General features: G+C 38.0%; 5 protein-coding genes and 2 long non-coding RNA genes across 13 annotated transcripts in view; 3 read left to right on the top strand and 4 right to left on the bottom strand.

Moving 5' to 3' along the window:
- The window catches only part of LOC147841737 (uncharacterized), a 133822-nt gene extending 95690 nt beyond the window's left edge, over positions 1-38132 (bottom strand). Inside the window, exon 1 of the long non-coding RNA XR_015502618.1 lies at positions 38038-38132. This is a non-coding gene — a long non-coding RNA (uncharacterized LOC147841737). The remainder of the gene's footprint in view (positions 1-38037) is intronic.
- agtrap (angiotensin II receptor associated protein) lies at positions 7631-36909 on the bottom strand. 2 transcript variants are annotated; one of them, NM_001201345.1, is given in 5 exon segments: positions 7631-7779; positions 31808-32021; positions 33400-33511; positions 36216-36250; positions 36750-36909. In NM_001201345.1, coding segments are annotated over 5 exon segments (513 nt in total). In that variant the 5' UTR covers positions 36777-36909; the 3' UTR covers positions 7631-7654.
- Positions 9342-16364, top strand: LOC147841738 (uncharacterized). The gene is made up of 2 exons (XM_087273521.1): positions 9342-9441; positions 9708-16364. The coding sequence occupies exon 2, from the start codon at positions 9917-9919 to the stop codon at positions 15728-15730; it is 5814 nt and encodes a 1937-aa protein (XP_087129647.1). The 5' UTR covers positions 9342-9441; positions 9708-9916; the 3' UTR covers positions 15731-16364.
- Positions 38133-52076: 13944 nt separating the features above from the next.
- Positions 52077-54504, top strand: zgc:173544. Of its 3 annotated transcripts, none has more exon segments than NM_001113630.2 (3): positions 52077-52215; positions 52296-52345; positions 52409-54504. In NM_001113630.2, coding segments are annotated over 3 exon segments (2109 nt in total). In that variant the 5' UTR covers positions 52077-52186; the 3' UTR covers positions 54439-54504.
- Positions 54505-66722: 12218 nt separating this feature from the next.
- draxina (dorsal inhibitory axon guidance protein a) lies at positions 66723-142032 on the bottom strand. 4 transcript variants are annotated; one of them, NM_001033727.3, is given in 7 exon segments: positions 66723-67955; positions 69907-69996; positions 73796-73888; positions 74107-74227; positions 94014-94213; positions 96754-97237; positions 141967-142032. In NM_001033727.3, coding segments are annotated over 6 exon segments (1083 nt in total). In that variant the 5' UTR covers positions 97220-97237; positions 141967-142032; the 3' UTR covers positions 66723-67842.
- Positions 82016-89347, bottom strand: LOC147841736 (uncharacterized). Its single transcript, XR_015502626.1, has 3 exons — positions 87589-89347; positions 85669-86072; positions 82016-85617 (listed from the first exon to the last, which is right to left on the bottom strand). It is a non-coding gene; the product is annotated as an uncharacterized LOC147841736 (long non-coding RNA).
- LOC147841735 (uncharacterized) lies at positions 135473-138720 on the top strand. The gene is made up of 2 exons (XM_087273713.1): positions 135473-136696; positions 136849-138720. Exon 2 carries the CDS (start codon positions 137256-137258, stop codon positions 137655-137657), a length of 402 nt encoding a protein of 133 aa, XP_087129839.1. The 5' UTR covers positions 135473-136696; positions 136849-137255; the 3' UTR covers positions 137658-138720.
- Positions 142033-144179: the final 2147 nt, after the last annotated feature.

Genomic DNA, 144179 nt, shown 5'->3' with positions numbered 1-144179 from the left:
AGTCTCAAAGAAGGCGTGGTTTCGTCATTCCCTCTTGATTTGTTGGCAAAATTTTGATGACATTGTTAAATACTAACAAATACTAACTCTTTTTGTAGTATCAACAATAATAATACGAGCATTGTATTGTAGTATGTAGTAATGTAGTAGTAATACAAGACTAATCAGTAAAACATTCGTTTCATTACCTCACTTTCATTACAAAAGTTTTACTGTTTTTGTAGTTCAATAACAATAATGGTGAAGTAACAGGAAATCATTGGAAACTGTTTTAAATTTTGTTTGTAAAATAAATAATTCTGTGAATGTATGGAAATGGCAATCCTTTTATTATTATTATTATTATTATTATTATTATTATTATTATTATTTATTAATTAATTATTTAATTATTATATGTTTTTTTGGCTTTTTCCTAAGACATCTTGATGTTAAATTCCCAATAGAACAAAAATATTTCAGAGAATACACTACTTCATTAGCATCACAAATAATATTCTAACAGTATGATAACCTTGGGTTATCATAAAAATCACAGGGATAAAAAAATCACAGTTTTTCAGAATTACTGCTCTCTAAAATATATACAGTTTAAGTCTGAATTATTATCCCCCTGTTAACCCCCCCCCCCCTTCTGTTTAATGGAGAGAAGATTTTTTCAACTCATTTCTAAACATAGTTTTAATAACTTATCTTTAAAAACGTATTATTTTATCTTTGCCATTATGACATTACATAATATTTTACTATAATTTTCAAGACACTTCTATACAGCTTAATGTGGCACTTAAAGGCTTAACTGGGTTAATTAGGTTGACTAGGCAGGATAGGGTAATTAGGCAAGTTATTGTATAACCATGGTTTGTTTTGTAGACATTCAAAAATATATAGCTTAACAGGGCTAATAATATTGACCCTAATTTTTTATTATATATTTTTATATTTATTCTAGGCAACATAAAAGAAATAAGACTTTCTCCTGAAGAAAAAAAATATTTTTAGACATACTGTGAAAATTTTCTTGCTCTGTCAAACATCATTTGGAAATATATATAAAAAAAAGAAAAAAAATTCAATGGACGGCTAATAATTTTGACTTCAACTGTATGTTTTTAAATGGCTGGGTAAAGAAAAGTTTTTCCCCCTTTGAACACAATATCTTTTATTTTGAGAAACATTTTAAATATTTTGGAGCAGTAAACGTGTCAGGCTAAATAATTACAAATTAATCATTGACTTCTGCTGTCTTTATTAGTTTCAAAAACACAGATTCTTTACAATTTAAAATGGCAGTTTAGATATCATTTCTGCTGGAGATATTGTTGTCTTGAAAACAAACAAGCAAAACACATAAATAAAAAACACATAGGAACGGTATAGCAGAATATTTTGCCGGTTTTAAAACCTTGACTTTTCCAAACCATAGTATGCCTTAAAAATGGTTATGGCTAATATATTTGAAATTATAAGAGGTTACTTTACTTTTTGCTTGATTTTTTATAGCAATAGCTACAATTTTCCCCTGTAATGTAGGTACAAGAAACCCGAATTATTGTAGGTACAAGAAACCAGAATTATTTTAGGTACAAGAAACCAGAATTATTTGTGTTAAAGGAAGCGATTTGCACAAAAAATTTGCTATAACTTTTTTCAAAGTGATCTAATTTTACTATATATTGCTAACTAATCTACATACATTTGATATGGCAAAGTTAATAAAACTATTATTTATTATTATTTAAATTCTACTAACACTTATCATGCACTTTGGGAGTCAGTATAAAATATTTCACAGTTACTGTGTTAATAATTGTAATTATCAAGCACTCTTTACAGATACAATTGAATTCATTCCAAACATCTGTGCTGTATAATTCAGAATATTGATCTTTTTGTTTATTTATTGATTTGATTTATTAATTTTATATGTTAAAGTGGAAATAGGCAAATGATGATTAAGCCTAATATTTTCATCATTATTTTGTAAACCATTGACTTTACACGCAGAAATTTTAGACGGGCCCAAATACGAGTTCTCTTCATGAAATATAATCTGGATATAATGAGCAACAGTGCGCCCTCTGCAGGAGTTATTGACTTTTAGTGTTCTCTTTGTATCAGCCATTCTACTAGTTTATTCAACAACACAGTCTTCCGCTATCAATAAACAGGGAAGTTAACTATTATATATGTAATTCCGTGAGGAATAAAAATGATACTGCCTTCGTAAAGTCATTACAAAAATGAAAACATTTAATTAAACAGAGACATTTTATGTTAGATAACGTTACTAGATTGCATAGACTATCATATGGGAGTCTGTAGTAGCTTTTATTATCTCCAGCAGGGGGTACTGTGACCTTATCGTGTGACTGATAATACGCTCTAAAATGTGTAGACTAAAGGCAAGATTAGTATATTTGTATATATCTATGGACTAAAGGAGGAATGTGATTGGATCATGTTGTTAAAATAAGGGGTCTTAGATTTTGTAGTTATCAGCCTTTAGTTGGCTTCTGAGATATTCAGAATATCTTGGACAAAATACATTTTTGTGAACTTTTCCAGGTCAAAATTCCTGTTATGATGAGTATAGCTAAAAAAATAACAAAATAATAATAATAATAATAATAATAATTTCAAGTTTTTAACTGTATGACAACAAAAATATGACTATATAATAATAATAATAATTATTATTATTATTGTCATTATTATTAATGTTATTATTATTATTATTTGTCTTAGAATCAAGCTCTCATAAAGGATCCTTTTGGTCAATAAAAACTGGAATATTACCCAAAACATTATTTCTCCTCTGACAATATGTAATATCATTAATAAGAACATAAAACCAACAGTGAGAACCTGAAAACTGATAATCTGCAACAGATCATATCTGAGGTATTCAGCAGCCATTTTACACTAAATGACTGAACAAAGAGAATTTTAGGCAGCATTTAAAATAAACAGAACTGAAAGGGCTGTGTAACATAATTTCAAGTTGTTCGGATGAAAAAACAGTTATTGATAATTGATAATGATATGTGTGTGTATATATATTTTTTCCATTTCTCAGTGAATATAGGCAATGTATTTTAGTGCATTTAAACAAATTAGATTTATTAAATAGATATATTTATTAAAATAATAAGTCACCAACTAAAAATATAAAAAAAGAAGAAATGACAACTAAACTATTTCAACTAAATTTGTACTTTTTTGCTACCCTTGATTTTTCCTCTTTTTAAAATTTGTATTTAATATTTTTATATAACATATATTTGAGTGTACTAGGTTTTGTTAGATAAGCTTCAGAAGACACAATATAATATTTGTATAGCCTCCAATAAAAAAATATTAATTTAAAAGATTTGTGAGTGGTGTACGTATATATGCTGAGCACTATATATATATACATACACACACACACACACACACACATATATATATATATTTATTCATTTCCTTGTCGGCTTTGTCCCTTTATTAATCCGGGGTCGCCACAGCGGAGTGAACCACTAACTTATATAGCAAGTTTTTTTTACAAAGAGGATGCCCTAACAGCCGCTATGGAGACAGATAAGATCTGTCTCCATAGCCGCAACCCATCTCTGGGAAACATCCACACACACACACACACTCTACAGACAATTTAGCTTACCCAATTCACTTGTACCGCATGTCTTTGGACTGTGGGGGAAACCGGAGCACCTGGAGGAAACCCACGCGAAGGCAGGGGGAACATGCAAACTCCACACAGAAACGCTAACTGAGCCAAGGCTTGAACCAGCGACCCAGCGACCTTCTTGCTGTGAGGCGACAGCACTACCTACTGCACCACTGCTTCGCCCATATATATATATAGATATATATATATATCAGAAAGTGTTTAATATATCAGAAAGTGTTTAAGAAGGAGTTGACATACCTTGTTGCTATGCTGCAAATCAAAATAGCTGAAAGTCAAGATCTCTGATAAAATAATGTGAAATTCATTCCTGTGGTCAGCCTTGAGCAACTACAGTATGTGCGTTGCATTCAACAAGCTGTAGTAAAAAAGGACATAACTATTTTATTTCAAAACGACAGATGACAACAAAGCAAAAATAAAATGTACTGAATTTTCTTTTGCAGTTTTTTTTAAGTCATAGCCTAAACAAATTTACTGCCAAGCGGAGTAATTTGAGTGATTTTTACATAGACATTTAGTACACATTACTCTTTGTTTCTATGTACCAGAAACAGTCAATTAAGCCATACTTTAAAGTTTATGTTTTACTTAACATGAAAATGAACAATGAAGTAGAATTTTTACTATCTCTAAGAAAAAAAAAAAGCTGAAGTACAAAACAATGAGGTACTTAAGACAACACTTGTTGCATAATACACAATGACAGTAACAATCAATGTTTTTGCATATGAATGTCTATCTCTGGGCGAGGCAGTGTCGCAGTAGGTAGTGCTATCGCCTCACAGCAAGAAGGTTGCTTGCTGGGTCGCTGGCTCGAACCTCGGCTCAGTTGGCGTTTCTGTGTGGAGTTTGCATGTTTCCCCTGCCTTCGCATGGGTTTCCTCCGGGTGCTCCGGTTTCCCCCACAGTCCAAAAACATGCGGTACAGGTGAATTGGGTAGGCTAAATTGTCCGTAGTGTATAAGTGTGAATGTGTGTGTGGATGTTTCCCAGAAATGGGTTGCGGCTGGAAGGGCATCCGCTGCGTAAAAACTTGCTGGATAAGTTGGCGGTTCATTCCGCTGTGGCGACCCCGGATTAATAAAGGGACTAAGCCGACAAGAAAATGAATGAATGAATGAATGTCTATCTCTAACTATTATTAACTCATTGAAACTATTTAAACTTTGATATCTCCTCAAAGAATAACTGTAAACAAACAATTCTATCTGAAATACCAACACAATCTCACGGCAATTTGTAACTTTTTCATTTAGTGGCTAATTCGTATGAATTCGTATGATCTAATTTGTACAATTTAGTACGATTTGCTCATCCCCCAATGACGGTTAGGGTGCTGTCAGGTGCCATGCCGCCTTTTTAAAATTGTACAATTTTGTACGACTGAACTCGCACGACTTTGTACGAATTGGCCACTAAATTGGCAAAACGTAAAATACTTTTTACTTTTCTCGTGAGATCAGGCTAGAAATACGTACACGCTCAACAAAAATTTTCTAGAATATTGAATTGAGCACTGATATAGATTTTAAATGTTAATTTTTGCCTAAACTATGTTATATAATCAATTAAATTACACTGTTTAAATCTTTGTACTTCATCACACAATCCATTTTATCAGTTTACTAAAATATTCAGTGTTTTTCTGCTGTATGAAAAAATGTCCAACCTAAACACTATAATTTTTTAAAATATATATTGACATAGTTACACTGCCCATGCAGGCAAGATGAAAATGGAGTTATATCCTGTTCAAATAAACATACCAATTATAATCCAGCAGATCTGTACAATCTATTATTTGTAGCAATTGTGAATAACTAACAAAATATCAATCATAGCTGCAACAACAATTGGAACACAAAACCAGTATTTTCATATTTCATGACAGAATTGTCTTTGTTTTTGGTGAGCTAATCTTCAATCTAGTCTTTCAAGAACACATACTTTGGTGAATGAATATCCAAAACAATCCTTTAACAGCATTTAACAGATGGACTGGCATCGACTATTTAATATGTCATATATGCAACATATAATTTCAAATATTGCACAAATGGCCCTTTTATTTAAAGTCAGAAATATTTGCGCTCTTTATTAACAGCCCCCCTGTATATTTTAGTACAAGATGTACTGTAAAGATTTTTTCAACACATTTCTAAATATTATAGTTTTAATAACTTAAATTGTAAATATTAATAATTTCTGATAATTGGTTTCTTTTGTCTTTGCCATGATGGCAGAACATAATATTTTTACATATATTTCAAGATAGTATTCAGCTTAAAGTGCAATTTAAAGTCTTATCTAGGTTAATTGGGTTGACGAGATCAGGTAATTTGGCAAGTCATTTTATAAAGATGGTTTGTTCTGTAGTCTATCGAAAAATGCTTAAGATTAAAACTGCTTTTTGCTGAAATAAAACAAATAAGACTTTTTTATTTAAAACAAATATAGGAAATAATGTGAAAAAATTGCTTGTCTCTGTTAAACATCATTTGAGAAATATTTAAAAAAGGAAAAAAATAATTATTTTGACTTCAACTGTGTACTGTATGTGTCAACTAGATGAAGTCAGAATTATTAGCCCCCCTGAATTATTAGTCTGTTTATCCCCCTCCCCCCAGTTTCTGTTTAACGGAGAGAAGATTTTCTCAACACATTTCTAAACATAATAGTTTAATATCTCTTTTCTAATAACAGAATAATAGAATAATATTCTAATAATAGAATATTTTTCAAGACATTTCTATACAGCTTAAAGTGACAATAAAAGGCTTAACTAGGCTAATTAGGTTAACTAGACAGGTTAGGGTAATTAGGGAAGTTATTGTATAATGATGGTTTGTTCTGTAGACTATATAAACAAAATTTCTTAAAGGGGCAATAATTATAACCTCTAAATGGCTTTTAAAATTTAAAAACTTTTTTATTTTAGCCAAAATAAAACAAATAGGAGTTTTTACAGAAGCAAAAATATTATGAGACATACTGTGTCTATATCTAAAATCTTATCGATATCTAAAATTTTCTTCCTCTGTTAAAATAATTTGGGAAATATTTAAAAAAAGAAAGAGGGGCTAATAGTTCTGACTTCAACTATATATATATATATATAATTCACATATATATGGCCATATATGATAACGAATGATAGATAACATAGAATTTTACTAATTATAATATTTTAGCTAATATATAGCTAATACAGGACAGATCCCATGACAAGGTTTAAGAAAAACCAATGCAATCTCACAGTAATTCATAACTATTTGTTTTAGTGGCTAATTCATATGAATTTGTACAATCTAATTCGTTCAATTTAGTTCGATTTGCTCATCACCCAATGACGGTTGGGGTTAGGGGTGGGGTTAGGTGCCATGCCTACTTTTTAAAATCATTCATTTTTGTATGACTGAACTTGTACAAATTTGTACGAATTAGCCACTAAACTGACAAAACGTAAAATACTTGCGTTTTCTTGTGAGATCAGGCTGGAAAAAAAAGTTTAAACTTTTCACAAAATGGACCAATTTTATGCTACAAAATAGTAAATGAAGAAAAGTAAAAGTAAAAAATAATAATAATGTTGTGCACACCAAAATTATAGCATCAAGGAACCTTACTATGAAGCAGCAAATTTTGAGCTTCACAAATAACACCTTTAAAACATCAAACAGCTTGCACTTGTACAAAGCAGTCCTCAGGTTAAAAAGGTGTTGAAGGTGGGTTTTCATTTATCTCTGAGTTTTCTTCAGTAACGAGGCATCTCCAAATGTAAAGTTGTTTTCCTTCATGCTTCAACATTATATTTAATACTATTATTTATAATAATAATGATAATAATAATAAATAGGCATACAAATTAAACAAAAACATACACAAATCATGAACCAAGCAAAAATTCACATTTAGCCTGGGTTGCAAAACATTTTGCTATATATATTTTTTAATAAATGTTTAGTAGGAACGAGTGCCAGATTTGCCATCTTCCGCTTGGCCAAAGGGGTTGGCAGAGCTTCCAGATTGATCGTTGTGGTCAATAGACTGGTAGGCATCTCTGTTTCGCGATATTGATGGGAAACCTGAAATTAAAAAAAATAAGAAAAATAAATCCAGAATTAATGAATGGAAAGTCCAACTCAATCTCATGTACAATTCTTTAATGATTAGGTTTACTAGGGGGGGACTTCCATGCTTACTGTTTTCAAGAAACACACACTTAAAAAAAAAAAAAAAATACATATTGACATTGTTAACTCACCATATGATTTCTTGATATCAGCAAGAGCAATATTCAGAACCTAGCCTAATCTTTTCTCATTCATCCAGAATGATCATGATCCATTAACTGAAGAAACTTCATTAATAAATGAGTAAACGGACACTTTTTACTGCACATTTATAGTCTAATGTTCTAAATGACATTTTAGACCTTATTTCTTTAACATGCAAAACTACTTTGTAAAAAAAAAAATAGTAATACAAAAGGAAAGAAAAAAGAAATCAAGCCAAGTAAAACGGATCAATTTGATTTTGCTTCTATTTATTTAAGCACAACCTGAGAAGTCCAGTCTAAATAAAAAATTATTACACGATTCCCTTATAATGTGCAATAAAAACACAGGCAAATATTGACAACTAATTTAAATGCAATAAATCAGCACTTCTGTGCCCATTCAGTCAGACGTTATACAGCTAGAAAATGAACTGTTGTGTTACAGTGTGGATATTTTCGAGATAATCATGAGGGGGGACCTTCGAGACCTTCATAAAACAGTTATTATTATTATAGCTATACAAAAGTTATTATTATAAATTCCTTTTTAACATAATATTATAGCTAATTTAACCGCTGTAAAACATGTTAAATAACAGTTTCCGTATTTCGTGATTCACAAGCATTTATTCATATATTTACGAGTAGGAATTGCATTATGGGATCTTGATCTTTGCTCTGTCGACTTTTGATGTTGAAAATTTATTCACACTTTAGTAGTTTGAAATAATATAATGTATAAGAAATAATATGTAAAGAGTAAACAAAAAAAGTCACAGAAAATGTACCATAATGCATTTCAAAAACATAAATAAACAGGAAATAAAATAAAATACACAAAATATGGAAAACTGCTCATTTAAAGGGCACCTAAACATCGTTTTTAAGCAGTTTGAACATAACTGTGTTTAGGTATAGTTTGTCCACAGTCATATTGAAGTGATAAAAATACACTAAGTCTCTTTTTTTAAATTTCCTGACAGTAAAATAGGATCCAAATTTTCCCCATTTTGCGGCCCACCACAACGTGACGTAGGAGTGTGGTTCCCGTACCCACCAAAATGATTGACGTCGCATATTAACATGTCTCTGTAGTAACGCCTATAATCATATCAACAAGACAGGACATACACAAAGAAACTGGGATCGTTGTGATCATCAATCATCATCAAATATGATCAAGAATGAGTGTGTTGGAACATATTTGATGAAAGCAGAATTAATGTTTAATCTTTAATTGGCAAGATAATTATTGTGTATTGCAAGGGTAATTCTTTTAAGTAGTGATTTGGTTTCATTTTGTAAATGGTTAGTGTTCCATCTAGTGGTGACCTTGAGTTATAGCAAGGTAGATCCTGCTGTTCACTTAAAATCAGGAAGTAAAGTGCTGCAAGCACACGGCAATGACTACGATGATCAGCAATCGTCATGTTTTTCTGTAATCTTAACCCTTGCAACAGCATCGCTTGTAAGTACGTTTTTGATTGTATAAGGTGTTCATTATACTCGTATGTTTTATGAATAATTGAGCTCAAGAGTGACTTCTTAGCTTATCGGCAGAGCTAATACATTAGCCACAATTTGCTTTAGCTTTATATTTCAGTATTTTGTATTTACATAAGAGAAGATATTATTTACTACAAAGCACTCTGTATTTCATGTAAAAGCTATGCTTCTGTAGTTTTGTTAACTTGTGGACATATTATTTATGTATCCTATTGTTTTTTATTGTAGTTTCACTCCATACCCAAGACCATTAAACCTGTTGGCAAATGAGTTTCTTGTCTTCAGAGTCGTGTGAGGGAAGGGAGTTTATCTAACTGTCAAAACAATCACTAAGGGACAGTATGTTGAGGACAGTACAGTGAAAAAGCGGCTGCAAGAAGAGAGTACAACAGCAGTTATGAAGATTCAAGTAAATTGATAAGAGTATCAAGTGCACAATGGAGTCTACACACTCATATAAAACCAGATCGTATGCATCTTGTTCAAGATCGAGCAGCTCTTCTACAAGTGCTGCAGCTGCTATGGCTAGAGCAAAGGCGGAAGCAGCTAAAGCACGTTTGAAGTTTGCAGATGAAGAAGAAAAAATAAAGGTGGAGAAAGCCAAGTTGGAGGCAAAAATTGATAAAATGGCTTTAGAGAGAGAAACTGCTGCAGCTGTAGCTGAAGCAGAAGTTTTAGAAGCAGCAGCTAACACCAGTGTTCATAGTAAACATGAGCCTCAACTGACAACCACTCCTGCCGATGTTATGCAGCGAACAAGTGAATACATTGAACAGATGAATCTACATGCATCTACAGAATTGGCATCACAACCAGAACCACTCCCTTCCGCAGAGACAGTAAAGCCTCACACAGAATTACTAGTTACAAATTCTGTTCCGGATACACGTCTCAAGACAGAGAGTTGTTCAGACGATGCTGAATTCTATCACATGCAATCAAGGAGAGATTCTGTACAAGCATCACAGTTTACACCAAGAAGGTACCATCTTCATGACCCAACAGATAGCGGAGTACACAGACGGAGGGCACATTTCACACAAAGCCACATACCCCCTGTCTCAACGACAAGTCAAATGCCTCAGAGTGTAAAAGACAAAACAGATATTTCAGACTTCGTCAGATATTTTGCTCGCCGTGAACTTGTTAATACTGGATTAATACAGTTCAATGACCAGCCAGAAAGCTTCAGAGCTTGGCAACGGTCTTTCCAAAATGCAGTAAGTGGCCTGGATTTGACAGCTAGTGAGGAAATGGACTTGTTAGTCAAATGGTTAGGAAAGGAATCAGCTGAACACGCTAAACGCATGAGATCAGTGCACATTAATCAACCACTGAAAGGCCTTGACATGATATGGACTAGACTGGAGGAATGTTATGGTGCACCAGAAGTAATCGAAAGAGCTCTTTTCAGGCGCATTGAAAGTTTTCCAAGAATTTCAAGCAGAGATTACTCAAAGCTTCATGAATTAAGTGATCTTCTCATGGAAATAGAGGCAGCTAAAGCTGATGGATACCTTGCAGGCTTAACATATCTGGACACAGCAAAAGGCATCAATCCCATAATACAAAAGTTGCCATTCAATCTTCAAGAAAAGTGGCTGTCATATGGAGCTGGTTACAAAGAGAGATATGGTGTCTCTTTCCCCCCCTTTGAGGTCTTGGTTGACTTCATAAGTCAGCAAGCAAGAATCAGGAATGACCCAGGTTTCAACTTCTTTACTCAAACAGATTCAGTTTACAAAACAGAGAAATCTAGCTGGAAGTCAAACAAATCAAGAGAAGTCTCAGTTAATAAGATGAATGTGTCTACCCCTGTACATTTAGACACAGATAAAGATGAAAGAAAATCTGTGGATGCAGAGAAACTCTGTCCCATTCACAACAAACCTCACTTACTTAGGAACTGTCGTTCCTTCCGTGAGAAACCTTTAGAGGAACGTTATGCATTCCTAAAAGAAAAATGCATTTGTTTCAAATGTTGCATAGCTACTACACACATTGCTAAGAACTGCAAATTTGTTACGAAATGTTCTGAGTGTGGAAGTGAGAAGCATATTTCTGCACTACACCCTGGTCCTGTTCAAAAAGCTCAAGAAACTGTATCCTTACCGCTGCATGGCGGGGAGCAAGTTTCTACATCACTAGAAGAAGTGGAGGCTCATTGCACTGAGGTTTGCAGAGATGACCATAGCAGTAAGTCATGCTCAAAAATCAGTTTGGCAAAAGTGTATCCCAAAGGTCAACCTGAAAAAGCAATGAAAGTCTATGTGATCCTCGATGAGCAAAGCAACAGGTCATTAGCTCGCTCTGAATTCTTTGATGCTTTCAAAGAAAATACCCCAGCTACTCCCTACACCCTGAGAACTTGTTCTGGAGTGACGGAAATCATTAGTCGAAAAGCATCAGGATATCAAATGCAGTCTTTGGATGGGAAAGTAGTCTTTTCTCTACCAAGTTTGCTTGAATGTAACAACATTCCTGACAATAGGGCAGAAATTCCCACACCAAGTGCTGCTCTCCATCACCCTCATCTGAAGCCTATAGCTTCATTCATACCAGAATTGGAGCCAGATGTTCCCATCATGATGCTTCTGGGCCGTGACATCATCAGAGTTCATAAAGTGCGCAGTCAAGTTAATGGTCCCAATGATGCTCCCTATGCACAGAAACTTGACTTGGGATGGGTGATAGTTGGCAATGTTTGTCTAAATGGCATTCATAAGTCTACAGCTGTGAGTACCTTCTTCACTTACACAAAGGAACAACGTCCTTCTATCTTTGATCCCTGTCCTAATGTTTTCTGTGTAAAAGGGAGGAAAAGTAATGAGCAAAAAAATGATAATGGAATTTGTTCTATGGAACAACTTTTCTGCAATCACGAACATGATCAATTGGGCAAGGACGTATTCAAGGTTACTTGTGACGACAATAAAGTGGCCCCATCTATCAATGACTTGACATTTCTCCATATTATGGAACAAGGATTGGAGAGAGATGAAAACAATAGCTGGATAGCTCCGCTGCCTTTCAAAGTTCCAAGGTGCAGACTCCCCAACAACAGATGTCAAGCCTTGAAAAGGTTGTTAATCTTGAGACGTAATCTAGAGAGAAACCCACAAATGAAACAACACTTTTTCACATTCATGGACAAAATCTTCGATAAAAAATATGCAGAAGAAGCCCCCCTGCTGTTAGAACGAGAAGAATCCTGGTATTTACCACTCTTCGGGGTGTACCACCCTAAAAAACCAGGAAACATAAGAGTGGTTTTTGATTCCAGTGCTCGGTATGAGGATGTTTCATTGAATGATGTTCTATTGTCTGGGCCAGATATGAACAACACGCTTGTCGGTGTGCTCATGCGATTTCGCAAGGAAGCCGTAGCTATAACAGCTGACATTGAACAAATGTTCTACGGTTTCTTAGTGAGAGAAGACGACCGTAACTTCCTAAGGTTTCTGTGGTTTCGTAATAATGACCCATCAGAGGACATTGTAGAGTACAGAATGCGCGTCCATGTATTTGGGAACAGCCCTTCACCTGCTGTTGCCATCTACTGTCTCAGACAGTCTGTTAAGGATGGTGACCCTGATGTAAGAAGCTTTGTGAATCGTGACTTTTATGTAGATGACGGATTGAAGTCACTTCCAACAGAAAAAGCAGCAATAGATCTGCTTAAAAACACGCAGAGAATTCTTGCTGGTTCCAATCTACGGCTTCATAAGATAGCCTCGAACAGCACAGAAGTTCTAAAGGCCTTCCCATCTCAAGATCATGCTAGTGAAATCAAAGACTTGGATCTTGGTTCTGACATGCTTCCGACACAGCGCAGTCTGGGATTGAACTGGAACCTGCGAACGGACACATTTACATTCAAAATCGACACACAAGCAAAACCCTTTACTCGCAGAGGTGTATTATCTACTGTCAATAGCATCTTCGATCCTCTTGGGTTTGTTTCCCCAGTAACAATTCAAGGTAAACTGATCATGAGAGAACTTAATAATCAGAATGATGACTGGGATGCGCCCCTTCCCAAAGAAATGGAGGAAAAGTGGGAAACGTGGCGACAATCATTGATTGATTTGAAAAATCTAAACATTCCAAGATGCTACACAAATATATCACCTTCTACAGCCACTCAAAGGGAGTTGTTCATCTTCTCTGATGCTTCAACAAAAGCAATAGCTGCAGTTGCTTACCTTAGATTGACAGATTCGTTTGGAATCAGTCAGCTCGGCTTCGTCATGGGTAAGGCAAAACTCAGCCCAGAACAAACAATTCCTCGTCTTGAGTTGTGTGCTGCAGTTTTGGCAGTGGAACTGGCAGAATTCATTACTTCAGAAATTGACATGCATTTGGATGACATTGCTTACTTTACAGATAGTAAGGTAGTGCTAGGATATATACACAACGAATCACGACGTTTCTATGTATATGTCAGCAATAGAGTCCTTCGAATTCGCAAGTCTACTCATCCAAGTCAATGGAAGTATGTGTGCACAACAGAAAATCCAGCAGACATTGCAACAAGGTATGTTACTGCTGCTCATCTTCAAAACACTGATTGGCTTTGTGGACCAAACTTTCTGTTAAACAACCCTTGCACACAAGAAAAGAACGAATTTGAGCTTGTAAATCCTTCTTCTGATGCAGAGCTACGTCCTGAAGTCTCTACACTGAGTACTGCATTGAGGAATAAGAGTCTTGGAGCACAACGATTTTCCAGGTTCTCTACCTGGAAATCTAGCATTCATGGCACAGCACGCCTTCTTCATATATCACGGCAATTCTGTAAAGGTTCTACAACTCAGACATCAGGCTGCAAGGGCTGGCATTACTGTCTTAATGCACCTACAGTAGAGGAACTCTTATGTGCTGAAAAAATTATTATTAAAACAGTGCAACAAGAGACATATGCTCAAGAGTATGAGAGTTTGAAAACGGGAAATAAGCTCTCTAAGCAAAGCTCCCTCAAAGCTTTAGACCCTTTCATAGATGTAGATGGTCTGCTAAGAGTGGGAGGTCGATTAACAGAAGCACAGATTGAGGGTGATGTAAAAAATCCCCTTATCATCCCTGGCAAACATCACATTGCGACACTTTTGGTTAAACATCATCACGAGAAAGTGCGACACCAGGGGCGACACTATACGGAGGGTGCTGTGCGAGCTGCTGGCTACTGGATAGTGGGTGGAAAGAGGAAGGTTTGCAGTGTCATTCACGAATGCGTTACTTGCCGAAAACTCAGAGCAACACCACAGACTCAAAAAATGTCTGATCTACCAGCAGATCGTGTATCCATGGATCCTCCATTTACAAATGTGGGACTAGACGTCTTCGGCCCATGGGATGTGGTTGCGCGGCGAACAAGAGGTGGCCATGCACAAAGCAAAAGGTGGGCCGTGATATTTACCTGTCAAAGCGTGAGAGCTGTACACATTGAACTTATAGAATCTTTAGATACATCTAGTTTCATTAATGCCTTGCGGCGTTTTCTTGCTATCCGAGGGCCTGTGAAACTCATTCGCTCAGACAGAGGAACAAATTTTGTTGGAGCTTGCAGAGAGCTCAACATCTTGTCTAACATTGACAAAACCTCCGTAGAAAAGTTCCTTTTGGATCAGAGCTGTGTGTGGCAATTTAACCCGGCACATGCTTCTCATATGGGTGGGTCCTGGGAGAGGATGATAGGCCTTGCTAGAAGGATACTAGATGCAATGCTTCAACAGCTTGGACCTTCAGCATTAACACATGAGATGCTCTCCACTCTTATGGCAGAAGTCACTGCAATAATAAATGCAAGGCCACTCGTTCCAGTGTCGTCTGACCCAAATGATCCATTCATACTAACACCCAGTGCACTCTTAACCCAAAAGGTCACAATTGCTCCAGCCCCAACTTTTGATGTGGATAAAAATCTTCATATCAGACAGTGGCGAAAGGTACAGCACTTGGCACAAACCTTTTGGGATAAATGGAAAAAGCAGTACCTAACTCTTCTACAACCAAGAAGAAAGTGGCCATCCAGTAAACCTGATCTTGAACTAGGAAGCATTGTGCTTTTGAAGGATGAACAACAAAAAAGAAATGAATGGCCAATGGGACTTGTCACTCAAGTTTTTCCAAGCAAAGACAACAAGGTTCGCACGGTAGAAGTCAAGGTCTTTAAAAAGGACGGACCAAAGATGTTCATACGTCCCATCACAAAAACTATCCTTCTTCTTACACCAGAGAAACTTGACTAAATTTAAGGATCTGTAAATAGTGGCATGTTACCACGCCAGACGGGGAGTGTGTTGGAACATATTTGATGAAAGCAGAATTAATGTTTAATCTTTAATTGGCAAGATAATTATTGTGTATTGCAAGGGTAATTCTTTTAAGTAGTGATTTGGTTTCATTTTGTAAATGGTTAGTGTTCCATCTAGTGGTGACCTTGAGTTATAGCAAGGTAGATCCTGCTGTTCACTTAAAATCAGGAAGTAAAGTGCTGCAAGCACACGGCAATGACTACGATGATCAGCAATCGTCATGTTTTTCTGTAATCTTAACCCTTGCAACAGCATCGCTTGTAAGTACGTTTTTGATTGTATAAGGTGTTCATTATACTCGTATGTTTTATGAATAATTGAGCTCAAGAGTGACTTCTTAGCTTATCGGCAGAGCTAATACATTAGCCACAATTTGCTTTAGCTTTATATTTCAGTATTTTGTATTTACATAAGAGAAGATATTATTTACTACAAAGCACTCTGTATTTCATGTAAAAGCTATGCTTCTGTAGTTTTGTTAACTTGTGGACATATTATTTATGTATCCTATTGTTTTTTATTGTAGTTTCACTCCATACCCAAGACCATTAAACCTGTTGGCAAATGAGTTTCTTGTCTTCAGAGTCGTGTGAGGGAAGGGAGTTTATCTAACTGTCAAAACAATCACTAAGGGACAGTATGTTGAGGACAGTACAATGAGTTTTACAAATTTAAAACCTTTTTAAAACTTTATTACAGCGATTTTACCGTCTTTACTTTATCACCACAGCCACATATCAGTACAATTATGAAAGAAGAATCCCGGTTATGGACATTAAATCAAGTTTAATTTGTACATTAACATAACAGATATCCATACAGCAGAGGATATTAACGTGTATCCTGTCACAACTGCGTGTGTGTGTGTGTTTGTGTGCGTGAACTAGAGGTCTGCATTCAACCCGACCAGATTTCTGCGGCGCGGTAATACATTTCCGAATAAAGCGCGGGAGCGGTCGGTAACTGGTTTAATTTTGGACGGGAGTAATTGTCCAACAATATCGCTCCCGACTTCCGAGTGAGCGAGCACGCGTATGTATGTGTGTGAATGAGACAGCAGCAAACAAGCTAAACACAGCATCACTCTGTGTGTGTGTCTGTGCATGTGTGCGCGTACGAATGAGAGAGAAAGCTTTGTGCTGTCTGTGTGTGTGAGTGAGAGAGAGAGAAAGAGTGTGATGCCTATGTGTGTGTGTGTCACTTGCTTGGTGCTTATGTGTGTGTGTGTGTGTGTGTGTGTGTGTGTGTGTGTGTGTGTGTGTGTGTGTGTGTGTGTGTGTGTGTGTGTTTATACAGACAGTTTGTTATAGGCTTGTTCTCCCCCACTCGTTAGCGGGAACGGGCGCGGCGGATAGAAAACGGGGCGGGTTCTCTAGCGTAAACTTAATGCAATGATGAGTCTCACACAATGACGTTCCATAGGCTTGAATTAACTCTACAACAAATACATCAAATAATATTTGGGAAAGTTGTTATTGTAGTATTTCTCACAAACGTTCAAGAGATCTGCTTCCTTCGTGTCTGTCACTGTGCTGTTTATCTGATGCAGCTGGAAACTGAGGCACACTGACAGCCACGTGGGAACAGTGGGCAGGGAGAACTAGCATTAAAGGCACAGGCAACAAAAACAGCTACATTAGCTATGTTTCCACCCAAAAATGTGAATTAACTTCATGCGCAAAACTGAAATATCACAAAAGACGTGTGAATAAAGAAGTGTTTCCATCCAATGAGTCAAAGAGAGCAATATCATCACATCACAAGTGACTTGCACCTCAGAAGACAAATGCTGACATGCAATGAACTCGTGGTGGCATTTATAGACCTGAGACGCGGAGCACAGACTCTCTTGACAGTCCTGGAGGTAATTAATAAAATAACACTAATACTGAAATGACTGTTATGGCATTTTAGATTGACCAAATCAATATTTTCAATGCTTTACAGTGTGCTCAGCCTGCTGGTTTATCCATTCACACACATTTTTACTATCACATGATCTCCTATAACAAAGTCACATGACCTTTTTTAATGTCCATAAAAATAATTTGTTTGGTAAAAGTGTTTCCATCGTAGTTTATGCATATTTTTTCCTTATTAAATAAAAAGTTTGTCCCACTCAGTTGAGCTCAAAAATTTTTCATGTGCATCTTGCCGTTTCCATCAACCATTTTCTGGGCGAATGTCTAAAATGTGCATAAAAATAGATGGAAATTACAATATTCTGAAAGGTATTATAAATAATCTGATGGTTGTTTTGAGCTGAAACTTTCCAGACACAATAAATAAACACATCTTAAATATTGAAAAAGGGGTAAAATATGTGCCCTTTAAAGTTTAAATTAAGTTTTTCAGCTTTATCTTTATTTTTTAGTTTATACTTTATCTTCTAGATATTAAAAATACTTAAACATAAAAAAAAAATAGGTACGTATGAACACGTTTAGAACAATGACCAACCAAATGCTACTTTAATCCAAGTTACAATCTGTTGTTGAAGAATTTCGTAAATAATTTCTAACATTGATGATTGGAACCTCCTGTAATGCCTTAATGAATAAAGTACTGCCATAAAAAGACTGTAATGCTGAGTGCATTGTATTGTATCTTTACGCAGACACTTCTTGATCAAATAGACTTCACAACTGATGATTTTCTTTACACACACACACACACACACACACACACACACACACACACACACACACACACACACACACACACACACACACACACACACACACACACACACACACACACACACACACACATTCAAAGAGAATAAAATAATGTCATATATATATAAAACAGAAAAGAACAAAAGAAGACTTACAGGAAACACTCAAATGCACAATTATTTACAATAAGCATGGTGATGGGATGCATAAATACAAAAACACAAAATGTGAATAGGAATAAGAAAAAAATGAAATTAACCACAACAGTTCACAGATGAAAATGTCCAGTTATTAGAGGAAGCTGAAGAGGACTGCAGGAGGGAAAGAAGGGAAGGTTCAGTAGCGACGGCCAAGCAATGTGCTGTCCGCACTGTCTGTGGTGCAGCGACTATCCATGGATGTTTCCAAGTCTGAGAGACAAATACAGAATACAGCGAGACAGCAAGCAGGGCAGTGAATGAAGAAAAGAAGTCACATACAGAACATGAAGAATTATAAAGAAAGATGAATAATGGACACACGAAAACCACATCAGAACCCAAAACTAACATGATCAGTGTATAAAATAATAAAAAGTAATAATTAAATAGTTAATAATTGAAATTACAATAAAAGTTCAGAAAAAAGAAAAATAAAGAAAAAGAAAAAAATACATCCACCATACAACAATCACCAGTTGGCAACCTAAACATCATACCTAAAATTAACCCTGACATTATTCTGCTTTTGTTTACTGAATTAATCTAAAAAAATATGAATATAAATATGATTTTGAGTTTAAACTAGTTGATTATGTAATTTATTGGAGAGATGTAAAGGATTTTCATATTTTCTTTGCAGCAAAAAAGCAGAAATGTATGAAAAAAGCCAATGTAATGTATGACATGCCACAGCTATGTCACCCTGAAGCCCAAGACCTTTTACTCACTGAATCTAAGCAGGGCTGAGCCTGGTCAGTACCTGGATGGGAGACCACTAGGGAACACTAGGTTGCTGTTGGAAGTGGTGTTAGTGAGGCCAGAAGGGGGCGCTCAACCTGTGGTCTGTGTGAGTCCTAATGTCCCAGTAAAAGTGAGGGGAACACTACACTGTCAGTGGGCGCCATCTTTTGGATGAGATGTTAAACCGAGGTCCTGACTCTCTGTGGTCAATAAAAATCGCATGGCACTTCCAAAGTCCCTCTATCGGCCCTTACGATCATGGCCTCCAAATCATCCCCTCCCACCAAATTGGCTCTATCACTGTCTCTCCACTCCACCAATAGCTGGTGTGTGGTGAGCGCACTGGCGCCGATGTTCTCTGGCTAACGTCGCATCATCCAAGTGGATGCTGCACACTGGTGGTGGTGTGGAGATACCCCCCCTCATGATTGTGAAGCGCTTTGGGTGTATGGCCATACACAATAAATGCGCTATATAAATACACATTACATTACATTACATGTTCAGCCATTCTATGCGTGGTCCACATAAGTGTGTGTGAGAACTAAACATAGCATGTGAAGAGATGAAGTCAAAATTATAAAAAAAAATTATATAAATATATATATATATATTTCTTAAGGGGGCTAATAGTGTTGTAAACTGCTTTTAAAGCCACAGCCATATCACTCTGCAGCAAGATCGGTTACTCACTGAAGTTAAACAGGGCTAAGCCTGCTCAGTACCTGGATGGGAGACTACATGGGAAAACTAGGTTGCTGTTGTGGAAGTGGCATTATTAAGACTAGAAAGAGGTGCTCAACCTACGGTCTGGAAGGTGAATCATTTCAGGCTTGACTGTATATTATTTTATCATATTGGAAAAATACCAATGTGCGCCAGCACCAAGGCCAGCTTTGATCTAATGTATTTTTCCCGAGGAGGGCCTGAGTCTGGAAACAAATCAGCTGGCAATGGGTGGAAGCAAAATAAGGTTCTCTGAAATGTGTCCATATGTGCTAGACTAGTGGTTCCCAAAGTGGGGGTTGCGAGACAATGACAGGGGTCACTTGGTAATTTAAAAAAGTTAAAAAAAAATGTTATTAAACTATTTAAATAACAATGTTTTAACCAAAAACCACAGAAGATAAAAATAGTAGTTTTTAATAGTAAAAAAACAACAACAAGCAAATAAAAAGCCATCAGCCTTTACATTTTTTTTTTCATAGGACTGAGTGTTACTTTAAATTTTGATTAAAATAAACACCAGGGTAAACTTTCTGACACATTTATGGCAATCAAATAAAAATAAATACCACAACTGAATATTGAGAAAGACCTCAGATTGGCGGTCTCCAAAATTAAACCAAGAATAGATTTGTGCTAAAAACATTGTGTCCACCAGTCTCTTTAGTTGAGGTTAATATTAAATAAAACAAATTAAAAAATGACTATAAAAATAATATGGTTGTTAGGCTGTTGCATTTTTTGTGTGTTGTCAATATACTCATGTTTATATAGGTCTATTGTTGTATGAGCAATGTTTGCATATTTATAACCTTCTAAGAGGAATTTGGGTGTCATTTTAAACATGAGTATCTGTACTTCTGGTTGAGTAAAGGATGTGTGTAGTTGTGTGTAGCATGTCTGCTGATTTCATTATAAATCAGGAATCAGATCGGACAAGGAGCCCTGCATTAAATTAAAATTTTCTGCACCATTTCATTCAAATATGGAAATGTATATTACCCCAGTATTTTCAATAGAGTTTCTGCGCTAGCCTGCTACTAATGAGGCCAATTGCATATCTCATTACCCTTTATTTACATTTAAGTGCTGTAAAAGGAAACTTGTGAAATTAAAAATAGTCACAACCTTTTACCAAAAGTTTATCATTGGCTGAAAAAACATTTACATATTGTAGGTCATCAATTCACATACATTAAGGTCATCAAGGCCAATGACTATATTGTCAAACGTTGTTCTATTTTATTTTATTTTTTAAAGGTACCTGGTTCTCCACAGGAAAAAAAAATTATAAATTTGTGCGGCTTTGCCTCAAGGACACCTCACAGTTCATTGCCAGACTACACAGTGCCCTGAGGCAAACTCGACTGCTCTTTTTGTGTGTATGAAATGCAGAACACAAGACCCAGGATCTGCGGCTAAATGCAACATTACACAACTGGAACTTCTCTTTTTGCACTTCTCACAATAACACAAGTTTCAGAGAGACATGCTGGCTCTGAACTATAAGTCTGATGTGCAATTCTGCAGGTCTTTTATAGCCCTAACTTTGGGAGTGGCTGCACATGCAGATTGCAATCACCATTTACATAGGCATTTCAATTGACCCGTTTCATACAATTTAGGCCATGCCCATTCTTATCCAGAAACTATTATAAAAGTGAGTTTTTCCTGACTTTCTTTAAAAAGAATCTCTGTCCACATCAAAGCGCAAAACCACCCAACAATGATCCACTGTCAAGGGCATTAAATTAAATTAGAGTGAGACCGGGGATAGTTGTAACAAGGGTCAGTTGTAACATTTTCAATCTCTAAAATCAGGCACTAGTTACAAATCAGCTGAATCACTTCACACATGTTCATATTCATATATGAGTCCCGTAGCAAATGCAGCACGTTAGATGGAAAAAACTACATTTCACAGAAAGTCATAGTTTTATTGAAATAATTTTTGGGATAGCAATGCCTGATTTGTAGTTAAATCCATCAAAGCTAAATGATATTTTAATGTATGTTGTCAGTAATTATGCTTTAGCTTTTAGCTGTAAGTTGAGCAAATTCATGTCTGCAAGACTATAGGGAAGTTGTAACAACAAACTCATGGTTAGCAACATCAATGAATTGTTACCACCAACCCCAAGCAGATTAAAAAGTGTATTTATCCATTCAATTTTCCTTCGGCTTAGCTTCTGATTTACCGGAGGTTGCCACAGCAGGATGAAACTATTCCAGCATATGCCTTTCCAGCCGCAACCAAGTCTCGCATTCCCACACACACTCATACACTACTAACAATTTAGCTCAATTTTTCTTTAGAGCAAGTCTATGGACTGTGAGGGAAACCGTAGCAACCGGAGGAAATCCACACGAACACAGGGAGAACATGCAAACTCCACACAAAAAATGCCAACTTACCCAACCGGGACTCGAACCAGTGACCTTCTTGCTGTGAGGCGACAGTGCTAATCACTGAGCCACCATGCCGCCAACTGTATTTATATGATTTAATTTTATTATTTCTACAGGTCTACAGAAAGACCTCAAAGCCAAATAAGTTAGTCTTCAGTTGCTGACCTGTTCTCTGCGGGCTCATAAAGCCATGTTGAAGCTGAGACACACGTGCACATTGTATTCAGCTTTGCAACACAGAGACACACAACAACTATGCTGAAAACTCAGTGTTGAACAAAAAGCTTTTAAACTCATTTTTGAAATCATAATTCTTATTTTATACAGTTACTTCTCACCCTGGGGGGAAATCCTGATGTTATTTAAGCACATGGTGATTAAGAGGTGAATTGTAAGATTTCACTCATCCTGTTTGAAACTAAACTAAGCACTTACTGTTTGTGCTGCAAGGATAACATTTATGTAATTAATAGCACTTTTCATTAAAATTTTGAATGCACTGGCGTAAAAGATCTCAAAGATATATAGAGAAATGTAAAAAATGTTACAACTATTCCCGGTCTCCCCTTCTGCTATTATGATTTGCTGTGTTCTTACATTATAAATCAAAATTATTTCTGAAAGTTTCATATTTGTGTGTTAAGTGGCGAACAGGGGATTTGATTTTAAATGTTATACTATAAGCATTATCCTAAGAAAAGGCATAAGAATCATTCATTCATTCAATGCACATACACAGACTGTACACACACATGCACACACAGTAGAAAGGAAAATTAGGGAACTACAATTTCCTAATTTTAAGGTCATCGCTTAGTCCTTTTTTTTGTTATCCTAACAGGACTACAGGAGCAGTTTTAAGCATATTTTTATAACGTTACAATCACCAGCGATCTGCGGTAGGTAGATTGCTGGTGATTGTAACGTCATGAAATATGCTTAAAACTGCTCCTGTAGTCCTGTTAGGACTATAATTACACCTCACTCACTCACACTAGTTGCTGAGTCTTGTTGTTCTACCTGTAGCATTACGAAGTGATTTGCCTTGCTGTGTCTTGATTTCTTGCTTTGTTGATTTTTTGATGTTAGCTGCCTGTACCAATCTCATGTCTGGTTTTGGCTACTCTTTTGGATTGTCCTTCGGATTCGGTTTGCTTCTTTGATCGACCCTTATCTGCCTGACCATTCTTTGTGTAATAAAGACTCTGCAATTGGATTCTCACCTCCGTTGTCAGCATCTGTATGTTACACATTAATTCCAAATATTTGGTAACACTTTTTTTCCCCAGTAATGGATTGTGACTGGAAGGGCTACGTAAAACATATGCTGGATAAGTTGGCGGTTCATTTCGCTGTGGTGACCCCAGATTATTAAAGGGACTATGCTGAAAAAAATGAATCAATAAATGAATGAATGGTAACACTTTATTTTGATGGTTCATTTGAGTATTAGTATACTGTCTGCTTCATTTCTGTTGATACTGCACCTTCAACAGACATTTAACTGACTATAAGAAACTTCACAACTTACACTAACCCCAACCCTAACCCCAACTGAACAGTCTACTTATAATCTTTTGATAATTAGTTGGCATGTAGATGCAATGTAACTAAAATTCAACAAACTGACTATTAAAATAAAATGTGACCATTTATTTTAAGCAGAGTTCTCGGAAAAGTAAAATCTTGAAAAGCAATTTCAGCCTAAGCAAGAGAAGATTCCATAACTATTATTTCTAAAATCTTTACAATCACTAATTCATTCAAGTTTCTTCAAAAGGCAGGTCATTCACAAAAAGCAAATGCACAAAGGGACAGGATTATGTAAAGATTCTCGATGGCCAATCAGTTTATTCTACAAATACCAACTCAATTGAAACACAGCCAACCCAATTTAAAATTGAATCATTCATTTATTTATTCTTCTTTGGCTTAGTCCCTTTATTATGAACCGCCAACTTATCCAGCATATGTTTTACACAGCGAAAGTCCTTAAAGCTGCAATCCAGTACTGGGAAACATCATACACACTGATTCATACTCATACACTATGGCCAATTTAGTTTATTCAAGTCACCTATAGTAGTCCGCATGTGTTTGGACTGGGGGGGGGGGGACCAGAGCACCCGGAGGAAACACATGTGAACAACTTGCAAACTCTACACACAAATGCCAACTGGCCCAACCAGGGTTTGAACCAGCGACCTTCTAGCTGTGAGACAACAGTGCTAACCACTGAGCCACCGTGTTGCCTTTGAGCCATTCAGTCAAATCATTATCACTAAATTACTGTGAATCATAGCAGATAAACTATACAAATGCTAACAATTATTGCATTACAAAAACGTACTTGTTACAAGTTACTTGTCATATTTCAGTTGTAAAAAAAAAAATCATTCATTCATTCATTTATTTTCTTGTCAGCTTAGTCCCTTTATTAATCCGGGGTCGCCACAGCGGAATAAACTACCAACTTATCCAGCACATTTTTCACGCAGCGGATGCCCTTCCAGCCGCAACCCATCTTTGGGAAACATTCACTCACACACTCACACTCACACACACACATACACACACACACACACACACACACACACACACACACACACACACACACACACACACACACACACACACACACACACACACACACACACACACACACACACACACACACAGCTACGAATAGACAATCACTCCCTGTCCCCTCATCCAACGCCTTTATGTGCTTTCACCCACTGGAGGGGTAGGCAGGTCTGTGACCAGCTCCTTCATGGCTACAGGACCAGATAGGGCTGTGACGGTCACCTTGATACACTACGGACAATTTAGCCTACCCAATTCACCAGTACCACATGCCTTTGGACTGTGGGGAAAACCGGAGCACCCAGAGGAAACCCACGCAAACGCAGGGAGAAACTCCAACACAGAAACGCCAACTGAGCCGAGGTTCGAACCAGTGACCCAGCGACCTTCTTGCTGTCAGGAGACAGCACTACCTACTGCGCTGCATTTTAAATAATAATAATAATAATGGGTGAGGCAGTGGCGCAGTAGGTAGTGCTTTCGCCTCACAGCAAGAAGATCGCTGGGTCGCTGGTTCGAGCCTCGGCTCAGTTGGCGTTTCTGTGTGAAGTTTGCATGTTCTCCCTGCCTTAGTGTGGGTTTCCTCCGGGTGCTCCGTTTTCCCCCACAGTCCAAAGACATGCGGTACAGGTGAATTGGGTAGGCTAAATTGTCCGTAGTGTATGAGTGTGTGTGTGGATGTTTCCCAGGGATGGGTTGCGGCTGGAAGGGCATCCGCTGCATAAAAACTTGCTGGATAAGTTGGCGGTTCTTTCCGCTGTGGTGACCCCGGATTAATAAAGGGACCAAGCCGACAAGAAAATAATGATGAATGAATAATAATAATGTCATTTCTATGATTTTATTTGTATGTGAATTATTTGTCGATAGTTTGTGTACAGCATAGGGGAATCATAAGTACTATATACCAGCAGTTTACAATGTTAGCAAAATGAAACTGCTGACAGTGATTAGCCTGCATTACATCCAGGAAGCACATGATCATGTCGTCAATGACCATAGACATAGAAGTAGGGGAAAAAAAGTCCTCAATTGGAACATTAGCTTTTTATTTTTGTCATGCTGTTTAAACATTAAGCAGAAAAGAACGGATAAGAAATATCATGCGAATTGACTGAACATTGACTATGTTTACAATGGACATCAGTAATCTAACTATTTGCTTTAATCTTAATAAGCCAACAATATGATTAAGGTGTTTACATGAAGAATGTTCCTTTCATGATCCCATTTTACATGTCATAGCACATAATTCGATTAACGTCATTGCGTCACCAGGCTATCCAATGTTTTCTATGGAGTTTTGTGTAATTTTGTGTGTTTCATTTTTAATTTGTCGACTTTGACTGCAGTTTGACACTTGGCCCCTCTATGCAGGTGTCTGTGGTCGTTCACTGGCTCTGTAGGTGTAGAGAATAGAGTCAAACAGCCATGCGTGTATAGACTATTCTGTCGCAAAATGCAGCGAAAATCACTACACAACGGTTGTAGTTTGATTTTGGTGTTTACATGTCTAAACTGCACTTCAATAATGCCAGTAAAATTGGCATACTCCACATGTCTTAAATCTGATTTCTGTTTAGTTTGATTATGAACTTAATTGGATTAATCAAAAAATGCTGTTTACATGTGTGATGGCCTGTGTGGTGGCCACACATTGAGTAAGGCAAGCACGCACACATGCATACACTTTTACACACACACACACACACACACACACACACACACACACACACACACACACACACACACACACACACACACACACAACATATATGTATATATATATTAGCGCTGTCAAAATTAGTGCGTTAACGCGTAAAAAAAATTTATGCAATTAACGCAATTGCAGGTTTTTTTTTTACTTCCTGTTGTGGTGGACGTGTGTTCAACATGCAAGAAATGTGGATAAGACCAAGGAAGCACTTTTTGAAGGAAATTTTTACTATAAAACAATTAGTTGCATTAGAGGTTATTCAGAGTTTCATGCAATTTCGGGTGTTTCATTTTTAACTTTCGACTTCGGTTGTAAGTTGATACCGCATGGCGAACAGAAAGAAAATCCTCCGCAATTCGTGACTCGGTGTTCCTTTAAGGTTATAAAATCGCTGCTTAGGCTACATGGTAGACTTTTAATAAGAGTATAATCTTAATCATATTAAAATCGGAGTATTGGTGTCTTATGTAAATGTACTCAGAAAGTCTCTGGTGAAGTCGCGAACTGTCAAAGACAGGGCATTACTCTGCCTTTCAGCATGAGCCCTCCATGTTTAGCATGTTTCCTCATTAAACACAACAAAATCGTTTGCTTGGCGCTGTTGTGTCAGAATGCTTGTGTAATACAAAAATACTTTAGGGACGCTTAGTTTAAGCAAATTTGATGAACGCGATCATGCATGTTTAATCTGAAGGGAGTCCCTCCAGCGTGTTGTGTGTGTGTCTGTCTGTGTGTCTGTGTCAGGCTCATTGATGGGTGTCAGGGGTGGAGTGAGCGATTTGCGGGATACTCCTAGTCTTAGCAACTAGATAAATGTATAGGAGGATTAAGCAAAATTGTTTCTACTTTATAATTAATGTTCTCAACTCACAGCAATAAAACCTTACAATGAGTGCAACTGTTTGTATTCAATAGTTCATTATTATAATTTTTCATTTTCCATATCTGTAATGCCTGTATTTTGGCATTTTTTTGCAGTCCACTAAGAATCCAACATGGAAATCAATGTTTTTTTATTGGCATTGATTGTTTTGAAATTCAAATGGCATTAACATGCCTGTGTTTTAATTTCTGTAATAAATATGGCTGTCAAGCCAGGATCTTGATGGTTTATTGTGGTTATGAACAAAATTCTAATAAACAATTATATTTTGAATTGAAATAGTTTTTGTCTTGTGTTTACAGTAATTTTACATTTGAATAGCCAAAATGACAAGTTTCAGTATTTTAAATGCGATTAATCGCGATAATTTTTTTTAAAAGGTGCAATTAATTAGTTTTTTTAATCGATTGACACCACTAATATATATATATATATATATATATATATATATATATATATATATATATATATATATATATATATATATATATATATATATATATTATACACACACACACACACACACAAACAAAATACACATTCATTTAAGCTAATTTCTTATGTTGCCCAGTCATGAAAATAAGCTGCTTGCAAACTGGCAGGGGCTGTATGAAATCAAAAGGAAACTGGGTCCTACCACACATGAAGTTGCATCTGACCATGCTCATTCTACACGTACACTGCATATAAATCTGCTTAAACAATGGTTTCCTCATCCTCCTGGATCTAGCAACAGCTTGATGATCCGGCAAGACAAAGAAGAGGATGATTCTGAAGTATTTCTGCACCAGTCAGCTCTAGGAGATGTGGATCTGAGTCACCTGTCCCCACAGCAACAGCATGTGGTAAGAGACATTTGTTTAACAGAAGTCTTTTCAGAGTACCTTGGCGAATCACAAATCAGTGATCTCACTAATCGACTGGGTACCTCAAACTGATCTTTCAAAAGGTTATTGGCAGATTCCATTGACTCAGCAGTCCAGAGAACTTACTGCGTTGAAAACCCTCTAGGGCCTATTCCATTTTAAGGTTCTAGCCTTTGGACTGCATGGGGCACCGGCCAGCTTCCAAAGACTAATGGACCAGGTACTGCAAGGACTACCATTTACAGCTGCTTATCTGGATGATATTGTGGTTTACAATATCACATGGCAGCAACATCTGCAGCATCTCCAGGAAGTTCTGCAACGCATTCAGGCAGTCAGCCTGACAGTTAATCCCCAAAAGTGTTCCATCGCAAAGGCAGAGACAGAGTACTTGGGGTTTGTTATCAGTAAAGGGGTGCTCCGACCTCAGATGGAGAAGGTACGGGCCTTTGAATAGTGTCCACAGCCACAAACTCGTAAGGAGTTGAGGTCCTTTTTGGGTATGGCTGGGTTCTATCACAGATTTATTCCCAACTGCAGTATTGACAGACATGGTTGGTTCAAGGAGTCCCAATCAGCTGAAGTGGACCCAAAACACTGTTGCAGCTTTCCAAGATCTCAGAAAGGCCTTGAGTAGAGATTCTGTCTTGCATAACCCCGATTTACACCAACCCTTTGTTTTGCAAACTGATGCTTCAGATCTAGGCCTGGGAGCTGTATTGCTGCAGGGTAGGTCTGACACACGACGCCCAGTGGCCTTCTTGAGTCGAAAGCTCTTCCCCAGGGAAGTTCGCTATTTCATCATGGAAAAGGAATGCTTGGCTGTGAAGTGGGCATTGGACTCTTTGAAGTATTATCTGCTAGGCTGGGAGTTTATACTGAAGACTGATCATAAAGCACTACAATGGCTTCAAGAAATGGCTTCAAGAAATGAAAGATACCAACAGTCATATTACCCACTGGTACCTGGCCATGCAGCCCTTCCGTTTTTCAATCAGAAAATCTTTTTTTGTCAAAGAAAACCTTATGGCTGACCATTTGTCCCGATGTGCCAGTGACATTCCCTAAAGGAGGGAGTATGTGATTGGCCAGTGTGGTGGCCACACATTGAGTGAGGCAAGCACGCACACATGCATACACTTATACACACACACACACTACATATATATATATATATATACACACACGCACACACTATACACATTCATTTAAGCTAATTTATTCGTTTAGTTCAATGAAGTTGTTTTATATTTAGTTTCTTTCATATCTGATTTAATTAAGACACATACACTTTCTGTTTCTTATTACTTTACTTTATTATTCACAGTACATGCATTACTATTTTGGGTGCACACTAAATCGGTTATCTGTGCTGTATGTTTTGTTAATTTAGTATTCTTTTGAGTTTAAGTTACCGTGCTGCAGTGCCGATGAGGAACAGTTTCAGGAACAGTCCGACAAACTAAAGGGCTGATGTGCCGCCAAGTGCTGTCTTTTAGATTCGTCTACCGATACCATTGGCTTAATGGCTTGGAGGGAGAGCTGATGTTAAGTTTAAGTTCATTAATAATTTGCAGTGTTTGTTTGTTCAGATTTATATTTATTTTTGCCTTATTTAGAATTTATTTAACTATTTAGATTTGTATTTAGATATTTGGCTTAGTTTATTGTTTTTGCAAATTGTCTGTTTTTGTATCCCCCTTCTTGTTTACTGTGGACTAGTCCCTCGTGTATAAATGTGGTCTGTCTTGTCATTTCATGGAGTTCTGTATTTGGTTTAGATATGATTTGTTTGGTTTGAACTCAGTTTGTTTTCTTTGTTTAGTTTATTGAATTTTCAATTGATTTAATTATTTAATTCATTTGTTTTTTAATTTGAAACTTTTTTTTTTACTTTATAAAAAATTATTGTTTTGGCAATCTTCTTTTTGTATGCCCCTTACTATATGTGCTGGCTCGGTCCCTTACAACATGGTAGACTTTTATTCAGAGTATTGTCTTAATCGCATTAAAATCAGATTATTGGTGTCCATGTAAACGTACTCGTTGTGTGCAAACAATAAATAGTTTGGGGTTAAAGGTATGATGAGAACAGGTAAATGTTATGCTAGTTCTGTTTAGAGTTTTAAAAATGTAACTACAGATTGGAAAAAGCAACATTAGCAATTAAAAGAAAAAGTGTAAGAGAAATTTGACTGAAACCTACTCTGCAGTGGCTGAAGAAGAAATAATCAAAATGGTAGACTTTCGTTTGCTGAGGAACATGTGGTGTGAACAGGCGAGAACTGGTCCAAAGTTCAATTTTGTGATGAAATCATGTTTCATTTTATTTGGGTCAGTAAATAAATATTTTCAAGAATGTTTGTCATTAAATTGAAGAAAACTGAAACCTACATATATAAAAAAGTTGGTGAAATGTGGATGAGGAAGTGTCACGGTTTGGGAAATTTTCTTCTGCAGCAAGACCAATATATTTAATCATAGCAGTGTGAGATACTATTAAAGTTCTTTGTACGCATCTGTGCTGGTCATTCAAAGCAAGAGCCTGCATACTTCCTACTGCTTTCAGATATGCTGCAAACTCAAATGTTAGTTGTTATCTTTCTCCATGCTTTCTCTGTTGCTGTTCTATAATCTCCATCACTGTGTTTTCCAAAAAACTTTTTATATGTGCCTTTTGGCTATTTTCCAAAACACTGGTCTACTATGATATCCACACAACTAAACTTTTGAACTATGAAGATTGGATGATTTCTCAAAAAACAACAACTTTATTTTATTTTTTATATAGGCCTATACTATTAAAAAACCACAATCAAACCAACTATGATCAAGGATCATAAAGATCTAACAGTAAAGAGTCAGTGAAAACAGGCCTAATTCCTTTAGACCCAATGCTGTTCTTAAAATTATAGTCAGGCTGTTATTTCTGGGGGCCACTCTGTCAGGCATGTGTCTTGTGACCGGTTCTAAAATTCAATTACCCGCTCCTATTTTTTTAAATACTTATTTTTCTTTCCATATTCAGTGAAGTACTGCTCAGAACTATATAATTGAAATAGGCTCAATAATGTTTTGGACCCTGAGCAAACAATGGTGGTATTTTATCCCTACTGAAATACTTTTCCATGCATCACAAACCACTATGGACCAAAATGAATCAGTCACCAATTATTCTTTCTTCCTCAGGCCTTCGGTTACTCACCAAAATTGACATTGTATTCACCCCCTCGCTCACGGTACATTTGGTAGACAAAGAAGCAGGAGACAGGTTTGAGCAAGAGGCTCAGGATGGCCATGCCTCCACTAAAGCGGAACAGGTCCCGTGTGGATCTCTCGTATAGGAGTTCAGCTGCTGCATAGTAGATCCCAAAATGAACAATATCAGTCAAGATTGTCACTGCCAGTCCGATCAAGAACTTCATGGAAGAGAGCAAAGACCAAACATTAGTATAGCAAATATATTACACACACACATGCACACACACTAAAACATTTAACCTCGACTTGAAGATATATACAGTAACAGTAGTCATCAACTTTTTAACCTTACACTGAATGTTTCCTGGAATTTCTTGCTACAGTATACATGCTATTCCAGCTGTTCTTTTCCTTAGAGCATTGTGCTTAGCTAAAAAGGGCTAAGCACCATGCATTAAAGAAATGCATTGAGGAAATACACTCACTGGCCACTTTATTAGGTACACATTACTAGTACTGGGTTGAACCCCATTTGAATATAATGAATTCATTGTCATGTTCAAGCAACCAGTCTGAGATGATTCGCGATTTATGACATAGTGCGTTATCCTGCTGGAAGTAGCCATTAGAAGATAGGTACAAAATGGGTACCCTGTGGTCATAAAGGGATGGACATGATTAGCAATGATACTCAGGTAAGTTGTGGCGTTGACACCACGCTCAATTGGTACTAACGGGCCCAAAGTTTGGCAAGGAAACATCCCCCACACCATTACACCACTACCACCAGCTTAAACCATTGATACAAGGCAGAATGAATTCATGCTTTCATGTTGTTGACACCAAATTCTGACCTTACCAACCGAATGTTGCAGCGGAAATTGAGGCCTGTCAGACCAGACAATGTTTTTCCAATCTTCTATTGTTAAATTTTTGTGAGCTTGTGCGAATTGTAGCCTCAGTTTTCTGTTCTTAGCTGACAGAAGTGGCACCTGGTGTGTTCTATTGCTGCTGCAGCCCATCCGCCTCAAGATTCAACGTATTGTGCATTCAGAAATTCTCTTGCATACCTTGTTTGTAACGAGTGGTTATTTGAGTTACTGTTGTCTTTCTATCAGCTCAAACTAACCTGGTAATTCTTCTCTGACCTCTTGCATCAACAAGGGATTTGCACCCACAGAACTGCCACTCACTGGATATGTTCTCTTTTTTAGAGCATTCTCTGTAAACCTTACAAACAGTTGAGCATGAAAATCCCAGTAGATCAGCCGTTTCTGAAATACTCAGACCAGCCCGTCTGGCACCAACAACTATGCCACATTCAAAGTCACTTAAATCATCTTTCTTCCCCATTCTGATGCTCAGTTTGAACTGCAGGAAATCGTCTTGACCATGTCTACATGCCTAAATGCATTGAGTTGCTGCCATGTGATTGGCTGATTAGAAATTTGTGCTAACATGAAGTTGGAAAGGTGTACCTAATAAAGTGGCCGGTGAGTGAATAGTCAAAAGTCTAGTTATGGATTTTTCATCGGTCGTTAATAAAGAACAAATCAATTGCCTAAAAAGCCTTCATGCATGAAAAAACCCACCTACCAATAAAACAGCATCTATGGAGTCTCTCTGTGCTATGGCCCACACTCCCACTGCAAGAACACTGAAGTTCCCCAACACATAAGAAGCTGGGAGCCAGGAAAGTAAGCATGCCCTGTGTAAGCACATATTCAAACTGTTAAAAAAACATTGTACTAACATAGCACTCTCCTTTAACTCAATTTGGTTTATTTTTTTGTAAAAAAATATTGTGGTTAAAAAGTACACCAATAAATGGCTTCTGTTTAAAACAAACACACTTATTTATACATTTTCCTGTTGTCAAGATTAAAGTTCCAGAAATGCACAACTATGCAAAATTACCTGACCTCAGACCAATTGAGGTGACATTAAGAATGCAGTTTCTAAAACAAAACCCAAAATTCATAGGAACTGCGGGATGTAGTTTGTTTAATATACTGTATAATGGCTAAAATAAAAACAAAACCGAACTGTTTCTGTGTGCCTGAAGTTGGCCGACTCTTTTGATAATGATTATTTTTATCAATTTCCCAGTCAATGGGCTCTATGCACAGCTAGAGAGATTAAGCCAACAATAAACTTCTGGTGAAAGTTCAAGGTGGCTATTTTCAATTTTACAAGGTTGATTTTACAGCACTGATGTTGTAATGTAATTACAATACATTCAGTTAACCACTTAAACTCTGCTGCTATTTGGGGATTTCCGCCTGGATTTTGCCTACCCAAATTTAAAAGCTTCTCAAATCCACATAAAGAGGTGTAAATGCAAGAATTTGGTATCATTTTAAAGAAAACCCTTTGAATTTTCATAAAACACTATTGAAAGTGTTTAAAATAACTGTATATGTTGTCTGTGTTATAATAAAAACCTAAAAAAAGAGGCGCTTTATGTATTTTTTTTTTTAATTTAATTTGAAAGTGTACCTTTTAGGTTCTGTGTGGTCTAGCGTGCTGTAATTAATTTGAGTGGTTCCTGCACATGTCTAAAAAAAGAAAAAAGTCTTTACCATAATCTATGCAAAAGTTATTGCATTCCAACTGATGAGAGGTGCTGTACAAGCCACAGGGATCGATCATTGTTTTCATATTTCACTATTCTTTTGTTTGATCAAATATAATTCACTGAGTTTGGACCACATCAGACATATAAAAGGATTACTTATGCACATCACCTCAAAAACAGAGGAGAATGGCCCTGAAGGGCACAGCATAAGGTAAGAGATGACAGCTGTCTGTGCTATCTGGGGCTGCTTATTGATCATAAATGTATTGTTTACATTTCTGCGCCATGGAAACACCACAATTCATTCAACAACTGTTTGGAATATGAATATAATTCAGTAAAAAGAATGCTAGAACTGAATGAGCACCGGCAAGAGCTTTCATTTGAGCTATAACTTGTGACATGTGTCATATAAAAAAATATGAAAATGAACAATGTAAAATACCTAGCTGGGGTATCCAAAATACTGTGTATTTAAGTGTAAATAACTTTTATACAGTAGAATGAAAACCAAAGTGATGCATATGTGCATAAAATCTAGATTCTACACTTTCAAACCACACCACTTACGGGGGTATGGTGCAATGCTAGCCCTTTAAATCTGAAAGCGAAAGTCGATGACGTTCACGGACCCGGTACCGGGTCCGCAGAGTATAGACTTTAGCATTCATTTAGTTGTTTAAGTGTAAAACAAGATGAAAGACCGTTGTAACCACTAGGACTGTCAGTAGCAACAGGCTACGCAGACACTTCATTGAAAATACTGGGTGAAAATAAACTGTCATATTTTAAAGAAATGGCGGGAGGAAATGTAATTTAATGCAATTCTTCTTGTCGATCTGAGACCCACTTCATATCATATATATCTAACAGCCAGTGAAGATTGCTGATTTTTAAAGAAATCAGATCTTAAATATTACAATTTTGTAATGGAAAGACAGTTTTACTGGAAGCCCTTGGGCTGCCTGGCTGAAAATTAAAAGTCTGTGTGCAAATACCCTATATAGCCAATATATTTATATCCATAACTAAAAGCTATATCCATTAAAATAAGAGATTGGCCACCTAATTTCTTTAGTAATAGAAAGCTAATACAACTAAATTCAAACATTGAAATAAAAAACCCAAATTCCAACTAAATTCTCTCTTTTTTATGTTTCTCTTAAATTTTTCCTGTTTATTAGAATTGTGTGCAATATTTTTCCCAACATAATAAATTGGCCTGTACATATTTATGGACTGTTATCTGTGATTTTTATTTAATTTTGTTAGATTAGTTTCAGTTTTAGCTAATCCAATCTACTGTATATGCTCAAATATATAAATGTATAGCATCCTACGGATTATATTAATTTCAAAGAGAGATCTGTGAGGGGCGTACTCATTTAAACAATGGCTATGGAACTAAATATTTCTTCAATAATTTAAACTGATATGTAAAAATGTATTTAGAAGTAATTCAGTTTAAAGAAGAAAATATTAATACTGCTATTTTTTGAACAGCTGAATTTATTCGATTGATGTGCCTCCTCGAAAAATGCACACAGTATTAATGAAATACTTTGACCTTTAACTGAAAGTGTAAAGCTTCCACTATATTTAAAATATGCAAATGGGGGACATTTGAAAATATGTGCACTTTAGTCACTTTTTTCAATGTACTACTACTTAAGAAAAACAACTGTATGTTTAGGTGTTTAACAGATATTTAGAAAGCTTCAATTTGAAGAAGAAATATTTCTGATGAATAGAAAACTGGAAGATAAACATTCACCGAAGGTGAAATTCCTCAGGTTAGTGATGAAAAACAGCAAAAATGTGCCATAACTCTCACCAAACTGTCAGTATCCAGTGAACCAACAAAATGGCCTGCAGAGAGAACACATATAGTGCAGTTCATGAGTAAATGCACACATATAGTATATTATTTTCTAGAGACAGTGTGTTGCTGCACTTATAATGTGGGGTATTTATAAAATAGAAAATGTGTTATGGTCAGCATGCTTTGAACAAATTCTGCTTTAAATCAAAAGAAAGAGCAAGGATTTCCTTGTGTTTCCATTCAGAATGTTATTGTTTCCTCGCTGCACCCTCACAATAACAACAATCAACTTAATGTAAAAGCTTGCTTGCAGTTATAACAATAGCAGTTACTGATAAATTCTTTAAGAAAGTGATCTTTGAAGCCTCCCATTTGGTTTCATAAAATGTAGACTCATTTTTAAATGACAAAACCACAATGACACCACAATGACAAAACTTTTTATCTTTAAACTTTTAATGGATACTTTACCAATCAAATAATTATTTGATAATGAATAATATCAATGTACTCACTGTAATGCACAAATGATTGAAAATAAATTACCTTCAGATTTATGGCTGGTATCTCCATATTTTCACTGCCTGTTCAGAATTAAATGGTCCTATGTAGTTTTCAGTATTTCACTAAGGAAGCATGAAACACTTTCATCATAACTGTGTGTAGAAATTTGTGCTGTTCTGAAGTGACTGCAAACACAAACCATGTGACTTCAGCCTGACAAGTGTCATGTGACTACACCTCCCACCTCTGCTCATTACTCCTTCAGAGCATATAAGCACAACTAGAAAACCTGAAACAGAGTGTTATTTTAACATTAGATTTTTTTTCCTACAACAACATACAGCTAAGCGATAAATTTACATTTTTTAGGCCTAATGATACTGGAATAAAATTATAAAAACCCCATAGGTCGGCTAGTGTTAAGTAATTTTAAAATGGTAACAGTACAATTGTTTTTATTATAGATATCAAATTTATGATTTGTTTATCACAGAAAGATATTTCCAGGAAAGTTTTTTTACTCAGAAGACAAATAAAAAACTTAAAACCAGCTAAGAGATCTTTTGTATTTGAATATATTAAGACTGCATAGCTACCTTTGGATGTTTAAGAAAACAAGTTTCTTGCTATGGTATGAACTTGCCAGCTAATATGAGATTGCAATTAACCTAGTTTAGTTTTAATTAATCTTCACACATTACCTTATTATAGCTAGTCTTTCACTTCCACTGTTTTCTTCCTTTTATCTGTTTTCTGCTCCAGAAGGATTCTTCAGCTACATCAGTCAGTTATACTCTAGCTGTGTGTGCATCTTTTTAGCATAATATTGACAATTTTTATTCATTGACAGAATATTAACAAAATACAGTAATAAAGTAGTGGGGCCCGAAGCAGGGACATACATGAATATTTATTTTGTCAATTTCCATTCCCGAAAATTTTATTGTGTTTACAAAAGCATTTATGGACCACAAGTTGTTTTTCAACAAGGTAATTGATTTTCAGCATCAAACAATGTTTGATGAAATTGTTTCATGTGTCAAAATTAATCCACGATAAAATTCGTTCATTTTCTTGTAGGTTTAGTCCCTTTATTGATCTGGGTCGCCACAGCGGAATGAACCGCCAACTTATCCAGCAAGTTTTTACACAGCGGATGCCCTTTCAGCCGCAACCCATCCCTGGGAAACATCCACACACACATTCACACACACACTACGGACAATTTAGCCTACCCAATTCACCTGTACCGCATGTTTTTGGACTGTGGGGGAAACCAGAGCACCCGGAGGAAACCCACGCGAACGCAGGGAGAACATGCAAACTCCACACAGAAACGGCAACTGAGCCGAGGCTCGAACCAGCGACCCAGCGACCTTCTTGCTATGAGGCGGCAACACTACCTACTGCGCCACTGCTTCGCCCACGATAACATTCAATAACTAATTTGCCAGAGGGATCTTAGGCCCTGTTGACACCTGGTATTAAGCTGTGTTTTCGCCAAACAATTTACCATTCACACCTGGGGCCTCATGTATTAACGCGGCGTACGCACAAAAACTTTCCGTACGCCAGATTTCACACTCACGTTTGGATTTACTAACAATGAAATTAACGTGAGAATGTGCGTTGGTCCACTCTCACTTCATGTTGGGCGTATGTGTATTTCTTGTGTGTGTTTGTTTTATTTTAACTGGCGACTCCTAGGGGCAATCATGTTAATTCGCACACTACAAAGTATCTTTGAGCCGTGCAATGCCAGCTATATAGGACGGGATCACCCACATGTCTAGCAGGTTTCCATACCATGCAGTTGACCAGCCAAACAATAAAGCGCAATTTGCAGTGATCGCCGTTTTTTCCAATGTAATCAGAGCGATCGACTGCATGCACATTGCTATAAAGGAGCCATCTGAAGACGAATTTGCATTCGTGAATCGTAAACTTTTTCATTCAATAAATGTGCAAATAATATGTGATGCTCAAATGCGCTCAACAAATATTGTAGCAAGGTGGCCTAGGTCAACCCATGATTAATTCATTCCCACAAACAGCATGATTGGGATGAGGCTACAAGATGGCAGGCACTCGTTCAGTTGTAGAGCAGGCAATTGGGCAACTGAAATGCCGGTGACGTTGCCTGATAAGAGCGGAGGTGTTGCCCTAATATACATCTTTGTCTCCCACAAACATGGATACTACTCCAGACAGTAAAGTGTTTCCCACAATTGAGGCAATTCTCTCCTCAAAGAGTGTTAGTTCAGCATTTCCTGTTCCCCCGCCTGTTTGGTCCACACTTTGATGGTGCGCCACTGTTCTCCTCTTAACCTGCACTTTTACATCGAACCATTTCTTTTTATTTCACTAACATTGAATTCACTTGCAGAATCACAGAGAGACGCCACGTTTTTGTTGGCAAAACAAGTGGAAGAACAAGAATTGTTTGGAGACATGGGTCATCAGTGTTAGGTTTATAAATGTGCTTCAACAAAGGTTTTGTTTTAATCTTTCGCTATGAGTACGCAGTTGGGGTCTGTTCTTCGTAGTTGGATTATTCAGTTAGCTGGATTTGTATATTGACGATTTGACATGATCCAGGATTGTTTAGTTCTTCAAAATTCATTTTAGATTTGTTGTCATAGCAACAGTTCTGGTAGCTTAAACCTGGGGTCCATTCTTCGTACGTGGATTACTCAGTTAGCTGGATTTGGATATTGACGATTTGACACGATCCAGGATCGTTTCGTTCTTCAAAGCTGATCCGAGAGTTGTTGTCATAGCAACAGTTCTGCTAGGTCAAACCTGATCGGGAGCAGGTTCAATTCATATAAACAGGATTAGATCGGCTCAGTGCAAGCAAAGATAATACAGAAAGTATGTTCCGAATTCTGATATTTTCTTACAGTAGTAGTTATATACACTTGGGAAAATGGTACATATTTTTTAACTATATATATATATATATATATATATATATATATATATATATATATATATATATATATATATATATATATATAAAGTTATAGTCATTAATAAAATAAATTAAGTTATACATTTTAATGAAACATATGCAATCTGCACCCTCGAAATAAAAGCAGGCTACAAAGATTGCCACCTGGTGGTGCAAAGAGAAAACTTATTGATATGAACTTTTAAGATTGCTTTAGTACAAATTGTGTATAATAGAAATGCACAATATGTGACTTTTTTAAAGCAATAATACATTTATGCAGTCATAAACATGTTTTGATAGTTAATATGCCGGTGATTTGATGCTTCACAAAAGTTGCAGACGCCTTTACCAATATGAAAATGCTTTTGTAAACAACCATCTTTACACCGATTAAAAAACGGCTACTATAATAAAAAATTTTTTTCTAAATGTGGAACTAAATACATTGATTTGCATTGAAATACATGATGAATACACTTGACACATGAAAGTAGAAAGCCTGGAGCTCACAACAACTGTGGAAAGTTCTTGCGTGTCATATTTAACAAGCCGTTTACTGCTAAGTTGACGTAATTTTGCTCACATGGATAATTGAATATTAATCAGATGATGTCATTACGCTGCTGTGCCGTCAGCCAATCGTTGCATTGCTGATCATGATTTCGAGGATCGATAGATCTGTCCTTCACAACACACGCAGCGATCTCAGATCAGTTTATTTGGCAGTAAGATTATTTGGCAGATCCCAGATCTTTTAATCTTGATAACTGATCTCTCACTAATTTGGTTCTTCAAACGAGTTCGCGAATCAGATTAGAATGTCTGGATAAACTGATCTGATCTAAAAGGTGGAAGGGGCAAAGGGGGGCATTGCCCCCTCAGAAAGAATTTGTGCCCCCCAGTTTTTATAAAGGATTGTTCACTCAAAACTGAAAATTCTTTCTGTCATTAATTACAAACACTCCCGTCGTTCCAACCTTTTGAACACACATTTAAATATTTAAAAATATAGGACATAGCAATTAAATTATGAAAATTGTGAGATTAAAGCTAGTACTATAGTCCAGAGATCCGGTCCCCGCGTCAGGTCAGGTGCGCCCGGAAATAAAACGCGCACACAGCGATGGAGGCGCACTCAACTCACAAGGGAGAAAAGTGGGTGACATGAGACGATCAGCTTAATTAATTACATGTTTTGGTCAACTAAATCTTTAAACACAACTCTCTTGAGCTCTAAAAGGAAGAAACGCAGAAGAAATTTGCTGTTAAATAAATTTAAGCAGAGCAACTGCCAGTCATTTTCACATTAGTTATTCTGGAAGATGTAGCCTAATAAAATGTTTTAATAAAAATAAATATTCACTGCACAGTGCCACAGAAGGCTACACTATAAATAATATTTTAATTAATTTATTAATATTATTATTAATATGATTACAATTAAGCTAAAATTGACAAAAAGCATAGCCCTTTGAATGTTTGCTTTCATTTTGACATTGCTAAAAAGCGCACTTTTACAGTTGTGTAGAGAAACATCCCATTATGCAGCAGCAGTCTAGGTATAATAAATGCCTTTTGCATTTAAAGATGATCAGCCTGTGAAGTCAAGTTTGCAGTGTTATAAATGGAATAGGTATATAGTGCTAATAGGCTACGTAAAGCGGAATGACTCGGTCAAGCTGATTTTACTATATTTATTTACGGTTATACGAATAGTCTGATCGTGGGTCAGCTTGCATGTGTGGGCATAATTTGACATCTTTACCTAAAACTTTAAACATTCATATGCCTGCTATTTGAAATAAAAGTGAAATAAATAAGGAGAAAAACATGATTTAAAGCACTCGTTTGGCACTGAAGCCATGATCCGTCTGCATTAATAAGCGGTATCGTAGCATTACCATCATTAATAAAATCAGTAATAGTGAAACTGTGCATATTAATATTACTATTAAAACGTATATTACTGCCTTAGGTCAGTAACAAAGTAAAATAATAATAAATGTGAATAAATAGCCTAAATGAAAGGAAGAGAGACCAAAATCAGCCACCAGGTCTAGTGCCCCCCTATGGATTTAAAATGCCCCCTCAGTTCTGATATCCTGGCGCCGGGCCTGCTCTAGGGGCTCTATTTTGACGGTCAATGAGCAAAGTGCAAAGCGCAGGGCGCAAACACTTTCAGGGCATGTCAGAATCCACTTTTGCTAATTTAAGGATGGAAAAAAATCCGCTTTGCGCTGTGGCGCATGATCTAAAAGGGTTGAGCTTATTTTCTTAATGAGTTACAGGTGTGTTTTGAGAATAAACCAATCCGAGTCTTATCTCCCATTACCTTTAAGAGTCAGTTGCGTCGTGCCATAAGCCCATTTGCTATTAACATGACGACTTTGTAAGTAAAAAAAAGTGATAATTTCACTAGTAAGAAAACAGTTAAACACAGCATCTGCAGCCTGAGAATGAGAAATAAGGCATCACACAATCTACTTTCACTTTCGCTCTTGTGGATAGGGAAACCTTGTAGGCACAGACATCCATTAGCCTATAAATAATTAATTTAGTTTATTAAGCACAAAGATTTGTGTCAAAACTATTTCTAAATGCAAAACAAATAAATCAACAATAATAACAAAGTGTGTTCAAAAACCTGAGTTATATCCAAATACACATGCTGTGCCCCATATGGTCTGAAACCTGACAGGTGGGCAAATGTAAGCTTGTTTTTAATAAAAAAAATATAAATAACATATAATAAATAATACTGCTTATAATGATAACATTATACAAAAGCAAATTGTTATAAATTAACTGAAAAAGCCTCCCGAGGTGAAGAAGGCATAAAGGCACAGTTTTTAAATTCATGTAGGCTAGAAAATAATATGTTTTGTAATATTTTAATCCTTTATATTTATATCCTATATATATCCTTAATATTTTAATTTTATTTCATTTGTAAAGATATTTGCGTATTGCTCTACATCTTGTGTGTATTAAGCAGTGTGTAAGTGAGGCGCACAACTAACACACTCTGCGGTGGACAATAGACTGGCTTTGTTTTGGTCTATTGAAAAATCTATTATAGTTTCTCAAAATAGCAACTTGCCAGCAATGCGCCTCAGAATGCCTTCCTTTTTAGACCAGAGCGCTGAAAACTGAAACTAGCTGAAACTAGCAAAAAACTATTGCGTCGCGCCTTGCTCCACATTGCGCCGGGTGTATGATAAGGCCCCAGAACCGCCAGAGGTCGCAGTATTCCTAAAATCGCCAGTGTGGGTAAATGTTACCCAGCACAAATTGCCAGTTAACAAAAAATGTCTAGACTCATCAAGTTTCAGGATGACAAGATTATTTTCGGGGGAAGGTTATGACTAGGTTAAAATATCTAAATTTGAGCCATCATCCTTTGATGCATAACTTATTTCTCCAGACTCTCCATCATTCATTGCAGTTTGTGTTTTTAATAGCTCTACAAATCGCCTTCTTTTAGTCATAGTGACTTTATTCATTTATTATAACAACTAATTCAGTGAGTAAAATTGAAAGTAAATGTCATTGGTGAGTAATTTCAAACATAAGCAGTGCATAAATACAAGTATTTTTTTTTATAGTTGGTAAATTTGACCCCCACTGGAGCTTATAGGTATAAATGTAATAGGTATAAACTTTTTAATTTATTTCATCTGAACCTTTTTTTAAATTTGGGAATTGTAAATAAGGCAATTTTAGTAAAAGTCAATGACTGGGAGGTTTGAATGTTTGTTGTGTACATTTGAATAACAGTGATGGGTAAAATTGACCCCATGGTGTTTCTATTGTTAAGCACTTTCAACCATTTCTCTGATAAGAGTGGGTCTGTTGGAAGGGGTTGCATTTCTCTTATTTTTTCTAATTTACAAATAAAAATATATTTTTTAAAAGTACCACAGCAATTAAATCACAATGGGTTACTTTATGCATCAACTAATGAAATTATAAAAACATTTATTTTCTTTCTGATAAACTATTATTAGTCCCTTTGATCTGTTTTAGTTTTAACATTTATATATGATGTTTGTTAATAGCATTTGTTAAACAAATCATCACGTTGGAATTATACGGTTCTATCTGCATTCTAAAAGATTTTGAGATATTGAGCTTCAAAGTTTTTGCAATCCATATAGAAAACAATATGATCTCTATCATACATTAACATGACAGAGACCCTAAATGAACTCTAAATGTAAATGATCAAAATTCTCTCCAATTTGCAAACTGGGGAAAAACAAACAGGGCAAATTCAGATAGAATATCTGGCAGATCATTAAATAAAGCATTAATTTTCAAAAAATACAATCACTCTGCTGTTGTAACAATATTTTGATGTTTGAGAAAGTTACATTTTTGCTTTCTATAACTTTTTTTTAGGTTTTAGGATGAATATGTTTTTCTTGTTTAAATTAATCATACAAGGCTGTGCTTAATATTTTTCCAGTGCAGGTGTTAATTTTATGTAATTAATTTGGTAATCTTTATTGAATTGTATGCTTTATATGAATTACTAAAGTAAATTTATTGAATTATATGCCCCATTAATTAAATTAAGTATTTACTCTTCAAGGCTTATCAACTGTAAAGACTTAAAAAAAAAACAGACATTGAGCAAACGAGATGTTTAACAAAGTTTAATAAAAACTGAAAATGTTTCACTGAGTAATTATACACAAACACAAATTTGTTTATTTTTACATTTAATAATTGCGTTAATAATTGCGTTTTTTAAATAACTTATTTTTCAACAATGTGAAATTTTAAATTTCATCTACATGTCAAAAAATGCTTCTAAATCATGGCATTTACACACATCTTTTTAGTTTCAGGTTTCTTCTCAATTTTGTGTGGAGTGGCATTACTTTGTTGATTATGTGTTTCTTTCCTGTCTTTCCCACTGTCAAAGGAGAAGTATGGCGAAATGACAAAGAAAGCTGATACTGATTGGTCCTCGTACCTATAATTAAAATGCTGATTGGCTCACTGAAAGAACCTTATAGAGCCAAGCTAGAGTTTGTTTGTTTGTTTGTTGTTTAAATAAAAAGTCTTAAAATTAAAACACTTTATAAAAAACATCACAAAATGTAAATAAGTTGTCATCTAATAATAATATGTGAATAACTCAATTTTGACAAAAATGTCAGAAAGAACCTTATAATTCTAAGCTGACAAAATTCTTTAGAACATTGAAAGTAATTCAATTAGGTGACTAAAAAAAACTTATGCAAAGAATTAGAAAAAAAATGATCACACAAAAAGACTAATCATTCAAAACATGCAGTAATTTCACCTTTCTGAGAGTTGCTCCGAATAAAATAAAATCATTAAAAGGGCAAAATCTTACAAAAAATACTAGCTCATAGCTCTGCATGAGATCTGCTGCATGTTTGAAGAGAAGCCATGTTTCCGTTGAAGCCAACAGATTCAACCACGTTTGCAATCATGCAGTTAGATTGAACTTTTACTAATTATCTGTTTATCCTGACAGTCGACATTGTATAAACTTGCTATTAAAGAAAAGGTGACTTTATTTATGTGAAAAACGCGCATTAATATCCCCAGAATGAATAAGGTTCTAATACATGGCATGATAAGTGTGCTAGAAGTATTACCAATATAATGTCTACTTTATTACTGCAACATTCATTTGCAAAATATAAATGTTTGTTTGATTATTTGATACAAATGTTACATTACTTAACCAACTGTACAACATTAACGTCCCTCAGAATCAGGGTAATCGTGATTGTAATAGATGGATCTCAATCCACCTAAAATTAAGTAAGATACACTCTCCGGCCACTTTATTTGGTACACCTGTCCAACTGCTCGGTAATGAATTTAGGCATGTAAACTTTTTCAAGACAACCTCCTGCACTTCAAACCGACCATCATAAAGATGGTCGGTTTGAAAAGGAAGAAAGGTGATTTAAGTGACTTGGAACATGGCATGGTTGTTGGTACCAGACGGGCTGGTCTGAGTATTTCAGAAACTGCTGATCTACTGGGATTTTCACATATAACCATCTCTAGGATTTACAGAGAATGGTCCAAAAAGAGAAAATATTCAGTGAGCGGCAGTTCTGTGGGCGCAAATGTCTTGTTGATGCCAGAAGTTAGATTAGAATGGCCAGACTAGTTCTACCTGAGAGAAAGGCAACAGTTACTCAAATAACCTCTCGTTACAAACAAGGTTTGCAGAAGAGCATCTCTGAACTCACAACACATCAAACCTTGAGGCGGATGGGCTACAGCAGCAGATGACCACACCGTAGGAGCCACTCCTGTCAGCTAAGAACAGGAAACTGAGGCTACAGTTTGCACCAAAATTTCACCAAAATTGAACAATAGAAGAACAACAATTTTTGAACAATTGAACAAATGAACAATTTTTGCTGCAAAATTCAGATGGTAGAGTCAGAATTTGGCATCAACGACATGAAAGCATTGATCCATCTTGCCTTTTATCAGTGGTTCAGTCTGGTGGTGGTGTAACGATGTGTGGAATATATATATATATATATATATATATATATATATATATATATATATATATATATATATATATTATATATATATATATATAATAATAATAATTATTATTATTATTATTTTGCACATTTTGGACCTATTAGTACATCAACGCCACAGCCAACCTAAGTATTGTTGCTGACCATGTCCATGTGACCATGTCCATGTCCTTTATGACCACAGTGTACCCATTTTCTGATGGCTACTTCAAGCAGGATAATGCACAATTTGTTAATAAATAACATTTCGTTTAAAGGTTTACAATATCATTCGAAGTATTAAAAGATGAAAGGTGTTTCACACAGATTTGACTAAAGCAGAATCTAATAAAGCATCTTTGGGATCTTCCAAAATATTATTTAGAAATACATATAGAAAACATCTGGTTCCAGTGATGGAGAATAATTTTTTTTCAACTAGAAGTTGAATGTGATTATATGGAGTTTGTTCTCATTTGTTATTATTTTATATTCATATATTTTTTCTTTATACATGTGTGTTGCATGTGTCATTTATTTATTTATTTATTTATTTTGGTGTGTTGACAAATATTATGGTAAAGCAATAGAATTTTGTATAAAAGCTTATGAATTTTTGATAGCAGACATTTGAATTTGAATTAACATTGCATCAACAGTCAGGTTGAAGCTTTAGCATTGAAACCATGCAGGCTCATCTGGTGGCAACCAGGGGTTCATTCTTTGTACCTTGCTTAAACGATCTAAGATGATTTGGCAGATCCTGAATCATTTAATCTTGATAACTGATCTCTGGCTAATTTGGTTCTTCAAACAAGTTCGTGAATTAGATTAAAATGTCAGGATGAACTGATCTGAGATCGTTGCGTGTGTTGTAAAGAATAGATCTAGCGGTCTTCGAAATAATGATCAACAATGCATTGATTGGCTGACCGCACAGCAGTGTAATGGCATCATTTAATTAATATTCAATTATCCATGTGAGCAAAATTACAAAAAATTTGTGGTGAACAGTTTGTCAAATATGATACGCAATTACTTTTCATGCTTGTTGTGGGCTGCAGGCTTTACAGTTTCATGTGTCGAGAGTATTTAGCAGTTTATTTAGTTTTACATTTTAGATCGGATTTTCTTTACTATAGTAGCCCAGGCCTATTTTAATTTCTTTATCGGCTTAAGGAATTAAAATTAATTTTGCATTAAAAAGCATTTTGATGTTGGTAAAGACTTCTGCAACTTTTGCAAAGCATCAATTCACCATCATGTTAGCTGTCAAAACATGTGCATGACTGCATAAATTATTATTCCGTTATAAAAAACAAATATTCAATTTGTGCATGTCTATTATCTTACAGAAACTGTTCAAAAGCTAGATCGGTAACTTTAAATAGCACGCGTTAAATTGTATCTAAAAAAATCCATATTAATAGATGTTCTCTTTGATCCCCTTGGGGAGAGCAACCTCGTTTTTGTACTTTTATCTACTAAGTTTTATTCATATATATTTTTTACCTTATAGCTATAAACATAAATATTATGAATTCTTTATTATATGAAATATTATAAATTATTATAAATTATAAATGTGATATATAAACTTTTTAAAACTATTTTACTTTTCCCCCCCAAGTGTATCTAATCTATACTACTGTCAGAAAATATCAGAACTCTGTACATACTTTCAGTATTACCTTTGCTTGAAACGACTCAATTTAATCCTGTTTACATGAAATAAACCTGCTCCTGAGCAGGTTTGAGCTGCTACAACTGTTGCTATGACAACAACTCCAAGATGAGCTTTGAAGAACAAAACTATCCTGGATCATCTTAAATCGTCAATAACCAAATCCAGCTAACTGAGTAATCCACGTACGAAGAACGGACCCCAATTCTCCTCTGGCCAAACATCTGTGGCAGAGCTGCAGTCTGGACATTTGGAGGCTTGAGAATAATGGGCGTCCATCGTGGAGAAGGTGCAGGTCCAAGTAGGTCACCGGCCGGGTTTCTCAGACATGAGAAAGATAAACTGCCTAGCTGATTTTGATATTTTAGGAAAATCAATCTGCTCTCCACCTTCAGCTGGTGTGTGGTCAGCACACTGGTGGTAGAAAGACCCACTCATGAAATTTTAAAACTCTTTAGGGTTATGACAATATACAATAAATGTGCTAGAAAAATGTACCTTACTTACAGCTGAAATCAGAAATATTAGCCCTCCTGAATTATTTGCCCACTATATATATTTTCTCCAATTTCTGTTTAACAAAGATTTTGCAAAACATTTCAAAACATTTTAATAACTTATTTTGTTTACTTTTGCCATGATGTCTGCAGTGCTTAAACTATCCACAAGGTCATTTCTTTAATGTATTTATTTTGAGCATTATGTCAGTATATCACACTGTCATTTTGTATTAAGTCTTAAGGCAATTCTGTATATGTTAACTTTTAAGTTCACTTCTCATTTCTCCTACTTTCTTTTGAATTTTGTAAAACCACCAGCCCTTTTCATTATCTCATTGTTTTTGCCACCTTTCCTTAATTCTTTTCTTAATAATACTCTTGACTTCACTCTTACTTATACTTACATTTAGACTGAGGTCATTATTTTTAACAGCTTGTTTTGCTTCCTTATCTGCAATTTCATTTCCTTGAACACCAATATGCGCAGGTACCCATAAAAATATTACTGTTATACCCATAATTTGAATTCTATACTATGTTTGCATTATTTCTAATAAAATGTCTGGTTTACTTTCTGAATTGCTATATCGTAAACTTGCCAATGAAAAACTTGAGTCTGAACAGAGGACTGATTTCAAAGGTCTTATCTCCTCTACCTATTGTATTGCTAATAAAAGAGCAATCATTTCTCTTGTATATACCAAGACTTCATCTCTAATCCCTTTCCCGACCGATATTTGAAATTCAGGAACTCTAAAGGCCACACCTACTCTAATTAAACTCTTAGAGGCATCTGTATATATTTTAACATAACTGTAAAATTCATTAATATATTTTTGATATAAACAAATGTAACATTCCTCATTCTTTTCTCTCTTTTCTAACAGTGTAAAATCTACTGTTGTGGCTGGTAGTAGCCATTGTTTAACTACTGGTAAAGGTACAGTAGGATTAATGTTTAATTGACTTACTTTTACTTATTTTTTTTAACACTATCCACCCAAAACTTTTACTTACCCTCCTCTCTTTTTCCCAACATGGTTTTAATGTTTCTATTGTTGGATGTTCTTGACTTTGCCAAATCAAATTACTGACTGTTGAACTTTTCTCATTTCCAAAGACATTTCCCCCATTTCAATTTGTAGTGCTGCAATGTGTAGTTTTAATTGTACCTGTACACACCCACAATCTACTTCTCTATCTCTCCAAACACGTCATTTATCATTATTGAAAATAATATTGGGCTTATTATACTTCCCTGAGGAGTTCCATTTTCAACTGTGAATTTTCCTGAATAAATATTTCCTATCCTCACTGTTATTGTTCAATTTTCAAAAAAATCCTTAATCCATTGATGCATTTGTCCTTTAAAACCTAACTAACATAGTTTAATTAATAACCCTTCTCTCCACATCATGTCGTAAGCTTTTTCTATTTTATTTCCATTGTATTTCTCCCCCTCCTAAACCCACTTAGGTATTTAGAAATACATTTATTATTTTCTACATAATACATTAATCTTTCATTCACCATTTTCTCCACCATTTTCCCAATATTAGATGTTAAAGCAATTGGTCTGTAATTTCCTGCATTTGTCCAATCTTTTCCTGGTTTACGTATTATCAATGCTTCTTTCCATTTTTTTTTTGTTGTATTTTTTTCTTTCTCCCAAATTTTATTGTACATTCTTAATAAAACTTCTTTGGGTAATTCACTAAGATGACTTTTCATTACGTACCATATTTGGTCTTTGCCTGGAGCTGATTTCTTCATTTTCCTCAGTACACGATTTAACTCTTTATAAATGTCATGTTTAATTGTTCACTGTGGCCTTCCTCAAATTGTGTTAGTTCCTTATACTGTTCTAATGTTCTTAACCTTCCTCTTTTTCCCTCTTCACAAATATTGTCATATTTATGAATTTTGACAAAAAATTTTGCCAGCATTTTCGCTTTCTCCTCATTTCTCACAGCAGTTTTCTCTTCATGTCTCAATACTAAATAATTAAATTTTCTCTTTATTACACTCCATTCCATTCTTTTTATCATTCCCCCATACTTGACTAATTTCTGTTTCCCTTCCTACTGTATTACAGAATTTCCTCCAATATTCCTTTTTACAATTTTTATAACTCTTCTTTACATTTGCTTTCTCTTTAAAAGTCTGAAAACTATGGTTCTTTTTCAATTTTTTAAAAAGCTTTATTTCACAATTATTGTGCTTTAACACATTTATTTGTCCACCATGGTACAATCTTCTTTTTTTTCTTATGCCCCTTCTTCGGAATAGCCTGATTTGCTGTATACAAAATAGCATTACAAATATCATTATTCACCTTGTCAACATCTTCATCAACTTCAATATTTATAATTTTTTGCTCACTTATATCTCTGATTGTCAGAATCCCAGTCAGCTTTTTTAAAACACCACCTTTCTGTTTCTCTTAAATGACATTCTTCAATACTTACCCTTATTTCAACTACTATTGGTTAATGGTCACTTCCTAATGTTGTTTCCCTAAACATATCCCTTAAGCATTGTCCTGCTAAGGAATTTGAAACAAGCTTTAGGTCAATGGCAGTTTCTTTTCCTGATCTTACATTAATTTTGTACCTCTTCCGTCATTTAAACATACCATTTCTTTGATCTCCAATAATTTCTCGATAACTAATCCATTCCCATCATTCTCATTGCCCCATATCGTGCTATGAGCATTAAAATCTCCACAATATATAATTTTCCCTTCTAAATGTACCATCAATTCATCTAAAACTTCAAGTGATAATCTTTTACATGGGTTATAAAAATTTATAATTTTTATAGTCTCTTTATTTATAAATACTTCTATTACTATGACTTCTAAATTTTTCCCTTTCTCTAAAACTTGTATACCTTGTTTAACAAATATTATACATCCTCCCCCAATCTCTTCCTCTCTATCTCTACGTACATTCTCATACCCTTTAATATTAACCTGTAATAAGTCCAATACAGGTTTAAGCCAGGTTTCTTGAACGCTTATTATGTCTGGTTTATCCCTAATTCCTTGTATAAAACCTTTAAATTCTTGTCCGTTAGCTAATAGTCTTCTTGCATTCCATTTTCAGTTTGGTTTATTTCCAGCTCCTCCTGTTCTACCCTCTGCTTCTAGCCTTTTATTGATTACCTCCCATGATATATTGTTTATTCCAAAAAAACTTTTCAGCTCCTTTCACAATTATTTTCATTTTCTTGGTTTTGTGTTTGACTTAATCAGTACAGTTAATTACATAGGCAATGAACAAAATCAGCTTATCAAGTGTCAGTGTTTTATCTTCTTGTACTTGGTCATTCTCTTTTCTCACTATTTCTTGTTTTTTTGTGTACTTGCACTGTTCTTAGACCTTCTTCACTGCCTCTGCATAGCTTAGATTGTTTACAGCTCTCATTTGTTCAATTTCTATCTGTCTGATTTAATAATATATATATATATATATATATATATATATATATATATATATATATATATATATATATATATATATATATATATATATATATATATATATATATATATATATATTTTTTTTTTTTTTATCACCTGACATACCGGGAACATAATGTGTAACACCTGACAATAGACAACTGAAACTAATTATGAGCCATTAGTGACTTCTGAGACAACTGATTAGCAATTGCTAGTTACACACACTATAGAAAGGCCAGATCAGAAGCATCACCACATGGTGTGTTGAAAGCTTTTCTTTTTATTTTGTTGTGAACAGTGCATGGTTGGTTTGACCTGACCTGACCTGACCTGGCTTACTATGGGTGCAACAACAATGTGGATTTTAAGGTATGTTGTTTTAGGATTTGTTTATTTATTTATTTTTTTGCAGTTTAACGTTTACTATATGGCTGATGTTCTTTTTGCAGTTACTATTTAGCAGTACTTTTAGCCCTTGGTGCATGTGATGTTGCAACTAGTAAGTATTATTATTATTATGTCCAGCATTACATAATTGATCTAATGCTAATGGTTTATGTAGTTTTTGCATATAGCCCTGGTAGCTATGGTGGACTTCCTGGACCTAACAATCCCAGCAAGAGTACAATTTACAGTGCTGCAGTTAAAGGGGGTTATGACACCGAAAGCTACAGTTCCCAGGCTGGCTCTTCAGGCATTCTCATGGCGGTAGATAAAACTGGCTCTGATTCTTCCACTAGAAGCCAACTTCAGGGATCTGGTGTTTATTCAACGGGAAGTGGTAGTCTTGTTTATGGTACTGTGGGTAATGCAGTGAATGTTGGCATGTCTGGGAATGATGCAAGTCCATCAACTAATGTTCAACAATCTGAAGTCATTAGTTCGTCTGTCTTGATGCCATTTCAGCAAAGCAGTTATTCTGTTCCTAATCCAGTGCTGCTGACTAGTTCCCAGTCTGCAGTGCATGCTGGTAGAAGACCCCATAAGCCTCTAAGTGGTAAACGCCACCAATCTGGTTCCAATATTGTTTTAGGTTCCAGGCCATTTCAAAATCCGATATTCAACACTTTGAAGCCTCTTAAACCAATATTAGAGTATGGCAGTGTGCCAAGTAGCTTAGCAGTGGCCAGCTATGAACTTGTCAGCCAGTCCAGTGGCCAGACTGCAAATCATCCAAACGGTGTGCAGCCAATAGATGTTGTTGACATCTCTGTGGTCCAGCCCAGTAGCCAGCAGCTAATTCTAACAAGCCAATCTATTTCCCAGTCAAATGACCAGCAACCAGTTCATGGTAGTTCTGTCTTTACGGCTCAGCCCAGTGGTCCGACTCCCCTCAAGCACCATAAAGGTAAACATCAGTTTGGGTCCAAACTTCCATCCAGTACAAGTATTCTCCATACACCGAGTTCTGGTTTTGTAGTGCAGTCAACTAGCCAAATGCCAGTACAAACCATCTACCAGTCCGTGCCCAAACCTGCTCTACAACTACCAGTGCAAGCCAGCTACCAATCAGAGGCCCAGTCTGCTTCTCAAAAGCCAGGACAAACCAGTTACCTGTCTGTGCCCCAAATTGTTGTCCAACCAGCCCACATCAGCTACCAGTCTGTAGCCCAACCGATTGTTCAACAAGCCAGCTATGAATCTGTGTCTCTTTCCAATGGAGCAAAACTTGTACAGGCTGGCTCCCAATCAGAGGCCCAGCCAGGACCTATCAGCTACCAGTTTGTGGCCGAGCCCATTGTCCAACAGCCAGCACATGTTAGCCTTTCTGTAGTTCAACCGATCAACCAGCAAGCAGGACAATCTACCTATGAGTATGTTGTCGAGCAGAGTGGGCATCCCCTTCTCAAGCCAGTGCATGCCCATGGAGTTCATCAGATTGGCTCCAAGGTTTATTCATGCCAAGAGTTGCCTCAGCATGGTTACCAGAGGAGATTTCCGTCTCCACCTAGAACAAGTCTTTCAGCCCTAACTCGGCACTCCAAGCCTGTTGCACAGTCCAGCGACCAGGCATCTGCCAAGCCTAACCATCCTAGACCACTCGCATCTACTCTACAATCCATTTTAACACCAGCTCAAGTGTTATCTAGCCAGCAGTTTCTTTCTCGGCCCAGCTACACTCCCCAAGCTTTGCTAGTGGAACCCATGTACCAGCCTCTGGCACAATCAAATTCAGAGACCATCTCTCTCGGTGAATACCAGATATCTCCTGTTCCAGGGCAGTTTGTTTCCCAGCCTCAAATGCTTCCTAGTAGTCAGTCTCTCACTCAGTCAAGCTCTTCTTCCTCAGGCATGCCAGTGCAGTCCAGCTACCAGCCTCTGGTATCATCAAGTTATGAGACCGTCTTACAGCCTGGATTTCAGACCTCCTCAGTGCTTGTGCCATCAAGTTACCAATCTACAAGTTCCAAAGCATTGAGCGGTCCGGTAGTTTCAAGCCATGAGTCTGTGTTTCAGTCGGTTCAACCTGAACTTGCAGTTCCGCTACAGGTGGATTATCAGTCTGTCACAGGCCAAAATGCTCCTGGAACTGCTCAAAACATTAGGCATCCATCCCAGTTGTTCAGGCTGTTGCAACAAGTGAAGTCCTAGATACTTGTGTTCTGGTTCCAGAGTCATGTTTGCTGTCTGATGTCAATAAAACATTATTTAAATATCTTTGTGGATCTGTTTTATAACTTACCTTTTTTATTGTCATCTGCATCTGCAAAATCAAAATACAAAAGTTGATCTACGTTGCCGTCAACTTCATTTTTAAATTGCTCCCAATAGTTTCTTTGATAGGTTTCATGCAGTGACAATGTCTGCTGATATAAGGTTTTATTTGCAAAATACAATTGACACTGCAACCAGACATGTAACGTGTACTTCAAATAAAAAATGATCTAAAATGAAGTTTTTGCAATTGAATTTTTAAAATTTTTTTTTTACAATGGGAATGTTTGCAATGTTTAAATTATCCACAGGTTTAATTATTTTAATGTAAAAAATGTATTTAATAATTAATGTCATTTTGTTTTTTTTCTGATTTTAAAGTGTCATTAGGCGTATTAAAACATAGTTTGGGTTGGTAAGTTTTTTTTTTTTTTTTTTTTTTTTTTCTTCTCTAGAAAGACGTTAGTCCACGAAGTGGACGAAGTCCACTTGAAAGTTTGAATTTAATCTGAATTTACTGTGTGTGTGTGTGTGTGTGTGTGTGTGTGTGTGTGTGTGTGTGTGTGTGTGTATGTAAACATTGCCATAAGGACTGGTACACAACTTTGTCTATTTTTAAAATTATAACTACCTTCCAGTTTATAAGCCCAATAAAATGTATTTGTTGTGGACTCTGAACAATATTTTACTGATCACACTTTCCCCACAAAAATTAATTTATTGCATGCAATCTTCAAAAACAAGGATAATATGGTCTTAAGTCAAGTCTGTATATGTTATCTTTTAAGTTCATGATCTTTTTAAGTTTGAAATAATGCGTGAAATGTATCTGCTTTATGGTGAATATGCTAAAATAACCAAATAAAAAATCTGTCTAAAATAAACTTCTAAAACTAAAATGTGTGTTTTGATTGCTGCTACTAATGATGTACCGTAGTGCCAGTTTTCTAACGCATCTGTTTAAATTGTTCTGACACGGCTAAATACAACTCTCACCACAGGGATGGTTCTGCAAGATATTTCCTCACAATACATTTGAATTAATTGGTCTACCAGACATGCAGTTAATCAGAAAAATAATATCAGTAAACTAGTTTGCGCTTTCAATCTGAACTTGCAATTCCACTACAGGTGGATTATCTGTCTGTCACAGGTCAAAATGCTCCTGGACCTACTCAAAACAATTTGCATCCATCCCAGAAGTTGTTCAGGCTGTTGCAACAAGTGAAGTCCTAGATGCTTGTTTTCTGGTTATGTCTTATGTCAATAAAATATGATTTAAATATCTGTATGTTTGGACCTTCGATTTATAACTTTCATTTTTATTGTCCATTGCATCTGCTAATATTAATTTTACAAGATTACCTTCTACCTTGTCATACTTCATTTTCAAAGTGCTCCCGATAGTTGCTTTGATCGTTTCCATGCAATGACATGTCTGCTTTGAATTGCAAAAGGCACAAAATAAATTATTACAACTAGTTTTAAAAATTTACTCTAGAGCACATTTGCACAAAGAGTTTTTTATTAATGAATTAGGCATGCTAACTGTTAGTAAAAGAGTATGTTTTATTATTATTATTATTTAAATGTGGAGGTACTGTTTGTTTTATGCATCATCTGTATTTTGAAACCATACTTTGTTTTATTTAACAGCGAGGACCGCAATGTACTTGTATTTTTGTACAGATTGTCTAAAATATGTCAAACAAAATTCAATTCAATTCAATTGGGCGAGTCTCGGTTTACCCCCATAGTGAACACCAGTACACCATCTTTAGGTGTTTTATTATTCTAAAGTTGTAAGAGACTGAAAATAATTATGTACTAAAGGCTCTTCATCCTGTTCTTAAGGACTGAAATTTTTTTCCATCTAATTTCTTAAGCAAAGATGTTGATTCAGAATTGTACACTATATTGACATCACATGCTGTATAACTGGTCTAAGCATTGTGCAGTATTTTTAATAGTTGTTGACTTGCTCTTAAATTTACCATGGCATTTGTCAGTTATTTTCTTTATGTCTGCACAACTTCCATCCATACTCCAAGCGTCACCCATTTTCATAATCAATTTTCTGTTCTGATCTCAAGCCTGGGCAAATAACAAAAAGCTTCAATCTGAGGCCGCATTTTTTGGTTTTCATGTAGACTTCTTACAAGGCATTTTACAGTATTATATAAACCCTATTAAATACAAACTACAAAATACTATTTTGTATTTAAAATACATATTTGAAACACTTGTATTATAAATACTACCCATCCCTGTCTGCTGATATTATTATATTAAGAGACCAGCTCCCTAGCTAAATACCAGATATCTCCTGTTCCAGGGAATTTTGTTGCCCAGCCTCAAATGCTGCCCAGTAGTCAGTCTTTTATTCAGTCCAGCTCCTCTTCCTTAGGCATGCCAGTGCAGTCCAGCTACCAGCCTCTGGTACTATTAAATTATGAGACCGTCTTACAGCCTGGACTTTAGACGTCTTCAGTGCTTGTGCCATCAAGTAATCAGTCTAAAAGTTCCCAAGCATCGAGTGGTCTGGTAGTTTCAAGCCATGAGTCTGTTTCAGTCGGTTCAACCTGAACTTGCAATTCCACTACAGGTGGATTATCAGTCTGCAAATGCTCCTCAACCTGCTCAAAACGATCCATCCCAGAAGTTGTTCAGGCTGTTGCAACAAGTGAATTCATAGATTCTTGTTTTCTGGTTCATCTGTCCCATGTTTGCTTTCTGATGTCAATAAAATATAATTAAAATATTCATATGTGTGGACCTTAGTTTTATAACTTGTTTTTATTTTTTTGACCGTGCCATCTGCATTATTAAAATATCTATTGCATCGCCATCTTTTTTTATATGGCTCTCAATGGTTTCTTTGAAATGCGGTGACATGTCCGCTAATATAATATATTTGTAAATACAAATGATACTGCAACCAGACATACAATGTGAATTTTAAGTTTTTTCATCTTTAGTAAATGTATTTATTTTATTTCTCTTAATCATGTTTTTTTCTCTCTCTTTCCCCCCACTGTACATACTTTACTAAATACAAAGCATCCGGACAGTATTCATTTTTTTTATGTTCCAGCCTTATTCCAAAATGGATTAAATTAATTTATTTCCTTAATTCTGCACACAATGCCCCATAATGACAATGTGAAAAGTTTTTTTTTTAATTGTGGCAAATTTCATAAAAATAAAAGTCACATGTACATAAGTATTCACAGCCTTTGCTCAATGTTGATGCACCTTTGGCAGCAATTACAGCCTCAAGTCTTTTTGAATATGATAGCTTGGCACACCTGTCTTTGGGTTTTTTTGCTCATTCTTCTTTGCAGTACTTCTCAAGCTCTATCAGGTTGGATGGGAAGAGACTGTTTACAGCCATTTTCAGATCTCTCCAGATATGTTCAATAGGTTTTAGGTCTGGGCTTTGGCTGGGCCACTTAAGGACATTTACCAAGTTGTTGTGAAGCCACTCCATTGATATTTTTATGGTGTGCTTTGGGTCATTATCCTACTAGAAGATGAACCGTTGCCCCAGTCTGAGGTCAAGAGCACTCTAAAGCAGGTTTTCATTCAGAATGCCTCTGTAAATTGCTGTATTCATCTTTCCCTCTATCCTGACTAGTATTGAGCAAAGGCTATGAAAATTCATGTTCATGTGATTTTGCAGGTTTTTTTTTTTCAACAATTTCAAAAAATCTTTTTTTTTTTTTTTACATTGTCATTATGGGGTATTGTGTGTTGACTTAAAAATAAATACATTTAATATACTGTATTTTGGAATAAGGCTGTATCATAAAAAATGTGGAAAAATTGTTATGAATATTTTCCAGATGCATGGTATTTTCCAACTATTCAGCTTACAGTGAAATTTAAAGGCTTAAGCAAGTCACTTTAAAAGAGAGTTACTATTAATATTGAGCTATTTATGGTACACACACTGTACATGTATTTGGATGTGGGCACACCTTTGTTTAAAACTGATTCATTTTTAACTGACATGCTTTGTAAATTTGGTCATTTTTCCAATTCATACTTGATTTTTCTCTGTTAAACAACTGATGGTGGAGGCAGTAAAAGGAATAAATGTTTAACCATTAGAGGAGAACACAAAATCTTCTGCCAAAGGAAATAATGTATGTGGCTGTGGTGTTAGAGGAAAAGGTCGGTTGTACTTGAGGAATGTGTCAAATGCTTTTGCTCTGCTAATAGGGATTTTTATGTCCTGAATATCACTTATCCCTGGGTCAAATATACATCTAAAATCCTCTAAAAAAGTGATCATGAAAATTGCTGTTAAAGCTCTGCAAAAGTTCATGGAGTTAGAAACAAACTCCTAAGTGTTTTTGTAATTTTGCTCTACCATGCTCAAACTTATTGATATTCATGTAGTCCATTCAACTTTGAGGACTAAATATCAATCAAATGTAAGTTGCTCACTCTAAATTAAAAGAAAAAAAATTTGTTCAATGATAAGCAACTTCAGAGTAAGTGATTATTTTTTGCTTGTTTTTACACAATTTAAATCACACCCTCATTGAGTAAGATATAAAAACAGAGGTAAAATTGCACTTTAACGCAAACTGAGTTTCAATAGAATGGCTGTAACAGAATGTATATTTTAATATCTGTTTGTTACAGAACAGTTTTAATCACACTTTTCATTATTAGATGTTATGATAGTGTAAGTCTTTAAATTGTTGAAAAAAAAAAGAAAAAACATTTCATAGGGTTCATTTTAATCTTGTTTAAGAAAATTATTTTAATGTTTGTTGTGATTTCTAAATTTTGGCATGATATAAAAAATATAATTACAGATTGCATCTTTTTGCTTTAAGGAGTTTTAGTATTAAGTTATTGAACTAATATGACTTTATTTCTGCTTGAATGAAAATATTTTCTTATCCACAAAAGACAGAAAGAGAAAGTGAAAGTAAAGGCCGATTGGTGGAGGCTTGTTCATTATCCTCATGCTGCAGATGCTCTGTTTAACTGTTTTCTCGCTAGTGAAGCATTCAGTTTTTCCACTTACAAAGTCCGCCATGTAGATAGCAAATGTGCCATGGCGTGACGCAACTGCTTGTAAAGGGAATGGGAGATGAGACTCTGACTAGTTTATTCTCAAAACACACCTACAACAGAGAATAAGCACAACCCTTTTAGACCATGCACTGCACAGCAGACCGAATTTTTCCATCCTTAAAACAGCAAAAGTGAATTCGGAGACGCCCTTAATGCTTTTGCGCCATGCGCTTTAGACTGTGCGCCTAGATCGTTAAATAGAGCCCACAGAATGTCAATGGTATGGCATGCAAATAGTCCAGACCACAATCCAACTGAAAATCTTTGGTGGAAATGAAAGAAAATGGTCCATGACAAAGCTTAAACTTGCAAAGCCGATCTGGCTGCTAATAAGACAAAGATGGATAAAGATTGATGAAGAATACTGTTTCTCATAGTTACACAGAATCAACGCCTCAAAGAATTTAAGCTGTTATAAAAGCCAGAGGTGCTGCAACAAAGTACTAGTGGTGTTTTTATTTGGTGATTCCATGTTACAATGTTACACATACAATGTTCTTTCTTCATACAGCCAAAAGGATGGATTGTTGAATATAAAGTTTTGTGGCATGTATTTTTTTTATCCTACACAATTAAACATTTGAATGAACATCTTCCAAAAGTGGTAATTCCATACTTTTTGCCAGGGGTTGTAGAAAAAAAAAAATGCTGTCTTTAAAGAAGTTATAGGTTTTAAGGTAGAGGTAGTATTTGTTTCAGTTTTGTGTAGGCAGTTAGCACTGTAAATCTCATGACAATGCCATTAATAAAATAGACAACAGGTCTTTAGGATGTGCTAGTTTGGGTAAAAGACAATAATGCTGTTGTGACGTAAATACCTGCAATAATATGTACAACATATCACAGTTAAATTGCATTAGAACATGTATAAAATAAATGAAAATGCTGTTACAATGTTAGTGTTCTTAGTGATGTTTATTTAGGGATTTTCAGTTAAAAATAATTGACAATTGGGGAGCTTACATTTTAAGAAAAAAAAATACTTTAAGACAAAAAAGATGTTACAAAGACTAAAGTGTCTCTAGCCCCACTAACTTAAGTCTATCAAACAGTTTAATCAAGACAGCGATGGGACACAGAGATGAAGCCAAAAGTCATAAAGAAGCTCAGTGATTTAAAATGACAACTCATTCATCTTTTCCTTAATCTCCTTGGTCCATCTCTATCCCTCTAACCTATAGATAACACTCACTTATCTTTCAGTCAGGACACACAGACGATTAGAAGTTAACATTTCCAGTCTACAATAAGATATCTAAATGAAGAAAGCTGTTTGGTACAACAATAAATAAAGTATATATTACAAATAAGTCACACAAATTAACCACAGAGTTCAGAATAGAAGAGTGGCTAAAGTTATTGACAGTGATTCAACATTACAAATCAGAAGAAAAAAGCCTGTAAACATTTAAACAGCAGGTTTGGGCAACTTGTTTATGATTTAAAATGGCTTATTTTTTAATTATAGGAGCAGACTGTAGAGTTAAGTTACTCACTGTCAGGATATTGAAGTACAATTTAAAAGACCAGATTTACTAAACTGTAATTAGAATAATCCTTTTATAACAATGCATCTAACTATAGCAAGGATGCACCTTGTACATCAAAATGACACAAAATGGGTATCTTGTGTACTATAAAGTAATTCCACGGGCCCAAGCATAAATTGGATGTAAATGTGTTGCTCAGATCCTCCATAAAATTCCACTGACTGCGTGTGGATGGCTTTTCTGAAAACGTAGCCCTATATACGTTTTTGGAGAACACAAATTATGTAGCCGGAAGTATGATGGCTGCATTTCGTCTTTAAAATGAACGCTACGGTGCAGTATGACCCGGTTTTCGTGCTCACCAGCTGACCGTGTACCTTCGTGCGGATGGCTTTCCCGCTGTTACCCGTTTTGCCAGTTAGCTCGACAAGTACTTTGGCGGACTTAAGATGCAGAGAGGAGTTGACTATGACGATGGGGTTCGAGTCTAGTGAAGAATCATTCCAGAAAGCAGGTAAGACAAAAACAGAAGCCAAATGATAAAATAAACAAGTATGTAACAGGGTGAGAATGTGGGAAAATCTGAAAACATAGTGGAAGTCAGACGAGGGCTTTTCTTTTTCTGGATTTCTTTTTAAAACCGTCGGTTGGGTTTAGGGAATGGTTGGGCGGGCCAATCAGTGCTTATGGAAACAATATTGGTTGGGTTTAGGGAAGAAGGAGGGTGGGTCAGTCAAGCCTTTAATGGATTCACACTAGAACAGCAGGCGCAAATGGCAGTGGAGAAGGAAATTTGAGATCCTAAAAAGCATGCACAGCAGCCTCTGGTGGATTTGCTAAAACAAAAACTGCAAAAAAAAAAAAAAAAAACGTAGCTCCTGGAACGTATTTGGAGATCTCCAGAAAGGTATCTAGCAGTAAGTTTTTCCGAATGAGCCTGGGTTGATTTTAAAGCTATTCAAAATTTTAAGTCTAAAAATTGTTCAACCTTCATGGGAAGATGAACAATATCTGTACATATACTGTATACTGTAGGTTGACTTAAAGCAAGGATTGATTTATGTTTAACTATAATGCACATTTTTCAAGGCTCATTATTAGTTTTTAAGTTTAATTAATTTGAAATATGTATAAAGATGCCATTTGTGTTTAAAAACTTTAATCAAATGTGCCATTTTGTTCTCACATGCAAAAACGTTTACCAACTTGCATAATAGGTCTATCAGTAAGCTTATCATATTTTTTTCATCTGGATACAGATATGAGATATCCTGTTGAGTCAGGTTCATTAAACAGGGTCAAGAATCAAGTCATGGAACTCCTTTTGTGCTTAAACTACTGTAAAGTAAAAGATTTTCACCTAAAAGTTAAAATAAGCTGTTCAATTTCTCACCCTCAGGCAACCCAAAGTTTAGGTTTCTTCAGTAAAACAGTAAAAACAATATTTAGCTGAAACTGTAGTCCTCTGGTATATAATGGTGGTCAGTGGGTGCCATTACTTTGAGAGAAAAAAAAAACATGCATGCATGCAAAACATAATTAATCCCCACACTTGCATACTCTCTGACTCTGCTGTCGCCTCACTGCAAGAAGGTCACTAGTTCGAACCTCGGCTCAGTTGCGATTGCGTGGGTTTCCTCCGGGTACTCCGGTTTCCCCCACAGTCCAAAGACATGTGGTACCGGTGAATTGGGTAGGCTAAAATTGTCCGTAGTGTAAGAGTGTGCATGTTTCCCAGAGATGGGTTGTGGCTGGAAGGGCATCCGCTGTGTAAAAGCGTGCAGGATAAGTTGGCGGTTCATCCTGCTGAGGCAACTCCGGATTAATAAAGGGACTAAGCCGACAAAAAAAAATGAATGAATGAATTACATTTTGCTTGCGTATTTTTGTACCTCAAAGTGTCAGGGTTCTGCCACTCTGGTCTTTGTAAATTCTTGTTTTGGTAGCAGAACTCTGACACTACCCATGTCCGGTCCTGTTTCTGTCTCTGTGTGCGCACGCGCCGTCAAGGGTGTACGCAGAGTGTACGCTGCCGCTTGATGTGGCCGCGCACGCACTGCGTCCATCAGACGCGCGCGCTCTTGTACTAGTGTTTGTGTTTGTTCTGTCAGCAGCGCGCTGCTTTATTCTCGGCGCCTCCGTCTAGTTGGTTTCAGTTTTGGTTGGTGCTGAGATACGGTAAGGTGTTCATCTATCGTGTGCTTGCGTCTTTTGTCAAAGCACGTGGCCCGATGTTTACATTGTGGTCACGTGCTTTTTGTCGTGTGCTTCAGTGTTGTGCTCGTCTTGTCATAAACATGCGGTTGATGAGTTCTCTCATTGGCCGCATGTTCTTGTCATGTGAGTGCATGGCTTGTGTTGTCTCTCTGTGTCATGCGCTCTCCCGTCTATTGTCTAGTCCCACCCTCCTTGTTAACCCATTATTAGTTAATTATGTTCATCTGTTTTTTGTTAATTTCCTACAGTTTATAAACCCCTTATGTCTGCTGTCCTGTGCGAGTTCGTCATCATATGTTGTCGATGTTTACCTGTCCTGCTGTTTCCAGCCCTGCCTTGTCGTGCCTGTCCAGTCATGTTTGTTTGTTTGTTTGTTTGTTTGTTTGTTTGTTTTATTGTTTGTTGTAGTAGTGTTTTCCCCCTCTGGGGTTGTTTATTTTTGCCTTTTATTTTATTTTTTAATTAATAAATCCTACTTCACTCTGCGCTTGGGTCCTTGCTCCTTTTTCCCTTCACCGATCGTGACAGTACGAACTCGCCAAAATAAGGACCCAGCGGAGTGAAGACAGCCCCTTCTCCAGGCGCATACTGCAGCTCATCAGTTTGCAGTCGCTGCGGCAATGTGGCATGGATGTGGGCAATTTCACAGCCAAATTTTGTGTGACAGCAGAGGGGCTGGGGTTCAACGATCAAGCCCTGGTGAAGCTCCTCAACTATGCCCTCGACAAGCCCCTCAATATCCAGCAGATGCTGAAGTTGGGAGGGCTATCTTACCATCAGTTTGTGGAGCATTTGGTTCATCAGGCTGCTCATGGCGAACATCCCAATCCCAGCTCTCTGTTGCCCTCTGCTCTGCAGCTAAAGGAGGGAGTGATCCTTCAAGAGAAGAGGATCCCTTACACCAGCACCACCTCCCAACACATGTCCAGCCCGCAAGGGCTGACCCGCACTCAAAAGTGGAGGTTAAAGAGCAAGACCTCTGCTGCAGTGTCAGCTCCAGCCCCAGAGCGCCCTCCAGTGTCGGCTCCAGCCCCTGAGCGCCCTCCAGTGTCGGCTCCAGCCCCTGAGCGCCCTCCAGTGTCGGCTCCAGCCCCTGAGCGCCCTCCAGTGTCGGCTCCAGCCCCTGAGCGCCCTCCAGTGTCGGCTCCAGCCCCTGAGCGCCCTCCAGTGTCGGCTCCAGCCCCTGAGCGCCCTCCAGTGTCGGCTCCAGCCCCTGAGCGCAGCTCAGTGCCGGTCCCAGTCCGCCTCCTTGCCCTGCCGGCACCACCCAGACGTCTTGCCCTGCCGGCGCCACCCAGACGTCTTGCCCAGCCGGCCACAGCCCGGCTCCTTGCCCTGCCGGCGCCACCCAGACGTCTTGCCCTGCCGGCGCCACCCAGACGTCTTGCCCAGCCGGCCACAGCCCGACCCCTTGCCCTGCCGGCGCCACCCAGACGTCTTGCCCTGCCGGCGCCACCCAGACGTCTTGCCCTGCCGGCGACACCCAGACGTCTTGCCCTGCCGGCGACACCCAGACGTCTTGCCCTGCCGGCGACACCCAGACGTCTTGCCCTGCCGGCGACACCCAGACGTCTTGCCCTCCCGGCGACACCCAGACGTCTTGCCCTCCCGGCAACACCCAGACGTCTTGCCCTGCCGGCGCCACCCAGATGTCTTGCCCAGCCGGCCACAGCCTGGCTCCTTGCCCTGCCGGCGCCACCCAGACGTCTTGCCCTGCCGGCCACAGCCCGGCCCCTTGCCCTGCCGGCGCCACCCAGACGTCTTGCCCTGCCGGCGCCACCCAGACGTCTTGCCCTGCCGGCGCCACCCAGACGTCTTGCCCTGCCGCCGACACCCAGACGTCTTGCCCTGCCGGCGCCACCCAGACGTCTTGCCCTGCCGGCGACACCCAGACGTCTTGCCCTGCCGGCGACACCCAGACGTCTTGCCCTGCCGGCGCCACCCAGACGTCTTGCCCAGCCGGCCACAGCCCGACCCCTTGCCCTGCCGGCGCCACCCAGACGTCTTGCCCTGCCGCCGCCACCCAGACGTCTTGCCCTGCCGCCGCCACCCAGACGTCTTGCCCTGCCGCCGTCACCCAGACATCTTGCCCTGCCAGTCCCAGCCCGGCTCCTTGCCCTGCCGGCTCCCCTCTGGTCTCCAGCCCTGCTGGCTTCAGCCCAGCCGCTTCCAGCCCAGCCGGCTCCCCACAGGCCTCCAGCCCAGCCGGCTCCCCACAGGCCTCCAGCCCTGCCGGCTCCCCACCGACCTCCTGCCTTGTCTCCCCTGATAGACTCTCCCTGGGTCGTCCCTCCTGCTCCTCCCTGGTGTTCCTCTCTTCCACCCTGGATGGATCCTCCGGCTCCACCCTGGCTCCCTGCCGGGGCCCCCGACCCACTAAATCCACCCTGGACTGTCCCTCCTGATCTTCCCTGGTCTTGCCCTCCCATCCCTCCCTTGTTTGTCTTGTTGGGTCTGGCTTGGCTTCCCTCCCTCCCCCCCTTCATGTCGTCTTGCCTGTTCACCTCCCTGTCTTGTGTCTGATGTTGCCTGTTTTGTTGTCTTGTAGTGTTTCTTGTCTGTCTTGTACCTTGTTGGATGTACCCTTTAGGGACGCCAGGTGGCGTCCCTTTTGGGGGGGGGCTAGTGTCAGGGTTCTGCCACTCTGGTCTTTGTAAATTCTTGTTTTGGTAGCAGAGCTCTGACACTACCCATGTCCGGTCCTGTTTCTGTCTCTGTGTGCGCGCGCGCCGTCAAGGGTGTACGCAGAGTGTGTGCGCTGCCGCTTGATGTGGCCGCGCACGCACTGCGTCCGTCAGACGCACGCGCTCCTGTACTAGTGTTTGTTCTGTCAGCAGCGCGCTGCTTTATTCTCGGCGCCTCCGTCTAGTTGGTTTCAGTTTTGGTTGGCGCTGAGATGAAGCATGCGCGTTGCTTATATGTGAGCGCACGGTAAGGTGTTCATCTATCGTGTGTTTGCGTCTTTTGTCAAAGCACGTGGCCCGATGTTTACATTGTGGTCACGTGCTTTTTGTTGTGTGCTTCAGTGTTGTGCTCGTCTTGTCATGAACATGCGGTTGATGAGTTCTCTTATTGGCCGCATGTTCTTGTCATGTGAGCGCATGGCTTGTGTTGTCTCTCTGTGTCATGCGCTCTCCCGTCTATTGTCTAGTCCCACCCTCCTTGTTAACCCATTATTAGTTAATTATGTTCATCTGTTGTCATATGTTGTCGATGTTTACCTGTCCTGCTGTGTCCAGCCCTGCCTTGTCGTGCCTGCCCAGTCAAGTTTGTTTGTTTGTTTGTTTTATTGTTTGTTGTAGTAGTGTTTTCCCCCTCGGGGTTGTTTATTTTTGCCTTTTATTTTATTTTTTAATTAATAAATCCTACTTCACTCTGCGCTTGGGTCCTTGCTCCTTTTTCCCTTCACCGATCGTGACACAAAGTAACAACATCAACTGACTTACATTTAATGGATACCAGAGGACAACATGTTTAGCTAAAAATCTTTACTGTTCTACTGAAGAAAAAATATCACCAACATCTTGGATAGTTTGAGGAGGTATTTACAGTAAATGTTTATTTTCAGCTGACTATCTAGCAAAATACACTATACATACATTATTCAATAAATGCCATTATTGGAAAAAAACAAGCATAAATCACGAGAACTTGTGAGTTGTTCCCTAGATAAATAGTTATATGATGTCTAGTAATGTGCTGATCACACTTATATTCAAGGGCAAGGGTGCCAAATTATTATAAATAAAATTTAAATGAACAGCTAAACAGCTAATAGCTAAAAAAAGCAAAACTTCAGAAATGTTTTCAAGGAAGGGAAAACACCCAAGCAGACACACAACATCTTAAAACATTAATATCAGGTTAGATTTAGGTCATCAGCATCTAATGACAATGTTATTTTGACGTCCAAAAACGTTGTGAAATGACATTGATATTTTGTTGGTTTTAGGTTGTGTTGGAAAGTGACAAAAAAAATCCAAAGTCGGGACAACATCTTAAACCACCATATTGATGTCAATTACTGACATTCAATCACCAAAGTCCAATGTCATATTGATATCATCCACACAACGTCAAGCTGTAACATCATTAGACATTGATATTTTATCGTTTTAGATTGTGTTGGAAAGTAACCAAAATGCAACGTCTGTATGACGTTGGACATTGACGCTGGCCTGACTTTGGATTCTGACGTCAACCTGATTTTCATTTCCAAACAAAATGCAACGTCCCATGATGTTGGGGTACAACATCAATCTGATGTCATGTTTTGACGTCCTGTGCCTTCTGGGATTTCTTTATCTCTTTCTTAAGTTTATCTAATGACACTGTTAATTCTGGTTCTTTGAACTATAACTTGTAAATTTAGTTTGTCTTTTAGTGTTTCCAAAGGATAAATTACTTATAATTTAAATAAAAAATCTCAGCAGTAATTGTGTAGTTCATGTAAACACATTCGATGAGCAAGTCTTGCATGTCTGGTAATGGGGTATTAGGGTATAGGCTCTCATCTGTCTTTATACTGCATTTGTTACAGTCAGACGGTAATAAAAGCTCCTTGGTTGCTGTTGACTGATTCAGGGTCCACACAGCGGCCACGTCTTCGGGTCACTCTCCGCTTGCGGTGGAACTTGGCGTAACATCGGAGACCTAAAAAAAATTATAAACATTTGTACTGCTTTCATCATTCATTTAGAAGACTTTGTGTTGTGAATTTATTTGAAATATGAGTGGAAAAGAGATTTCAAGATTTAAAAATGTACAGAATATTTTCTTTCATTTAGAGCTGTCAATCACTACATGAAATATAATTTTCAAAAACCCATAATCAGGGCACTTTAATTCTGGACGCTTATCTAAAGTCAAATGTTAAACAGAAGTTTAACATTTTGACTGTTTAACATTTGACTTTAGGTTTTAAAACTATATTTCATGTAGTGATTGACAGCTCTAAATGAAAAAAACTATTCTGTAAAGTTTTAAATCTTGAAGTGCACAGTAAATTAAGTTATTTTTTCTCGAAAGAAAGAGTTAATTCAGAGTACAGTTTAGACTTAAAGGTGCTGTGTGAAAGTTTTTGACTCCTCTAAAACATAAAAATGCCATAATATGTTTGCAGATATTTCAGAAGCATGCTAAGTGAACATAATTGTTTATCTGAAAAACAATGCTTAAGTCAGTTATTCTGCTTTGAAAATGTCTGTTAAGTTCTGGAACAGCTGTCTTTGTTTTAGTTATTTTAACCCACCCAATGCCACTTTAGCCAATTTTATTTTAGCACCTCAGGTTGTCTTCATTCATTCAGTCAGAAAGGCTTTCAAAGTATGTGCCCATGACCGAAATGCAACCTCCGGTGGACAGTAGCAGCCTCCGAAATGAGACACAGATTCAGAGTTCCACATGAAGGGGTTATTAATTAGCAAATCATTTAAATATTACGAATGTAAACAATAGGTGAGCAGGTTACATTGTAACCCGTGTCCTAACAACATGCTACGTGATGAGATTTGCAGTGATACGCAATTTGGCTGTTTGCACCAGACAGAACGCCAATGAAATGGTAAGGTTTATAATCTACATAATACATATTAACCCTCTTTAACATTATTATTGTACAAGCTGAATCACTGAGATGTGTGGGTTTTGAGTCATAGTTCTAAAGTTCAATTTCAAATGGTTTATTTTATTTTCAAGATCTGAGGTGAAGATCTGCTGCTGCTTTCATTATAGCAATAAATGTCATGTAAAATGGCATTCAAACTAACATTAGTAGCATTTAACACTAAATAAAGTACATGAGGTGTACCTGAGCTGATCATTGTCAGTTTTCTGTTGTTCAGCTGCAAGAAATAAAAGCTGTTTCTAAGATATAAATTTCAGGTGTTGGTTAAGACAAAAACTTCTTTTAATATGGAAATATTCCTTTTATCACATGCTGTTCCTTTTATTTAGAACATGATTTAAATCAGTCTTTAATCAGCTATTAAATCACTCCCTTTGGTCCTCAGTCTGGCAACCTGCTCTAGCGTTTTTTTTTGTTTTTTTTGATCCAGCAATACCTAGTTTAACCACTGGTTGTCAAACTTACATACTGCACATTTAAAACCATTTATTTTCAAAACACATACAAAGCCTTTTCATCTTGATTTCAACAAGAAAACTTTAGCAGAGTGTCTGCCCACTTGTTGCATGCTTTCTCTTTCCAAAATGTGTGGCATGCAGTAGACCAATCACAACAGACTGTGTTATTGAACCAATTACAGCAAAATGTTCAGTTGAGTAACTTGTTTGAGATTCATAAAGCAAATAAGGTAAAAATACATGCATATTTTAAGAAAAATAATTAGTTTGTGACCTTGCATAGATGTCAGCCTGTTCTTGGGGAATCTCAAAAACAAAATAGTTTTCAAAATCCTTAATAGGGGTGCTTTATTGTAAAAATCTTATTAGTCCTAAAAAATTAAATTTATATATACATTTCTTTGTGTAAAATACTAATTAATTTAAATGTTATTGGTGATTTGACACAGACATGTTTCTTATTCTAGATCTAGTTCTCTAGTGCCTCTAACAAAAAACAAAATGAAATAGTCATACCCACCCTCCTCACACATGCAGTCATCAAAACACTTGTTATTTAGGCCACGGTTGTGAGGTTTACATTCAAATTCTCTGAGGTCACAACAGGAACCTGGTCGAAGCACAATAAGAAAAGTTTAAATGTAAACAATATCAGACATTATTTATCATGTTTTATCCATGTTTATCCAACCACTTATGTTGAACAACAACAAAAAAAATCATTAAAACCTTAAAAAATGAGTTCTCACCCACTACTACATATCATTCCTACCCAAATGTAACACTTTACAAAATCCTGACCACTCGATATATAAACTACTCTGGTATGCTGCTACATTATAAACACCTTCAGCCCAAAAAAAATGGCGGGGTGGTTATAATGTAGAATTGACCCACTTTTCCAACTTAAACCACAAATTCACAATTGGGTTAATGTCAACGCAAGGCAAGTTTATTTATATAGTTCATTTAATACACAGTGGCAATTTAAAGTGCTTTACATAAACAAGAACAAAAAGACAAGTGTTGGGTGAATTCACAAGCTAAGGCATTAAGAGAAATTCACCAGCATGTTTCTTGAACCACTCTTGAACCAAAAAAGCTTATGGCAAAGTTATTTAGGTTCACTAACTGCACCTATGTTCAAATACTGATAGCTGTCAGGCATTGTGCTAACAGGTGATTGAATGAAAGTGGCCCAAGAAAACCTTCACCACAGTGTAAAGCTGCGGTCAAACTAGAGTTTGAGCATGCAAAATTAAAGAAAGCAAGTGTCTGGTCCATATTTTAAATTTCTACACTGAGAGGTCGTGTTTTGATCTTCTATTGATTTCATGCAATCACAACGCAGCAAAATGCAAAACTTTTTTAGTCTGCCGCATTTGCATGCATATGAACAGAACTGCTCTGAACCCGAAGTGCAGTGTGAGGTGGGGTGCCAGACCAATGTTTTCACAACAGATGTAGCATGCTAAGATTACAACAGTTCACTTTTTCAAAGTTGAAATATTAAAAATGACCAGCACTGTCATCAACCAGATAATGTGACTGAGGGAAATTTGGTGGAATCTCAGATCCGCTGTAAACGCTGCTCTCTGAATCGCTGTCCATCTCCCCTGCGTCTGTGTTTGGGTTACCGGTGTAAATTAGTTTTTTTATGCAAGTGTAAGAGTTAAAAATGTGTTTAGATAATGTTGGATTCTACTCTCGCGATATCTCGTGTACAGAGGGAAAGGAAAAAAGAAAGAACGAATTCTGTGAATTCATGCAGAGATTATGCTGAATAACGCTGTGAAAATAAACGTTCCAAGGACAGAAGTTGATTGGGACTTTTCTATCTAATGGCCTTAACAGACCGGGTAATAGCCAAGAACCCACGGATAAAACTCAGTAAGCACGAACTGTATAAAGCCTCATCGGGCCGAGTTTTACACTAGTGGCAGCGCGGTTGGCTATCTGTGCTTTCGTTTTTTGTATGGATGTTTTCTGCTTGACTTTGTACTTATACAAAATACAATCACATTGACTTGCTGGCACGTTTGTATTGTTCACAATATTTTACGAGCTATAATTTTTTTGTAAGCTGGACTACGTGCCGTTTTTTTTCCCCTCTTTCTCCCCCCTTTGCTGCCGCTGCTCACACATGAATGTCTGACGACGACAATATTGCAGCCGCAGCCACAAAACGCGATGCTTGCTGCAAATTTAAATGCGCCATTTTAGGATAGATCTTCCTGCTCCTTTTTAGGGCGATGGTGTTGAATCATTTGGCTCATGGATACAGAGATTTGTAGTTGCATTGAATGTCTCTGCCACACCACCTGATAAAGCTGCACTCCTTCCTGCTAAACTAACAGAACCTGCATTTGCATACTGGCAGTCACTTTCTCCTGCTCTTAAAACCGACTATGATCTAAGATTCAGCCAGATTGAGTGCTGTTTTTGGATGTGCAACATTTTTTGCCACATTTCAAACATATCTGAATGCTTGACCACGCAAATCTCAGGAACCCCTTCAGGTTTATGCAGCCGAACTGGCTAGCTTAGTGACCGAAGCTTTTCCGCAATAATACGTCACATCTCAAAATTACAATGAATCATTCCAGCACAGGGTTTACACCAATTTACTTAGCGCATAGCGGTGAGGCCAGGGTCCCACATACTGAGACATACTGTCTCATAATAGCTCCATTGTCACTTCAGTGACGCCTGAAGTAAACCTGCACGCCTGCAGCATTTGCCAATTCACTACGCCAAAGATTGTCTGCTGCTCATCGTTCAGCAACTGCTTTTAGAGACAAGAACGTCAGCGACATTATAAAGGTCGGCATGTTAAATACACCCCATACAAACCTGGTGACAGGGTGCTCATTGATGACCCGGCCAACATGCATAATAAACTTCATCCTTACTGGGTGGGTCCTTATAAAGTTCTACAGTCAGTCGCACCGCCTGGTACCTTGATCCCTGTAGATTTCACTGTTCGTGACACATCCAAACCGCATACAAAGCCTAAAGTCATTCACTATAACTGTATGAAGCCATATATCACTAATCACTCACAGACATGCACTCACCCCTCACCTTAGCCCATCCCCAAACCAACAACCCTGAACACGCTATCAGTTCTCCTTCCCCCCTTTTTTACGCCAGTGACCCCTGGGCCCCCCGCCGGATCACACTTGCCAGAAACAAACAAACTTGTGGTGGAATACAGCTCTTTACAGGATATTGTGCCTGCGAATGCAAGAGTCATTGCTCCCACACCACCCGTAGTGCAGACAGCCAAGCGCCAACCTTAGTGGTTGGGAAAGGACCAACTCGGGCCCCAGTGCCTTCTGTCACACCACACAGACATTTACGGTCACATCGACCACCTGCTTACTTGAAAGACATTCAACTCTACTAGATTACGTACTGTCACTGAACTGCTTTGCCTTGGTTATACTTTTAAGCTGTTTGTCTAGGGATATGGGTGTGTGTTGTCACTAACCACTGTTGTAAATCTGTATAATTGGTTTTAGGGCTATGTTGCAGTATTGACAGATTGTTTTATTGTTTTCAGTTATTGGCTGGTGTTTTTGCTATGCAATTTGGGAGAATATACTATTATCACTATTCTGTAATGACAAAGTAAGTTGAAAAAAATATTAAAAATAAGGACATTTTTTAGAGGAAGGGGAATATTATGTTATAATATTTATTATTAATGTTAAAAATATGTTTAAATAAAGTTGGTTTCTACTCTCGTGATATCTCGGGTATGGAGGGAAAAGGAAAAAAAGAAAGAGAACGAGAAGTGAAGCAAGAGAGTTGCACGAAGGAGACACACAAGAGCAGTCTGTGAATTCATGCAGAGATTATGCTGAATAACGCTGTGAAAATAAACCATACGTTCCAAGCACAGATACGAGTAATATAAAATTCGGTAAGCACGATCTGTATAAAGCCTCATCAGGCTGAGTTTTACACAAGTAACGAAACTCCGCTGGACTTCCACGTCTTAACAAAGCTGGGTACACCCACTATCCTTACTTTTTTCAAACTAGAGGTGTGAGACAGAGAGTTTCATGGCCTTTTAGAGTAGTTAGCATCTTTTAAGATAATTGTGATTAAACTACTAAAATTAACATTTATTATTATTGAGGTACATACTAATAGTTGCTTTGTTTTTTAATAAATGTAAATTAAAACAACTTATGTAACCTAATCTGATGTGAGGATAATTTATGCCTATAAATCCCTTATAAATGACAATTAAAGGTTCAGTTTTATTCTAAATTGAACAAAGGAAATAAACAACTGAGTGATTCAGAACAAAAAAAATTATTTCAAGATACACAAGTGAAACCCTATTAAATCAAAAAGATATATTTGGGCTGGGGGAAAGAAGTACTGAATGCACTGACCAGAAAGGCAGTCAAGATGATGGTCACATGGTTCAACAATTCCAGCCTCAGTTGTTGTGTTTCCATTGCTCTTGTTTTTGCTGCGACGTTTATCTTTTAGGAAAACAGACAGACCACTATCTGTGAGTTTGCAGGTTATTTATGCTCAGATGTAAATAATAATAATAATAATACTAATAATAATCTAGAAAATTTATTCAATATTAAAATCACATTTTTAATCACAGTATATATCTTGACATACAAGTTCTAAAGGAAGCTAATTTAAAAATAAGTCTTACTGATTAAACTTTGAAAATGTGTTTTCTTACCTTTTCTTTTGTTTGATGGCCAACTGTCTGCAGGCTTCATATCCTCATAATCAGTCCAGTCAAAGAGGGTCATGTCCAGAGTGGGCATCACTTCACCTTGAGTCCTGCCTTGGCTTGACTTCTGAACAAAACATGATTAAATAGGTTTATTCTGGGTGACCCATGTGACGTCACTTTTAGCAAAGTGTTAATTTAAAACAGCATATAATAACTTTATGCTAAATTTACATCCCTGAACAGCTGTGGAAAAAAATCTCAGCAATGAATATTGCACATGCAATGAGTGTTAAAATGTGGTCCAAATTTAACAAAGAAAGTCTATAAGATACTTAATAATATATACACAATCTTAACTTGAGTTATTTTGAGCCTGTCCTGGCTCACATAGTCAGACAAGGCATCACAAGAACCAAGTTTAGAGACAGAGCCACCTAATGGTCATGAAAAAATTATTTTGAACAAAGCTTTGCTCTGTTTCTCGAAGATGTCCTCGCTGCAGTCTGTATCACGATGACGTACTGGACCAGGTCCAAAACGTAGTAGACATTGTAACCCCCACTAACATAATGTCCATGCTACCGTGACGGTTGGGTTTAGGGTTGGGAGAGGTGTAAATGTTTTTCTACTATGTAATGGACCTGGTCAAGTAGGCTATGTCCTCAAGCTGCAGCAAGGACTGTCTCTGTTTTTCTGAGCAAAATTAGCTGTAGGTTGTGGGACACATTCAGTAAAGCCAAATGTTATAAATTCAAATTCCACTTTTATCTTGAGTATGTTCCTTGTTGGAAGTTTCACATATTTACATATCAAGACCCCTTAATGTCATACTTCGAAGCCCACCTCTCCAGCCTTTATTGTTTTAACTCTAAAACAGCTAACATACTCTGAGGGATTCATGCAGTACATTTTGAGAGGCTCTGGTGAGAGATTGAGTGTGACTAATTTCTTTGTTATCAGTTTGAAAAGTTTTTGTTGTGAAAGCAAGAATTTGTTTTTGTTGTGAATTAAGGCCCAATTCCAATTCTACCCCTCAGCCCTTCCCCTTACCCCTTGTTAAGCGCGTTCACGCCAAGGGTTAGGGGTGTCCCAATTCTCTTTAGCTTGTAAGCGTAAGGCTAAGGGGAAGGAGTGAATAGCCCTTTGAATGAAGATTTTTTCAGATTAATAAAGGGACTAAGCTGGAAAAAAAAAAGAATGAATGAATGCTGCTATTAATTCCAATTTCACTTGAATAACTTTTAATACAGTTTATTTGTATGACATTATCTACACATGAATGTATAAAAGTTACTGTGACCATTGTCCCCCACAAAATTTCAGTTATCCCAGAACTTGACGTTCTTAAAATGGTGATAGCGAAAAAAAAAAGAGCATAACATTTTAGAACTCTTTTTAATTAATTTGTGCCATAAAACGTTATGGGTCAGTCAGGATAATAAAAACATGTAGCTACAAACATAAATCATATGAATAATCACTATTCAGTCGACTTTACTATTGTGTGCCAAGTGAAAATTAGTAATTAAATGACTTACTCAGTCTAATTTTCAAGAAGAGCCTTTACCTCTTCTCTCATGTTTTCTGGCCAATTTGCTTCTGTCTCCTGGTATCTTGATCCATTTGCACAGTTTCATCTTCTCAAGATCTTGTTTGATCAGGCTCATAATCAGATAAAAAAAATAATTAAATATGCGTGGCTACCTCTCTGCTATTTTAAAAATACAAATATTATTTAGATTGGTGTTGGCCACTGTGCTATTATTTATATTATTTATTTTCGCTGCACGCGCAAAAAAAATTATCACCGATTAATGAGAGTGATTATAAACATAAGAAAGCTGATTGGCTAAAAATATTGTTAAGGGACCAATAGTTAATTGTGACTTTTGCTTTAAATTGCACATAGTGACTACCGTCATGTGTGAGTGCGCTCAGACAGTCCACACAGCCTCTTTCACACACACACATGTAATGTAAGTATTCACCACTCACAAGTTGAAACCGAATTATGGAACAAAATCAGTGCCAAAAGACTTCAATTAAAAAGCTTGTTGAATATCACAAACTGAAAAAAATAATTCACCGTATTAACAAGTTCTTGCATTTTAATGACTTGAATTCCAGGGTTTGTATTTTTAGGTCCTGCAATTTAACATATCTGTTTATTTAAGCTGTGAATATTTCAACAAAAAATATTTCAAACACGTTTTCATACTTAAAAATTCAATAACTCATATTCAATTTTTCAGATTTCACTTACAAAATATTCAATACCCTTTAAAAATACAATGTATAATATTCAAAAGGTAATTTTCAGTTCATTTTATTTCAGTTCAAATATTCGCTTCCATAAATTCAGTGAATCAAATTCGACTGTTAAAATTCAACATTACATCCGGGAACTGCAGGATAAGCAATAGATTGCAGATTGAAGATCGCCAGCTGCTCTAGCTTTCTTTTGATGAATATGATGTTAAACATTGTCTATATTATCTATTGACTCTTTCTTCCATAGACGCAAAGCCATCTTAACCATGCATTCGCACGTTATGTTAAATTATTTTAAATTAGACGCCCCATCCATAACCAACCTTAAATCATACCTGAACTCTGTTTAACAGTTCCAAGTAAACTGTTTTCTGTGACATTTTCATAAAATCTCTAATTGTTCTTAGCCCTGTCAATGTTTATCTATTTTGTATTACTATTATAATATTTCCTCTCCTGTTTCTCTTACGTTTATATTCTTTAGCTGTCTATATAATACTTTGCGTCTATGGAAGAGTCAATAAAGATAGACAATGTGTAACATCATATTCATCAAAAGACGGTTTATGTGCAAGTAACCGCACCGGTCCGAGCAGGGAGCGAGCCGGCATGGGAGACAAGCTCCGAGGATGCTAAAGATTGCAGAACAACGTCTGTCGCTGGATCCGAGGACTGAGATTTACGCGATCACCAGATGGCTTCCGTTACATAAGGGCAAATATAGATGACTAAAACCGCATTTACTCATTTTACTCATACTTTTTATCATTTATAATGTCCAAGGCATTGATATTAATACTAAATGCTACTTTTGTGCCTTTATTAGCCTTTTTCTCGCCTGTTTACTGGGTTAAAAATCTTACATTATTCCATCTCCACCTGCTGGTGAAAGCTAGAGCAGCTGGCGATCTTCAATCTGCAATCTATTGCTTCTCCTGCAGTTCCCGGATGTAATGTTGAATTTTAACAGTCGAATTTGATTCACTGAATTTATGGAAGCGAATATTTGAACTGAAATAAAATGAACTGAAAATTACCTTTTGAATATTATACATTGTATTTTTAAAGGGTATTGAATATTTTGTAAGTGAAATCTGAAAAATTGAATATGAGTTATTGAATTTTTAAGTATGAAAACGTGTTTGAAATATTTTTCGTTGAAATATTCACAGCTTAAATAAACAGATATGTTAAATTTCAGGACCTAAAAATACAAACCCTGGAATTCAAGTCATTAAAATGCAAGAACATGTTAATACGGTGTATTATTTTTTTCAGTTTGTGATATTCAACAAGCTTTTTAATTCAAGACTTTTGGCATTGATTTTTTTCCATACACAGGGGTGTTGCTGTCTTTAATTTGTGTTATAAATCAGCAAAATGATCATTTTGGTTTCACCGCTGGCATAGAATATCTGAGACAGAAAGAATATCTGTGTGTACAAGAAAATAAAGAACTAATCAAAGTAGAAATATAATACATCTGTTTAACACTGTATAGAGTCACTGTTTAATAAATGACAAACAAATATTCACAAAGCTTAAATTCCTAAAACAGCCACTGAAAGAAACTGTACATAACTCTCTACTGCATAGGCTAGATGAAATGAACATATATATAGCAGTACCTTAAATGTACAGCAGGTGGCATGTCTATTCAAAAACAGATAAATGCAACAGCACTTTTTTTCATGAATATGTCTGCCAAACATACACTGCAAAACACAATAGTCTACTTTATCAAGTGAAATGAATGTAGTTTCAGTAACTCAAAATTTACTGAAAATTTATTCTACTCATTTGAAAAGAGGTTTGTATGTTCTCCCCAAATTGCTCTCAATGGTTTGTAGCAATCGGTTTCCCCAAATGGTTTGAGTTGCCTTAACTAATTGGGTTTTACAGTACTCAGTTGGTTTGAATTCTTTTCATTTATTGGGTTTTACTGTGCTCAAATTGTTTTGTTTACTCATATGTAACTCAAAAGTTCACAGTACTCATTAGAATGTTTTTGAACTTTGATGGTTTGTTGCAATCGGTTTCCTCAAATGGTTCTAGTTACCTTGACTTTGTGGTTTTACAGTGTATGTAAATCGCTATTTTCACTCATTTATTTATTATTATAGGGTGAGTAAATAATAAAAAAAACTATTTTAGGCTGAAACATTTGAAATACTCTAAATATAATAATAATAAAAGTTGTCAGTAAAATTGGTAAATTTGTAATTACAATAATGGTGTTTTTATCATTCTCTCTGCAGTTCTATAATTATTATACTGTAAGCCTTCAGGTGATGGAACAGCTCTACTTCACAAACCTTTGAAAAAATCTAGTCAGTTTCACCTTTTTGCAAAGAAAGAGGTCTGGCTTTGAAAACAACATCATGGTTTTCCCTGAAGATGCTTTGAGCAACAATTCAAAAGCTGATCCAGCTGAATGAACTGCATGAGACCAATCAAGGATCCAAACATGAACTCTCTGGACAGAAATTTAAAACATGGAGCAATCACTCGCTTTTTTAAATGTCTAATAAACTTGTTTAATCCCGCCCTTTTTCGCAGCGCCGCACGACAGAATTTCGCAGTATCAAACTCTAGTTTGACCGCTGCTTTACGCTTGTTTGATGCCTTATATGTGTTGAAACAGGGCTGGAACTAAGCTCTGCGGGATTGCGATGCTCCAGGAATTGAGCTTGACACCCCTGGTTTAGTTCATTCTTTAAATTTTTTTTCAGCTCAGTTCCTTTTTTAATCCAGGGTCGCCACGGCAGAATGAACTGCCAACTTATCTAGCACGTTTCTACGCAGCGGATGTGCTTCCAGCCGCAACCCATCTATGAGAAACATCCACACACACTCATACACTACGGACAATTTAGCCTACCCAATTCACCAGAACCGCATATCTTTGGACTGTGGGGGAAACCAGAGCACCCGGAGGAAACCCATGTGAACGCAGGGAGAACATGCAAACTCTACACAAAAATGCCAACTGACCCAGCCGAGGCTCGAACCAGCGACCTTCTCTAACTTCTGTGCCACTGCGTCCCCAACCATGGTTTAGACATTACATTATGTTAATAGCTGAATATCCCGATTTGCACACAGAAAATAATCAAAACTTGTATTTTGAATTTAAAGTTACAATTTAATAGTTATGTGTTTGTAAAATGTCATTCACAAAAATACAAAATGACAGACACAAAAGTCTACGGCAGTTTTACCTACAGTTTTACCTACGGCACTTTATAGTAGTTTCGTTGTACAACCAACTCAAAATTTGTTGGCCACTTTATTAGACACACCTGTCCAACTGCTTGTTAACGCACATTTTTCAATCAGCCAATCCCATGGCAGCAACAATGCATTTAGGCATGCAGACATGATCAAGACAATCTGCTGCAGTTCAAACCGAGCAAGAAAGGTGATTTAAGTAAATGTGGCATGGTTGCTAGTGCCAGACGAGCTGGTCTGTGTATTTCAGAAAATGCTGATCGACTATCTCTAGGATTTACAGAAAAGTTGATGCCAGAGGTCAGAGGAGAATGGCCAGACTAGTTCGAGCTGATAAAAAGGCAACAGTAACTCCAATAACTACTTGTTACAACCGAGGTAAGCAGAAGAGCATCTCTGAATGCACAACACATCAAACCTTGAGGTGGATGAGCTACAGCATTATAGAAGACCACACCGGGTGCCACTCCTGTCAGCTACTGAGCCTATACTTCACACAGGCTCAACAAAAGTGGACAAAAGAAGATTGGAAAAATGTTAGCTGATCTGATGGGTCTTTATTTCTGCTGCAACATTTGGATAGTAGGGTTAAAATTTAGCATCAACAATTTGAAAGCGTGGATCAACCCTGCCTTGTATAAATGGTTCAAGCTGGTGGTGGTGGTGGTGGTGGTGTAATGGTGTGGGGGATATTTTCTTGGCACAGTTTGGGCCTATTAGTACCAATTGAGCATTAGCCGCATTTCCACTATCGGGCCAGTGCGAGCCAGGGCTTTTATCGGGCCAGGCCGGGCCAATCGCCCTGGAGGTTGAGCAGTGAGGCCGAAATCATGTCGCGTTTCCACTGTCGGGCTAGTAGCACGCAGCGCGTCATGCCAGCCCCGCCCCCAGAACATCCCCCGAATCGAACGTCACTCAATCCGCCCACTTCAGCGGGAATCAGGCAGATAAAGCACACCACATTATCACGAAACTATTAAAATTAGGACAACCAAAACAAACAAATGACACGTTACTGTACAGCAGTACAATGTATGTCTATACTCACATGCCTGTGTGTTCTCATTCATCATATTCATTTACTCGCTGACCGGCTGTTGGCATCGAAATCCAGTGGTCTCGCCACTAACGGAGGGACCCAGCGCAGGGAGCGCACACTGACACATCCATAATATAAAACCACATATATAAAATTCTCTGTTAATAACTCGATATAAAATGTATTTTATAACATCCTCAGTTAGACAGACGCTGTCCAACATTCATCCCAAATGCTCCAGAGAGAACTGAAACATGAATTTTTCCCTATAGGCTTTATGACATTTAATAGGTGATTCCCTTTATTTAAAGATGTTGCTTATTATATCTTAAGTAAAGGAAAGTGTTCAGTGTTTCAGCACATAAGAGCAGCACGTTATGAAATATAACCTATATTTCGATGCGCTCAGCAGCTATGCACTAATAAAGCTCTTTATGTATATAAAATTTCCTTTTTTAATTTTACCACGTCATATAAAAACATACGCACTTGTTTGAGGACACAGAACACATTTTGAACGTGCAGTTTTCCCCGATGCGTCAAAATAGTGCTGCGCAGCTCCAGACAGAAAAAAAGGTCACCTAGTTTCTGCTTTCACTCACCCCGAAAATGCTCTGTTTGCATGATTTGATTAATATCATCGTATCCAAATACTTTATAAATAATATTTAAAACATTCTCCAGTGTTTATTGTTTTTAGAAAATATCTTTTTTTCAGAGAGGCTTTCGAAAAACGAACGTTTAATATGGTTTTAAAACAGTTTACCTAATTGTTATAGCTAGCTTTTGTTAGTTTTATATTGGTTTATTTATTAAATGTGATTTTATTATATCTGTTATTTGTAATTCTTAAAATTATTTCAATATAGCTAGGCTATTTTATCTAGATATGACACTATTGTTTTAAGCCTACAAAAGTGGACACGAAATTTGTAAAGTTTAATGTCTTTCTGTTGTATTCATATTGTGTATTATCTCCAAAATAAATAAAAACAATAAAAAGAAAAGGAAAAAGCCGGTCGCGGCATCAACAGAGCTGTGAAGGGAGCGCTCTTTTCCTCGGTCTCACACTCACATACAGGCATCTAAACGCGCACAAACACCTTTTAATCTTGACAAAAACTTTCGAAAACCTTTACTGTCTGCTGTGTCTGTAATATGGTGTAAAGATTATTATGCGTTATTGAAACATCAAGGAGGACGCAGCAAAGAAGTAACTTATAATTTAAAACTACTTTATTAATTTATGCAACAGCCTTACATTTAAAAGAGAAACATTAGGCCGATCATACGCAAAAAGACTCCAGCCTATAATTTGTTCCAGATGTTTTCTTTCCCTTATTTCTTTTTTTATTTCTTTTTTTTTTATTTATGTGTATGGCGCATGTAGTGATGTGCAATCGAAAAACTGTGCCCGCCTCTCCTTTCACTCTGCCCCGAAGCCCCAGTTGGCCCTCTTTGGCCCAAGGTATTCAGCGGGCCGAAAAAGGCCGGCCGCTGGCCCCAAGTAAGCCCTGCTTTTGCCTGATTAGGCCCCGGAAGTGACAGTGGAAACGTGACTGGCCTTGGCTCGCCCTGGCTCGCTCGCTTTAGGCGCGATAGTGGAAACGCGGCTATTGTGTCAATGCTACAGCCTACCTGAGTATTGTTGCTGACCATGTCCACTTTATGACCACAGTGTACCCATCTTCTGATGGCTACTTCCAACAGGATAACATGCTATGTCATAAAGCGCAAATCATGTAAGACATGACATGACAATGAGTTCACTGTACTCTAATGGCCTCCACAGTCCCCAGTCTCAATCCAATAGAGCACTTTTAGGATGTGGTGGAATGGGAGATTCGCATTATGGATGTGCATCTGACAAATCTGCAGCAACTGCGTGATGCTATCATGTCATATGGAGCAAAATCTCTGAGGAATTTTTCAGTACCTTGTTGAATCTATGCCACAAAGGATTAAGGCAGTTCTGAAGGCAAAAGTAGGTCCAACCAGGTACTAGTAAGGTGTACCTAATAAAGTGGCCAGTGAGTGTAGAACCTTAATCTATTATGAAGCAGCTGTGGCAGCTTGTTAAATTGTATAATTTGGTTGCTTGTAATAACATTATTTTTGCTAAAACCAATAAGCTACCTTTTTGTGATGCAATGCTTTGTTAGACAGTAAAATTATTATTTTTTATGGTTTTGTTATTTATTTATTGTTTCTATAGCTGTGGTGTCATTATGATGTTATTAGGAGGTGGATTAATTAATGTAGGATGCCACTGAAGGCCTAGCTGTGAAATGTACAGTCTGCCAATGGCTTCTGGCATCACATTTGTGAGCAAGTAAGCTCATGGAGAGTCTGTGTCTTTGCCAGCGGCACTGACATAGCACAAGTAAACAGCATTGTGGACAGTGATCCTTTGGGAGTCAAATGACTGGAGAGGTGAAGAACAGAGAGAATTTAAACAAAGAAATAACTGAATTCAAATCTATATTTTTAGTGTGTTATTTAAAGTCCCTTTATGTACCATTTTAAAGGTTCCTCATTTTGTTTTGAAAAAGACCTAAAATACACTGTCTGAAATAAAGGTATACATCACATCGGTACCTGAAATATAAACACTGCTACTTAAAAGTAAATATTAGCATTTAATGAGATTGGAGGTTTTACATGCATCCAATGTTAGAAAACATTTTAATTTATCTCATTATATTAAACAACATCACCTAATTTTTCAAAGACTTGAAGATTAATGTGGGTTTAAATTAAATGAACTACTAAGTTGGGCATTTCTGTATGTCCCCCCTGTGTCTCATACGGTTTCCCCCACAGTCCAAAGATGTGCTTTAGGTGAATTGGGTAAGCTAAATTGTCTGAAGTATGTGTGAATAAAGCCGTACTCACACTAGGTACAGTTGCCTCGAACCGGGCCAAAGCACGCTTGTCCCCCCTCCCGTCTCCCCCGACGGCCCGCGCTCACACCACAAATGGGGTTCGGCACGCTTACGTCATCGCTGCTGAGCTGTTCAGTAAGAAGCGCTCTCTCACTCAGCAGCACAGTGGAGATTTCTCTAGTTATATCGTTTCAGTCATTTGATATGCCGTCAAATATTTCGCCAAACAGTCCTTAGGGATGTGGGGACACGCAGTCAGATATTTCGCCGAACAGATCCGCCACTTTTGACGCTCATAAACAATCATAAAGCCCTCGTGCTGCAGGAATGAGGAGGTCTGCTGAAGGCGCGCAGCTGTCGTGAAGTGAGGAGTTTGCGTCTTTAATAAACTACGGCAGTTTGCGTTCACAGAACAGTAAGAATGATTAATAAATCCATATGAAACAGTCCCTTAAATGTCACGTCTCGCTTTCAGTTTCGGGCTTTGGCGCGTTTTGCACACACACACAAGCGTACCGCGCCAAAGCCCAAGTAAACCGTGCTCAGGCACACCTCTTCCAACCGGGCCAGGGCCGGCCAAGTGAACCGTGCTTAAGCCCGATTCAGCGCACTCACACTTTTCAAACGATCCGGGAAACGGGCCTGGGCATAGTGTGAGTAGGCCCTAAGTGTTTCGTAGTACTAGGTTGCAGCTGCAAGAGCATCTTCTGCCTAAAACAAATGCTGGATTAGTTGGCGGTTTATGCCGTTGTGGCGACCTCTAAAGTAGAGCTTAATCCAATGAAAAAAGTGAATGAATGAAGGAATGGATGGATGAATGAATGAATGAATGATATAACCAGGGGTAATAAGGGATATGCCCACCCTAAACCCTCCAACCCCCGACCCCCGTTAACCAAGTTGTCAAATCTCATGTATCTTTTCTTCACTGTATAGATTAAACATTCTGATTAAAGAGCAGCATGTCTTTGGACTTGTGGGGGAAACCAGAGCACCCAGAGGAAACCCACACAAACGCAGGGAGAACATGCAAACTCTGCACAGAAATACCAACTGACCCAGCCGAGGCTAGAACCAGTGACCTTCTTGCTGTGAGACGACAGCACTACCTACTGTGCCACCACATCACCCTTTTTAGATGATATTAATCTTATTATTTATGTGAATATGTCTGTTTAAACACGCACCCAAAACCAAGAGTGTCCACTTTAGCTCTACTTCAAATCACGTGTACAGAAAAACAGCGTCTATTTATCACTATGGGGTGCGTCAGCTGACAGTCACGCACCGCTACATGAACTGACTGTTTTGAAGATTGTAATGACCTGTAATGAAAAGGAAAGGAATCCAGCTGATTTTGTATTTATTTCAATTTGTTTTCATGCCCAAATAAAATGAAAGTACAGAACAAATTCACATTTACGAGCAATTAGCGTCCCCAGGTGGTTCAGCGGTATGGTTTGTGCATAGAGAGGCTCGGCTCTTTAATATTTATTGCCACCATTCAAGATTGAAAATACAGGAGAAATATGGGAGAAAACCTTCATGGGATGACAGCGAGATGGAACAGTAAAATACGGGAAAATCCCAGAAAAAAACAGGAGGGTTGACAGGTATGGGTAAGCCCCTCACAGATCTCTCCCATATCTGCAAATGGAACCAAAGTCCACAATAGCTGCTTTTCCACTATCGTACCGAACCATTCTATGAACACTTCGGTACGGTTACGGTTGTTTCTCCACTGAGCCTGGAACGGCGCGGCACGATTACAAACCGTTCTCGGCCCGGAATTCTCGGCACGGTTAGACAACCGTGCTGAACTGTGCCGACAGATTCTGTGTGTTGACGTCGCAGCTCTGTTGCTAAGCTACCACAGCTGGCTCAGCAGAAGCGCGCTAGTCATCAGACGTCCTCAATAAACTACAGTACATTTATTATAAAATAAAGATCCAGGTCTAAACGATACAGTTTGAAAAGGGTTTTAAAACCATAGAGCAGTCTCTATGGCAGATAAGTGAATAACTCATCACATTCTTACGAAGATATTTTATTCATTAAAGTTATTATTTCATTGACTTGAATACAGACCTACTTCGCCTGCCTGAATGTGAGTTTATTGCACGCAGAGCAGTATTTCACAGCACAAAACTCGCTCTGATCCGGGAGAGACATGCCAGCGACTTGCGCTGCTGACTTTTTTTCCTGCTGCGCATCGAATAAAGCGAATAAAGACACGCTTAGCATCGTCGATGTCCAATTCCACAACAACATCACTATATCCATGGAACACGAACTTGCAGACTCTTTTAACAATGAGGAAATAATTGCACTTTTTAATTCAAAGCCAGGACAGCTTGTTAATTTAATACTGGCAAAACCACCTGAAGGACGGCGTGTTGTAATGTCGGCCGTCCAAAAGACTTTGCTTGAAAGCTTTACGGAGCAGCACTGTAACTGTCCAAGGTACTGTTGTATGATTTATATTGTAGCATATGCACTAATAAACAAGTCAAGAAAATGAATGAATTAAATAAATATGGATTCTTAAATGTCAGTATTGCTTTTATTTAAAAAAATATCAATACGTTTTGACATGTTTTATAAAAATCAAATGAGCAATTTTCATAATTTCAGCTATAGGCAATTATATGAGTCAGTTATACATAAGTTATATGACATTTATGAGGCATGTAACATGTTTCTGTGTTTTTGTTTTTTTGTTCTCTGGGATCTTTATTATAGCCACGCAAATATTTTCTAAAATGTCAAGCAATAATTCGCCTACAGCTTGTTAGTTAATTATGAACACAAAAATAATTATAATAATAAAAATAAAATGATCAAAATAAAAAGATAATAGAGCAGCATTTTGCTAAATATTATAGTGCTTTATATGCTTTAAATCCTGCTATATGTGTTGTTTCATATTCGTTTTTTTTTTATTTCACTTGCTGCATTCGTTATTTATTGTTTGAATAGTAAAACAAATAACAGTCATCGCTTAATTGGTTTTATTTTACCATCAAAATGTAGTATATTTTATATCATTATCAACTTTTGATATAAAAACGCAGTGTAATTTAATTGATTGTTAAATGAAATAATGTATGTGCTGTGTTTTTATTAGTGAAAGTGCCCGCTCACCTTTGACAAGGCCTGTCCAAAATGATATTTCTGCCACTATAATACAAATGCACTATAATTGTTGTCTTATCATTGTTTATTTTTCTGTTATGTTCAGAGATTTTAAATATTATTTATTTCCCCTCCAATTATTTTCAATCATCACGTTACATTTTGGTAATTTTCCCTCCAAATAAAATTTAGCCAGAGCTGCGCAACATATAAATAAATAAGGGTGCACATGTACCTATATTTAGCACCCCTATTTGATAGAGCGGCATAACAGTGTTTAGTCACATGGCTGCTTTCGCTTTTATGAACAACAACAAAAAAAAACCTAGTTTCGGCTCTTATTTAACTTTAATTGAACAAAGGGAGCCGTTTACATTGCGTTACCAAGGCAACTACTGATGAATTTTGTGTAATGTTTTAAAGAGCTTTGTCGCAGCACGACAGTGGAAAATGAAACCGTATTCGTGCTGTCTGGCCCGGTTTGGCACGAAATGGAACAGTTCTGTTTAAAGAACGATCCAGCACGATAGTGGTAAAGCGGCTAATGTGTGTGTCAACCTCCAGACCACTGGCCGATTCACCCCTTGGTACCAGTTGTACATTCAGAAAAATGCTAATTTTCATTCTGCGGTAACATCTCACTTAGTAGTCATGCCTTTTTACCCAAACTAGATGACTGGAAATCATATGACGACCTTATCATGATCACACATAAGTACCTGTGTGGGGCAGCACCAGAACAGAAGTGTCCTCAAATGTGCCCAGGCTGAAAGCTTTCCTAGCGAAGTGCATGCTCTTCAAGCTCACAATCTAATAATCTAAAATATCGATTGAGATTCCTTGCTTCAATATTAGATTTTGATATAGGCCTGATTAGAGATATTGGTAAATTAGGCTTAGCTGCAACTACACCAGAGGACGCACTACACCCTATTGTGCTGACACCAGAACACCCCATAACAAAATTCTTAATCCAAGAATTTGATGCATTAAGTCTGATGCATTCAGATACTGAAAAAGGTCTGGACGACCGGGATGGACTGTTTTAGTCCCTACACAATCAAATAGGCAGACAGCATGGAAAGAGATGTGGCATAATATTTAAGTGTCTCATTGCAAGGTGTGTTCATCTCGAATCGTTATGCAACATAGATGTAGATTCCTTATTATTAGTCCTCAAGCGCTTTATAGCTAGGAAAGAAAAGCCTTTTGAACTCCTCAGTGACAGAGGCACCAACTTTAGAATAAAGAAAAGTGAGCTCTCAGAGGCTTTTGCTGAAATGAAACCATTCCTCTGAAAGCAACTAGCTAGAAAAAAATCCACTTCAAATTCTACCTACGTCATGCATCACAATTTGGCATAGTATCGGACAAATCGGTCAAGGCTTGCCTCCAAGTTGTACTTAAGGATCATACCATCTCCAAAGAAGTCCTTAAGACTGTTTTCTTAACTAAATCTGTATTGACTTTACTCTTAACACTGCATCTTGAATTTGAAGCCTGCATATCTGATAAAGTAGATTTGCTGTTTATATATTCATCATATTTATTTTTATTCTCTGACAGAAACCACACAATTTGTACATATCCACACAAATGAATAAACATAAAGAATGGACATGGTCACTCTGGAGTAGCTGCAGTTCATTCTAACAAGAGAACTAGGCCAGTTAAGTTCCAACTTCAAACTCCACACAGAATATCTAAACATTTTTATTTAAGGCAAACAACCTTCTCCAGCAAGAAGTGCCACCATGGTATATACAATTGTTTTCTATTTGCAGTGGAAAGACACTGAATTGAACTGAGTGTTTAGAATTTTATCAGATGTGGCATGATACACTTGTGCTTATCATCAGGTGTGTGAAGGGTATTTAAAATCTAGTACTGTGATAGTACAGGTGCGTATACATTTGTACCAGCTCTGCTTCTCAATTTTCCAGTTTATTCATGTTGCTAAATAAGTGTTGTTGTGCTGGATGTTTTTTTCCTGTCTGACTCTGAACTGTGTGGATACGAACCACAGGAAGGAAAAGAACCAGGACCAGTGTTGGCTCAAAGATGTTTAGGACCAAAACAAACTTCCCCCCAAAAATTGCTTTGGTGAGCTGTTTCAAACTGCTGAAATGCTGAAACTCAAAATGAACTTAGTTCGGTTTAGTTCGAAATGACATAATTTCAGTTCCTGATCCTATTTAATTTTAAACAAACTACCTAAAAGAACCTGTGTAAACGAGATGTTTTTGCTCACACACAAATACGAGCAAATTTGACTAGCTATAACAAATTATATGTGGTGTATTCTGAGCTTTAATTACAGACACATTCTGAAGACACCAGAGATTTATTTGAAATCTTATAAAAAAAAGCATAACAAGTTGAGCCAGACAGCTCAACTAACAAAAAGGTTTTTGGTCTTTTGGTTTGACTGTAATTATCTATAATAATCCAAAACACTTACATTTTGCCAAAACTACTACTATTGATATTCTTTAATAGTTTCCGATTCTAATTTAAACTAAATAACAAACGATATATATTTATATAACAGTTCTGTCTGGTTCTTGAATCTTATTGGCTGATGGCCATGAAATATTCTGCAATATCAGAACTCCTAAAGCCTGTTCACTCTTGTGTATAACTCCGCCCACAAATAGTGACAGCAGATCAATAAACTCACTACAGTTTGACAAATATTGCTGCTGTTGGACAACATACTGTACTTTTGAATTTTTTTAAGCGAGAATGTAGTTGTTGAATGTAGGCTGATTGTTATTTTTATAAATATTGATCAGTATTTCATTGAGCAGAGCAAAGACGGTTGGCTTTATCCATCCACAAGACAGTGACAGTGGTTGCATAATAGGAGAAAAACCCAACGTAATTTCTAAATACAACTGATCAGATCATTATAAAACTGGTGAGTGAAATTCTAAGTCGATCTCTCTCTTTTGTATGTCATAGTGCTGTATTTATATCCATAACTGTAGTGTATTGAGTGTGAGACAGGACTCACATATTAGGAATGGATGTCATTTGTGTTGCCTCTCTTTGTTTAAACCTGAGTTTTTGGTTTGCCATCTGTTTTCTAATTAGTCTCCTGTTTACGTTACTGCAGACTAGTTCAGTAAAAAGAAAGCGAGAAGAAATGCCCGCATGTCTTTAGCGTTTTTTTCCCTGTTTTGTTATCACTTTAGACATTCACAAATAAATGGAAAGCAATTGACAAGAAAACAAGCATATTCACAAAATAACTGAGATCCACAAATAGATTTCACAAACATGAATGAAATTCACAATTTTATAAAAATCAACTTGCAAACAAAAAACTTATTCGCAAATATGTTTTAATCTACAAACACAGCTTTGCCTGGTATTTTTATGTGTGAATTACATCCAGTGCATATATAGCGCTGCATACATTGCAGTTAGTATGATGTGCATTTGTAAATTGTGCATTAAGTGTATTGCGATATGACCTTATTCAGTTCAACTGTGCAGCTCAGTGATTGAGAAGCATCTTCACAGCTTTAAGAGAAGCATGCATGTGCATTGTGTTATTTTTCCCTTAATGAGTGTTCTTGTCCTAAGGGTGGCTTTCTTAACTTGTGTTCATGCTTTGCAGGCAGCTTCAAATGCCATTGTGATGTATTTAACAATTTCCTGGAGAGTTGTTTGGCTTACATTTTTTCAAGCCACAGATTAAATCTACAATTGTCATTGGAGATATGTGCAGTACAGTTAGTATCTAGTTCATGTAAGCTTTATTTAGGCTGTAGGATATTCATGGCTGTCTTTTTATTTATATAATAATTGTTGCTGTTATGTATGTATGTATATATATATGTGTGTGTGTGTGTGTATATATATACTATCGTCAAAAGCTTGGGGTCAGAACAATTTTTAAATGTATTATAAAAAAAATAAGCTTATTCTGCTCACCAAGGTTGCATTTATTTAATCAAAAATACAGTAAATATTTATTTTATAATTGTGAAATGATATTACACTAATTAATAATTGTTCAAAAGTAGTTTCATCATTAAAATCATATTCAGTGATTTTAATGATGAATTTTTTTATTTTTTACATCTAATAAATGCTGCTTAATGAACAGATTAATGTTCTTTAAAAAAAATTTAAAAATTAGTGTGTAAATACTTTTTAATCTTTATAAAAACAATTTTAAGGTCAATGTTATTAGCTCCCTTAAACAATATAGTTTTATATTTTTGATTGTCTAAAGAACAAACCATGATTATGAAATGATTTTCCTAATAACCTTAACTTTCCTAGTAAACCTAATAAACTCAGTTAAAACTTTCAAAGTTATTAAGTTTAATAAAAATTAAACAGCCTTCCTTTGGCTTAATCCCTACCGTTTTAGATTTGCTTTAGATCTTGTCTTGACAAGAGACCAAAATAAAGCTTTAAAGGTCACAAAGTTTACCCTGTTTTCAAGATTTAATATTAATATTATGGTTCTTTTGAGTGTGCCAGTTAAGGGTTAGTTCAACACACAGTTCAGATTTTTTAATAATAAAGTGTTAAAAAGTGTCATGTTGGGGTGTGTACACAGTTCGCTGTTTAAGGGGCGTGTTGCTTCACATGAAAATAAGTTTCGGCTTCCCGCCCAACGTAACAACAAGGGGGCGGAGCCAAGAGCTCCCCCGTTCTGTGTTTGCAACAGACAAGCAGACAGAGAAAAGCAAGCGACATGAGTGAGAGAACATCATTCAGCCGGACATGTATGACTCGGACACAGACCAAGCAGAGAGTACAAAATCATTTGTGTCTTTGTATAGTTTTACCACCAACTGTGTGCTAGTTTCAAGTGCCGAGCTTGTACACCAAGACAAATAGGGGAAGTTCGTTATTTTATTTCCAATATAGAGATGCGCACGAGGCAACATGTTTGCACATTTCCAGCTGCACCTAGTTAAGATCACAGGGAGCTTCTGTGATCGTGAGAAGTGCAAACGGCTGAAGTTTAAGGTAGATGCAATGAAAAGTACACATGCTTGCAAACCTACCTAAAGGTACAAACAATAATTCCGATTAGAGCGATAATGTGGAGAATATTGATCTTGTGTTGAGCCCAATGAGCCTTACATCTAAAAATAGAACAAGGATGTTCCTTTAGTGATATCGCTTTGACTCACTCACTGAAAATGGCGGACGTGAAAAAACAACAAACTGAGTATGGTGATGCGCCTGTCAATCAATAATGGTGGGTGGGGGGACCGCACTCCTATGTCAAGTTGCGGTCGGTCTGAAATCCGCTCCAATTGGCCCGTTTTTATGTAGTTAAATTGGGAAAAAAAAGGAGTGGGTGTGTTTATATCAAACCAATATGACAGTCTATAAACTATACCTACACACATGTCTGTCCAAACAGCTTGAAAAGTAGATTTTTCACCATAGGTACCCTTTAAATAAAGCTTTATTTTTATGATTTGTGCCCTTGTTATTGTTTCAGATTGCACACCTAACATACAGTAGTATGCTATCTAATATGGTAAATATATATATATATATATATATATATATATATATATATATATATATATTTATTAGTATTTTTTCATTGCAAAATTGTCTGCAAATTTCTAGGAATTACCGCCACAAAATCAGTCATTTCTATCATGAAAAATCGCAAAAAATAAATAAATAAAATAAATAAAAAATATTGCAAAAAAACTAGGGGGCCTGTATACTGAAACTTATTTAGTAAATTACTACGTACTGTCATCATGGCAAAGAAAAAACTAGGTGGTGTAGTCGAGTTTCCTTAACATCTTAAGGCTTTAAACAAGGGTTAAACAAATTATATTACTTGTTTTATTTTAATTATTATAACAATATTCTATTTCTATTCTATTCTAGTCTATTTTAAAGTTTTTAATTAGCTATAATTAATGTTATGTGCCTGTTCCCACACTGATTGTTAAGCAAAATGTGATTGGTTGCTATTGGTGGTTTGACAAAATTTGGGCGGTTTTGAAACAGAAATTTTATATGCAACTTATTTAACAAAACATAACTGTGTGCTCCTACTCCATTCCGTTAGTAGTGACTAGTGCATAGCGCAAACAGAGTGGGTCCACCCGCAAGAGGAGGTGAAGGAAAATTGTATCAAAACCTTCATCATGCAGCGGCTGCAGTTAAACTCACAGTGGTTTATCATGACACTTTTATTGATAATTTTTTTTCGCAATTGACAGTAAGAAAGAACAAACATAGAAGCATTGTCTGATTGACAAGCAGCAACTAATTATGTTCGAAAGAATTCAAAACGCCAAAATGGGATGAATTTATACCCCATTTTAAAAGTCTTAAAATACAAAATAGGTTAAACAATTCACAAACTCATAATGTGCTATTTACAATTGCACAGAGAGCTATCCCAAAATGTATGCAGAAATGCACAGGACACGTAGTCTCAATTCTTATTCATGTTTGTAAAACAAAGATTTCCTCATTCTATTTATTGAGTGAATATACTTTGTTATTATCAGGCACTCTACATTTATTTGCAGATCATATTTTATATATATATATATATATATATATATATATATATATATATATATATATATATATTCTTTATAAGAAAATGCCCGTAACAAATCACAATGGTCTCTTTTGAACAAAAACAGAATACATTTTCTGCCTGGTAAGCATTTCTATTTTCATGAGGAAATGCAAATGTAGTTTTTAGTTATCTAGTTATTTATATCAGTAACTGGGCATATTAATGGTTCCCAAGAGAATTTGAATAAATACAGGGAGTGGTGAAACGATATCTAGAGAGGAGAACGGAGCAGAACAGATGGCTGTGAGAAAGAGGAGCAGGAGGATGGGCGAGCGACACCTCACTCTTCACACGGTCTGGTGACAGCTCCCCTCCTCCACCTCCTCTCTGGCGCAAAGTGAGCGGGGCAATTTTACTTGTGTACAAACCAGCCTGGGGCGGGTAATAAGCACAGCACAGAAGCACAGGTGAATAAATCTGTGTGATGAAGCACCACACACCACAAGGATGACAAGTACCTCCACTACTGCCACCAAATAGCATTTCAGTATCTATAGCTGCCACGGTGTGAGGTTCAAATAAAGATGTTCACTTTGGAATGTAATTTACCATAGACCTGAAAGCAGCAAGTATCATAGGAAACAGACTAAGCATTTCTAAAAATAAAATCAGGGTGACAAGATCTTGTTTAAAATAACATTCCTAAAAAAATCCTAAGTGTATATGAGAGGAATGACGGCATCTTAGAAAACAAAACACTCAGAACAGAACAACAGACCTTTATATTCAAGGTCGCTTCTACTTGCCAGGGTACCTGGGGTTTGGTGGAGGCTGGGGGAAGTGTTGGGGGATGCCCTTTGATTGCCGTGGTTACCAAAATAGGGGAGAGAGGGGAGGGAACTTCATTGAGAGGGACACTGTTGTAATTGGGTGGAGAAGTGTTTAGACCATCCTCAAATGCATTTAAGTCCTTCAGCAAGGAGTCTAATTCTGGTTCAGGGTCGCTGAGATCCCCTAGGAGAAAAAGATAATTAGAAATTATAGTTCGGACTAGGCAAACAACTGAAATGGCTTGAAAAACAGAAAGATACTCACTATGCAAACCACAAATTGAGACTAAAACATCCTTATTGCTACACATATGCCATATTGAGCCCAATGGACACCTCAGGGAATTCTTGTAAAATACATACATTTTTTTCCACGCATATCGAGCAGTTCGACAAAAGTCACTGACAAAAGGCACTGACAAAAGTCCAGAATTTGTCCCATACATGAGCTTATTTGTCCTATTTTAATTGCTGTGCCATCATAAATTTTGAAAATAACCAGTTGAAAAAGGTCTGTACTTTAATTTGTCAAAACAAGAAAATTGTAGCTGTAAACACTATTTTCTTTTTATGACAATTTTAATATTGTGAAAAGTATATTTATTGAAGAGGGAATTACATAAATGATCAAAATATACATTTGTAGGCTTTTAGTCCAAATAATATATATATAAATATATACCTATTGCATTTCTGTTATAAAACCTTAAGCTCCATGTCTATTGTGTCTATTTATAAATATTACGTCTACTCCACCTTACATCTGTAAAAAAGTTTTTGTATGAATGGAAAATAACATAAAGAAAATAAATTGCTCTGTTATTATCATGAGGAACTGTGTTATTTTTTTAGATTTCTTTCCCTGATTTTGTTAGGATGGATTGTTGGTGTTAGTGTTTAATAATGGTCCATATTAAAGTTAATTTGAATACTAATTAGGCTATTGTTGTTCTCTATTAATTTTCATTCATTCATTTTCTTTTTAGCTTAGTCCCTTTATTAATCTGGAGTTGCCACAGCGGAATGAACCGCCAACTTATCCAGCACATTTTAACACAGCAGATGCCCTTCCAGTCACAACCCATCAAGAACATGCAAACTCCACTCAGCAACGCCTACTGACCCAGCCGAGGCTCGAACCAGTGACCTTGCTGTGAGGCGACAGCACGACCTACTGTGCCACTGCATCGCTCATGAATTTTCAAATTGACTTTTATAGATAAGAGGTTAGGAAAATTATCACTATCGCTTTTTTATTATTTAAATGGCCATATTCAACAAAAAAGAAAGTTGTGCTTGCTATTTTGCTATTTGTGTAAAATACAATAGGACACAGTTTTTTTTATTTAAAACTTTAACAGATTCCTATTTTTGCTAATGATATATGATGTAATAAATAATTTGTATTTTTAAAAAAAATCATACTTCTTTATTCTAAATTTAAAAAATATATAAATAGAAAAATAGAAAAAAAGGAGAACAACAAATGAGTGCACAGAGTGTGTTGATTAAACTGTTCTTTGACATCTATATAGTAGGTATGTGCCTTAGGTAGATTTAAAAAGTCCTGAAATGTTTTTATAATATTATCTAAAAGCCACTAAAATGAAAATTTCCATACTGATCATATTTGAAAGGGTCATGGATAGAATCATGGAAAGGTTTATTTTATTTTGAAAGAGTAAGTGAGATCTCTTTAAGCCGCCCAAGTAAATTATTTTTGACTGAGGTTTTACACTCAATGGCTACGCAGTGGAGCAGTAAGTAGTGCTGTTGCCTCACAGCAAGAAGGTCGCTGGTTCGAGCCTCGGCTGAGTAAGTTGGCGTTTCTGTGTGGAGTTTGCATGTTCTCCCTGCGTTCGTGTGGGTTTCCTCGGGGTGCTCCGGTTTCCCCCAAAGTCCAAAGACATGCAGTACAGGTGAATTGGGGAGGCTAAATTGTCCGTATTATATGAGAGTGTGTGTGGATGTATCCCAGAGATGGATTGTGGCTGGAAGGGCATCCGCTGCGTAAAAACGTGCTGGATAAGTTGGTGGTTCATTCCGCTGTGGTGACCCTGGATTAATACAGCGACTAAGCTAAAAATGAATGAATGAATGAATTTTACACTCATAGGATTAACATGAGAACAAGAGAACAGTGGTGTTAAGGCCCCTTTTACACTAATTCGCTTCAGTTTTAAAACGCTCTAATTTTTATACGGTTACGCCTTCCATCCAGACTACCGCAGAGTTTTCCAGCACCGAATAAATAGCATTTTGAAAAGGATGAAAGGACTGTTTTGGTTTTGAAACACTGTTGCTCCTTGTCAGTGTGGTTGGGGGAAAACGGAGACATCCGAAAACAGAGGCATGGCTGCAGACATTTGACTGGGGCTTTTTCCTTAATATTAAGTACACAAAGTTTCCTTGTAATTTCAAACTTCACAAGTTTGATATGGAAAACAAACACCTGAGAACATATCAGAAATATCTTCAAGGGAATAGTGTACTTTATAATGTCATTCGCATCCCCCTGTTATGTAGTCTTAACAATTAAATTAAATCATAATATAAGTCATGATGTAATAACATGATGTAAAAAGTCATGCAGTTCTGGAGTAATATGAGGCTGAGCCAATGTTAACAGAACTGTCATTTTTCTGTCAATAATATCTTTAACCTTTTTTGTAGAATGCAATATGTGACTAAATAAGTTAGTGTGATCAAGAAAATCTCTATTACCTTTACCTCGACCTTTGTCTTTTTTGCCTCCATGCTTTCTGTGCTCAGCCAGAAGCCTGTGACTATGTCGTCTGCCTTTACGATTTAACTCTCCTTCTGCTGGATGACTTCCTTGACGCATTTGAGCAGAAGCCCTGACCTCACCGTGAACTTCTGCCTTCATAGTGTCCCCAGGTCCCATCTCTAGCCTTACGGGGCTCAGACCCTCCATACTTGTCCCATCATCCTCCAGTCTGTCCATATGCCTTTGAGAAAACAGCCCAGCACTATCCCGTTCTTTGCCTGACCAGTGTCTCTTTTGTTGTCTGCCACCGGTAAGTCCTGTTTCAGGGTGTTCCTTGGAGGTAGTGGTGGAGGTGGTCAGACTCTGTTTGAAATTGTCAGATGAGATTTCAGAGCTGTGCGAAGTGTGAGACAGTGTTATAAGAAGTAGAATGAAGAGTTGACACAAGCCAGGAGCCACCATTTTCAAACACAGGGCCACCTGCAGATAAGAGCAAAATCTAGTCAGTTAAGAATATACACCCAGCTAGCAAAATCCATGTGGCTCAAAACTGGCCCACACCAGACACTTACATCCGACCCACATACGGCATGGATTGATGTCAGTTGGGCAGTCCCCTCCTGTTTGCCAGATCTGGGCCACAATTAAGCCATAGCAATAACACACACCAGCCAGAATTCAACTAACTGAACCAGAACTGACCCTATTCTGGGCCACAGTTTGCTTTTATTCTGGCCCAGATTCAGCCCACACCAGACACTTACATCTATACCACATACTGAATGGAATGATGGCTTTAGGCGGTTCGCTCCTGTTTGTCAGATCTGGGCCACAAATAAGCCATTGCAATACCAAGCATTAGCCAGAATTCAACTAAATAAACCAGAACTGGCCCTATTAAATGCTTTTCTCTATGATGGTGACTTTAGTCTATGTGGTCCACATATGTTTTAAGATAACTGGGCCACATTAGCCATATCTCCTCTGGGCCGCTTTAGGTTCACAGCCACATTAGCCAGAGCTAACTGTGCCAAATATTCGCCAGAAGTGTCCCACATATGTTTTAAGACAACTGGGCCACATTTGCCATATCTTCTCTGGGCGGCTATAGGCTAACGGCTGCATTAGCCAGAGTTTATTGTGCCAAATTTCTGCCAAAAGTGGCCCACATATGTTTTAAAATGACTGGGCCACATTTGCCATATTTTCTCTTGGCCTCATTAGGCTCACAGCCGCAATAGTCAGAGTTTACTATCCCAAATATTTGCCAAAAGTGACACATATATGTCTTAAGATAACTGGGCCACATTTGCACCTACATGTGTGAGCCAGTTTATGTTTAGACCTAGATTACCCTTAAATGACTATGCTACATTTTTGCCAACTGTGGCCCACATTTGTCTTATGTCATTTGGGCCAAATGTATAATTTTCTACATGGGCCACATAAGGCTCACATTCATTTTGTCTGGGCCGAAGGAATTCCATCAGTGCCACATAACTGCTTAAAGTGGCCCACATTCGTATGCTATCTGGGTATACTTTATATATGTTAATTAGACAGACCCCCTAGCAATTTTGTGATCGCTGAATCCAACACAAAATCAACAAAAAGCTGCACAGTTTTGTGATCCTGCAATTTTTTTTTATTTAAACCAAAATAATCGTAAAAAAATGTAAATAATATCATAAAACATCAAATTCCAAACCATATAATCAAATTATATTTATTTCAGTTTGCAATTAACTGTTTCACATGAGAGGTTATAGAGGTTGCATATGCAAAGCACGTAATGTATTTGGTGTCTCTCGAAAAATGACATCTACCTGTGCCCACACTCCAAACATAACATGAAATGCTTGTGCAGTAAACAGACGTGGATGACGCAGGTGATTTATGTGTGAAGTTATAGCAAAGATGGGATTAGACATCCTGTGGCACGAATGAGGCGTTTTGAGCATTTGACGCACTTCAGTCTGCAAAAGAAAGTTAGAGTAAACATCTAAAAAAAGGAGTAATGGAACAAACAGATGGTGATTGGTTCACGAATGACGGCCACTGACCGAATTGAAGGAAATTATTATCGCTTTACATGTATGGCTGGTATAATGATGTGCATCAAATCAATAAATTATGTTGTTTAACTCTCTCCTCTGCAGTTAACGAGACATAACGCTTCCTTGCCATTGACTAGTTTTATGGCAATCCATGTTTTAGGTGTATTATGGTAGGGGAAGCCCGAACGCATATTCTATGTGTGAGGTACATGATGTCAGATGCTGCGGGGAGTGAAATCTGAGAGAGAGAAAGTAAGATTGTGGATAAAAATAAGAGTTACACAACCTTCATTTGGCTTAATCCCTACCGCTCCCCTTCGGTTGGGGAACTTCAGTGCTATTAAGTGGATTTGATATTGAAAATCCACATATGGGAAGGATTCGGTTCAGAACCCGCTTGTCTGAAACAGTATTGAACGAGCCAATGAATGCAATGAATTGGCAGCGTAAGCTTGCACAGGTGTGCTTCATTGCCAATTATCCCAGCATATAAGCACACCTGGAGCGAGCAAACGCCATCCTTTTCGCTTCAGAGACTTTCTGATCGAGTCGATGGGGGTTTCTCCTGCTGTGATCCAGCAATTCCGAGCGAACAAGAGCATTCTCCTGGTCCAGAGTGTGTACACGCAGCGGCAGATAGTCGAGCTGGGTTTCTCCCTTGCCTGGCGTTCTTTGGGTCCGGTCCTCCAGAGCGGTGCGTATAAAGTTGCAAACTTCACAGAAGGAGCAACACAGTCGTGCAGCACGTCCTTTTTAGGACGGCGCTCCGACTGTGCGTTTCTGGATGTGGTGGTTTCCTGTCCTCGGATGACGGGCACGGGCACTGCGTTGCATGCCTGGGGGGTCCAGCATGTTAATACGCTGCTCGCGGGCAGTTCATGTCGTCATTGCGATGCTGTGACTGTTGCGCAGTAGATCGCGGCTAGCCTTTGCAAAAAAGCAAACCACCCCAGTTGTCCCCTGCTCTGCAGCGGGCACTCGGGCAGATCTGAGGGTTTTAGCGAGAAATAATCCGTCGCCCACGGGCCCGTGGACCTCCCGCTACTCTAAGCGCTCCATCCAAGCTTCGGGCGGGGGAAGCGATCCGTCTAACAGATGGTAGCCCTTACGCTCGATGACACCGGAGACCAGACGTCCACCGCGGCATCGGAGGGTGGGCTTTCATTGACCGATGATGATCCAGACCTGCTTGCCCCCTCCGGGCAGGTGAGCGGTGTCAAACGGATCCTGAAACGGACATGTTAGCAGTGCTTTCCCGGGCTGCTTCGGCCTTGGGTTGTAGATGGTCCAACCCAGGCTTACGAACTTCGCACCGCCGCCGACTTAGCTCTTTGGACTACTGAGTCCGCTGCGTGTGCATTGGGGAGGACGATGTCCACATTAGTGATCCAGGAGCGCCACCCCTGGGTGATATGCGCGAAGTCGACAAAGTCCGCTTTCTTGACTTCCCCATATCCCAAGCCATGTTCGGCGACACCGTCTGTGAATTCACCCAGGAATTCGAGGCTGTGAGAGAGCAACTGATGGGTGATGTCTTATCAGCGGTCCGTAGCCCGCTCCGCCCGCCGTGCCATTCATACCTGCTCCTCGCCGAAGGCACCCGCCTACGAGAGCTGCATTGCCCCTGCACACGCCTCTGGCTAAGCGAGCGCGTCGAACACCTCGGAAGCAGGCAGCCCCCCTGCCCAGAACGCCGCTAAGTCCAGCAACGGACCGCGAGGCGTCCCTGGGACAGGCCATCTGGAGAAGAGGAAACTTGCTCTTTCCCCGCTGGAGTGCGGGGACCCATTTCCAACGGCACTTTTTACTGCCATGAAAAAATCATGAAAGTACTTTTCCACTTCCCCGGATGTGACAGCCTGAAATCAGCCAGTCTGGGACGCTATGCTTTCTAGCTTGCAGATTCGGTGCGTTTCGCCAGTGGCTCACGAGCGCTGGGAGGAAGATCAGGAAGATGTGGCTCATACGCACAATCAGACTCGGCTATACGATTCAGTTCGCGAAACGGCCCCCCAAGTCACAGGTGTGTATTCACCAGGGTCAGCCCCCTGTCCACCCCTGTCTTGCGAGAGGAGATTGCTGTCCTCCTGGCGAAGGATGCAATCGAGCCGCTCCCTCCAGCCGAGATGGAGAGCGGGTTTTACAGCCCACACTTCATCGTGCCCAAAAAGAGCGGTGGGTCACGGCCAATCCTAGATCTGCGCGTTTTGAACCGCTGTCTGCACAAGCTGCCGTTCAGAATGCTCACGCAGAAGCGCATCCTCCAGTGCGTTCGTCCTCTGGGTTGGTCTGCAGCATTAGACCTGATGAACGCGTATTTCCATGTCTCCACTCTTCCTCGTCACCGTCAGTTTCTGCGGTTTGCGTTTGAAGGTCGAGCTTAGCAATACAAAGCCCTCCCCTTCGGGCTCTCTCTGTCTCCGCGGGTCCTCACCAAGCCCGCGGAGGGTGCAATTTTCTTGACGACTGGCTGATTTTTGCCCTCTCTCGGAGCAATTGATTATGCACAGAGACAAAGTGCTCCGGCACATCCACCTGTTGGGGTTTCAGGTCAACCGAGAAAAGAGCAAACTCGCAAACTCGCCTATTTAAATGGCAGACTTTGTAAGTGGCAAAACTAGTGAGAAAAGAGTTAAACAGACCATCTGCGCGAGGATAAAGCATGAGCCTCCTTCATTCGACCTCTTTACTTTTTCTTTATTTTACTTTTACTCTTTACACCTTTACTTTTGTGGATAAGGAAACGATGTTGTGCACACTTTGTTAAAGACATCCATTAGCCTACATATTTAATTTTGTTTGTTAAGAGTAAAGATTTGTTTCAAAACTATTTCTAAATTCAGATTTATTTGCAGCAACCAAATAAATGAACAATAATAATGTGTAATAGTAAGTGTGGTCAAAAAACTTATAGTTATATAAGTTAGTTAAGTTATATCCAAACACATGTCCTAATCTTATACCCCATACAGTGATGCAGACAGTATGTCTCAAAAACCAAGACAAATCTAAACTTTATTAAAGCAAATATAAATATGCACATAATAAATAATATTACTAATAATAATCACATTATACAAATGCAAATTGTCATGGATAAACTAAAACTTTCTATGTAGAAAATAATATTTTTGTAACATTTTAATCCTTAAATTTAAAGATGTAAAGATATTTGTGTATTGTTGTACATCTAGTGTGTATTGAGCAATGTGTAAGCATTTGGACCTGCATATAGTAGGCGCGAATCTAGCACGCTCTGCATTTAACTTTAGACCAGCCTTTAGCTGGTCAATGGCGCGGTCTATTTCAGTTTTCAGCTTTCAGCATTTATTTTATTTCACAAAATAAATTCTATTTATTTTTGTAACATTTTGCATTAAGGGATTTTAGTGCACTGATGATTCCGTTGATTTGACTGAATCAACAAACATCCCAGTCAGAACAACTACTAGTGCCTTGTGATTAGACAGCCTGTTAAGAAACAAAAACCCCAAAACTCTGCTTCATCTCTCACCATTACAGCCTAATTGGTATTATACATTAATTCATTTTCCTTCAGCAACCTTCTTGCTGTGAGACGAAAGTGCTAAAAACTGAGCCACCATGCCACCCTAATTGGTATTATATTATATTATATTATATTATATTATATTATATTATATTATATTATATTAAATTATATTATATTATATTATATTATATTATATTATATTATATTATATTATATTATATTATATTATATTATGGCGACGAGGTGGTGCAGTACATCCATACACTCTCGCATTCACGCACATACTCTTAGGCCAATTTAGTTTATTCAATTCACCTACAGCACGTGTCTTTGGACTGTGAGGGAAACCAGAGCACCCGGAGGAAACCCACACAAACACGGGGAGAACATTTAAACTCCACACAGAAATGCCAATTGACCCCTCCTGGTACAGTTGAGGCTCTAACAGCAACCTTCTTGGTGTGAGGTGACAGTACTACCCACTAAGCCACCGTGCAACCTTATATCATATTATATTGTAAAAATAAAGCATACCATATAACAAATATATTGAATTTTATGGGAAATGCAGTTCGGCATTCCTATTGTTTTTACTCTAAACATAACAGCAAATTAAGATGGAATTTGAAGTGCTTTGCATGGCCCAGAAGCTCTTTACATATGCAGACATTTTATTTAGATGCACTACAGTTTGCAATAAGAATACATTTATTTGGATTCATGATTGTCTAATGCCTGATTTATACTAGTGTGTCAAGTGTTCTCTGTACTCAGATACTTTGCAAATAGCCAAGATTCTATCTGTGCTGCTCTGGCAATACTGGAAGTGGGGTTTCTATGTTCCATTTTGTTAAGTTTCTTTGCCATTATTTTAGGTTTAAACCAAAAAACTAATGTAGTGCAATGCTACTGTAGAAGGCGCTCAAACTCACATAAGGAAGAAAGTTCAACCATGTTGAATGTTCAACATCTTTAGTCATAAAATAAACAAAATAAAAGACACTACCTGACAAAAGTCTTGTTGCCAATCCCAGTTGTAAGAACAACAAATAATAACTTGGCTTCTAGTTTATCATTTAAAAAATGACAGAAGGCAGATTTTTCAGATGAATCATCTGCTGAACTGCATCCTGATCATCACAAATACTGCAGAAGACCTATTGGAACCCACAGAAATCAGTCAAGTTTGGTGAAGGAAACATCATAGGGTTATATTCAGTATGGGGGCGTGCGAGGGATCTGCAGAGTGAAAGGCACAACATCAACAGCCTGAGGTATAATGTGCTGTATAATGTGCTGCCTATTACATTACAAACCAACAGAGAGGGCAAAATATTCTCATACTTCAGCCTCCATTTCAAAGTTCCTTAAAGCAAAGAAGGTCAAGGTGCTCCAGGATTGGCGAGCCCAGTCACCAGACATGAACTTTATTGAACATGTCTGGGGTAAGATGAAGGAGGAGGCATTGAAGACGAATCCATAGAATCTTGATGAACTCTGGGAGTCCCACAAGAATGTTTTCTTATCCCACAAGAAAGTTATTTGAGTCATTGCAGAGATGTATGAATCCAGGCTCATGGGAGTCATACACAATATACATTTTTTTTCCACTGCAACATGACTTTATATTCTATATACATTATTTCTGTTAAGTGACAAGACTTTTGTCTAAGCAAAGTCAGACTTTACTGTCCTAATTAAATCATTAAAAATTAAGGCATGGTCATATTTTATTTTGGTCAAATAAGCGTAATCTAGAGGCCTTTGACTTTCATGTAAGCCACTTCTGACACCAAATGATCAACTAGAACGATAGACGACAAGACTTTTGTCAAGTATTGTATACATCCAGAGCTCCTCCGCAGGACTTGACATTGTTAAACAATCGCACTCCTCACTCATAACTGCTGGAAAACCAACCAGTCAAAGATCTTGCACCCTGCATCATTATGTTTATACATTTTTTGTGAGGTCCAAATCAAGGTACATCTAAAGGTATGTGACTGTATGAAGGCAACATGCTGAAACTACTGCATGCACTTTATGCAGAAGTATAAACTGGTCTTAAACAGTTTGTAGATTGCAGTAGTGTTTCTTTTGTGCAGTCATTTGTAGTGTAAATACCAGTTTCTATTGTGTTAGGGCTACCATTAGCATTAGTATCAATTAGCATTGGTATTGAGTTATTGCACATGCTTTTATTGTCTTACAAGTGTGTTTACATTGTGTTGATGTCAGCATTAGTGTGTTTGGCTCTCTGAGATATTCTTCAATATGGGAAAGGGTAGTTCATCAAACTGGCAGCTCACTCAGGCCGTTATTCTACTCTGTGAAGACACAAGTGTATGATAAATCAATGGGGATGTGGTATTGAGTTTGAGTGGGTCGATAGTTGGACCAGCCTTATCAGCCACAAATCCACCTCACACTATGCAGAGATCGTTGAGTATGGTTGCTAGTCAGGGGACTATGATGGGATATAGTTAAGAACTCATCCACAAAGACTAAATGAAGAAAACAGCATATGTGGCTGGGTAACAGACTCCTGCCAGAGGAAATTTGTACCAAGATTGAGGGTGCTTCATTTGGTAAACCCACTGACGGCTTTGGGCTGTATTAGCCAGTTGAACTCACGGTGAGCTTTTCACAACAAGAGAGTGCTTAGAGCGACCACTGAGCTTTAGTCTTCACACAATTGCTTAACTCTATTCAGAATGAGCACTGCCTCGCAGACATTGTTAGTATGACAGTGTGTTTGTTAATAGTTCATTAGTCTCTCATCCACAACATAAAACATTAAAGATAATATTACTTTAAATGTGTATTATAATATACCAATAATGCAATTATATATATCAATATAATATACTATTAATAATAATTTTAATAATCAATCAAAACCACAAAAATTTCCTAACATGCCCTAAAATTATATACTGTGGGTATAGTTTTCATACATTTCACAAGATATTTTTAAATAAAATTAATATTTCTGTTAAAACAAGTAATTTCTTAATTTGTATAATTTGTCTATATTCATTCATTCATTTTCTTTTCAGCTTAGTCTCTTTATTAATCCGCCACAGAGGATGAATGAACTGGCAACTTATCCAGCATATGTTTTATAAATGCCCTTCCAGCTGCAACCCATCTCTGGGGAACACACATACACTCTCATTCACATACATATACTAGGGACAATTTTAGCTTGCCCAATTCACCTGTACCACATGTCTTTGGACTTGTGGGGGAAATCGGAGCACCCAGAGGAAACCCAAGAGAACGCAGGGAGCACATGCAAACTCCACACAGAAATGTCAACTGACCCAAGCTGAGGCTCGAACCAGCGAACTTCCTGCTGTGAGGGGACAGCGCTACCTACTGCGCCACCATGTTGCCATCATTTGTTTATTAATTGTAAATTAAACATATGTATAACACTTATTCTTGAGATATGGGACAAAACATATCAAGCAATTATAACCGCCATTAGGTTTAAAATTGAAAATAGTTTCACTTGTAAATACTATGATGGGAAAAATTTGATTAATTTAACACATCTATCCCTTTCAGTTTAACTTTTAACTTGTCACTATAAACCTCTGCATAGTACAGTATCATTGTCAGCCAGGTTCTGATAAATGTTATAGTTTACATAATATTATTAATAATGACAGTTGTGTATCCTTTTTCACAACCATCATTTGTCAACACTGTCACCTAGTTTCTAAGGAAATTATTTTAAGATTTTGAAGCAGGTTGCATCAAAATAAAGTCCATATGTTTAGTGTCAAAAAAGATTATCTAGATTAGATTAGATTAGATTAGATTCAACTTTATTGTCATTACACATGTACAAGTACAAGGCAACGAAATGCAGTTCAGGTTTAACCAGCAGTGCAATAGCAGCAAGAGCAGGATACAGGTATAAGTTATAAAGTGCAAGTATAGAAAAACTATGGTGATATTTACAGATAAATGTACTATGAACATATATACAGGTTGTTTTAGCTATTGTATAGCTAATGAAAAGAGATTTACAATAAATGAATATATGCACAGGTTGCTAATAATAATCAGAAGTGTGCAGATAGATAAACATAATTACAAATGTATATGTACAGTGGGTGTGTACATAATTAAAAATGTCCATGTGCAGTGGGTATGTACAGTTCAAATAAATAAATCTGTCCAATGAACATGTGCAATTTTAAATGTGCAAATGTTAAATAGTGCAGTGATTATGAGAATTATAAGTTAGAGGACAGTGGGGGGTGTATTAGGGGGGCAAAAGAGTCATGGAGGGACAGAGTTCAAGAGGTTGACAGCTCTGGGGAAAAAGCTGTTCCTCAGTCTGCTGGTTTTTGTCCGGGGGAGCCTAAAGCACCTGCCGGAAGGCAGGAGAGAAAACAGTCTGTGAGCAGGGTGAGAGGAGTCTTTAAGAATACTGCGTGCTCGGTGCAGACAGTGTTTCTTCTGGATGTCCTCAATGGCTGGCAGTGTGGTCCCTGTGATGCGTTGGGCAATTTTCACCACCCTCTGCAGTACCTTACGCCCATCAACAGAGCAGCTTCTATACCAGACTGTGACACAGTTGGCCAGGATGCTTTCTATTGTGCAGCAGTAGAGTTCACAAGACATCTGATTAAAGCTGGTTTTTCTAAAGTTGCCTTAAGAAAAATAGGCACTGTGAGCCTTCTTGATTTGAGATGTGGGTCCCCAGGAACTTGAAGGATGACACAGGCTGGGATCATGTGAGCCTGTTCATCCTTTCCTGAAGTATGTTGACACATTTAGATTTTCTTAAATCTGAATCTTGATAGAAACTTGAATCCTAAAAAAAGAGCTTTCTTAAAACAACATACTGTCATTTTTGCTCATAAAAAGCTAAATTGTTGCTTCAACTCTGGGTTACCGCTATTCATTTCCAATGCAGAGGAAAGAATTGTTTCCCCACCTCCGATTCCACCCCCAGCTATGAAATATCACTGACCCATTTGATTGTCAATATTAGACACTAAAATGCAGTCTAACAGATTACATTTTTACATGTGACCAACAATTCATGAACATATTTATAAAAAAATTTGTAGTAAAACAATGACCCCACCCTCCTACACAATGATCAACCTAATAATTTGTATGCTGGGGAATGAGTTGCAAAATAAATGTCGGACAATTACTATGTTTGTATGTGAAAATGTGAAACATTATCAACACTAAAACAACTTGAGACTATGTCTAACTTAATAAAATCATTTGCATTCTGCCTGTCAAATTGTATATGTTCTTTGAATCTTTAAAAAAACCAATTATAACTCATTGCAATATAATGTCTCTATTTTACATATATTACCTGCTCCACATTATTGACAGCCATCTGTCAAACAGTTGTTTGTTAACAGACTACAGCATAAAATAATAAAAGGCTCAAATAATCAGGCAAAAACACATGTAAATTTTCTTAATATAACAATTAAACCAAAATATCCTGGATATTTAAACCATGCAACATGCGGGACAAAATACTGCACTGTACAATGCAAAACCGTGCAGGTGGTCATCCTACTGGCTTCTGTGTGTTTATCTGGCAGTATATACAACTTAAGATAAGGAATTTTAAACTTGAAAAACATTACACAGCAACTATTCAACATTAAATCAAACAAAAATAAATAGTATTTGTCATGGTTCGGGTTAGGGGAAGGAGTGAGGACTGAGTGCAGGAACAAAATGGGCTTTAATTAATGATAAAATAAAATAAAAGGTAACAAAAAAAAACGCAGTGGGGGAAAACATTAACAAACACAAACTAGACTGTGCTGGCAGGCAACAGCAGGACTGGACAAGGCTGGACACGCCACATAGTGTTGCTAAGGGGAACATCCAACATGACAGACAAGAAACACAACATGACAAAACAAAACAGGCAACATTAACAAACAACACAAGACAGGAAAGTGAACAAACTCGATATCAGGAAGGAAGGAAGGAAGGAAGGAAGGGAGGGAGGGAAGCCATGCCAAATCCAGCAACAACATCAAGGGAGGGGTGGAAGGGGAAAGCCAGGGAGGGCCAGGAGGTTCAGGGACCCTGGCTAACAGAAAGGGCAGGGCAGCAGGAACCTGGATACAGGTGGAGAACTAGGGCAGAACCAAAGGGACAGACCAGGGTGGGTTCAGCAAGTCAGGGACCCCGACAAGGGGCCAGGGTGAAACTGGTGTGGTGACCCAGGGAGGATCGTCAGGGGAGGCAAGGCCTGGAGGCCTGAGGGGAGACAGCAGGGCTGGAGGCCTGTGGGGGGTCAGCAGGGCAAAGAGTCTTGGTGGTGTAGGCAGGGCAAGGAGTCTTAGTGGTGCTGACAAGGCAAGGAGCCAGTCTGGGGCCAGCAGGGCAAGGAGCCTGGGCGGAGCAGGCACTGAGTTGTGCTCTTGGGCAGGAACTGTCAATAGCAGGTGCTCTGGGGCTGGAGCCATCACTGGCGGGTGCTCTGGGGATGGAGCCAACATATGGCGGGTGCTCTGGCACTGGAGCCAACACTGGTAGGTGCTCTAGGGCTGGAACAGACACTTGCGGTCGCTCTGGGGCTGGAATCGACACTGGTGGGAGCTCTGGGACTGTAGCCAACGCTGGCGGGAGCTTTGGTGCTGGAGCTGACGTTGGCAGGTGTGCTAGGGCTGAAGCCTAGAATGGCAGGGATGCTAGGCCTAGAGTCGACACTGGCAAGCACTCTGGGCTGGAGCTGCCTTTGCTGAGAGCAGTTTAGCCCTTGGGGGTTGGGCATAGGCTGTGAGGTGGTGGTGGTGGTGGCTAGAAGAGGGGTCCATTCCCCCTGCAGAAGCTACCTCTCTTTCTGCAAATAAACATATTCCACCACCTCCAAATAAATCCATGTCCAAAAGTTTCCTAGCCTCTCTCAGTCAAATAACTCATCCAATCCGGCCAGAAAGAAATGCATATGGGTGGTCTCACTAAACCCAAGCCCCTAGACTGCTTCAAGTAGACATTGTGCATAAACCCCAAAAGGGGTGATGGTTGTGGTGGTGCTGCAGTCTTCTGGCCAGGGCTTGGTCTTGGGGATCCTCTTGCTGGGAGAGAGCTGGGTAAAGAAATAAGGTGAAGGATACCACCGAGTCCTCTTAATGGTCAGTTCATTCTGTCACAGTTCAGGTTAGCGAAAGAAGCAAAGACTTAAGTGTAAGAACAAAATGGGTTTTTACTAATAATAAAATTAAAATAAAAAATAAGATAACAAAAACAACCCCAAAAGGGAAAACAATAACAAAAAACCAACTAGACTGGGCTGGCAGGAAAGAGCAGGACAGCAGACAAGAGGGTGCTATATAGGAGAACGAATTAAAAAACAAACAGGTGAACAGAATAAACTAATAATGGGTTAACAAGGAGGGTGCAGAGATGTATAAAATACTAGAGACCCAGACTTAAGTAAAAGTAGAGGGCTCTATCAAAAATTTACTTAAGTAGAAGTTGAAGTGCTCTTTAAGCACCATACTTAAGTGGAAGTACTAAAGTATTCAACATTTTTTGTATTGCAAGAAGTTTATTTAAAAATGTACTACTCAAGTTCTAAAGTAGAAGTACAAGTATTGTGTAATGTAGTTATTTAAGAAAGAAGTCAAAAGAAATCATATTGTTTTGTTTATTTCGAATATCTTTTTTTGGGGCACGCGATTAAGCAGAACGAAAAGAAACATGGCTTATGATTTATATGAACTAGAAGAACATTTTTCTCTTGTGCTTGAACCACAGATATGACAGATTATAACAGCTTTAACACACACCTTTCAAAGTTGTGTGTTACAAAAATACTCTGTAATCCACTCAAAACACTATTAAAACCCATTTTCGGATCGCAAAATACCAGTTGTAAACGATGTAAACGGAAGTTCTAAACATTCTACAAGAAGACGCTAGCCGGTATGGCGCTCTCCATGCAGCAGCCAAGAAAAAGGTCTATAATTGTAATGTGTAGGGGTATGAATCTGTGGTTTGGTTCATTTACGATTATGCCATCAATCCGGTTCAATTCAATATTTCGCTGCATTACTGTGCATTGAAAATTCTTTCCATGAATACTTAGATTTTTTCTTCACAATTTCTTTACAGAATTTTTTTTATTAAAATCTGTAAATATATTTATATTTATATATTATTTATAATACAATTTTGATCTTTAATACAGCAGTAAGATATATGCCCTTAATTTGACTTGCTCAATAAAAGCACTCTTTCTGAATGTACAGTATCATACAAAACTCCAACACATACACAGAAGACAGCATGAGCATTTATAGCAAATAAACTACTATAAATAGTATCCTGCTTGCTTTTTGAGCACTGACAGGCGAGGTCTTACACCCCTATGACTGGTCAATGTCTTCACCTGCTCAACAGAAAGGGCTGAGTCACGCGGGAAGAACAGCCGCAGTTACAGTCTATATGCGCATAATACGCGGTTATCACAGGTAATCCATATTAGACACAGTTGGGAAAACTTGCACCTCAGGCACGCTCATGTCTGGATCCAAAAGTATCACTTTAACAGCCAAGAGGAGAGGAAAAGTTACCTCACAAACAGGCCAGAGGGTCAAATGTCCAAAGTGAGAGAGAGAGAGAGAGAGAGAGAGAGGGAGATAGAGATGGAGTTTTACAGCAATTCTCCATAGTAGTGAAATAGCGGCTCATGTGGTGTGCCGCTTTCACTGTAGTAAGAGCGTTATTTACTCGCCCTCGCCTCCTCCATAGTATTCTACTATGACATTGTGCATAGGAGATGAATGACGTCAGTACGTAATAACAGATTATGATCTATTACTGAACTGGTATCTATAATTTTGACACCCCTAGTAATGAGTAACGATGCAGCACATAAAAAATCTATCAGAGTAAAAGTATTAAACTCATCGAAAATATGTACTGAATTAAAAGTGGTAGTGGGAGAAAAAACAATACTCCAGTTAGGGCTGGGCGATTTTTCCGATTTTTTTCGATTAATTCAAATTTATGTTTTAAGACGATTTAATTTTGAATCAAATCGAGAAATCGCGATTTTTAAAAAAAATATATATTTAATACATTATAATGGCACCAATGCGCTTTGGTTCATTCTGTATGAAGCAGGAAGCACACCAGAAGCGCCTCTCGGCGACACGCCGCACAGCACCACTCCATGGATTTTAGAATTCTAAACAGGTTTCTATACACACACCGGCGCCGCCCAGCCACGATTCACGAAGCAGTTCATATTTCAGCCGGCCCACAGAGCGCCATCTGATTAGTTTCATGTTAAATATCATGCGAATGTGCGCGTTTGGTGTCTGATAGTTTAAACTGTTATGTCCGCGCCGTGTCGCGGCGCTTTTGGTGTGCGACCTGTTTGACTGTCTGTTAAAGCGTGAAGTCATGTAGGATTTTACTTGTTGCACGTCTGTGTGGATTGTCAAGATAGTCCTTCATCAAGTCGATAAACTCGATCTCAACATGTATGAAGGACGTAAAAGCCTGGCATGTGAAAAACCGCGCCGATCTTTTGGTTTGAACACGAGTAGAAGTGAGGGACTGTAGCAGTGAAAATGAAAATACTCGCCCCCATGCCGTCATTTAGCAGACCTAGTTGAAAACCAGACAGATCAGGCAGCATCAGAGAGTGGAGCAAAGCGCATCAAATGATCAGTATTTAAAAGGGGAAAAAAGAAAAATAGATTAAATATATTAATTTATATTAGACACACATCTGGTGCTTGTATTTACTCCTGCTATACGTCCACAACTTCACGCATTGGGTTAAATTAAGCTTTACAGTTTCCAAGTTCAGTCCTTTACTTCCACTGTATCTTTTTAAGAAAAAGGCAGCAGCATTACAACCTGTCATTCAATCAGAAGACAAAGTTAAAGCGGAGCTGACAGCCAATATTTCCTAGGCTCAGCAAAACTTGCAAAAATACCTCTGTATTCCTGCAAGTGCAATATTTACACAAATGTTTCTTATTCAAATCTTAAGCAACGCTATTTAACTCGTGAATTTGTTTTACATTTATTTACACCTTGACCGATTTTTGTATGACATGGCTATTAAAAATACAATGTTCCTTAACCAGATGGTTCTTCAAGTTACTTTTAAAGACAGTTTTACTTCAGTCATGTTGTTGTAATGTTTTGAGAAGACTAGTAACACAATATAAAAAAAAAAAAATCGAAATCATGAATTGGTCAAACTATAAAAAACCTAGATTTTTTTTTTTTTTTGCTAAATCGCCCAGCCCTAACTCCAGTAGAGTACAGATACAGCCTTTTAGTACTTAAGTACAGTAGTGAAGTAGTTCAACTTCATTTCTATACAAATCCGGGAGGGTGGGACTAGACAATAAACAGAAGAGCACATGGTACAAAGGCAAAACAAAGCCACTTGCTCACATAAAACAGGACAAGAACACGCAGCCAGTGTAAACACAGGCAACATTCAACAAAGAACAGCAACACAGACAGAATGCAAGACGCAGGTACACGACAAATAAAACAATTATGCGATGTGCATGTTCCGATCCCAGTGCCAGCCAAAACAGAAACTAACTTGACAGAAGCATTGAGAATGAAACACCATGCGCTAACAAAACAACAAATACAAGGACAAGAGAGAATGCTCGCTACAAAGACAAGACTACGAGGCTCACTCAAGACCATGCATTCAAAACAACGACAAAAGACAAAAAACATGACCAGCGGCTGGACTTCGCCAAAAAACAAGAATTAATAACAAGACAGAAGTGGCAGAGTCCTGACAGTATTTATTTTATCCACGGTATGAACGGATGTGACATTTTTGTGGCGCTTTGTGGCCCTTCCGGTGGGTTTATGCTAGGGTTGTAACAATATACCGGTATGACGGTCTACCACGATTTGAACGTGCACGATTATCATACCATGAACAATTGCATATCAACGGTTTTAACCCTTAAAGACCGAGACAGCCGCCCGCGGCTAAAAATAAGTATTGCTCTTAAATGTTTAATAACTTTTGATCCGCTGATCCGATTCATACAATTGAAAGATTGGCATAAAGAAGAGAATCTCAGCTTTCCAGTGCTGTATAACATAATCCGGAATCAGTGCGGTTACGTCATCAAAATTTGACAACGCTGATTTGACAAAGAAACGCTCGTCACTGTGTCTCCGGACAAACCAGACATGATAAATTGATGCATTGTCCCTCATCCATGCCCAGATTGGTTCAAACTCGCTATATCACAACCAATAAGCATAGGTTTCGCTTTTGTTTGTGGACCAACAATGAGCTTTTTGAACAACACGGAATGAGAGATAGGCATACATTTATGCGCGGCTAAATAAAACGCAAAAAAAAAGTTTTGCATGAAATAAATCTCATACTAAGTACTTTTGCATGCACAGCAGCACAGAAACATGACAAAACAGTGACACAGCAAAGACGAACTGCTGCTCTTGCTGTTTTCAAAAGACGCAAATGAAGGTGCAGCTGTTTGTCTGCATTGCAGACAACCATATCCAAATCCATATCCACAGACAACCATATCAATGCTGGCACATAAAACCTAAGGATGTTCCATATTGAATCTAGTTTCGTTATGTAACTATTTATAGTATAGTAAATATTTATATCTATTTTTTACTGAGGATTTGCACCATGTTTATTTGGACTTTGACACATTATTTATTATTTTCTTATTTTTTTATTTGTTCATTGTACAAGTGAACACATTCTCTCACCTCAGCGGTCAAGATTAAGTCCTGAAAATCTCAACATGCTTACATTTCTTCATCACAACCTAGACTGAAAAAAACAACGCTTTAAATACATGTTTTCAGCCATAAACTTGGTATTGCACTTTTGGTCTCCCATTTATCCTGCTTATAAGGAAGGACAGTTTAAGTTTATTTTTTTGTCTAATCTTAAAAGACCTTGCTTGTTTATTCCTTCTAATTTAATTTATTAAAATGGGAAATATTTCAGTTTATTTTTATAAAAGACTTCTATAGTTCTATTAAAATGGTTCTTTCAAAAGTTTGTTGAAATAAAACCTTTGTTCAGTCAGAAAACGTGTCTTATTCTTTTCAGGGTCTTTGCTATGAGAATTACTATTTAATACCGTATACCGCGAAACCGTCAAACTGTGGTATTGTTTTAGACGATTATCATACCGTAAAAAATTCATACCGTTACAACCCTAGTCTATGCACAGCGGGAGCATTATAAGTTAACCAGGAAACTTCACTAGTAATATGACTAAAACAACTCTTATTGTAAACGACTTATTGTGTTTTAAGCGATGTACAGTAGTTGCACACTAACAACAGAGAAATAAAGAACTAAGAAAAATCAAGCAAAATGCTTCAGTATGAAAATACATTCAGTACATTCATATGAGATTTAAGTAGTACAACAATACCACAAACAGAGATGTCAGTGGATTTAGAACAGTAGCAGGAGGCAAGTTAAGATTATATAAGATGGCACTGTAAAATTCAGTGAGAGGCAACAAGACTGAGAACTTTAAAGAGAATGAAATAACAACAGAAAGAAACAGCAAGGCGGTGGAGTTACCATAGAGGTTGTTTGAGAGCAACATGGTGTTCAGACACTTCAGATTCTACCACTGTGTGAATAACTGATAAAAGATCACACAAAGACTTGGATAATATTGTGCAAAACTTTGAAAGGAATGTAGAGCTTACTAATGAATTCAGTGACATCTCAAGAGGAGGGAGAGACCTTCCACTGAGGTCTTCAACATATTCTCCTGCTGAGATCTGGGCCTCCATAAGCCATCTGTTGAACCCCTGCTATGTCCAAAAAGCACAAGGAAAAAAAAGCTTTTCAAAAAGATCTAAGGTTTAAGCTTTTCTCTCTCCATACTTCCTCAACTGGAAGATCTAAGAAGGTTACGACTTTGTAAGAGCTTTGTGAGAGAACGAGGCACAGACAACATTTTCAGTCTTTACAACCTACAACAACTGGTTTCTATTCAAGAAAATTTAAAGGTCTACCTTGGAATTTTCTTAAGTTGGTGAATGTAGATCCTGAACAGGTACTGAAGGGAGAAATGTTGAACAAAGTCATTATTTTGTGTTTTTTTTTTTTTTTGCACAAAAAAAAGTAAAAACGCTGCGCAAAAATGTGCAGGATACGTTGGCGGTTCATTCTGCTGTGGTGACCCTGGCTTAATAAAGGGACTAAGCCGACAAGAAAATGAATGAATGAATGGTGGAATAATACAATTAAAATAAACGATTTAGAACCTAATAATATTAATTTATGTATAAACATTTATTGCACTGTTTCCCAGTACTGGGTTGCATCTGGAAGAGCATCCGCTTTGTAGAACATATGTAGTTTGGTGGTTGGTGGTTCATTCCACAGTGTCGACCCCTAATAAATCAGGGACAAAGCCGAAAGATAATGAATGAAAAAATGTATTGCACTGACCACATGGCCAACAAGTAAGTCTAAAACTAAATGATGCTTGTCAAGGATGGATGGATGAAAGGATGGATTTTTATAGATATACAGATATTTTATAGATTTTTATAAATATAATTATGTTTACACAATATAGACACAAGCTTTATTTTAATGAACTACCATGAATATCATTCGGCAGTTGAAACACTGATTCAGCAATGGCATTAGATTTGATATACACTCATCGGCCACTTTATTAGGTACATCTGTCCAACTGCTTGTTAACGCAAATTTCTTATCAGTCAATCACATGGCAGCAACTCAATGCATTTAGGCATGTAGACACGGTCAAGACTATCTGCTGCTGTTCAAAGCATCAAAATGGGAAAGAAATGTGATTTAAGTGACTTTGAACATTTCTTGAACATGACTATGAGTTCATTGTACTCAAATGGCCTCCACAGTCACCAAACCTCAATCCAATAGAGCACCTGTGGGATGTGGTGTAACGGGAGATTCACATCATGGATGTGCTGCCATCAAATCTGCAGCAACTGTGTGATGCTATCATGTCAATATGGACCAAAATCTCAAGAGGGATCTGGATGCAGACCTGGTGCAGTGCAATCTGAGCTGCATCCGAAAAAAGGGTACCAAAAGGCGGAACTAGACATACAGCTGAATAATATTGGTTTACAGTGATACGTCATTCGCTTACGCAACACGGCAGAATGAAAACAAAAGAGCCGCCATGTTTAAAATACACAGCCATGGTTGACCTGGGGTCTGTTCTTCGTACCACGCTTAAATGATCTAAGATGATTTGGTAGAACCTGGATCTTTTAATCTTGATAACTGATCTCTGGCTAATTTAGTTCTTCAAACAAGTTCGCCAATCAGATTAAAATGTCTGGATGAACTGATCTGAGATCGCTGTGTGTCTTGAAGGACAGATCTATCCATTCTCGAAATCATGATCAGCAATGTAACATTTGGCTGATGGCACATCAGCATAATGACATCATCTGATTAATATTCAATTATCCATGTGAGCAAAGTTACATCAATTTAGCAGTAAATGGTTTGTTAAATATGATGCGCAAATTACCTTCCACATAAGCTGCAGGCTTTACACTTTCATGTGTCGAGAGTATTCATCATGTATTTCAATGCATATCAATGTATTTAGTTCTACATTTAGAGAAGATTTGCTTTATTATAGTAGTCTAAGCCTACTCAAGTTTTTTAATCAGTGTAAGGAATAACTGTAAAAATTTAATTTGCATCAAAACAGCATTTTTATATCGGTAAAGGTGTCAATTAGTGATCAAAGCATATTAGTGATCAAAACTCATGCATGACTGCAAAAATTATTATCCTTTTTTAAAAAAAAAAGGTTGAATATTGTGCATGTATGCGTTTGTATCTAAAAAGTTCGTATCAATAAATTTTCACTTTGAACCACCGGGTGGCAGTCTTTTACTTTTATTTCGAAGTGCAGATTGCATAAGTTTTATTAATATATATATATTTTACTTTATATATATATATAGTTTAAAATTGTATATATATATATATATATATTTTTTTTTTATTTTATTTTTTTTTTTTTATATATATATATATATTTTTTTAGTGCTGTCAATCGATTTAAAAAATTAACTAATTAATCGCACTTAAAAAAAATTATCACAATTAATCGCATTTAAATGACTGAAACTTGTAATTTTGGCTATTCAAATGTAAAATTAATGTAAACGCAAGACAAAAACTATTTAAATTCAAAATATAATTGTTTATTAGAATTTTGTTTAACTTGTAACACAGATTTCTTCAACAAAAACAACAAACCCACAATAAACCATCAAGATCCTGGCTTAACAGCCATATTTATTACAGAAAAAAAACACAGGCATGTTAATGCCATTTGAATTTCAAAACAATCGATGCCATTAAAGAAAAAAATTATTTTCAAGTTAGATTCTAAGTGGACTGCAAAAAAAATCCCAATAAACATGCATTACAGATATGGAAAATAATAATAATAATAATTATAATAAAGTATTGAATACAAACAATTGTACTCATTGTAAAGTTGTATTGCTGTGAGTTGAGAACATTAATTATAAAGTAGAAACAATTTTGCTCAGTCCTCCTTACATTCATCCAGTTGCTAAGATAGTCCAGTCCAGACATCCCAAGTCTCCCGAAAGTTGCAGGAGTATCCACAGATGCACAGAGACTCCCGCGTGCCCGCAAATGAATGATAATCTCCTGGAAATCACGCGTCTCCTGCCCGGTCCTTAAAAACGTTGCACACCCCTCTCCACCGTATCCCTCCTAGCTCTTCAGGTACGTCGCGCGCAACTCACCTCCACCGCTCTTCAGGTACGTCTTGCGCGCACACGCCCCTACTCAAATACGTCGCTCACTCAACCCCTGACACACACAACCAGACACACACAACGCGCCGGAGCGACTCCCTTCAGGTTCAACATGCATGATCGCTCTGGATAGCCTGGCAATGCTTCTTCACATGCTGAACACGTCCACCACAACAGGAAGTAAAAAAAAACAAAACCTGCAACTGCGTTAATTACGTTAATTTTTTAACGCGTTAAATATTTCAAATTAATCGCATGCGTTAACACAATAATTTTGACAGCAGATATATATATATATATATATATATATATATATATATATATATATATATATATACACACACACACATATTTATTATTTTCCCAAGTGTATATAAATGCTAGGAGTGTAACGATTTATCGTGGTACGAAAAATGTCACAATATGCACCGTGGCGTTATGACGATTTTATTACGATATGACGTCGGTTTTCTCTTATTAGTTCAGCTATTTGCACGTGAGCTACGTTCCACTAGGTGTCGCACATGAGTTCATATTGCTTCATCTAGCAGCAGCAGTAACGTTAGCAGACCAAGATGAGTGGAGATGAAATAGAGGATGGCCCATCCTCTCAAAATCGGATGTCTGGCATCATTTTGGTTTTACAGTCTTTAGACTCGTCCACTTTTTGACATGCATACTGGGTCAAACTAGAGCTGGGTGATATGGCAAAAAAAAATTATTACAATAATTTTTTTCATATCAGTCGATATTGATATTTATCACGATAAATGTAAAATCTTTATTTCTATCAATTATATAAGATTTTCAGCATGCCAATGGATTTGTGCAGCTGATTTAACACATTTAGTAAAATGTTTTAGCTGTCTGACAATATAAATAATAAAATAATAAACAAAAGAACAATCTTAATTCAGAATTTACTTGTTCAAGTTTTCAACAACCAAAGACTTTAAGTTATTGGATATTATTGTTCAACATCAGAAAAAAAAAAAAAAAACCCGGTTTGGAACAACGTGAGTTAATGGTCACAGAATTTTCAGTCACACTTTACAATAAGGTTCATTAGTTAATGTCAATGCACTTACTAACACGAACAAACAATGAACAATCCATAAAGTCATCCATAAAAAAACTCTCACACAGATACACATAAGTTCAGGATTATCTTATAGAACTGCTGACTACTTGGAAATGTAGATTTTTTTATTTTTTGTACACACTTAAAAATGCAAGTGACCAAGCAAAACCGTAAGGTTTGTTAAATTCAATTGAATAGAAAGCTATTATTTGTGCACCTTTACTTAAATTGTTCCTTATTTTTGTCTCTGTCTTTTTTATAATATTTTATAAAAAGTTTTAAAATTGTTTTATTTTCCAGAGACAGGCCTATTTAATTTTTTTTCTTAAAGAAGGTTCAGTTTAAATGAAAGAAGTTGAAACTAAAGAAATACATAAAAATTGTTCACTTGGTAATTTAAAAAAAAACTTTTTAATAAAATTTGCATTTCAGTTTCATTTTCAATTTTTATTCCAAATATTGTGATACATGAGCTGAGTTTATCGTTACACCCCTAATAAATACTGTAAGAAATTATCAGCATTTGGTACATACGTTTAGTATTATCTTTTCTTGAACTGACCCAGTCTAATCCTGTTTATTTGAAATAAACCTGCTCCTACGCAGGTTTGATCTATCAGAACTGTTATTATGACAACAAGTCTCAGATGAGTTTTGAAGAAAGAAACGATCCTGGATCATGTCAAATCGTCAACATCTAAATCCAACTAATTGAGTAATCCACATACGAAGAACGGACCCCTGGGCTCAAACAAACCTTGTCGTCTTGATGAACAGCCACAATGCCAAAAAAAGAGCAGACTTACCTCGTGGCCCTTAGTTTTTTTTTCCAGCCAGTCTGAATCGCAAATGGTTCAGGAGAAGCCAGAAAAAAGGAGCACATTATTTTTTCAGCAAATGTGAACAAATGTCTCGGGTTACGTATGTAACCATAGTTCCCCGAGAGGGAACGAGACACTGCGTCTAACCAGAACGCTAGGGGAACACCTCTTTTATACGCGTCTTGAAGCACATGTGAAATCAATCTAATGTAATTAAGCAGGTGTCGTCAGACCAGAGAGTATAAAAGCCTGTACTGAGCATTCAGTATCAACTTTTAATTTGCTTGAAAGAAGTAACAGGCAGAAGAGAGTATGGCAGAATACGCAGTGTCTTGTTCCCTCTCGGGGAACTATGGTTACATACGTAACCCGAGACGTTCCACATCTAGGGAACTTCAACACTGCGTCTAACCAGAACGCTAGGGGAACGCAATACCCACTAGGCCAGACTCACTGCTGACTGTGAACGCACACTACGCAGTGAGAATAGAAGACCCTGGTGAGGGGTCTACATTGAGTTGATAGTGACGCACAAATGTATGTGGTGTCGACCATCCTGCCGCCAAACAAATGTCAGAAAGGCCTGAGCCCGAAATAGAAGCTTTGGAGGCCCTTACAGCCCTTGTGGAGTGGGCCTTAACAAATTTAGGTGCGGGACGTCCAGCAGCCTGATAGGTAATTGAAATAGTCTCAACTATCCAATTACTTATTGTCTGCTTATTCCCCCTCTTTGAGGGTCCGAAGCAGACCAGTAACTGTTCACTCTTTCTCCAGTTGATAACCCCGTTAACATTTGTATTCAGAGCGCTAACTGGGCAGAGTAAGTTTAACTTCTCTTGGTCTGACGACTGAAATTGGGGCGGGTGAAAGGCCTGCAGCACAGCAGGTGTCGCCAAATGAGTGGGCACCTTAGGCACGTACCCCGGTCTAGGATAAAGAAAGGCTTTGGACATGCTTGGAGCAAACTCCAGAAATAAAGGTGTAACCGACAAAGCCTGGAGGTCACCAACTCTTTTTTAAGGAAGAAATAGCTAATAAGAAAGCTGTTTTTAGTGTCAGAAACTTATCTGACGCCTCCTGCAGTGGCTCAAATGAGGGAACAGAGATGCCCTTGAGCACCATTGTTAAATCCCATGTCGGTACCCTGTGTGTGCTGACAGGCCTCAGCCTTATGCCTCCACGAAGGAAGCGACGAATTAGCGGATGCTGTCCTAGTGACTCATCATCTAGGGGAGAACGGTAAGCCGCTATAGCTGACACGTACAGTCTCAGAGTGGATGCAGCTAACCCAGCAGACAGGCGATCTTGGAGAAATTCCAGCACTGAGGCTACCTGACAGCTGACTGGGTTCAGCTGGTGTACAAAGCAGAAAAGAGAGCCCATTTTAGAGCATAAAGCTTCCTTGTGGAGGGAGCCCTGGAGCTTAGAATGGTCTGAGCAACCTCGGTTGACAGTCCATACTCTATGAGGTGGGCCCCCTCAGAGGCCACACCCACAGTTTCCACAGGTCGGGTCAGGCATGAAGTATCATTCCTCCCGCCTGGGACAGAAGGTCCCTCCTGATGGGGATCTCCCAATGGAGACCCACCAGCAGGGCTATGAGGTCCGAAAACTAAATTCTGGTAGGCCAAAACGGGGCTACCAGCAGTAACTGTACTCCGTCTTGACGGACCCTCTCCAGGACTCCTGGGAGCAGAGCGACCGGGGGAAAAGCATACAGACGTAGCCTCGGCCATGTCTGAACCATGGCATCCAGTCCTAGAGGGTTACGCAATGCGTGGTTTCTTGGGAAGCAAACAGGTCAATCTGCGCTTTTCCGAATCTTTCCCAAATGATCTCCACCACCTCGGGGTGAAGTTTCCATTCCCCGGATCTCACCCCCTGCCACGAAAGGAGATCTGCTCCCATGTTTAGATGGCCCGGGACAAACATTGCCCTGATGGACAGAATTTTGTTCTGGGCCCACAGGAGGATGCGATGGGCTAGTTTGCATAGCATTCGAGACCTCAGACCCCCCTGATGGTTGATGTAAGCGACCACCGATGTGTTGTCCGTGCGGACTAGAATATGATGGCCCCTTAGATCTGGGAGAAAGTGTTTTAAGGCCAGAAACACGGCCATCATCTCCAGGCAGTTTATGTGCCAGTAACGATGATGTTCTCCCCATCGTCCCGCTGCAGGAAGCCCCCTCAGGGTTGCTCTCCAGCCCGTTAGAGAAGCATCTGGCATAACACGATGACAGACAGCCCCTAACACTGGGCCCTGGGACAGGAACCAGGGCATTTTCCACATACTTAAGGCTCGAAGGCAGCGCCGCGAGACCTTGATCATGCGGAAAGGATTCCCCTTGAGGGAAAACCCCCTGGATTTGAGCCACCACTGCAGGGGACCGAACGGAATTATGCTGGCTGCTGCTGCCATGAGACCCAACAACCTCTGAAAGTGTTTCACAGTGATGAACTGGCCTAGTTTGACTCTGTGTACGGCTAACTGAATCGAAGTGATTCGTGGCGGGGACAGACGTGCTCGCATCGTCATGGAGTCCCATAGCACACCTAAAAAAAATGGTCGTCCTGGCTGGAACAAGCACACTTTTTGCGGTGTTCAACCAAAACCCCAACCTTCTGATATGGGTGAGAACGACATCTCGATGTCGAACTGCCATATCGTGAGTCTGAGCTAGAATTAGCCAATCGTCTACGTAGTTAAGGATACGTATACCCTGCATACGAAGTGGAGCTAGTGCCACCTCGACTATTTTGGTGAAGGTTCGAGGTGACAGAGCTAGGCCGAATGGAAGAACCCGATACTGGAACGCTTCGCCCCCAAAAGCGAACCTCAGGTATTTCCTGTGTTGGGGAAGGATGGACATATGGAAGTATGCGTCTTTCAGATCTATCGTCACGAACCAGTCCTCGGACTGAATTTGTGACACCACGTTTTTGATGGTTAACATCCTGAACCTGAGGGCCCCGACGGACCGATTTAGATTTCTCAGATCTAATATGGGACGCATTCCCCCATCCTTTTTGGGAACTATAAAATACCGGCTGTAAAACACTGACTCTCTGTCGAGTGGGAGACCACGCTCTATTGTGCCTTTCTTTAATAGAGCCAGTACTTCCTGTTCCATAACCAGAGCCTGTTCTGGCTTCACTACGGTGGGTGTAATACCATTGAAGTGAGGTGGGCGTGCACAAAACTGTATTTTGTAGCCGTGTTCCACTGTGAACAGGACCCACTGAGACACCATCGGCAGGTGTTTCCACGCTGCCAGAAAATGTGCTGGGGGTACCAGCCTCTCGAGACTGGCCTCTGGTTGCTCTTGGACCCCCCAAAGAGGGGGTGGGGCCCCCAATGCCCTCAGACACTGAGGAATGCCCACCCCGGGAGACACAGAGCCCCTCACCAGCATAAGTGGTAAGGTGGTCTCTCCCTTTCTCCACGGACCCTGGTTCAGTGAGGGCGCCGAATAGTGCTCTCGGTGTCCAGGGGGGGGGGGCTTGGGAAGCCTGACTCCCAACACATCAGGACTTCCTTTTGTCCTTCGCCTTCCTTGAAACTATTATCGTCCTCGTGGGAATTTTAGGGGAAGGCTCAGGCTGAGACCGTGCTCTCCAGGCCCTCTTTTTCTGAGGGGGAGCCCGGGAAGCCACGCTCTCCTTTTGTACCGCACGGTATGAGGAGCTGATTGACGGCTGAGGCTGTCTTTTAACAGCCCCTTGACTTTTTGGTCTTGGGGGAAGAAAGTCCCTGAGGGAGCTAGAGCATTTTTTGACTCGGTCAAAGGATTCGGCGACGCGATCGACGGCGTTGCCAAAGAGCCCTGAGCTCGATATTGGAGCGTCCAGGAAAATAGCTCTGTCTGTTTCTGACACCTCTGCTTGTGTCAGCCAGAGGTGCCGCTCAGTAGTAACCAGGGTGGCCATAGATCGCCCCAAACTAGAGGCCGCCTCTTTAGTAGCCCTTAAAGCTAAATCCGACGCCCGAAGAGCTTCTCGAAGCTATTCGGGTGTCGCTCCCCCACCATCTAGGCACTCTTTAATTAGGTCAGCCTGATATGCCTGCAACACTGACATAATGTGCAGGCATCCGACAGACTGACCAGACGTCATTAATGCTTTGCCGACTAGACCTGATGTTATTCCTAATGGTCTAGACGACAAAGGAGGGACCCTTGCAGATTTTAAATCTGGATGCAGATGACACGCTAAATCCTCTTCTATTAAAGGCATTTCTTTACATGCTTTTTCCTTATGCCCACAAACTGCTGAATAAATAACCGTTTTCGGTGTCATTAAACGTGCTGAATAAGGATTTTTCCAGGATTTAGAAACAGCCTCATGTAGCTCGGGGCAAAAGGGGAGGTCCCAGTGGAGGATCTACTCTGCTGGGTAATTCTCTCTCATCCAGCATTCCTGTCAGATGCAGCTGCTGCTGCTCACGTGCTGGCTGCCACTCTATTACGTCCAACCTGTCAGCAGCACGTGAAATCACCTCCACTAACTCCTCATATTCCACTTACTGGGGCGGCAGATTCCCCGACCCTCTTTGCGTTTGCTACTGCTGCGTCTCTGTTTCCTCGGAAACGGAGGACGCCGCCCTACCACGAGGCGCAGAAGAAACCGCAGAGCGTGCTTCTGACGCTCCCGAAGGAGGATTAGATCTCACGGATCCAGAAAGAGAAAGGACAGAGTCCGTCTCCATCTCATCCGCCAGATCTAGCTGCGAACCCCACGACCGAAGTCGACGCTCAGCCTCAGCACAAGCGGGACCCGAACCCAGGGAGAACGTGCCACGGGAGCTTTATTAAAAAACTCCCTCCGACTACGCAGCACTTTGCGGGAGAGAGCGTCACAGTGCCCACAGTCAGCATTCTCAAATGCTGCCAGGGCATGCTCCTCTCCCAAACACTCTAAACACAAATCATGTGAGTCACCAGCCGTAATAAAGCGAGGGCATGGAGGCACACAACGTTTAAAGCTTTTCTCTGCCATATCAAAATAAAAAAGTAAGTTGTCAGTTTTTTTGTATTTTGTGTATGCAAGTCAATAATGAAAGTTCACAGAAAGTGGGTGTATTTTCACGTGCGTGCTTTTTGTAAGCAAAGAAGTTGATACTGAATGCTCAGTACAGGCTTTTATACTCTCTGGTCTGACGACACCTGCTTAATTACACTAGATTGATTTCACATGTGCTTCAAGATGCGTATAAAAGAGGTGTTCCCCTAGCGTTCTGGTTAGACGCAGTGTTGAAGTTCCCTAGATGGGGAACTGCCTTGTTTAACTATTGTCATTACCTTTTATACTAATATGAACTCAGAATGATGGAAATACTCTCTAACAGATGCTACGCGTGCTGCTGAAGATTACAGACACAGATATCAGAGTCAATTTTCACTGACTGTAGGCTGTATTTTGTGTTGTTTTTGAACCTACTTTGATTATGCTATGAGCGACGTGGTGGCACAGTAGGTAGTGCTGGTTGCATGTTCTCCCCGCATTCGCATGGGTTTCCTCCGGGTGCTCCTGGTTTCCTCCACAGTCCAAAGACATGTGGTTCAGTTGAATTGGGTAAGCTAAATTGTTCGTAGTGTATCAGTGTGAATGAGTGTGTATGGATGTTTCCCAGAGATGAGTTGCAGCTAGAAGGGCATCAGCTACGTAAAAACATGTGCTGGATAAGTTGGCGGTTCATTCCACTGTGGCAACCCCTGATTAATTAAGGGACTAAGCCGAAAAGAAAATCAATGAATGCATGAATGATTTTGCAATTTTCAGCAAGTTAGAATGCTATTAAACTATGTTTAATTGCATCTGTGTAATTACCCCATTTCTTCCTTTGAGGGCGGAGCTCACATTATCACCTGCATTCTAAGTCAACCATCAGTTATGTCATCAGTTATTTAAATTGTTATTTAGAAAAGGTTTCATTTATGTTTTATGCAAGTCTATTAAAAACATTCTACCTTAGAGACTGATAGCCAAAATTTTGGTGTCAATCTGTTTTCAGAGCACATCATAGTACAGAGAATGCCCGTTTTGAAGATCATATTCATCTAACTACGAATTCAGGAAAAACTAACAGTCCTGGCATTGCTTGATCTCAGTGCTGCATTTGACAACATCATCTCAAAAACATTGCAATAATTAGATGCTTTGTTTCCATTGAGCACTTGAAGAAACTTGTTCATGCTATTATCACCAGCAGGGTGGATTACTGAAATGGACTCCTCACTGGCCTTCCCAAAAAGACAGTCAGAAAAATGCAGCTCATTCAGAATGTTGCTGACAGGATTCTGACCAGAACCAGAAAGTCACATCACACTTGTTCTCAGGTCTTTACAGTGGCTCCCAGTTACAGTCAGAATAGATTTGAAAGTATTACTACTTATCTATAAATCACTAAATGGCCTAGGACCTGAATACATTACAGATATGCTGATTGAATATAAACCTAACACTCATAAACAGATCACTCAGATTATTAGGATCAAGTAAATTAGAGATTCCAAAGGTTCAATCAAAGCAGGGTGAATCTGCCTTCAGCTATTATGCCCCCTGCTGCTGAAATCAGCTTTCAGAAATGAACAGATGTGCTCCAACATTAGGCACATTCAAATCAAGCCTGAAAACACATCTGTTTAGCGGTGCCTTTACTGAATGAGCACTGTGCTACTTCCGACAAATCACACTATTATGTCTTTATTTTCTTTTTAATTCTTTTGCAACCGGTTGTAACATTGTTTTTTTATCATCAGCACTTTGAATTACCATTGTGCATGAAATGTGCCATATAAATAAACATGCCTTGCCTTGCCCATCAAGTGAAGTAAATTTAGCTCAAAGAGAAACATTGATAGTTAATCATAACTAGTCATACAGTAAATAATTGCAATATTTAGATCAGCTGTACACATATATACTTGACAGGTCTCTGGGTTGAGTGTTTATTTGCTCAAGGAATGTTGATTTCCAGGAAACGGATTCTTCTACAATACTCAGAGCATGTAGCAAAAATAGACTTGATTAGGGAATCCGGTTCTGAGAGGCTTTAAGCTTGATACAAGTAAGGCATTAGTAACTACATTAAACACTTTAATCAAAAAACGAATCTAACATACACAGCATACACAAATATTTGTTTCAAAACTATTTCTAAATTCAGTTTTAATTTCCAGCAAACGAATAAATGAACAATAATAACGAAGTGTGTTCAAAAACCTAGTTATATCCTAAAACACATGCTGTGCCCCATATGGTCTAAAACCTGCAGGTGGGCAAATCTAAGCTTGTTTTTAAATAAAACAAATTTAAATATGGATATAAAAAATAACACTGCTAATAATAATAACATTATTTAAAAGTAAATTGTTATGAATGAACTGAAAAAGCCTTCCGAGATGAAGAAGGCAAAAAAACTGTGTTTTTTCATATTTATGTAGGCTAGAAAATAATATGTTTTGTAATATTTAAATTCTTTATATTAATATATTCTTATTATATCCTATATAAAGGCCTATCCTTAATATTTAATTTTTTTCAAATGTAAAGATATTTGCGTATTGCTCTACATCTTGTGTGTAGGCTATTAAGCAGTGTGTAAGCGAGGCGCAACACTGCGCTGGAGTTTAGACCGGGTTTGTTTTGGTCTAATGAAAAATCTATTATAGTTTCATAAAATAGCAACGCGCCAGCAGTGCGCCTCAGAACGCCTTTCTTTTTAGATCAGAACGCCTATGGGTGCACATATGAGTGCAAAAACGACTCTTGCGCCAAGCTGAAACTAGCAAACAAATATTGCGCCGCGCCTTGCGCCACATTGCGCCGGGTGTATGATAGGGCCCATTAACTTATATTAGCAAACAACTCTCAAATTGTTCTTTGCTTGCTACTAGATTAAGTGTCACTAGCAATACTTTTTAGCAAGACGCTCCTCATATAGCTGCCTGTGGTGCTTTTTTAGGTGCTGGTTGTTGTATTTCCTCTTGCTGTGGCAACAATTTTGCTATCACACATGACCTGGTTTTGTTTGGTGTCTGTGACTTTGAAACCAAGATATTCCCATATTACTGACATGCTGTTTTCTTTGATATTAATTAGTCTAAATTATGGCAGATGCCATCATCCCACTCATTCACATGTTCCTGTTTGTTTGATTGATTGATTGATTGATTGATTGATTGATTGATTGATTGATTGATTGATTGATTGATTGATTGATTCTGGGCGTTCCACATAGTTCTGTTGCACAATTCTGATTGGGCAGATCGAAAGTGTGCTTACTCAATTGGCTAGCAAGACTATTGCACAGATGGTCATGCATTTGCTGTGGGTGGGAGAAGTTAAATAATATATATTTCATATTGCAGCCTCTTTTGATTAGCTAATCACAATGTTTCAAATCGCGATTATGACAATTGACCCTTTGCTAAGCCACAACTGAAAACTGCCACACACCATTCGTGGCTTAGCAACCGTAGCTACGCGCAGGATGTCTGTCAAGCTTTCGAGCGAGGGAAACAAGCCAAAGTGTTGTGCATATGGATTGTGCAAATCTGATACCCGGTATCTTAAACGGGGTGAACGGGGTGGTGGAACTTTTTTCCCTTTCCAAAACCTAAAACCCAAGGGGAGAAATGCCAGCATGGATCAAGCTTTGTGAAGGGCGCTAAAGGAGCGGGGTTAAGTTGGTTTTGTTTTTAATATTCCTGAAACATTTAGTGATAAACAGTAATATCTCAAAAACCTCTTACCCTAAAAAGATCTAAACTGTGTTTCCTACATAAATACAAAGCCTTTTTGACCTTTTTTCCGCTCTATATTATGAGCACTGCTCCGTCTAAGCCTTCACAATAGCTGTAAGAGCAAGCGCAATCCAGTCATATTTCCATCTGTTTCAAGCTACGAATACTTGAAATTACATATTAACAGAACAAAACAGAAATATGATCACAAACTGAGCACTATCGCGGGTTAGTGTAAGCTTTTATATTTGGTGGCGGATTAATATTTGATATTAGGGGAAAACTATTTGTTCACTTCTGCTATAAATATTTTGATTTGCATTTCAATTTGTTTATTGTTTCCTCTTAACTGCAAATTAGAATAGAAACTGTATAAAAAAGCACACAAACATACTGACAGTTATAGGTACTGTACATTGTTATGGGACAATGATGCTAATATTTGGACAAAATCCATGAATTTCCCCTTTCTGGCTGTTCTTTCTATAAATAAATTATGTATCACACTGTTCACGTGTGTTTCCTTGTCAGTTAGTAATGCTTACTAACTAATTTCATTTCACAACAATAATCTATCAGGCTTCTTGGCAAAAAAAAGAGAAATCAAGGTTGTTATTATTAGATTATTTTTGAATTTCTTTCACCTCTCCTGCTGTGCATGAACTAAGCTGTTGAATGGTCAGCGTATCAGGCTAGGCTAACCTGGCTTCAGTTTTGAATAAGTTATTTCGTAATCGGTTGTGTATTAAGTCATAAATGGGTGATTCTCAGGAAAACGTAGTTTAAAAATTTTCAAGCATGAATTTTTAAAAGATGTTTAAATAAAATTTTGGTTTTGCAGATAATTGAAACAAAGTCTGGAGTATTTGTCAACATTAATTTAAAATATATATACACACATCATTTAGTACCTTTTTGAGCATAATTTCCAAAACAAGTAATAAAAAATCTCATTACCGCAACAGTCTGCTAAATTGATTATTACAAAAAAGCTAATTCAATTTGACATTTTTTAAAAAGGGATTATTAACAGTGATGTGAAATTATTTTAGATTCTAAAATAACATTTATTTTTAAATTAACAGGTTTTTTTTTATTTTTATAGTTTTTTCTCATTACCAAAACACCGTATACAACTGACAACACTTTTTAAATTTATTTTGATAAAACCTGATGTGTTTTCAAAATAATGTGGCTAACCTGAAAGGACATAATTTGTAGATCATGCACATGCATTGAAAAGCAAACAATTAAAAAATATTAATAAAATATTACTTAAGGAACATTGGTTGCTGTAATGATAAATAAGTTCAAGGTTAATCATTTCAACATTGATTTTAAGTACATTATTAGATTTTGTTAAACATTTAATTTAGAAAAAAACAACACTGAATTTCAAATTTGCTTTATTATTAGGGCTTTAAAACATAACTTTGATTTCAAAGAAAAATGAGAAGCTGAAATAAATCATCATCCTCACTAGATAGTGTTGTCGCTAGTACATCTTTAACCCTCGGGTGTCCCTTATTTGGGAATCAAATTTGTGGGCTTAGCCAGTCAAAAAGGGATGAACAACTAAAGTACCAACAGTTTTTTGCTTATTATATTTAGCTAAAATGATTTAGCAATCATATTTATATAATACATGGTTCCCACTACATTCATTCTTCCATGGCGGGACGCCACGCCAAATTCATCCCACCACGACTACATTACAGCTTCTTACTCAAAACATTTTATTTTTTTAATAGCAGGTGATACTCGCACCAAAACGTACTAAAAGGTAAGTGAATTATAACAGCGCAAACTTTTTTGTAACCGTAGTTGTGCTGTGCATCATTTGTTTAACCCTTAAGGTTATGTGCTGACTGTCTGACTGACAGGTGCATGATGCATGAGGCCAGCAAACACGACGTATAGCTGTTTCACTTTACTTCAGGACACATTAATACTGCTCTTTAGAGCTCTCCACTGAGAAGGAGAGCTCTCCGTGGTTTGTCATACCCGGAAATAATGGGAGGCGGCGGCGGCGGCGGCGGAACAGAAGGCAGAAACGAGGAAAAAGAGCGGGTGTGTGGGAACGACTCAGGAAAACCCCACACAAGCCACCGATCCCCAGCATCTTCCTTACGAATGCCAGATCAATTGCCAACAAAATGGATGAACTGAGGCTTCAGCTGGTAGAGAATAGACTATGCAGGGATTGCTGTGCTCTGATGCTAACAGAGTCATGGCTACATCCAGGAATACCTGACGCAGCGGTGGAGCTAACAGATTTCACCCTACACCGTCACGACAGAAACCATCTCTCACAGAAACAACGAGGTGGGGGTCTTTGTATTTATATTAGTGATAAATGGGCTAAAGACACTAAAGCTGTAGATAATCATTGCTCCCCAGATTTGGAGTATCTGACAGTTAAATGCAGACCCTTTTTCCTCCCCCGTGAGTTTTCATCAGCTGTTTTTATCACAGCAGTGTATATAGCTCCTGATGCTAATGCTAATTCAGCGCTTAACCTCCTCCATAATGCTATTAGCTCCCAACTAAACAAATATCCAGAGGCAGCACATATAATTGCTGGAGATTTTAATCATGTGGATCTTAAAATAGTGTTTCCTAAACTCCATCAGCATGTAAACTGTGCTACACGTGGGGGCAATCTATTAGATAAAGTATACTCTAACATTAAGCGAGGCTATAAAACAATACCAGCACCTCATATTGGTCAGTCTGACCACATATCCCTTTTTATGCTGCCAGTTTATTCTTCACTGAGGAAAAGAGACCCCCCCACCCTAAAAACTGTTACAGTATGGCCAGAGGGTGCATCCTTACAGCTACAGGACTGTTTTGCTCACACAGACTGGAGTGTGTTCGAATCCCAGGATCTGGAGGAGTACACTACATCAGTACTCTCTTACATTAAGCACTGTACAGACACTGTCACCACCGAGAAACACATCAGAGTGTATGCCAACCAAAAACCCTGGATGACAGCGGGGGTTAGGATTTTGCTGAAGGAAAGGAACATCGCCTTCAAGTCTGGTGACAAAGAGCGTTACAGTGCAGCTAGAGCAAACCTGAAAACAGGCATCAGAGGTGCCAAGTTGAAATATAAACACAAAATTGAGGGATATCTCCACAGCAATAATTCAAGACAAGTGTGGCAGGGGATACAAAATATTACCAACTACAGACCCAATCCCAGGTCTGTAGGGGTTGACAACACACTAGCAGAAGAGCTTAACTGCTTCTTTGCCCGCTTTGAACAACAGTCAGCAGAGGAAGCCACATTGCATTCACTATCAAATCCTAGCCATGTCTTCACAGTGGAGGAGGATGATGTTAGGAAAGTGCTGAGAACAGTAAACCCCAGAAAAGCAGCAGGACCTGATGGCATTACAGGGAGGGTGTTGAAAGACTGTGCAGATGAACTTACAGGGGTTTTTACAAAAATATTTAATTTGTCCCTTAGCCAGGCCATTGTTCCACTCTGTCTTAAGGCCTCAACAATCATCCCTGTCCCAAAAAAGACCACCATCAATAGTCTAAATGACTACCGGCCAGTAGCCTTAACCCCTGTTGTTATGAAGTGTTTTGAGAAGCTGGTAAGAAGTCACATCCTCCAAAGACTTCCTCCCGCATTTGATGCCCACCAGTTTGCATATAGGGAAAATAGATCAACAGAGGATGCCATAGCTATAGCCCTTCACACTACCCTGACCCATCTAGAACATAAAGACAGTTATGCCCGGATTCTCTTCATTGACTTCAGCTCTGCATTTAATACAATAATTCCAAAAAGACTGGTCTCTAAACTAAATCATCTCGGCTTTCCTTTCTCCATTTGCCTCTGGATTCAAGATTTCCTCAGTAACCGTTCACAGAGAGTCAAGGTAGAGCACCACGTCTCTTCAGCACTCAGCCTTAGCACAGGCTCCCCACAGGGATGTGTGCTGAGTCCCTTACTGTACACTCTTTATACACATGACTGCACTCCTTTCCATTCAAGTAATACTATCTTGAAATTTGCAGATGATATTGCAGTGGTCGGGCTCATCACGAATGGAGATGAGACCGCATACAGAGATGAAGTAAACCAACTGGCTTTATGGTGCACTGATAATAACTTGGCCCTCAATACCTTAAAAACAAAGGAAATCATAGTAGACTTTAGAAGGAACAGACCAGATACTCTGCCCATTCATATACATGGGGACTGTGTGGAGATTGTCAGCAATTTCAAGTATCTGGGCCTGTATCTGGATCAAAACATATCATGGAAAACCAACACTATTGCACTGGTCAAAAAGGCACAGCAGCGACTTCATTTTCTAAGGGTGTTAAAAAATAACAACTTGGCCCAAGAACTGCTAGTGTCCTTTTACAAATGCACTATTGAAAGTGTGCTGACGTATTGCATCCCAGTGTGGTATGCCAGTTGCACTGCCCAGGAAAAAGCTGCTCTCCAAAGGGTTGTCAATACAGCGCACAAAATCATCGGCTGCACTCTTCCCTCCTTAGAGGAGTTGTTTAAGGCCCGCTGCTACAGCAAAGCATGCAGCATCCTGAAGGACTCGTCTCATCCAGCATACCACCTATTTCAAATGTTACCTTCGGGAAGACGATATAGAACCATAAAAGCCAAAACAAACAGACTAAAAAATAGCACATATCCAAGGGCTGTTGCAATAATGAATGGACATTAAATTGAGGGTGTTTCTAGCCAAAATTATTTTAATCTTTTTAATTTGCTGCTAGGATATGCACTTGCCACTTTATACACTTGGACATTAAATTGTATGCCTTCCTGGCTCACATTTTATTAACTTTTAAATTTGAAAAGCTGCTTGGAAATGCACTTGCCACTTTATATGCACATCATACGCACTTTTAATATTGTATTGTAACTCTTCATTTGATTTTATATTTTTATCTCTTTTTAATTATTGTTGTTGTTTTAGATAAATAGGACTGCACTGAAGGGAAGGGCAAATGTAAATTTTGTTGTATTTTGTACAATGACAATAAAGATTCTGATTCTGATTCTGATTCTATAAGAGACATTCATAAATATTCCTTGCAAATCTAATAAATGCTGGAGACATAAACACACTAAATCGCACTTCAGCAGAGTTTATTTGAGAGCGCACAAGAAGATCTGCATGCTCTTGAAGCGGCTAATATTTGAGGGGGTGTGCAAGAAGTTTTGTGCACGAGCAGAGGAAATCGGCATGCAAGCAAAGAGATCCCCATGCTGTAGGCTATTACATAAATGTGATCTCGACTTGTAATACTGCGCTTACAACATTCGTCATTGAAATAACGCCACAGGTAGTTGGTAGATCTGTGTAAAAGGCCTGCCGCCACAGCTGGAAAAAATCCTAGAGGAAACACTGTAATATTTTTATTATTTTGAATTTTGTTTGGGGGCATTGTGGTATTGTGATATATTTATGCAGTAAATTAACATACATTTTCCCTATTGAAAACAATGTAATTTTTGTAATTTTTATTTTTTATTCAGTTTAAATTAGTGCTGTATTTTCGAGTAGGGTCTGTCTGCTGACTGCAAGACAGGGGCATAACATGAAGGGGGCATAACTTGTAGTAGAGGCAGAATTTAAAGTCATGGAGACCCACATGTCACTTTATGTTGTCGGCATGATGGCGATGTACTCATCAGTTATTAACATCTACACCTACTGTACTCCACACCTAAACCCAACCATCACAGTGATTAACACCTATACCAACCACAACTCTAAACCCAACCATATACTTCATACTTGAACTCATAAGCGAATTGCTAAATGAATGAATATAATAATATATCAAATGAATTGGGTGTGAATAAATATGGAAAAATTAAGTCAAAATTAAGTCATTAAAAAAGTTTTTTTTCATAAAAATTTGCAAATCTAACAATTATGTAAATGTAGAAAACTACCTGTTTCGATAATGATAATCAAAAAGTTGTGTAACCATTTTGGCAGGAGAAAATTTTACATTAAACTGGAGAGATATAAAAGATTTTCTTTCCTAGCAGTCATCTTAAAACAACTGGCCCATGTGCTTCTTTATTCAAAATTAAACTTTATTTAAACTCTTTATATGTGTTTAAACAGCACTTTAAAATGGTTGCGGAGGATGAGAACATCTGTCACGGACACATCATTTTTCTTTTTTTTCTAATTGTCATTATACATGAATTTAAGCGGGGAAAAAAACAGGCTTGTTGAAGTGCTTGTTTGTCAGGGTTCTTGTTTGTCACAAGTGCTTGTTTGTCACTCTGGTCTTGTAAAGTCTTGTTTTGGTGGTGGCAGACCTCTGACACTACCTATGTCTGGTCCTGTTTCTGTTTCTGTGTGCGCGCGCGCCGTCGTGGGTGTACGCAGATTGTGCGCGCTGCCGCTTGAAGGCCGCGCGCGCTCTGTGTCCCTCAGACGCGCGCGCTCTTGTACTCGTGTTTGTGTTTTCGTCTGTCTGCAGCAAGTTTGTGTGTTTTGTTAATGTTTTCCCCCTCAGGGTAGTCTTGTTTTGCCTTTTATTTTTATTTTATTATTAATAAATACCCATTGTTTCTTTGCACTTGAGTCCTCGCTCCTTTTTCCCCTCACCGACCGGACACTTGTTAAACTGCAGAAGCAGGAGACCCGTCGACAGAACTTAAACCCTCTCCTCTTTCAATGAAGTTGCCGGTGTGTAAGCATTTTGGAGTTTTACAAGCTCTGCTATGTACGTATTACGTACGGTTCGTCCGATAGACAACACCAGCATCATGATCCTCCGCCCACCCCCATTGCAAATCCGCTAGCGAAAAGTACACACTCAGGCCCTGTTTACACTGTCTTTGTTTTTAAATGGCATTTTAGAACGACAACGATTTGACATCCACAGTGGCGTGTAGCATTTCTGAGCAGCCCTCCTTCCTCTCTACCTCTGAAAATGCACATCACGTGACCACACAGACACAGACGCACTCACAGCCATGCGCTTGAGACAGCAGGTCCAGGCAGTCAGAGGACTGCTTCAATCTTTCACTCACTTGTACTTAGTCATTTTAGCGAACACCTCAGATACTGTTGGCTGGTTCCTGTTGGTTGTGCCTCTTTTTTACCGACGCCATTATAACGACACAGATCACTGCCTATTCACGAGTCCCGCAGAAAAAGTGATTGACATGTGGTAATTATGTGTGTATCTTGCCTTTATTCATTTAATGTATGATTTGTTTATGGGTAAAACAAAGACCATGCAGGTCAGGTAGTTTAAACGGTAGGCTACAAATAATTAATTGGTCATTAATTAATTAATTATTCATAATCGAAAATCGAATCGAACCGTGCCTTCAGAATCGAAAATGTAATCGAATCGAGAATTTGGAGGATCGTGACACCCTTACTAATTTGTTTAAATTACAACATAACACACATTCAAACATGCATGGATACGTTTCGGTAATGAGAATTTCAGTAGAAAATCCAATAAAATGATTAAAAATAAATAAATTATGTTGAAATTACACATTGTGCTTCATAGAGAACAGCGTTGTCTTTATTATGTTTTTTTTGTTAACAAATTACTAAGTTTTATACTTAAAATCTTAAGTGCCATGTTGTTTTACTGGTTTCGTGAGAATAACCCAAATATACTACTGCAATGCATACTGCAGTCCTTTTTTGTCTGACTTTCTCAGATATCCCATCTGTTCTACAAAAATGACTAATTATATCCCTGGGTATGTCTACAACGCAAACTTGAGTAACAATGTCAAACCCAACCACTAGGTAAAATTTATTAAATAAATTAAATCCAGATTTAAACCAAATCTTGGTTAAAAATCAAGCATTTTTACAGTGCTATATATATAGAAAGGGGTGGTTCTTTTTTTTTTCAAAAAGTGGACCTTTTTGCAGTTGTACGCCTCAGTCTCTATTTAACTATGAGATTAAAATACTGCATTTAGTGATAATCAAGACTTGGCAATGGGAGTGAGTGTGTGTGCTGCTTAAATAGTGTGTGTAATCAGTTTTTGACAATCCTCAGGTGGTGCGAGTGAAATCAGTCAGAATGAGGAAGCATGTGTGTGTATGTGAGCGAAGAGCATGTATGAAAATGTAGTCCAATAAAGGCGGATTAGTAGTCCATAAGTATTGTTTAGGCGGTAGGTGGAGCGGTCTAGCAGACAAAGATGGGTCAAACACCCACAGTGGGTCGGAAGGCTTTGGTTCAGGAGGCAATGGTTCAAGAGACACTGGCCGTTCATCAAACTCCAGTGGGTCGGGAGGCTTAGAAAGCACTGGCAGTTCTTTAAACCCCAGTGAGTCAGGAGGCTCAGGTTAAAGATGCACTGGCGGTTCTGTAAATCCCAGTAGGTCAGGAGGCTCTAGGAGGTCACACGGCTCTGGGAAAAATCACACGGCTTTGGGAAATCATATGGCTCTGGCAGCCATTCGTGAAACTGAGGTAGCGGCAGCCATTCGGGAAGCTCAGGCGGCGGCCATTCAGGAAGCTCAGTTGGTGGCCATTCAGGAAGTTCAGGCGACTGTTATTCAGGAAGCTCTGGAGGATCTGGCAGCTCTGGCAGTGACTGAGGATCTGACAGCTCTGGAGGAACTGGTAGCTCTGGCAGTGACTGAAGATCTAGCAGCTCTGGCGGATTTGGCAGCTCTGGAGGTGGCGGTGGCAGCTCTGGCAGTGACTGAGGATCTGACAGCTCTGGAGGTGGCAGCTCTGGAAGGTGGTGGTGGCCATTCTGGTGGCTCAGGTGATGGCATTTCAGGAACTGTAACAGGAACTATGGCAGGAACAGACTTGGAACAGGAAGCCATCTTGTGAGCAGGTAGCGGATTGGTGCTTACCATTGTGTGAGCTGGAGGGATGGTTTTGGCCACTTTGTGAGCTGGAGAACTGGAGGCAGCCATTTTGTAAACTGGTAGACAGGAGGTGGCCATCGTGTGATCTGGCAGACTAAAGGCGGCCATCTTGTGAGCTGGAGGACCAGCGGGTCTTCCTGTTTATTGCCCCACCCAAAAAAAACATTTAGGGGTCTCCTCCACCTCACCCACCGTGAAGGGGGACCCACTCAATTGCAGTGCAAGATCGATGTAAACTTCTTAAGTCCCGTGGGGTTTGTACAAAGGCATAGTAGAATAAAGGGGCTCTGAAAGTCCTCCACAAAAGAAAATCATTAAACACAACTCACTCATGGAAGTTAGATGTGCCAGTCCAATGAATTCCTCCACATATTCTTCTATAGACCGGGCTTTCTGACGAAGATGCATGATTGCAATACTTGCTGGATCCATGTTTGGCTGAGTCTTCTGTAACATGTGGAGTGACACAGACAACTAAGGTGAGGATCCGCCTGCAGGTTTATTTGGTAGTCAGGCAAGCGATGGTCAATATGGGTGCAAACTGATGTATGAGGTAAGGGTGTAACGATATGCATATTCGCATTAAATCGTTCGGTACGAGACTTTCGGTTCGGTACGCATTACAAACCAAACTATTCAATTCAGACTAACATCTAAAAAGATAAAAGAGAATAAGTACAAAATATAATGTTTTTAGTGCAACAACGCTCAACATGGCATCCCTAATGACGTGTCAGACAACATGCTGCCTTCCCCGCTGTCATGTTAAACAGTAGACCATCGCTTTTGAACTTAGAATATCAATTTATTAAAGCATGCACTCATTAGCAATCTTGATGCCTTCTGTGTTAGCCTGCTCATGCTGGCTCCGCCCCCGTTGCCACAGCAACCCTGGACCCCGACACAAAACAACCAAGCTCAATAACCTGTTCACATATCACCACACCTGCCCGCCTCCAAACACTACTCTAGTCAGGCACACGCTAGACTAGCTCGCAAAATGGCTAGTAATGTTAATGTAATCCTAGACGTCCTAAATCTCCCGGAAGTTTCGGGAGACTCCTGAATGCCTGCAAATGAATAATAATCTTCCGGAACTAATGCAGTTACCCCCCGGTCCTTAAATACATCGTGCACCCCTCTCCACCGCATCCCTCCCAGCTCTTCAGGTACATTGGGCACCCCCCCTTAGGTACATCGCACACACATGCCTCCACCGCTCTTCAGATACAACACGCACCATCACCGCCATCAAGAGAATGGTGGAAAAAACATCTGCTATGACAGTATGCTATTTTAGTGGTAACATTTGAGCATATTAACTCATTTACACTGACATCCTGGAATCAGTAACTGGAACAGCATTCAGACAGGCAATACCTACAGATTCGAACAGGACAACACAGAGACGAACTTTACATTTATTGCTGTGCATATGAGAGATCTTAATCGGTAGAGGAAATTTTGGGTTTTAAGAAAATGTTAAATGTAATAGAGCCCCGTTACATTATTCCTTTATAAGCCCTTTTCAGTGAGATAATTCCTGCTTTCAGGTCCACTAAAATAGCAGGTGACAGTCAAATCAAGCAGATCTGTGCTGTCTAAAGAAAAGGTGGAAACTCATCTTTCTGAAAAAAAAAATATATATATATATTTAAAAATGGATTGAAACTGAGATCCTTATAAAAACTAAAATATTATTTTCTTTTTATTTGTTTAACTACCATAATATATATATATATATATATATATATATATATATATATATATATATATATATATATATATATATATATATATATATATATATATATTGGTTTTGAGTATTAAGAAGGATTTGTTCCATTTGCTGCTAAGCAGAAACCCAGAAAAAAAAATTTATAAAAAAAAAAAATATATATATATATATATATATATATATATATATATATATATATATATATATATATATATATATATATATATATATATATATATATATATATATATATATATTCTGTTTAATGGAGAGAAGATTTATTCAGCAAATTTCTAAACATAATAGTTTTAAAAACTCATTTCTAATAATGGTTATATTTTATAACAGTAAATAATATTTTACTAGATAATTTTCAAGACACTTCTATACAGCTTAAAGTGACATTTAAAGGCTTAACTAGGTTAATAAGATGAACTAGGCAGGATAGGGTAATTAGGCAAGTTATTGTTTAACGATGGTTTGTTCTGTAGACTATCAAGAAAAAAATATAGCTTAAAGAGGCTAATAATTTTGTCCCTAAAATGTTGTTTAAAAAATTTAAAACGGCTTTTATTCTAGCCAAAATAAAACAAATAAGACTTTTTCCAGAAGATAAAATATTATCAGACATACTGTGAAAATTTCCTTGCTCGGTTAAAAGTCATTTGGGAAATATTTAAAAAAGAAGAAAAAAATTTGAAGGGGGCTAATAATTCTGACTTCAGCTGTATATATGTGATAATCTGAGAATGGTTTAGGATTTCAATCCAAACATTGCAAAAATCAAATAAAAGAATGCATCAAAAGGGGGAAAACCCATCTACAGAATTGAGGGCTTTTCCGTAAGAAAAAGATTCATCAATTTCACAACTCATATTTTTTGTTTTAGCCACTCTTAAAGTGTCAATGCCATAAAGCATGTAACAACAGGCTAAGTGTTAAAACTGCCATAAGGAGCATCCTTTTGGTGCCAAGAGAGCTGAGGAAACGACAGAGACTCTACTTCCAATATGACGGCTAACAACACAAATTGTTCCTTATGCGACTGCCATTATCTTCTTTCAGAGCATCCTAGCAGAATGCTCCTCATCCTCACAGCAGGGAAACCTCCTTCATCCTGTCCCAAAAACACAGAAGCACAAACACACACACACACACACACACACACAAACTCCAGCAGGAGTGTTGTCTTCATAGGCATATTGTAAGGCATGAATATAACAAAAGAAATAGAACACGAAGAATCATGCCATATGATAAAACCACAAAACTAGACTACACTGAAAAGTGTCTGCTGAGTAAAAGCGATTTCTGTAGAAGTGAGAGAGAGAAGGATAGTGTCCCACTTGTTTAAGCAACAGGCCAGCTGTCTCCAGTGTCCAACAAAGAATGATCCCCAGTAAGCCAGCAGGAGATCGAGGCTAAACAAATCACACAAAAGTCTTTATTGACCTACTTTGGGGTCTTAATAGATGTAGTGATTGGAAGTGTTTTAGGGATAGTCTACATTTGGAACATCTGTTCTCTTGTAACAATCACCCTTTGGCCAGAGTAAACAGAAGGTCACTCAATCATGCCTATTGATGACTTTGACATTTATTCAACATAGCACACTTAATGTTTTGATACCAATGCATGGCAATAACAATATTTGTATCATCCTAAAAAACATTAAAAAAAGAAAAAAACATTATTTTTTCAGAAGTTTGGCTTTGCAAGTAGAACACACCATTACCAACTTTTCCTTTTAGTTCTACTTTAATTTTTAATCTGGTTTGAGATCCAAGAGAATAATTTTGTTGCTATACATGACATTAAATGCAATTACAATACAATTTATCATTGTTATATATTTATTACAACACACCAACTTTCACTTATTTTCAGTAAAATGCATTGTTTTTAATTCTATCATAATTTGCCATTTAATTGGGCAAATTGTTATTACAGTTAGTTTTTTATTGATAAATAAGACTCACTAATGATATAATCTACCAGTGGTGTAGTACTGATGTATTGAGAAAGAGAAAGAATCTCAATGAAATCTGTATTGCATGCTTTAAAACTCGGAATTGACACAAAATAAAAAATAATAATAAACTGTCAAAATACATTTGGACATTTTAATTCTACTTAAATTAAATAAAACTTACAACATTTAAAGACGGTTGGAGAACAAGAAGAGATGGCGAGTGTGTAAAGGGAGTATCCTGCTTTTGGCAAACGTGAAATGATCTTAATGGTGAAGTTTAAGAAAGAAAAATGTTATCCATTCCATCCTATAGACGACAATCGTCATTTTGCCATTTGAACATAATACAAGTGAGAAATGCTATTTAAAAGCAAGAATGGGTTTAAAACAGGCAAAGTTATCCTCTTGCTATAATAACCGATAAAACCCCGTTCACACAAACAAAACGAACGGAAACAAACCAATCACATAGCTTTAAAATGTTTTCGTCAAAAGAGCAAACAAAGACAATGTAACATGTTCTGCTATGCAGCAGTATAAGTGTAAGAGCAAGTTTCTTACCGTTTATTAATCCACTGAGAAGGAGCCGAGTGAAGAATTGGATCACTGAAGAAACGTCTGGGCTCTGATTCTCTGAGCTCGAGCGCGCTCCCTGATGCGCGCCGCTGTGAAGGCTGATGTCAGAGATTATGGCAAATATATATATATAAAACAAATAATCATCGACAAAGTTTACTGCTTAGTGAAAAAAAAAATCAGGGTTCATAAACTGTGGAGAAAACATGAGGAAAAATTATTTTGAAATGTAATATAGCTTATGTAAAATGTCAATAGATTCCTGTATTTAAATATTGGTACACATATTATGGTACAAAATGAAATCGTGATTATTTACATTTTGGTGCGCGGTCTTAAAGGGATAGTTCACCCAAAAATGAAAAATAGTAAAATCATTTACTCTTCCTCATGTGGTTTTAACCTTTATGAGTTTCTTCTTGGACACAAAAGAAGGTAGTTTGAAGAATGCTGGTTGCTGGCACCATCTAGTAAAATAAATAAAAAAAATAAAAAATAAATAAAACGTTTTCACCAGTAAAATCACTACTTAATTTGTCTCAGCCTCAGACATCACGCCAAGCACCGCCCACAAACATTTGGCTAAACGTCTGATGCATATGGCCCACATTTTCTGGAAACATTTTCGCAGATCCCCAGTCATGCACTGATATAAAATGAATATAAAGGATTTCTGGGGGTGTGCAACAATCTTAACCAGCCTGCCAGGAAACAATTCAGGTAAAAAGCTGTGACTGTTATACTGATGACAGTGCTTATTAATAAACATATAACTTTCAGAGATATTAATGATTTACTGCATGCCCACCTGTGTATTATATTGTGGATAACTTTGTGACAATGAGCATTTAATAGTTTTAGTTAAATGCTGGATTATTAAATGTATAAAATATTCACTGCATAAAAGCTTTAACCCATAAACATTGTTTTAAAACAGTAAGAGTTTTTTTTATTTGTGCATACTCATAAATACAACAAAATGTCATTTCAGTCTGCGTGATGTTTATGTTTAAATGCATTAAAAAAAAAAATAATCTCAGAAAAGTCTACCTACATTTCCTGCTGATTTTCTTTGTGTATGCATCATTGTTGTAAACTTTTAAGTTTTGTGATGAGCTGTTATTCTGAGGACACGTTCACAAATTTCACAAAACGAAGCATGATTGATTGGTTAACCTGTCAGTCTAATAACATAGTGTGTTACACTTGACCATTCAAAACAGCCAAAGTTGAGTACAGTGAACTCATTATCATTTTCAAGATCCAGTCTGAGATGATTCGCACTTTATGAAATGGCGCGTTATCCTGCTGGAAGTAGCCATCAAAAAATGGGTCTATGAACATAAAGTGATGGACATGGCCAGCAACAACCCTCAGGTAGGCTGTGGTATTGATACGATGCTCAATTGGTACTAATGGGCCTAAAGCGTGCCAAGAAAATATTCCCCACACCATTACACCACCACCATCAGCCTGAACCGTTGATACAGGGCAGGATGGATTTATGCTTTCATGTTGTTGACGCCAAATTCTGACCCTACCATCCGAATATCTGAATGAGACTGCAGGCAACATTTTCCAAATGTTTTGTCTAATTTTGGTGAGCCAGTGCAAACTGTAGCCTCGGTTCCCTGTTCTTAGCTGACAGGAGTGGCACCCTGTTATGTTTGTACATTTACATAACAGTAATGAAGACAAGGTGCCTTTGGCTGTCGCTGAATTTGCTGGCATCCAGAGCATGCCTTAGCAAGATCTTAAATTTGGCGATCTAGCCCTGGCCATCAAACATAGCTCCTGGCCAGGGTTTTCATTTTAACAACACCTAAATGTCCTTCATGTAAGACAGTGAGTACCTTATCTTGTAGCTTATGTGGCACTATCATTCGAGTACCCCACATGACACATCCTTGTGTTACAGAAAGCTGTTCACAACAATTTGAGTAGTCCAATAGTTGAGGATCCCCTTTAGCTGGGCATCCTTTCATGGTCAGCTCAAACACCTTGCACAGTACCGGGTATCGACAAGTCTCATTTTGAATTTGAGCCCTTGGTGCTCACGTGACTGGTAAAGGTTCCATTTGAACAATGCGAAACATGTCAGTTTCATCTGTAACCTCATCTGCATTCTCCTGAGGATTTCCATGGTGCTTGGTGCCCTTGAACTCAATCGAATTGTCATGACCATCTAAAAACAATGC

This window comes from Danio rerio, chromosome 11 (genome assembly GCF_052040795.2).
Source record: "Danio rerio strain M-AB ecotype USA chromosome 11, GRCz13ab, whole genome shotgun sequence".
Taxonomy (NCBI): Eukaryota; Metazoa; Chordata; class Actinopteri; order Cypriniformes; family Danionidae; genus Danio; species Danio rerio.
This window is presented reverse-complemented; position numbering and strand designations above follow the sequence as displayed.

Excerpts from the sequence above, each read along its gene's own strand:
- LOC147841738 (XM_087273521.1), top strand. The coding sequence starts at position 9,917 with ATGGAGTCTACACACTCATATAAAACCAGATCGTATGCATCTTGTTCA.
- LOC147841735 (XM_087273713.1), top strand. The coding sequence starts at position 137,256 with ATGGCTCTGGCAGCCATTCGTGAAACTGAGGTAGCGGCAGCCATTCGG.
- draxina (XM_087272786.1), bottom strand. The coding sequence starts at position 97,219 with ATGGTGGCTCCTGGCTTGTGTCAACTCTTCATTCTACTTCTTATAACA. Across the intron at positions 94,214-96,753 it reads AGACAAAGGTCGAGGTAAAG|GGGATCTCAGCGACCCTGAA; the intron begins GTAATAGAGATT and ends TTTTTCTCCTAG. Across the intron at positions 73,889-74,106 it reads GCCATCAAACAAAAGAAAAG|ATAAACGTCGCAGCAAAAAC; the intron begins GTAAGAAAACAC and ends TTTTCCTAAAAG.
- agtrap (XM_087272899.1), bottom strand. The coding sequence starts at position 36,776 with ATGGAGATACCAGCCATAAATCTGAAG. Across the intron at positions 32,022-33,399 it reads CCATAGATGCTGTTTTATTG|TTCTTGATCGGACTGGCAGT; the intron begins GTAGGTGGGTTT and ends TCTTCCATGAAG. Across the intron at positions 18,885-31,807 it reads TGAATACAATGTCAATTTTG|ACTTGGAAACATCCATGGAT; the intron begins GTGAGTAACCGA and ends TTTGTCTCTCAG.
- zgc:173544 (XM_087272898.1), top strand. The coding sequence starts at position 52,549 with ATGGCGGTAGATAAAACTGGCTCTGATTCTTCCACTAGAAGCCAACTT.